General features: G+C 39.3%; 1 protein-coding gene across 1 annotated transcript; it reads right to left on the bottom strand.

Annotated features, from left to right (window-relative positions):
- Positions 1–59300: 59300 nt before the first annotated feature.
- vwc2 (von Willebrand factor C domain containing 2) lies at positions 59301–132456 on the bottom strand. The gene is made up of 4 exons (XM_057848899.1): positions 132193–132456; positions 115545–116241; positions 102746–102875; positions 59301–60061 (listed from the first exon to the last, which is right to left on the bottom strand). Exons 2-4 carry the CDS (start codon positions 116160–116162, stop codon positions 59910–59912), a joined length of 900 nt encoding a protein of 299 aa, XP_057704882.1. The 5' UTR covers positions 116163–116241; positions 132193–132456; the 3' UTR covers positions 59301–59909.
- Between the last annotated feature and the right edge of the window lie 11723 nt (positions 132457–144179).

The raw sequence follows: 144179 nt of genomic DNA, 5'->3' as shown, positions 1-144179 counted from the left end.
GCGATAGACTGAAACCGCGAAATTCAAAGCGCGAAGTGGCGAGAGATCACTGTAGTTCTTTATGTTGATTAGATCCAGTAGATTAGTTCATTATGCAGTGTGAGGTTAGTTCATTCTGTTTATTCGATCCAGAAGATAGGGGAATAGTTGAGGACCGATGGCAGGCCGTGTCCTCAACCTCCTTTCGCCGATTTAATCCTCATCACGGTCTTCATTCCTTGCTGCACTCCAACGAACACCCATATCCAAGTTGCGCCGCTCCGAAGTAATTTTCATTACCATTCTGGCTGTGGCAGTGCTGGACGCAGCCAGGTCGTTCTTCACCTGTGATATATCATCACAGGCCTTGTTGAGGCTGGCATGCACTCCAGCAATAGAGCTCACGTCTGTAGTGGATAAGTCTACTGATCTCCTTTGGCTTTCCAGCACTTTCATGACGATCCGACGAATCAAGTGGGCTCCGAGCCCCTGCAGAAGAATCGCAGCCAGCAGCGCAACGAAAAGATACACATCCTCGATGTCTTCAACTTCGAGTGTGGTCAGACTCAGCTGCCGCCATTTTCCCCAGCTATCCTCCATAAACCCAGACTTAAAAGTGTTGCACAGGAATGCGCGTTGTCGAGGTTCGCATTGTAGAGAAGATTGTAGAGAAGATCTTGTCCAGGGCACTCAATGACCACTTGACCAGTTCCATGTTTTTACAGAATGGCACAATACTACTATCAACAGTCAACTGTCTGTACGCTCACAGAGCCAAATGATTATCTGTCCTTGTGACAGATGTCTGGTTGAGCCTTGTTTGCATTAGCTTTGGGTTCTTTTAATTTTTTTTTTTTTTTTTTTTTCCTCCTTTGTTTTAGGTACACTTAGTTTTGTTTACAGGTTTGACCTGTCACCCAGACATTATTCTCCTTTTGTATAGTTCTTATCATGACCAAAACTTAGATTGATTCATCAACATAATTGTTTAATAAAATTTGTTTATACCTCCTCTTAATCCATCTGCAGGCGACCATCATGATTTTACGACACTATGCGGGTGTGCGCTGGTCCTCGTGGGAAACGCAGCGCTGGTCCTCATGGGAAATGTAGTCTTCCTTACAGCAAACACTACTGTTTTTGGTCACCGGAGTTGCTAAAAATCAATCAAAACTGAAAAGTTACCAAGTGTTGCTTTAATTTGGGAAAATTCACTGAAAATGCTTGTGTTTCAGACACGGCCAATCAATTTTGACTGGCTGGGGCGAATCTAGCACCGTCAATGGTGGAGGGTTTAAAAAAAAAAAAAAATCATAATCAGTGCATAGAAGAGTTAAATCATAGACACCCCTCCTTCGAATGCTCATTCCAAAATATGGAACTGAGAGGAATGCATTTTCGTCATTGAGCTCAGTTTGCGATGGGAAATTATGTGCTTTTTATTCTTTTCTTTAAGAGTAAGAGGTCATTTCAGGACGTATATTAACAGTTAAAATGTTGATAAATTATCAGTATTGTCGACAGATGTAGTACTAATAAAACAAACACATTAAGACTTTATTACAAGTAGATGGAAAATTGTTGGATAAAAATCTTAACTAAACAGAAAAATGATCAATGTGAAATTATTTTCTTCAGGTTGTTTCATTTATTTGAAAATAAATATTTGAAGCACTATTGCTGTTTCGATTCTTAGCAACTATCTGCATCTTATACACTAAACTAATCATTCACAGCACGTAAGACGTGTAATAAGATACGTACTACTTGGGATTGTTACAGATGTGTTGGAATTTGTGGTTGACATTGACATGTGTCCTCAGAAGTGTCGCAGTGGGTCCTAGACTTATGTTAGGACTAATCTGAATTGATAAATGATGAATACTTTTAAAATTCAGAGAAACAAAACGAAACTGCTATTTATATTTAAAAAATAAAAATTAAATAAAAAATCTCTGCCGTGTGTACTTTATTTTATTGTATACATTAGACTGCCCTCTAGTGTGCACTTACTGTAATTACTGCTCAGAACATAAATCCGTGATGAAAGAAAACGTGCAACGTTGAATGGAAATCATAGGCAGAGTTTGCCTTTTAGGGCAGGGGGGCACAACATGTTGATGACCCGCAAAGACAGTGTCAGCAATAAAATTAACTTACAAGAATATTTATTATAATAAGTTGACAATGAGCGTTTTTTGTTTCCCATCATTCTTGAGGGGAACTCTAAATCAGGCTGCTTAGGCAATACTTTTCACCAAGATCGTCATCCAGTGAATATGGTACGCCCACCGGTGTCGTGCCAATGTAGTTACCCCAGTCAAAAATTGTATCCCCTGGGCGGAGCCATATGGAGGTAGATTTGTGTCTTTATTATTCCATTTAAAAATAGTTGCTTCAATTAAAAAAAAAAAAAAAAAAAAAAAAGGTTTCTTCAATCAAATATATATTTTCAACCCCAAAAGGTCGCTTCAATCAAAAAAAAAATGTGTTTGAATGCAAAAATACATTTGAAACTCAAAAAAATGCACGTGAAAGCTATTTTTCTTTGATTGTATTTTTTATTGGAGATTTTTTTTTGATAGATTTAAAGTAATGTTGATTTGTGTTTGGTCCACATTTTGGCTAGGACATTTTTGTCTTTATTATTCAATCAAAAAATAAGTTGCTTCAAAAAAATATAGATTTTCAAAAAGAAAAATCACTTCAATCAAAAAAAGAAAAATGTCAATCACAGAAAAAGATTTTCAATGCGAAAAAAATACTTGAGATTGAAAAATTTGCATTTGAACAGTTCATTTTCCATTGAAAAGGTTTTCTTTGATTGAAGATATCCTTTTGTGTTTTGGCCATGTTATGATTAGGACATTTGTGTCTAAATCATTCAATCCAAAAAAAAAAAAAAAGTTGCTTCAATCAAAACAAATATTTTCAATCTAAGAAAAAGAATCATTTAAAAAAAAAAAATTTTTTTTTCTAACATATATATATATATATATATATATATATATATATATATATATATATATATATATACAGTAGATATATGTTTTTAATTATATGCAAAGCAAATGCAAATTTTGATCCATTATAATTTATTTATGTTCTTTGTTCATTTCATTCATTTCATTCATTTTTGTTGCGGTTTTATTGCTTTACAACTTTTATACATATATATATATATATATACAGGAAAATCAATTACATGACACTTTTCGGCCACCAGGGGGGGCCTGGCCTTAAAAATCCCCTTAAAATCCGCTTATGATGAAAATCATAAAAGGGCTGTCAAAATTATCCCGTTAACGGTCGGTAATTAATTTCTTTAATTAATCACGTCAAAATATTTGAAGCAATTAATGCACATGTCCCGCTCAGATTAAAATGACAGCAGTGTAATGTCCGCTTCTTACTTGTTACCTGTTTTTTGTTCTTTGGCGCCCTCTGCTGGCGCTTGGGTCCAAATGATTTTATGGGTTTGGGAAGTGAGCATGGTGTAATGACATCAACAATGGCGAGCTACTAGTTATTTTTTTAATTGAAAATTTTACAAATTTTAATAAAACGAAAACATTAAGAGGGGTTTTATTATTAAATTTCTATAACTTTTATTAACATTTATCTTTTAAGAACTACAAGTTTTTCTATTCATGGATCTTTAAGAGAATGTTAATAATGTTAATGCCATCTTGTTGATTTATTGTTATAATAAACAAATACAGTACTTATGTACCGTATGTTGAATGTATATATCCGTCTTGTGTCTTATCTTTTCATTTTAACAATAATTTACAGAAAAATATGGCATATTTTATAAATGGTTTGAATTGCGATTAATTACGATTAATTAATTTTTAAGCTGTAATTAACTCGATAAAAAAAATTTAATCGTTTGACAGCCCTAATATATATATATGTATGTATATACTGTATATATAAATATATAAAAATTATTATTAGTTGAAGCATTTTTATAATTATTGTTGAATTGTACGTTATACTAGTATAATGTTGAATAATATCATATAATATCTGTGTGTGAAATTACAATGACAAATACAAAATTGCCACGGTTTTATCAATTTTACTAATTGAGATACTAATAATAACTTACCTGGAGATAAGGGTGGCAAAGATAGTGTTTGCATGGGCAGCCCTGCCTGTATAGCCTGGGATGGTGGTACGACTGACATAAAAACATTCTATTAACTATAGTTTCAAATCAGTCTTATGATGTTCAGTCTTATGATGTTGATGTTTTATGATGTTGTTGTTTTATGTAAAATGCACACATTCACTACTTACTGTGCTGTTGGCGTGTATCGGGGCACAACGCTCCTGCTTAGGGACAGTGGTCGAAGTCTTTTCGGATGTTATCAATATTGTCCATGTTTTCAGATCCTATAGTACCACTGCATATGGATGTACACAGACACACACACACACCCCTACACACACCCACACACAAATCAATGTCTAGACGTCTCAAAGACACATCATTATATGTGATACTCACGTGTACAGTGAAATCTGGCCTGATCTGGCGCACCCACTGCAGCTAAACACAGGAAGTCATTATTCTATAACAGTCCAATTTAAAAACAAGGACACAAGCAGTAGAGTTGTACACTTACAATGATATTGGTTTTTGGGCATCATGCCTCGATCGAAGCTGCTGCCTCCCCCACTCCACCCCTAAAGACTTGGAAGGGACACGAAGAATCGAAAATCTTTTCATGGTGTAGATAAAAAAAGATTTTTTTTTCAAAGGCCAACTTCCAATGGCTGGAACAAAGTTGGAAAAGCACAAAATCACAGAATAGAAGGTAAAGTATAAACACGATACAATATATCTTGAGTCATTTAAAAAACTAAAACATATATAGTATGCCGATATACAGTACATAATATAAGCCACGGCTGAGGTTTGCTGTGATATTGTTTTGACAAGAGGCTCTCAGCCACTGGGTCAGCCTGCCTCTCCAAAGTTGGTGGTGCCTTCAGGCATTGAGGCAATTTTGAATCCCAATCTACCTCTCCATAACTTCTGCACATACAAAATGAGACACTGCATAACAAATCCATTCCTAATGGTTATTAATGTTCTTATAGCTATTTATCTTTCTTCATTTGGGATTTTGTATTAGATCTTTGCAGCACACAAACAATAATTTACTTTTTATTTCTCTCTGAAGTGTGATGGCATTCCATGTTTTTACTTGGACGCTGACTGACAGAATTTACAGTCCAAAATCAAGCATGTGTTTGTGAACCAAGGGCGTAGGTTTGGTGTCAGCATTGGTAGGGACGATATGGCATAACTTGCATGTACACTTTTTGCTGACTTATAATACTTTTATGTGTATTGGTTCAGCCTACACCGTACTATTCAAACCTTTGTTTTCAAAAATACTAAAGAAACCTTTTGAAAACTGTCAGGATTTTATGAGCAAATTTAAATTGCATTATTTGAACATATATTAACATACACATTAAATACAATCTTGTTAATCATCTCTTATCTATCCAGGAATTAAAAAAAAAAAAAAATAGACATTTGTCTTAAGACCACTCAACATTGTCTAAATAAATTAAATATAACTGGAAAAAAACTCTTTGTCAGGGAAAATAAATATGTAAAAATGGAGCTGTCCTTCAGGTAAAACACTACTGCTTTTGTGCACAAGCACAGCCAAACTCAACAAAAAAAAAAAAAAAAAAAAATGAAAGCGCCTTTCTAAGCTACTTTAAGACCTCATAAAAAAAAAAAACATGTAAAATACGGGAAAAAGGGGTAAACCTCGTTTCACTACATTTCTCACAGTTAATTTAAAACGTTAACAGTAGAAAACACATAGAGGAGGACACTGTTCTCTAAGCATAAAGCTTCCTACTCGAGTTTTGCAGGTTAGCAAGTTCACACAGTTTAATGTTATGCCAACTCTGATGCAGGTCAGACTTTCAGCCGCAAAATTAGTGGTGTGTTCCCCGCTTCCACAACATAGATGTCTTTTTACTAGGGCTGTCAAATGATTAGAATTTTTAATTGAGTTAATCACAGCTTAAAATGAATTAACCAAACCATCAATAAAATATGCCATATTTTTCTGTAAATTATATTTGGAATGGAAAGATAAGACACAAGACGGTTATATACATTCAACATACTACACATAAGTACTGTATTTGGTTATCATAACAATAAATCAAAAAGATGGCATTGACATTAACATTAAAACCCCTCTTAATGTTTTCGTTTTAATAAAATTTGTAAAATTTTCAATCAAAAAATAAACTAGTAGCTCGCCATTGTTGATGTCAATAACTACACATTGCTCATGGTGCTGAAACCCATAAAATCAGTCGCACCCAAGCGCCAGCAGAGGGCGAAAAAACACCAAAAAACACAAGTAACAAGTGGACATGGCCCTGTGCTGTCATTTTAATCTGTTTGTTGCGTTAATTGCGTCAAGTATTTTAACGTAATTAATTAAAATAATTAATTACCGCCCGTTAACGCGATCATTTTGACAGCCCTACTTTTTACATTTCTTATGGTGGCTGCTGCTGGCTGAAAAAAAAATTAGGAGGGAAAAAAATGACCCGGCACATTCAGCAAGTAAAAAGAGGTACATGTAAAGCCTCAGTTATACTCTCGCGTTGCGGTGACGGTGCATAGACTACGGCGTCTTTCAACATTCGATAGTTCTGTGGTGAGGGAACGCGTTGCTCTGTAATTCACCACCAAGCCACTAGAGGGGTGTGCAGTTATGTTTGTACGGTTTTGGGGTATGCTTGTTGACTTCCGCTAGTCTAGTTTAACGGAGAAAAAATAAACAATGCAAGATGGAACTCTTGAAAGTAAATTTTCTGCTCATCAACATTGAATAAATATTGAACATACAAATGTTGAGGGGCAGGCGACGCAAAAGACGGTTTTGAGGCGGTCTGGCCTACTTTTGATGCCGCACAGAGAGTTTTACACTCGGTTGGAGAGAGCTAGCTGTGGCGGCTAGCTTCAAACTGGCGTCGAGCACTGCGTTCACTCTGCAAAGCCCTCCAGCCCGATTTGTTTGGCGTGTCCTACAACCAGCCAGTGGGAAGCCATAGCAGATTTCTGGCGTCTATGGAACTTCCCAACCTGCATTGGGAGCCTTCATTTTAACGTTATCATAAAAAGCACCGAGGCACTCTCTATCAGGGATGATGTATCGTGTGTGAAGTTGCGAACTGTCTGTTATTGAAAATTAAAGATCAAAACAACTCTTTTGACACCAAATCTGTGCTTTATTCTTCGTATACTTGAAGTGTGACACGTAAATAAGTCACAGACTCACAGCAAACATATGTACACAATAAATGATGAAGTGCACCAACCAAAAATACGACATAAATTGATGAAAAAGTTGGCAGTTTTTCGCCGACTGGGTCACCGCTTCGTGTGGCCACTCGATTCCGAACACACACGTCTCGGTGGTTCTTCCATTTTTTTTTTTTTTTTTCCAATCACCGACCTTGCCATTTGGCAATCACAATAATGTCTTGACGAGACTTGCTCTTCGATGATACTCCCATCGGCTTGGTCCATTTTTGCGTGTAGAAAATAATGTTTGATTCTATTCTACAATGGCGGTGATTTCGCGTTGAACCGGAAACAACAGTCTGAGCGGACCAATCACAGTTCGTTTCTGCCACGTCATACGCGTCTACGCGACACGAAGGTTAGAAAATTCGAGAGAAGCGCTTCAGGCTACAGCGCAGGGTCGTAACTCGGGTCTTCCTTGACGGCAGGTCTGACGCGGAAGTATAAGTCGGCCTTAAAGTGCCTGTGACACGAAAAAGCATGTTTATTTCATAATACACGCGGTATTTTATGCCCCTGAATGATATGGGCCGCTTGGATGTGTGTGGAAGCGATCGCTATTTTTATTTAGTTTTTTGAATCCCGCGCCATGAAAATGAGTGACTTCCGGCTTCGGTCTTGCCTTGAGGAGGAGGGCGCTGTGACGTGTACGGTAGAAGACGTCCCCTTCACGCTACAGTGTACTGTTGTGTATGAGGACGAAGGATTCAGCTGATTTTGCGGATTAATACGTTTATTTTTCACATCACGCCAGCCAAACGGCTGCAGAAAAATCATTCTGTCTGAGGGAGAGGCAAATGCGCCTTTTTGGAGTTTCAAAAGGTACCCATTCACCGTGGATATTTACTGTGGGAACATTGGACTTACGAGGAAGTGAGTAAACATCTTGTTTTGTATTATGTCAAATATGAATACAGCGATTACAAAGTAAACACTACAAACTTCCTTTAAATGAAGGACCACTTTCGTTTGATCATTGATAGGCATGTAAAAAGCTCTCCTAATGCTCATTAGCAGCAGCACGTTAGCTGCACAACAACTCCAGCCACCCTCCTCCGGGGAACGAACTGTAAATTGCTCTCCGCCGGGCGGTTTGCCGATTCTCAAAGACAATCAACAACCGGGTCGTCATGTCAAATAATCCAGGATAGTTATGTGTGATTTTCCACTTCGAAGACTTTGAAACATCACTCGGTTCGGGTTAGCATGTCGGCTAGCTGTCACGCCTTCTGGTTTGTTTACATTCTCCGAAGCCTGGGAAGGGAAATGACATATGTCCGATTTAGGTTTCATAAAATATCGTTCGGAAGGTGCGACAGTAAAGGTGAAGTCGACAGTTTTGACCATTATGGAGTAATTTTGCCATGTCGTCCTGAATGAATGCATTTTTATTATTTCATATTCCATTCAGCACAAGACTGTTATTTGTCATGACCATGCCATTTATTTAGCAATTGGGGAAAATACTTGGATAAAAAGAATATCCTGTAAAAATATTGAAGTAAAGAGACAGAAACAATGACATTTTGCCGCTCTCTTCGTCGCGTTTTCCTCGTTGTGAATAGTTCCCCCTCGACGGGCTGACTGGTCCTTCTCAAGCCATTTATATAGCTATTGGGGAAAAATACTTGGATAAAAAGAATATCCTGTAAAAATATTGGAGTAGAGAGACTGAAACAATGACATTTTGCGGCTCTCTTCGTCGCGTTTTCCTCGTTCTGAATAATTCCCCCTCAATGGGCTGAATAGTAAAACTGATGAGCCCAGTCTATCGCTGACGTCATCCACCTTTTGGAGACGCTAAAGCCCTAAAATGGTAGGCGTGGCTAACCGGCAGATTAAAAGACTCATTTCTCGTCATCTGTGCTTTGCTAAATTGTTGTATATAGTCGAATCGTCACAAAATATGATTCTAATTCACATAATAATGCCATTTAAGACTTTTTTTCTCGTGTCATATGCTCTCTAAGTCTGAACATAATGAAAATAATTAACTTAATAATGGCGGGGTCAATTACGACAATTAAAACATATGGGAAGACAGTCTAAATGACCAATATAACTGAAGTCATCATTTAACGCAAATATGGTTGCTTAAAAGTTGGTGGGGACAATTTGAGCATCCTGAAAAGTTGGTAGTGTTTTGTCCCTTCAGTCCCTATGCAAATCTATGCCCTTGGTTTCATCTTTGGTTTAAGAAAAGTTGATGGGTTCTGACCTCTGTGTTGCTGAAGTGAATCTGAAGTGACGCACAGCTGAAGAGAGCTCTGAAGAAAAAATGTATATCAAATGTTGTCTAAACCAGGGGTTCCCAACCTATTCCACTAAGGCACACTGTGGGTGCAGGATTTCATTCTTACCAAACAAGATGACAACACTTTTTCCCCAATCTGGTGTTTTACAAGTGCAATCAGTTGATTGCAGTCAGGTGTGGCTTGTTTTAGCAGAAGCCTCATTGGTTCAACTGTCTCTGCTGGATCGGCTGGAACAAAAACCAGGACCCACAGTGTGCCTTGAGGACTGGGTTGAAAACCCCTGGTCTAAACACATAAAGTATCATCCAAAGAGGGCAGCAAAAACACAACTTGGGAAGAAGCCGTCAGACTGTGTCGCACTGCAGCTATTGAATTTAGATAGTACACTAGTATACTGTAGATGTTGCAATAGATTTTTACCATAAATTGGACTGCGTTTGTGCAAATATTTACCAGCGAGTCTTGCTGTTATTGCTGCATCAGGGACTTTCCTCGAGCTCTGAGCTTCAACCGCTCTCACCTCTTTGTTAGGCAGCCTTGAGGCTGTTTTCAAGCTTTCCTTGTCATAGGGGGCTGCCCACAGTGTAGGGGCCACATGCCGAGAGTCAATACAGTTCTGACGGATTTTTGCTCCAGCACTCAACTGCCAGCTGCATGGATCCAAAAGGGGGGTGTCATCTCGCTTGGGAGCCAGAGGGGCCTGCTGAGCTGGGGGGTAAGACCCAGAAGTTGAGTTAAAACGTCCTGGTTGTGGTATGTCTCCACCGGCAGGCCGGCATACTCGAGAGTTCAGCCGTCTGATAGCACGCAGCCCTGCAGAGAAAGGCTAGGAGCCATCCAACTCTGAGGCCATGATTGATGCAAGCGTGTGACTTTTAGAGCCATCTTAGGTCACAGATCTTCTCTGGCAAAGTTACGTACCGAGCAATGGTTGCTGGGAAACTGATTTTGTTGGCTGCTTGGATCAAATTGCTGACATGCGCAGAGATCACAGCTGTGGACAGTGTATGATAATTGAGAACATTTATTATGTATTTTGTTAAGACGGGAAAGTTCGGTTCAATTTGTTTCGCCGCACTTGCAATTTTGCCTCAGGTCAACCCTCAGGATTGTCTCGCCTGAGCTGCTTTATTTTGTCAACCTTCAACACTGAATTCATCCCTGTAGACTGGATGTATAAATTCAGGTTTTAGATAGGCCTTGGGATATGTGTATTTTTTTCAACAGTCTTGCAGGTGTGTTGATAATTGTCAGATTTTGCAGATGTCTATAACATCTGTCATGTAGTTAACAGTTAAACAAAATGGCAACACAGATGTAATTACATGTCTGTTTTCCTCTGTCTCTCTCTCTGTGCTTTAATTTAATGAATATACATTTATACCTCACTACTTCGCGCTTCAAACTTCAACCCCTCAGTCCATCGCGGATTTTTTTTTCAATTAAGAAAAATAATAATAATACAAATGAGCTGCCCCAACCCGATCGCGTAGTCTCTACTCCTGCCTCCCCCTCCCTGCTCTTTGTTTGTCGGGCAGTGCACTGGAGTTGCTTATTAAAGTTAACAATGATTGACAGATGTTTGGGTTTGAACTTGCCAGAGACACGAACTTCAAAGCGCTGCATGCGTCAATCATCGTTCAACTTGTTAAACAGTTGCTGTGGCAACTCATTGTGTGTAATTAAGCAGCTTGAGCGGGTTTGAGTTGACTCACTCAATAAAGCATTTTATAAAGCCAAGCATTTTTCTACTTAATTCTTGTTTAATATGTATAATTCGGTGGGTCAGTAACATGTTTAAAACTTATCATAATTATTACATTTAAAGTGCTTAACTCATTCACTCCCAGCCATTTTCACCGGTGCAACCTCCTTCGCTTTCGTTTTACTGGATTTTGACTGATTTTGGAAGGCCCACAGAAAATTCTGTTCTATTGCTATATAAACATGGAACCCACCAAAAGAAAGATTACACTCTCTTCTTTCAATAAGAAAAAAGTAAGTTCATATCTTTTTCCATTCTTTAGAAATTTAGCATTAGAAAATATCGTAGTTTGAGCAATTTTCCAATTTTTGATGAAAAAAACGTAGAAATTGAGCTTTTTGTAAACGCATACATTTCAAACATAACTTTAACTTTAACACAGCTATTTTTTGCTTTAGTTACATCCCAAACATCTTTGAATAATATTTTCCTTTTACAAAATAACATAAACAACAAGACAAATAGAGCTTTTGATAGCAAAGTAACAATTTATTTACACATAACTAACTAAGAGATGACGCTGTTGTGGCCGCGACAGCCGGGTAAACTTTTCCCTCATTGCCGTCTCATAAAGATGGATTTTTTTTTATTCTGCTCGGCCAGCAGCACTGACTCAACGTCATCGTCCACTGCACTGGGTGGTCCCGGTCGTTCTGCTTGGTCGTCCTGCCCTGGCATCCCAGGCGTCCTCTAGGTTGTTCTCCATTCGGTCGTCTTCCGCCGGCGCTCCGGCTGTGCGGCCCGGCCGTTCGATGAATCGGGTTGCGGGTCTTATCAAATGCGATACTGCCCTCCAGTGGCCAGTTTTATTGCTTTAAAATGGATTTTCAGCTTTGTGCTTTGGAACTAAATTGAATCAGAACCCAGAGATGTCTCTTGTAAAAAATTTTTTAAAAAGACGTATAAATACATCTTTGGGACACTGAAACAATTAAACATAGAACATATTTATACGTTTTTGGGAGCAAATGAGTAAAAAACCATTTGTTAAAATATACATATGGCGGAAAACACTCAGATGACTTGAAGTTCTGCTCTGAGACCCCCAATTTGGCCAGATTTCAAAATTGTCCTAAATGCATGTGTGATACATCATCAGAAAACTTGAAATCTCAAGTCTGTGGGGGAAGAACAATTTTGAACAGGAGGGCATTAAAAAAAAATAATAATAATAAACCCCTAAACCCATAAGGGAGCATAATTAAAGACACCATGATTTTAACAAGACGTATCGCGTACTTACCTTGTTTCGATCCAAAAACTCCGTGTAGCATGTCTCACCGAGTGTCAAGGCACAGCTGTCAATGGCCACAGCCGGACTTTTTGGGGATTTTATAGGTGAAACACGGTAATATAACAATGGTCACAATGCAGAAATCGCAGACATCAAGGAGTGGTCATGATTTTCTTTTTCAAATATTTACCCTTTAAACGATTTTTTTTCTTTTCAATTTTTCTTTGTTTGGATCGATTATTTATCATTCATCACAGTTCTTTTGGCTTAAAATTAAGTATTAAAATTTAAAATAAAAAATTGAAAAAACATGTCTTATACTCTATGTATCTCTTTCCAATGCTAAATTTGAAAAAAAATACAGTGGGGAGAACAAGTATTTGATAGACTGCCAATTTTGCTGATTTTCCCACTTGCAAGCCATGTAGAGGTCTGTAATTTGTATCATAAGTTCTCTTCAACTGTGAGGGACGGAATCTAATACAAAAATCCAGAAAATCTCATTGTATAATTTTTAAATAATAAATTTGTATTTAACTGCATGAAATAAGTATTTGATACATTACCAACTAGTAAATATTTCGGCTCTTAGTTCTTTTTTAAGAACCCCTCCTGTCCTCCACTCATTACCGGAAGTAACGGCACCTGTTTGAACTTGTTACCTGTATAAAAGACACCTGTTCACATGCTCAAACAAACAAACTTCAACCTCTCCACAATGGTCAAGATCAAAGAGCTGTGTAAGGACATCAGGGATAAAATAATAGACCTGCACAAGGCCTGGATGGGCTACAGGAAAATAAGCAAGCAGCTTGGTGAGAAGGTAACAATTGTTGGAGTGATTATTAGAAAATAGGAGAAGTTCAAGTTGACGGTCAATCTGCCTCGTTCTGGGGCTCCATGCAAGATCTCACCTCGTGGGGCATCACTGATCATGAGGAAGGTGAGAGATCAGCCCAGAACTACACGGCAGGACCTGGTCAATGACCTGAAGAGAGCTGGACCCACAGTCTCGAAGAAAACCATCGGAAACACATTACGCCGTCATGGATTAAAATCCTACAGCACACGCAAGGTCCCGCTGCTGAAGCCAGTGCATGTCCAGACACGTCTGAAATTTGCCACTGACCATCTGGATGATCCAGAGGAGCAATGGGAGAAGGTCATGTGGTCGGATGAGACCAAAATTGAACTTTTTGGTCTAAACTCGGCTCGTCGTGTTTGGAGGAAAAAGAAGGATGAGTACAACCCCAAGAACACCATCCCAACCGTGAAACATGGAGGAGGAAACATCATTTTTTGGGGCTGCTTCTCTGCCAAGGGTACAGGACGACTGCACCGTATTGAGAGGAGGCTGGATGGGGCTATGTATCGCCAGTTCTTGGCTGACAACCTCCTTCCTTCAGTGAGAGCCCTGAAGATGGGTCGTGGCTGGGTCTTCCAGCATGACAACGACCCAAAGCACACAGCCAAGGCAACTAAAGAGTGGCTCTGTAAGAAGCATCTTAAGGTCCTGGAGTGGCCTAGCCAGTCACCAGATCTGAACCCGATAGAAAATCCATGGAGGGAGCTGAAAGTCCGTGTTGCCCGGCAGCAGCTCCGAAACCTGAAGGCTCTGGAGAAGATCTGCATGGAGGAGTGTGCCAAAATCCCTGCTGCAGTGTGTGCAAACCTTGTCAGGGACTACAGGAAACGTTTGGTATCTGTAATAGCAAACAACGGTTTCTGTACCAAATATTAAGTTCGATTTTTGTGATGTATCAAATACTTAGTTCATGCAATTAAATACAAATGTATTATTTAAAAATCATACAGCGTGATTTTCTGTTTTTTTTTGTATTAGATTCCGTCCCTCACAGTTGAAGAGAACTTATGATACAAATTACAGACCTCTTCATGCTTTGTAAGTGGGGAAACCAGCAAAATCGGCAGTGTATCAAATACTTGTTCTCCCCACGGTACATTGAACACACATAATTTTTTTTTTTTTTTTAAATTTGCGCTACTTTGCGGTTTTTCACTTATCGCAGCGGGTTCTGGTCCTCATAAACCGCGAAAAACGAGGGATCACTGTATTTATTTTAATAGACTATTCACCTACTATTCAAGAGAGAACAGTTGCCTTTCACGCAAATGGCCACTAGATAGCGCGCTTGCACCAGCATACTGTTTAGAAGCCAGTGTAACACTGTTTGCCTGCGTTTAATAAATCAATATCTCATAGCCAAAGAATTATAGGTCCCTTTTGGATTATTATGAGGATCTATTATGAGTTTAAAATACCACAATCTTCTAACAAGGTCACTATAAACCTTTCGTTGAAAATCTCAATCACACTCTAAAGTCCCTGAGGAAACATCGAGGTGTTTTCTTTTTCATTGCTTGCAGGTTTGTTGACAGAATAAAACAAATGCATTTGTAGCCTTTTTTTAAACCGTAAATGTTGTGGAGATTATGTAAATTACACGGCTGTAAAAGCAAACAAGCATGTTTTTACAAAGGGCATAATCTGGTGAATGTGCTTGCTTGAAAGAGCTGTCTTCAATTCATTGGAGCAAAAAAAAAAAACTGTAAATATTACACAGTATGTGCTTGACTGCTTATTAATTAGTTTGTGTGGGTTGCCGAAATTGTGCAAATGTACATACAGTATATGTAAACACACGGACCGTTATCTGCCGCAGCTTCACTGGCGAGGGACTCAAGCGTTGGGGCTGAGAGGTATTTTGTTGGGAGGGAATGTATTCATGTTAATGTGTCAGTGATGAAGCTGATGCTTGCTGATGGATGAGTTTTAGTCAGCCTGTCATTTGCAAATGTAAACACCCACGAGCTGTTGAAAGGGATGTGTTAAAAATAGCCTAATTATGAGTTATTGCAAGAGTGGCGAATGTGTCGCCCATGCAATGCTCCCTTGACAAAAGGAGGGCAGATATGACACTTGTGAGATGTGATGGGTTCAGTCTTACAATGGTTGTGTTGACAAAAACAGGCCATTTGTTGCGTCCGTTGTGCGCCTCATGAGAGCCATGCTGATTGTGTATTCATGCATCTGTAATGAATGCAGTTATGTTGAGATATCCACATGATTTATTGCATTTGGAGTTGCCATCCCCCTCTAAATCTCGGTTTCCCAATTACTTCCGTTTTCTGCATCATGTAGCTGGAATTTAAAAACCAAAACCCGCCTGTGATGATAGTGCCATTACCATTAGAGCAGTCTGTTTCTGGATTGCGAGTTATTAGTTGGCTTGTGAGCCCTTCTCAAGCATCCTCCACTATCTCTGAAAATATTTACCGGCCAACTCAGTGGACCTGATGCTGCATTGCAGTGTTCATTTGCACAGGCTAGATGTGTGTGATAGGATCAGATACTCTGGATTGAGCGTCAGTGTTGTCTCTTCTACGGAGGGTTGTTAAAGCAAAGTAACAACTGGTGGGGGGTGATTTGAAGACGATATGGCCAGCCGCTGCTTTGGGCAAACTCCCTTTTGGTTAGGAGAGTAACATGACAGGATTTATCTCAACTGCCCTGACTACTTAAAGTACGGTAGTAGCCTGCAGTCAGGCCTGTATCCATGTTGTCGGTGCTTTTGAAACATTTAGGGAACGTTAGAAAAGGCCACAGCTGTTCACACACTCAACACAGTATTGACTTGAAACTTTTACCTGCACTGAGGTGAATCCCAAGGTGCTTTTCCAAGGTTAAAATTTTGAGGGAAATGAAAAAAGGATGTTTACGGCAAGAAGTGTGCGATGCTGCTCAACGTCAGATAAATCACATCCTAAAACAATCCAGGTCCTGAGTTTATAAATATGAAAGGAATATATGCAGGTAACTTCTTTTTTGCATTTTTTTTTACCACTCCTGTCATAAACGGATTTTAAGGGGGGGGCAGGGGGTCCAGCCCCCCCCCCCGGTGGCCAAAAAGTGTCATTGCATGCAATTGACTTTCCTATATATATAAAAGTTGTAAAGCAATTAAACTGCAACAAAAAAATGTGTTTGGTAATGGGTCAAAATTATTTTTCGAGCACCTTCGACGGTCATTTGCTCAGCATATAATTAATTAAAAATTATGAAAAGAAACTAGATATTTAAAAAATGCTTTTTCTTTAATTGAAAATATTTTTTTTGATTGAAACAACTTTTTTGGGAATGATTTAGACACAAATCTCCTAATCATAATATTGCCCAAACACAAAAAGGATTGCTTCAATCAAAGAAAACTTTTTCAATGACAAATTGTTCAAATGCAAAATTTTCAATCTTAAATATTTTTCCGCAAAAAATGTTCTATGAATGAAATGTTTCTTTTTTTGATTGAAGTGGTTTTCTTTTTGAAAATCTATATTTTTTTGAAGCAATTTATTTTTAGATTGAATAATAAAGACAAAAATGTCCTAGCCAAAATGTGGCCCGAACACAAATCAACATTACTTCAATCAAAAAACTTTTTTAAATTTCAAATTTGTTTTTGAATTTAAACACATTTTTTTGTTGAAGCGACATTTTTTTGGTTGAAAATATATATTTTGATTGAAGTAACTTTTTTTTTTGATTGAATAATAAAGACACAAATAACTCCATATGCCTCTGCCCAGGGGATACAATTTTTGACCAGGGTAACTACATTGGCACGACACCGGCGGGCGTACCATACTGTATTCAATGGATGACGATCTTGGCGAAAAGTATTGCCTAAGCAGCCTGATTTAGAATTCCCCTCAAGAATGATGGGAAACAAAAAACGCTCATTGTCAATTTATTATTATAAATATTCTTGAAAGTTAATTTTATTGCTGACACTGCGTTTCGGAGTCATCAACATGTTGTGCCCCCCCCTGCCCCAAAAGTCAAACTCCGCCTATGAGTCCTGTTCAGCTGCTTGACATGGAGAATGGGAATCTGAGTGTCCTATTGGTCTAAACAGTTTTGATGTATCACATACAGTGTTGTCACTAACACATTAGTAAGTAACGCGTTACTGTAATCTGATTACTTTCTTCAGTAACGAGTAATCTAACACGTTCATTCTTCCAAACTAGTAATCTGATTAAAGTTAGTTTCCTTAGTGTCTGTGCGTTACTATTTTGTTATTGCCTCATAATTTATGTAGAATGGAGAATATTGTAGTCATGTACGAAGAGCATTTTGAATAGAAAACACGAGAAAGGTACCTGCTATGTGTTCGTTTCCATGGTAACCGCTCACAGTTACTTCCTGTTTTGTGCCCGAGTCACACACGCTAAGTGTTTTGTGACTGAGAAAGGCATGTGCCAACGGGGGTGCACGTTTGAGCCAAGTGCAGCCACCTATTGAGATGTGCAAGGGAATGTTGATCTGTGTACGTCAATGAATGAATGTATTTTTCCTTCATTGTGGAGGGTTCTTGCCATAGGTTGGACCCCCTACATGCACAGTCGTTTCATAGCTTTGCCGTTGCAACGCCAGGTAGTCATCGCTCCTAGTTGGCAAGCATTGTTTACATCATATTCATGTTGCAGATTTATGCTGTGAGGCAACGTGTTCGTTGAGCATCTTTGGGATGTGTTGTAAGGCCGATTGAGTGTAAAGTGCTTATTTGCCGCTACATTTCGTGGCCAATTTGACCGCATGTGTGTATGGCGTACTTCCGGGTTATGCGCGCGCATCCGGGTCAGCCCCTAAAGTGTAATTAATTTGTGTGTTGTTGATTATTGCGCAGTCAATTTGCATTGTTTAACATTGGCACTGATATGCTGTCAACCGCTAACCCTTAACCCGAAGAATTTTTGACATTAGGCTTAATTTTTGAGTTAGCGGGGGTTTAATTAGTCGGTGGAGTTGATTTCAAGAAATTCCATGGAGTTTGTCAGTTATTTGTTAGTTTCAGGGCTCCGGAGTGACTAGGCTAGCGCGACTCAGTGGTGGTTGAAGTAAACTCCATCGACTAATTAAACCTTTGCTAACTCTAAGATTAAGCCTGATGTGAAATATTCTGATCTTCCCCTTTAAATTCAATTATCGAAAAGTCAATTACATGCGATGACATTTTTCTGTTGTCATTCTTATCTTGATGTGACAGGAGGGAAAAAAGTTTATTTTTAAAGTAACTTAGGCTACGTTCATACTACAGGTCTAAATGCACGAATAAGATTTTTTTGTCATATCTGTTTTTTTGGCGTGCCCGTTCAGACTGCCTTTGTCCATTGAGACCATTCAAGTATTACGCATGTGTACTAATTCGCAGTCCGACATGCGCTGAGCAAGACGACCCGCATGCGCAGAAGCAAAACAAATAACCACACATGCTGGCTGTCATCCGTCATTCCAGGGATATCATATACTGCTTTTTAATAAGAGGACACAAATAACAGACATAAATAATCCCAGTTTAGGCTTATATTCAAAGTATATGGATCGATAGCATGCACACCCTGTCCGTGCATGTCACACACACATAAGGGCAGTTTGCCCGACTCTCGGCCGTGTGAGCAATGTTGAAATATTGCTTATATGGAGCAGACAGAAAACCGATCATTCTCAGGTTTATCCTCAACCCATTTTTATTTTTTTTTATGACTGTTGTCAAGTCCGACCCTTCCTAAAAAGCCGTGTTCAAGGCAAGCTAGGCACTAATAATGCACAGCTGCACCGCTACCGTAGCGTCTCTTTCGCTTTTTGATGACGTAATTGCTGCATGAATTCCGATTTGAGGGACTGGACAGTACAGACCGCCGCGCCATTCTGGAAAAATGTGGCCCAGATTGGATTTGAACCACATACGAAAGTGACCCAGATCGGATTTGAAATGGTCCAGTTCTATGCGATTTGTCACGTTCAGACCGTCAAGTTAATGCCTCACTCGAGTCGGAAAACACGAAAAAATCGGATTCGTGCATTAAGACCTGTAGTATGAACGTAGCCTTAGTTACTTTAATAATAAAGTAATCAGTAAAGTAACTGCATTACTATTTTGAGGTGTAATCAGTAATTAAATGACTTTTTCAAGTAATCTGTGACAACACTGATCACATTGGAGTATGATATATTGCCATTGTGATGATTTTTCATTGTGTTTTGTTAATTGAGAGAAAGCAGCGAGCAGGAAGGGGTTGTGGGGAACAGAATGGAAGATAGAAAAGGAGAGAGAGACGGAGGAGAACAACATACAACAACAACAAATACATTCAACACCTACACTAACTATGAATGTAGTAGTGCTATTGTCATCTTATTGTACTTCCGGTTGACACCATGTGGGGGGCCTGATGACCGAGGAGAAAATGGAGGGGAGGGGAGTCAGAATGAGATGTGATTAGGTGGGGTGGAGCATCCACAAATCAGCAATGTGAGGTGTAGAACCCAGTATTATGTGAATCACCTGGAAGTGTGGATATGTTGACATCCTTTTCTATGCTTCCTGATCGCTAATCCTGGCACCAATAGTTTCTCTACTTGAGTGTGTCTAATTGCACCCAGTCATGCATGAATCCATCAGATTTGTGTTAGTCCTGCAGACAAGTGGAAATGCTGTGCGGGGGCCGCCCCAGGCCCACGGCCCCTCCCTAGCCAACAAAGGGGGGTGAGCCAGCGCAGCCCGTCCCTCCTCCCGTAGCTCCAGCAAGGGGGCTGCCGTCATCCCCCCCCTCGACCACCAACATCATGACCACTCACTAGTTGTTGTCAGGTAAAGATTTGGGGTGGGGAGTCATTCTCGACAAATTTGCAGGCATGACGCTGAAAAATGCTATTCCAAATTTCTTTTCACGAGTCAATACCAGTGGTCAGTCTCCTATCTGTGTGTTATTTCACAAATTGTCAACAAAAAATGCCTTGCCTCATCGGAAAAAGTTAAGGAATCAAGAATCAAGAGATGTTTTTGGCGATCCAGCACAAGGAGTGAGCCAGACAGCAGTGATTTATGCACTCATTACTGGCAACATCAGCAGTATTTGTTGTATCCAGCTGATCTTGAAGTATACCTGGTTGTTATTATTCTACCATGCTGCAATCGCTTAAAGTGCATATGACAGGATAAAAAAAAAAAAAAATCTTAAATAGCATTTTTATGTGAATTAGAATAATATTTTGAGACAATTCGACAATCTACAACAATTTGGCAAAGCGCAGATGACGAGAAATTTGTCTTTTAATCTGCCGTTTAGCCGCGCCTGCCATTATAGCATTCTAGGGTCCCCAAATGGAGGATGACATCGGTCTGATTTAGAATTCGGCCCATTGACGGGTAATTATTCAGAACGAGGAAAATGTGACAAAGAGAGCAGTAAATGTCATTGTCTCAATCTCTCTACTCCAATATTTTTACAGGATATTCTTTTTATCCAAGTATTTTCCCAATGCTAAATAAATAGTATGGTCATGATGGATAACAGTCTTGTGCTAAATGGAATATAAAATATTAAAAATGCATTTATTCACTACGACATGGCAAAATTACTTCATAATGGTCAAAACTGTCGACTTCTAGCCTGGAACTTCAAACACACCGCTGTTCCAGCTATAGTCTGGAGACTGTTCAGCGGATCAAATTCCCAGGACGGAGCAAGCCACAGCAAACAGACAGTGAAGCGGACCAATCAGCGACAGGCGAACGTGACGTTGGTAAAGCGACAAGAAACTCTAGCGTGAGGACGTAAACATACGAGGAAAGCGGAGAATGGAGAAGTTTATTCAATATGGCTAGCGCGAGACAGACTGTTGGCTTTAGCGACTCAATGTGTTTTTGATCATTTAAAACTGAATTTACTATGGATAGGAACATATTCTCGGCTCTGCCGTTCGCCATCTGTGTTGTTGTGGAGACGACTTCCGAAGCGCGTGAGTGACGTTGCCCGTTAAGAACATGTTACGCAAATAAATGCATCTGATTGCACGGACGATTTTGTTCAGGCTCGAGAGGCCGATAAGTAGCTGGGTCCCAGACTCTATAGCTGGAACAGCGGAGAGTCTGGAGTTCCAGGGTAGTCGGCTTGACCTTCACTGTTGCACCTCCCGAACGATATGTTATGCCACTGGAGTTAGTCATTTCCCTGCCCCGGCTTCGGAGAATGTAAACAAACCAGGAGGCGTGACAGCTAGCCGACATGCTAACCCGAACCGAGTGATGTCTCAAAGTCTTATTTTTCGCTTTTCGAAGCGAAAAATCATACAAAACTACCCCGGATCATGTCACAAGGTGGGGTTGTCGATTGTCTTCGGCGATCAGCAACCCGCTCGGCGGTGAGCAAGTTACAGCTCGTCATTCCTCCGCTGTGGGCAGGAGAGCTCGTTTGCAGGGAAGTAGCTGGAGAATGATCGTCTGACAAACCGGTCGACGTCGGAGGAGCGCATAGCTGATACATTGTCAACACAAATATGGCGTAAATCAATGCTTAACTACACGGCAAAGAAGTAAACAGTGAAAGAGTTGCGTGCAGTTGTTGTGTGCAGCTAAAGAGGTAGGATGTGTCTGAGGAGAACTTTTCTACATGTCCGCCCATGATGAAACGTGAGTAAATATTCCGTTATTTATAGAAAGTCTGTAGTGTTTGCTTTGTAATCACTGTATTCGCGGCCATTTTAACACAAAGTTGCAATTTCTGATGGGGTGGAAAATTTCACAGAACAACGGGCACATGAAGAGGGCAATAAGCCGAGTATAGCGCTCTCCCGGCGTGCACACGAAGGACCGAGGGGGAGTGTGACAAGCCGCCAGTCGTCGGCCGAGTGGCATTCTCGGTGGACAAGGAGCATTGTCAGCCACAAAATGCAAGCCACCTACGTATTAAAACTAGTGTTGCACCGATACCATTTTTTGGCCCCGATACCGATACCTGGCTGTGCAGTATCGGCCGATACCATACCGATACCACCCCGATTATATATATATATATATATATATATATATATATTTTTTTTTTTCTTAATTGTTTTTTTTTGTTTTTTTTCCAAAGAGCTACATAATTGGATGTGAAATCATTGCTATCAAGGCTTTGTCAGGCTGTTGCTTACCTTTGCAAAATAGGAAAAAGTACACTAAACCCTAGTAGACAATAGTTGAATAAACCTTCCGCTCTCAAAGGCCAAAATAGTGCTAAATTTGTGAAATTAATAAAACATGTATAATACTAGCCCAACAGTAAGAAAGTAAAAATAAATTCAGAATAATAAACTCTGAATGAACTGAATAAACCTTTTTAAACCTCTCAAAGTCCAAACAGTGCAACTTTCATGAAATTATTGTCACATTCTGCTGCTGGTTAGATTGTGTTTTGTTGCTGGGCGTGGGGGCGTGGCACTTGAATCCAATGCAGGCTCATCAACGCAGCATTTAAGCACGGGTGATCTCAGAGAAGGCTGCCGAGATATTTGCCTTGCTGATCGCTATTTGACATCTGGCACAATAATCTCGCTACATTTGCTTGTTATGCCCCTGCATTGGGTTTTTCTGTTAGTGTGCTGCTCTCGTTTGTAACCGCTGCCTATCGTCTTAGTTTGTCTGTCAACCTGCTGTCACGGACTCCTTTTGTTATTTCTACTGTCCCGCGATCGCGTGTTATTTTTTGTTTGCAATCATTAAACCCTTTTATGTATCCCCCGCTTGTTGTCTGCTTCGAGGTTCAACCTTGTTTCCGCATTTGCGGAAGCTAACAATTATAAGTAATAATAATTGACCACAGCATCCCGTCTCTCCTTTTTTTCGGGAGGTGGGAGTCCCTTATTTCTATTTCTGAAAGGTGGCAACAATACTTTGGAAACACTTCCCAAATTACTGCGGTATTTCTTTCAGTAAAAGACAATAAAAGTAAAGTAGACGAAGTGAATTGACCAGAGATTGTTGCTCCGGTCCAGCGGCCTTCTTCCTCTGGATAGCAGTCCTGCTCTTGCAGGCTCAAACTCGTTGTGTTCGTTCACGTTTCGTCTTCAAATGTTTTATCAAGTTCGAGGTATTGAAACTGGCTGATTTAACTCCACATCTCCAAACTTTCAGGCCGCAAATCTTGCATGCAGCCATTGATTTTAATCGACGGGATTTCTATTTGGAAATATTTCCCGACTGCCGCGGCGCCGCCATATTTCCTGGTTTGTTTTTCGTCCATATGAAAAAGCCCCCTTTTGATTGGTCAGGAGTGGCTATTGGCCCGCTCTCATTGGTCTGGAGCAGGCCAATAGCGATAGCTGCTTGGTGTTCACGTGTCATCACACAACACAGAGGCACAGGTTAGTGAGCGCCAGGAGGAGAAAAAGGCTGTGGTCAAATGTTATAATAATGGACCGGTAAATGGTATCGGCGCCGTCTTTGTTGGTACTCGCCGATACCGATACCACCATTTCGGGCCAGATCGGCGCCCCCTGCCGATACTAGTATCGGTATCGGTGCATCTTTAATTAAAACGTGTGCCATGATCCCAGTATTTGACATACCGTATTGGCCCGAATATAAGACGGCCCTGATTATAAGACGACCCCCTCTTTTTCAAGACTCAAGTTTGAAAAAAGACTTTTTGAACACCAAATTAAGTTTTGTACAAAAAATTACAGTACTTCTGAAACAAATAATTATAACAATATATTTGAGAGAAAAAGTATGTTATTTTGTCTCATTCAAATCTTAATATCTGAACATTTAAATATGTAAAGTGCAATCACATTCGTAGATAAATGGCTTCTGGTTTTTGAAATGTAAATAAACCAATGTATTGTGATAAAACAACAAAATTGCAATAACTGCATTAACCATCAAAGTGAGGTCTAACTGTAACTGTAGTCTTGAAACAAATCTGAATAAGAAAAAACATTGAAATAAAATCATGCAAACTGGTTAAACTTGAGAGTAGCTGAGATCTGTCATGACAGATCATCGCTTCAATTACGTATATCTGGCGCCATCTAGCGTCATGAATGGGTATAATGTCTCGACCGCGAATATAAGACGAGCCCCTCTTTTTCAGTCTTATTTCAATGCAAAGAATATCGTCTTATATTCGGGCCATTACAAAACACGATGTTTACTCGCTTCCTCGTAAGTCCAATGGTCCCACAGTTGTCGAACACTTGACTTGGACGATCACGGGGTGAACTTTTTGAAACCCAAAAAGGCTCACACACCTCTCCATGGTGCAGCTACAAAACCCTGCAGCTGTTTGGCTGGCGTGATGCGATAAATAAACAAATTAATCGGCTGAATTCACAGTCCATCGACATGATTCTGACCCGTGTGACGTCACATTCGCATTCGTCCTCAACTCGAGACTGGAGCTGGAAGTCACTCATTTTCATAGCGCGGGAATAAATAAAACGATCATTTCCACACACATCCAAGTGGTCCATTTCATTCAGGAGCAGAAAAATAGCTCGTCAAATATGGAATAAACATGCCTTTTGGTTTAAATGTATCTTGTGATTTTCATAATCAGACTTTTTTTTTTTTTTTTTACTTATTCCAGCGTAAATATAAGAACTTTCAAAGGGTTCACACACATTTTCCTTCCTATGTAAACACAAAATTATTAGCATGTACTAGACAGAAACAACTACTAGAACAGATGGCCACTTCTAAACACACGCATCTGATCACGTTCCATCCAGAAATCACATCTTCCAGATAAAATATTTATTCATGATTACTGCATGTGACTTCTAAAGCTTTAATATCAGCTGTTTCTTTTTCAGGTGGGAGTTCTCATTTTTTTCCAGAACAGGTTGAAACTCTTTTCAAATGATGTCAGTATGCACCAAGCTGGGAATACATCACAGTAATCGCAGCCTGTGTTCACAGTGTCCGACCGTATGACTTGTAAGACGATGAAAATAATGATTGGGCGTTCTGTTACTCATATTCATCACACTGTGAAAAAAAGCATTGAACTGAGAGCACCCGGTGAGCACACTAGACTGGAGTATTAGCGAGCAATATTTTACAGTGTGCAACGCCCTCGACCATTTGGAACTATCTCAAGTGCGCTGATGAAGCTCCCGTGAGCGATGTGGGCAACCATGTCCTCAGAGAGGGGCCCAAGGCTTCATTGTAGTGCTGCTTCCCTGCCCTCTCGAAGCCGCCGCTCTCCACTTGTCATCCTCAGTTAGCTCAGCAAAGTAATGAGTATGCCGCTGTACATTTTTCATGAGGGGGGTGGGAGTGAAAAATGCGCTCCTTATCATGCTTTTAATATAGAAAGTTTTCCCACACACTCTTCACCCCGTCCCCCGCCAAGCAGCCTCCAGGCTAGCATGATGCTGTATGAGCATGTTTAATGGTAGCGTTCCCTACGGGAGAGTCAGCATAATGCAATGTCACTCTGAATGATGAATATGTTGACTGCGGCAGATACACAAGCAGCTGTAAATCACGAGTAAATTAGATCATATTGCCCGTCCTCTTTTGCGAAGGAGACATCAGGGAAGAATTATAGTATCGTGAGGTGAGGTCTCACATTAACAGAAGAATGACGAAGGGGGGTGGACCTCTATTGTCATTATTATTCAGGAGAAATGAAATATGAATGTGATCATTTTTTAGGAGTAATTGTAAAACAGTGTAAGATAAAATACACACTGACAAAATGAATTTTTCATAAAGTGGAGAGCTGAACTTGAATAACAATCCCACAATTCGATTAGATGTAATAATGCTGTATGGCTTATGTTTTTTTACCCTTACTGGGCACTTATTTAACTCATTGGCTGCCATTGACGGTGCTAGAAGTCCAGTCCATTTTTGACTGGGAGGAGTGAATGAACATTGGTTCATTCGGTCTGCCTAAATTAATTGGACGTCTATCGGCGTCAGTGGAATGCAATGAATTAAATACTGTGACACAAAAATATTTCATTGGGGCCGTAACCAGAGTGTAATTCTTTTTAAAAATGGATTTTAATTTAATGACTTTAGTTTTTGTTACTATTGTATTCATTTAAAGGGATCCATGGATAGAAAGACTTGTAGTTCTTAAAGATAAACGTTATTATGAGTTACAATAATTTGATATTGTAACCCTATTGATAATTTTTATACAATTTGTAAAATTTGTTTAACTAGTAGGTCGCCATTGTTGTCGATGTCGCAGGGCGGTGACGTCACATGGTTACGCTGCCGGGCTTCCAGAGAATGACTCTAGTGACATGTAATCAGTTCAACCCTTTCAGTTTGAACCAGAGAGGAACATTAATGAGCATGAGAGCACTGTCGATATTTCACAAAACGAGCAGAAAAAGCAAAATGAACAGGAAAGATGGGATGAGACGAGAAGAGAGTAGGGAAAAAAAAAACGGTGCTTCGCCTAAATGTGCTACACCGGCGAAACGTCATACAGGGGCGAATTAGACACCCAAAGTAATACCGTGTGCTTTCAGCTTGTTTTGTTTGGATGTATACAGAGAGAACATACTTAATGTCTTAAGAAAATAAACGTATTAATATCAAATAAGGGTGGTCAAAATACAGTGTTATGAAATATTATCTGAATTTCTCACATTTCTGCATAAAATCACCATCAAATGTGATCTGATCTTTGTCAAAATAACACAGATGAAAAAAACAGTGTCTGCGTTAACAAAAACCACCCAAATATTTATAGGTTTTCATATTTTAATGAGGATAGGATGCAAACAATGGCAGGAAGGGAAAAATAGGTAAGTGAACCATCACATTTAATAGATTGGCACCCTCTTTGGCAGCGATAACTTCAACCAGACGCTTCCTGTAGCTGCAGATCAGTCTGGCACATCGATCAGGACTAATCTTGGCCCATTCTTCCCTACAAAACTGCTGTAGTTCAGTCAGATTCGGGGGATGTCTGGCATGAATCGCTGTCTTTAGGTCATGCCACAGCATCTCAATGGGGTTCAAGTCTGGACTTTTACTTGGCCACTCCAGAACGTGTATTTTGTTCTTCTGAAACCATTCTGAAGTTGATTTACTTCTGTGTTTTGGATCATTGTCTTGTTGCATCATCCATGCTCTTTTTAGATTCAACTGTTTGACAGACGGCCTCAGGTTTTCCTACAAAACATCTGATAAACCTTTGAATTCATTCTTAAATTAATGATTCTAAGTTATCCAGGCTCTGAGGCAGCAAAACAGCCCCAAATCATGATGCTCCCTCCACCATGCTATTGGAGAGCTATTCCATTTTTCCTCCACACATGACGTTGTGTGTTACTCCCAAATAATTCAACTTTGGTTTAATCAGTCCACAACATATTTTGCCAAAACTTCTGTTGAGGGTCCAAGTGCCTTTTTGCGAACATTAAACGGGCAACAATGTTTTTTAGACACCAGTGGCTTCCTCCGTGGAGTCCTCCCATGAACACCATTCTTGGCCATAGTTTTACATATAGCTGATGTGTGCACAGATATTAGACTGTGCCAGTGATATCTGTGAGTCTTTAGCGGACACTGTAGGGTTCTTTTTTTTTTTTTTTTTTTTTTTGAGTATTCTGTGCTGAACTCTTGGCGTCATCTTGGTGGACAGCTACTCCTTGGGTAAAAAGCATCAGTGCCATACTCTCTCAATTTGTAGACAACTTCTCTGACTGTCGATTGATGAACATCCAGACTTTAAAAGATGGTTTTGTATCCTTTCCCAGCTTGATACAAATCAACAATCGTTGCTCACAGGTCTTCAGACTGCTCTTTTGACCGAGCCATGATGCACATCAGACAATGCTTCTCATCAAGACAATTCTTACCAGGTGTGTGTTTTATAGTGGGCAGGGCAGCTTTAAACCACTCATCAGTGATTGGGAACACACCAGACTTAAATTGTTTGGTAAAAATTGGTTTCAATTGCTCTTTAAGTCTCCTTAGGCAGAGGGTTCACTTACTTATTTTCCCTCTTCTGTCATTGTTTGCATGCCATCCTCATTACAATATGAAAACCTATAAATCTTAGGGTGGTTTTCATTAAAGCTGACACTTGTTTTTTTTTTCATCTGTGTGATTTTAGCAAAGATCAGATCACATTTGATGGTGATTTTATGGAGAGATGTGACAAATTCCAAAAGGTACAGAAGCTTTTTCATACCACTGTATGCTATGTCACTAATGTGGTCAACAGATCAACAATCTGCTATAAAGCTACCACAAGAAAACACAATGCTTAAAAGTATGAGAGGGAAACACATGCAAAAAGTATTTTGAGGCAATGAAAAGGTAATAAAAGACTATATAAAAACAAATAGTAAGTACTCGCCGCTTTTAACCGATAAACGCATGTGTTGGACGTCTTGCCGCGTAGAAGGAATTGCAGTAACCCAGTAGTATTCGTCGAGTGACAGTGACAAACAGTGTCATCACCCTGAACGTCCGTTGCACGCATAAAACATGGCGCCCTCCGTAGGTCAAAACATGTACTAAATATTATAGTTTTTAAATCAACAGCAATATTTTATATGTTTCTAATAACATATTTTAGTAAAAGAGAACAATTGTGGCTTATTAGAGCCTACGAGTCTTTAAGTCCGAGGTTCCCTTTAACAATTTGTAATTATATTGAGAATGAGAATGAGAATGAGAATGCTTTATGAGAATGAGAATGAGAATGAGAATGCTTTTTGTTGAGAATGTAATTATATTAAAATAATAGAAAGTTTTTTTAAAGACCATTAATAGTCACTTGCTCTATAAAGGGTTAAAGGTCTTGAGTGTCAACTTATGAAAGGCTGTCCACTGTAGTGACCACTGTACCTTACAGGGTTAAAAGTCTTACGAACATTAACACGACAATCAGAGTAATGAACATTTTTTATAATAATGAATTTTTTATATTAGCACCAACGCTAACGCTAACACAATGCAGCAGATCTGGCTGGCCAACTAAAATTGTAATTCATATTTCTGGTTGCCAAGATACAGTTCCATGTATAAACCAGTGAACCATACAAATGAATAGGGATTTTTACTTTTAGATTTTTTGATTTAGTTGTCCATCAGTGATCATGCGGCGAATGTAACCTTCTATATTTGCATTAATGAATATCCGAATGTGCAGATGACTTTGCATATTTCAGTCAAACCAAACTAAATGACTTAAAGCATCAAAATAGAGCTTATACAGAGTAAATATGTCTGCACCCACCTTGAATGGAAAATTAACCCCTTGATCCCCTGAATTTTCAATGAACACTTTCAGTACCACTGACGAGGCTAGACGTCCAATCTTGTGGCGTCCAATCATTCTTCTGCTGTGAACTGAAATGAGTTTGTCACTAGTAGACGTCGAATCCATTTGAACTGGAAGGGTTCTTCGCTGCCATCCGTTCCACTTCAAATGGATTGGATGTCTCACACCGTCAATGGCAGCAATAGAGGTATTGGTGGAATACAGAAGTAATTAAGAAAAAGTATTGATAAAAAAATACCAAACATAGAAAATTTGTTCACCATATGCCTGCGTGGGTTTTCCACGGGTATTCCAGCTTCCTCCCACATCCTGAAAACATGCATGGTAGGCTGAATGAACTCACCAAATCACCAATTGCTGTGAGTAGCTGCGTGAATGGTTGTTTGTCTGTACATTATGCGCCCTGTGACTTGCCGGCAACTACGGTACTTCACAGTGTACCCTGCCTCTTACCCGTTGTAAGCTGGGGTAGGCTTCAGCACCCCCGTGCCCCTTGTGTGGATAAGTGGTTCAGAAGCTGAATGAATACACTGTATATACAGTCCCTGACAAAAGCCTTGTCACTCATCCATTTTGTAGAAACAGTAGTTAAACACCTGACTTGAAATGGCTCATATGAAAGCTAAGACCCTCCAAAATGATGTTGAATGTACAAAAATATATTTGTTTCACTGAAAAAAGATTTATCATTTAATGACAACATAAAGGTCAAAAAGGCAAGACAAAAGTTTTGTTGCCTACAGAAAGTAGTTTGAAAATTGAACGAAAAATGTACTCCAAATACAAAATTTGTTTACTTAACATAAGCGAATTAAGTAGTGGTGCTGTGAGATCCAAATTTAATATTTTGTATGACTTCCATGGGCTTCAAGGACTGCATCAATGCGGTTCGGCAAGGATTCATACAATTTATTGATGAAATCATCAGGAACATCAAAGAAAGCAGTCTTGCATGCCTCCCAGAGTTCATCAACATTCTTGAGTTTCGTCTTCTATGCTTCCTCTTTCATCCTGTTCATGTCTGGTGACTGGGCTGACCAGTCCTGGAGGATCTTGATCTTCTTTGGCTTGAGGAACTTTGAGGTAGCGATTGAAGTATGCGATGGAGAACCATCCTGCTGCAGAATTTGTCCCTTTTTATACCTAGGAATGTAAGAGGTAGCTAAAAATTGTTGATATTTCAGACTATTTATGTTGCCTTCCACCCTGCAGATCTCTCGCACACCCCCATACTGGATGTAACCCCAGACCATGAATTAGCCACCACTAAACTTCACTGTTTTGTGGTAAAAGGTGGATTTTTCAGATGAATCTTCCATTAAATTATACCAAAATCACCGCAAATATTGCAGAAGACCTACTGAAGCCTGCAAGGATCCAAGATTCACTCAGAAAACCGTGAAACCAATTGAATAATTAAAAGTCTGCTTATTAGCAATTGTTTCCACAAAATGGATAAGCGACAAGACTTTTGTCAGGGACTGTATGGCGGAAAACACTCAGGTGACTTGAAGTTCCGCTCTGAGATCCCTAACTTGGCCAAATTTCAAAATTGTCTTTGAACAGGAGGGCAAATAAAAATCCTTTTAATATTATTGATTTTAATGGAGGCGTCTACTGCTTTAAGATGGCGGCTGTTTACTAACGCCAGCGAGTCTGTTGTGTCGCATCTAGTTCTCTTTACATTATCTAATGCCGCCGAGTCTATCATGTGAGAACCGGGTCCCATCGATGCTCGATGCCCAACCTTAGTTATGAGCAGGGGTGAAAATGGTTAGAATTTCTTGCCGGAACTCCCCGACGTGAAGGTCGCCACAGAGCCAGAAATTGTATTTATTTATTTATTCATTTTGGGGGTGGTGGGGGGGGGGGGTCCCCAAAACTACTGAAATGCAAAAAAAAAAAAAAAAAAAAACTGATTTGGTCAGTTTTTTCAATAACACATACAAACACTGATTTTCATTCAAAATTGTATTTTTTCAATGATTTGCAAAATAAAAGTTAACAAAAACAGCTATGACTCCAACCTCCACCTCCTAATTTTTATTATCCCTCATTTCTCCACATACTAAATGCCGAATCTCAATTTTAACTACTTAAGAACATAGGATGTATATTAAAATTGAAGATAATGTAAACAATTACTTTTTGTTGTGTTTTTAATAATAAAGATATAAGTAGCATACAGTACATTCAGGAAAATAAGTATAAATTACATATATTACGCAGAGTGAACTGGAATATATTTTGAGGATTCCGCAAACATTGACTTTTTTAATCATAAGGAAATGAATAAGTAGCCTAACATAAATGAACAAATACAAATATCTGATGTTGGTAGATTGTTTACTTCTTGGAGATGAAATGCAAGTGTGGCAGCTTTGTATTTTTTTGTTTATACATAGCGTTTTGACAGTTCCCGTCATATTTTCGGAATCAAAGCACCGTAGCTGTTCAAGCCCTGAATCTTATACCGGAACTGCGTTCCTGACCGTTCCCACCCACTTTCACCCCTGGTTATGAGATAGATATCCGTGACCTTTTTATAGACATTTATTTTTCGTTCTGACGTAATTTGTTTGAGTTTAAAATATGTGAGTGAATAACATATTTATGAATAAGTCGTTTTTTTTTTTTTTAAACTAAATATTAGACATCAATTAAATGATTCTAAGCTAAAAATGATAGACATTTTGATAATAACATAATTTGATAATAAATATAATTACTTACTTTCTTTTCATGGTTGGGTTGAAACAAAAGCAGTTGCAAAGTGTCGGTAAATGGGGGTCTCCTGGGTAAAACGGACAAATTCAAAAACAGTCCGGGGGTATAATGCACCATGAAACTGCTATGGCAGCATATAGACATATTGTTCTATCAAACACAACAGTTCATTTGGCTTAAAATACAGCGGTTTATTTTAAAGAGGGGAGCAAGAGCAGAAACTGCTTTTTCAGCCTTGTGTGTGTTTTCCGCCATATTTATTTATTATTTTTCATGTATTTATGTACTCCCCTTATGCTTTTTCGTGTATATTTTTCAAATGTGAATTCAAGCATCAATTGGCTAAATAGCCCTCCATTCAAATTTACAAACAACTGCAGTTTTTCTTGGGCTTGAACAAAATGCTTTGTTAAAAATGTTGCATTAGTGATACACACATAATTCCTGGGTTCAGTTCCCTCTCAGCTGGAAATGCCCAGAACACCACTAACTAGTGATAGAGTAGCATTTCACAATAAACGCACACTTATAACATACTTCTCTTTTTTTGTGTAGTATTGTAAAAGCCCAATTATCGGTACACTCCACTGGTGGTAAACTCGGGCCATTTTATGGATTTTATGGTTACTCTGTGTCACTTCATAAAGTGATCCAGCTCGCTTGAACCAATGTTTCTGTTTCCTGAGTCTGCAGGGTTTGAGTCAGTGAACCTGAACATCTGAGGACACAGTTTCTAGAAGTCCACTGTCTGCAGAATCTAGGCAAAGTATCAGGGTTAATCGTCTACATCTCCTGATTCAGTATGAATATTGAAATCATCACATCTTCCAGCTATCTTCTCACCGCTCTCACATGGGTCAACAGAGCCCCTGAGGAGCCGAACCTTGGAGTAGAGCTCGATTGTAAGCGCCTGGTGGCTGGAACGCAGTATTGAATTCTTGCTTTTTGCTAATGATGTGGCTCTGTCGGCTTATCTTCAGCTCTCACTGGAGAGGTTCACAGCTGGGTGTTAAACGGAAGGATTTTGAATCACTACTACTGAATCTGAGACCCAACAAAAGTGGGGCGTGCCCTTGCATCGATTAGAGCCGCAGGGGGTGGAGGGCCGCATCCCACAAGAAGAAGCACCCAGGGAAGACCTCAGACATATTTATGGAGACAATAGGAGTCTTCGGAAAATCTGAGCTCCTAACCTTTATAACAAATTTCCTCATCCCCTGTCGAAAACACTATCAAGTTCAGGGGGAAATGAATCGCTGCTTTCTTTCAAATATTGCTGTAATAAGTTTCCAGGACGCTTTCTTTCTTATTTATTTTCTGTCCTTTTCATATATCTCTCGAATGGTTTCATCTTTATTTTATATTTTGCTTTTACAGCAGATTGAAATGTTAGGCTTTCATTTATTTTATTTTATTTTTCTATATTCATGTTGCTCCTGTTTTGTAAGAGTTGTTTTGTTTTGTATTGTTTTGTTATGGAAATAAAACCTTTATACATTTGGTCAGTGGGCTGTTTTTTTCCCCAATTTAATTCATTAATCATTATTATTATTATCTTTTTTTTTTTTTTTTTTAAACCTGTCAGGCATAGTGGTCACTATAGTGGAAAGCCATTCACAAGTTGGTACTTAAGAACTTTAACCCTTTATAGGGCAAATTACTATCTTTGTGTGTGTTTGTTATCTGTTATTGGTCTATTACTTTATATATTTACAGTATATATTTTAGTGCTGTCAGTTAACAAATTAATATCGAAGTTAACGCAAACCTCCTTTGACGCCGTCAGTTTTTTTTAACACACAATTAAATATGGCCTCTAATGAGGCTTAAATTTGAATTATGTAAGGCAAGCACATCAGTCCACTCCTGTGCTAAAAGGTGTACACGGGGGCGATGGAAATCACTCCAGGCAGGGGATGCTGAGGATCTTATTTTGTTTGTCTCATCCAACAACAGCCGTTTTGGTCCAAATTTGTCATGCTCGTGCTTTTTCTCCATGACATGCACAATAGCAGTACACATGCAAGCTGGATAGTTGACGTACTACTACTAGGCTACTACAAAGACAGTGTGCTGTTTCACCTAGAGTGTGTGTTGGAGTTTTGTATTGGAAATTAAAAGGCCCGTGTATTATAATGTAAACCCCCGCAGCTAGCATGGCACAATGGCACAAAAACACATTTGAAAACTAAAAGGTCCAATAAGCATTGGTTTTATCACACCCTTTTCACAACACTCAAATAAATTGCACACAAATATCTAACGGCGCTATTTCTTGGCGGCAGCTCAACAACAAGAACGAACAATAATATGGCTACAAAGCAAATTATTTGAGGTCGCCAGGGTCAAATCTGCAGCTAACTTTTCCTCACTGAGCACTATTATAAACTATCATAATCGTCTTCATTTTTTACCTCGAATTGAATTTTAGAAAATTGAGATATTTTTGTAAAGAAAAAAATTGCTCATTCCTTTTCGCGCCATGTTAATGTCTTCCCTGTCAACTGTTAACTTTTCCGTTCCAATAGCGCCTTATCCAACGTGACCTGGTCTCAAGTAACAGGTAGGTGTCAGGTGGTGACCATGTTATTAACAAAAAAAAACTTTTCACCATATATATTTAATCCCCAAAGTTAAATATGCTATGGTTTCAATATATTTTATTTATTGATTTATTAAAAAAAAAAAAAAAAAAAAAGTCTATCAAAACAGTTTTTTCTCCACAACACCAGGGGGTGCTTAGGAACCCTCAGCACCCCACTTCCCGCGCCATTAGGCGTACATTTAAAACTTAAATTATAAATATAGACATGTTTCTGTGATACTTCCACTTTACTTCCGCATTTCTGCTCGCAACTTCCGTTTTACACTTTTGCTAAGTGATAAGAACAAACCTGCAATCTTTTAGGTGGATCCTTTTGGGTTAAAGCTGCGAGCCAAATCCTTAATCTGCTGCTGGTTTCAATTTAAGATGTATGGCACGATAGATCCACACTGGCGCTCTGAAGCTGGATGCTGTTCAAAACATTCCAATTTCAAGCATATGGGCGCTTCCAGGAGTTCACACATCCATGCACAGCACAAAAACTCCCGGAGTCTCATCTACACTGTGCTGAATCCATTTTTGGAAGTTCCGTGGGTTCCTCTGGTGTGATTTGGCAGTTTAAAACTTTGTCTACTTCAGCCGCAATTCATGGTGTTCTGTCTAAACCGGAAGTCCATAGCAGAAAATGTCAATGGCGTAACCCAATTTTCGCGTGATATTTTACGTAGATATAATCATTTTTGCATCTAAAAAATTAAGACAGTGAAAACAAAATGCAAGTTAATTGCAAGTTTACTATGGACTGCATGCGTTGGATCTTAGATAAAATAATTGAACAGAAATAAGGATTTTTTTAAAAAAAATTTGTTACAAAAAAGCGAGTTAACCACGAGTTAACTATGCAAGAATGCGATTTACGATCACTTGACAGCATTAATATATATGTACAGTGGGGCAAATAAGTATTTAGTCAACCACCAATTGTGCAAGTTATCCTACTTGAAAAGATTAGAGAGGCTTGTAATTGTCAACATGGGTAAATCTCAACCATGAGAGACAGAATGTGGAAAAAAATTACCTGAAAATCACACTGTTTGATTTTTAAATAATTTATTTCCAAATTAGAGTGGAAAATAAGTATTTGGTCTCCTACAAACAAGCAAGATTTCTGGCTGTCAAAGAGGTCTAACTTCCTCTAACCAGGTCTAACGAGGCTCCACTCGTTACCTGTATTAATGGCACCTGTTTTAACTCATCATCGGTATAAAAGACACCTGTCCACAAACTCAGTCAGTCACACTCCAAACTCCTCTATGGCCAGGACCAAAGAGCTGTCGAAGGACACCAGAGACAAAATTGTAGACCTGCACCAGGCTAGGAAGACTGAATCTGCAATAGGTAAAACGCTTGGTGTAAAGAAATCAACTGTGGGAGCAATTATTAGAAAATGGAAGACATCTAAGACCACTGATAATTTCCCTCGATCTGGGGCTCCATGCAAGATCTCACCCCTTGGCGTCAAAATGATAACAACAACGGTGAGCAAAAATCCCAGAACCACACGGGGGGACCTAGTGAATGACCTACAGAGAGCTGGGACCATAGTAACAAAGGCTACTATAAGTAACACAATGCGCCGCCAGGGACTCAAATCCTGCACTGCCAGATGTGTCCCCCTGCTGAAGAAAGTACAAGTCCAGGCCCGTCTGCGGTTGCTAGAGAGCATTTGGATGATCCAGAAGAGGACTGGGAAAATGTGTTATGGTCAGATGCAACCAAAATAGAACTTTTGGTAGAAACACAGGTTCTCGTGTTTGGAGGAGAAAGAATACTGAATTGCATCCGAAGAACACCATACCCACTGTGAAGTATGGGGGTGGAAACATCATGCTTTGGGGCTGTTTTTCTGCAAAGGGACCAGGACGACTGATCTGTGTAAAGGAAAGAATGAATGGGGCCATGTATCGAGAGATTTTGAGTGAAAATCTCCTGCTATCAGCAAGGGCATTGAAGATGAGACGTGGCTGGGTCTTTCAGCATGACAATGATCCCAAACACACAGCCAGGGCAACAAAGGAGTGGCTTTGTAAGAAGCATTTCAAGGTCCTGGAGTGGCCTGGCCAGTCTCCAGATCTCAACCCCATAGAAAATCTGTGGAGGGAGTTGAAAGTCTGTGTTGCCCAACGGCAGCCCCAAAACATCACTGCTCTAGAGGAGATCTGCATGGAGGAATGGGCCAAAATACCAGCAACAGTGTGTGAAAACCTTGTGAACAGTTCCAGAAAACGTTTGGCCTCCGTTATTGCCAACAAAATGTATATAACAAAGTATTGAGATGAACTTTTGGTATTGACCAAATACTTATTTTCCACCATGATTTACAAATAAATTCTTTAAAAAGTCAAACAATGTGATTTTCTGTTTTTTTTTCCACATTCTCTCATGGTTGAGGTTTACCCATGTGGACAATTACAGGCCTCTCTAATAGTTTTTAAGTGGGAGAACTTGCACAATTAGTGGTTGACTAAATACTTATTTGCCCCACTGTATGTACAGTATATATATATATATATATATATATATATATATATATATATATATATATATATATATATATACATATATATATATATATATATATATATATATATATATATATATATATATATACATATATATATATATACATATATGTGTGTGTGTGTGTGTGTGTGTGTGTGTGTGTGTGTGTGTGTGTGTGTGTGTGTGTGTGTGTGTGTGTGTGTATATGTATGTATGATGTATGTATGTATTTATGTATATATGTACGTATGTAATATAGTGAAATTAAAGGTTGGATCTATGGAATGGATGGAGGGAATCTTTAGCTTACGGTAGTTTAGCTCTAGGACACTGATAATGATGTGAAAGCATGGCAAGAGAGCACAGCAGATCATTTGTGAAGAAAACATTGTATGGGAAAAGAAAATCAAAAAGAGCTGATCTTCAGCATCTCTTTTGACAGCATGTCATCATTTTGCTGAAAATCTAGGCCGCTGTGCTGTGGCTCAGAATGAAGTGGACCGTTCATGCAGCCAAAGCAAAAGGACAAACGATGATTGATGACAGAACCAATGACTGTTGCCACAATTTCATTTGAAACCAGAGCTGTATTTACTTTTGCAACCAGGCGTGCAAACTCTACTGTCGTGTTTTTAAGAATATGAAAAGCGGCATCATTAGGGTGATTTGGGAGTTTCATAAAGTTGTAATTTATCCGTTTACGAAAATATGATTAAAAATGATTTTTAATGATAATGTGTCAGCTCTATTTGAAACAAGTGGCTAATTTATTATTTGGTTTATTATTTAAAGCATCATTCTAATCATACTTAAAATTCTCAAAATAACAACATTAAACTAGAAAATGCCATTTCTGTAGAAATCACGAGGGGATTGACTGCGCTAGATGTCCAATCCATTTAGAATGGGAGGGGTGATGAACAAGATGAGCATTTATAAAGTCCTCCCAGTTTAAATAATTTGGTTGTCTGCAATTGTCAATGGTGGGCAGTGAGTTACTTTTGTGTCTGTAAGATTTGAAGCTAGGTTTATGTACACCTAGCTTGGCTAAAACGAACACTCAGGGAGTCGATGTAGCTTTTGTGGAGGTTTATAGTTGCTCCCCAAGTTGCTGTAATAGCAACTCTCTTTATTCAGGGGCAAGAAATAGGGTGGGAGGGGCAGGAAAGCAACATAGAACATTGGATAGAATACATAGACTACATGGGGGGGGGCACATGGCCCAGAACAAAGGAAAGGCTGACTAGACAGAAGTTATCCTATCTGGTAACTAACTAATAAGGAAAGCATTAATGTTAACTCTATGCACAATAATTCAAACAGTGTCATTTTTTGTCAATTTTTAGGTACTTATTGTATTGTACTTCCTGTTGATTTGAGTCACTTCCTATTCATTTTGAGGCATTACATTTTTTATCTTTTCCAGTTGATCCAAATGGGTCACTTCTTGTTTATCAGTAACTTCCTGTAGATTTTGGTGCATTTCAATTTTAAAAAAAGCCCCGTGAAAATCACAACAACAACAAAAAAAGCCATGAACCATGAAAAACACAAAAAACGTTGATATTTTTGTTGTTGTTTTAATCCTTTGAAAACAGTGAAAATAGGCACAAAAAAAACAGAAAAAAAACTTTGAAAATGTTTTTTTGAAAACTTTGAGAAATTGCAAAACCACGAAAAACAGTAAAAAAAATGCGTAAAACATGAAAAAAACAGATGCACGCGCGCACACCCACAGAAACAGTATAATACACAAAAAAAAAATTGCAAAAATTCGAGAAACCATGGAAAACTGTGCTAGACATCCAATCCATTTGGATGTTTTGTGCCATCGATGCCAGCCAATGAGTTAACAAGGAAGTGGCTTGAAAACACCCAAAAATGTTAGGGAGTAAGGGAGTGTAAAGGCCGAGTTATACTTCCGCGTCAGACCTACGCCGTCAAGGAAGAATCGAGTTACGACCCTACGCCGTAGCCTGACGCGCGCCTCTCGATTTTTCTAACCTTCGCGTCGCGTAGACGCGTATGACGTAGCGAAAACGGACTGTGATTGGTCCGCTCAGACTGTTGTTTCCGGTTTACCGCGAAAACACCGCCATTGTAGAATAGAATCAAACATTATTTTCTACATGCAAAAATGCACCAAGCCGACAGGAGTATCATCGAAGAGCAAGTCTCGTCAAGACATTATTATTGTGATTGCCAAATGGCAAGGTCGGCGATCGGAAAAAAAAAAAATGGAAGAACCACCGAGACGTGGGTGTTCGGAATCGAGTGGCCACACGAAGCGGTGACCCAGTCGGCCAAAAACTGCCAACTTTTTATCACTTTATGTCGTATTTTTGGTTGGTGCACTTCATCATTTACTGTGTACATATGTTTCAGGTATATGAAGAATAAAGCACAGATTTGGTATCAAAAGAGTTGTTTTGATCTTTAATTTTCAATAACAGACAGTTCACACACACAATACATCATCACTGATTGAGAGTGCCTCGGTGCTTTTTATGAGCAAGCCTCCCAACACAGTTTGGGAAGTTCCCTAGACGCCAGAAATCTGCTATGGCTTCCCAGTGGCTGGTTGTAGGACACGGCAAACAAATCAGGCTGGAGGGCTTTGCAGACCTTGAACGCAGTGCTCGACGCCAGTTTGAAGCTAGCCGCCACAGCTAGCTCTCTCCACCCGAGTCTTTAAAACTCTCTGTGCGGCATCAAAAGTCGGCCAGACCGCCTCGAAACCGTCTTCTGCGTCGCCTGCCCGTCAACATTTGTATGTTCAATATTTATTCAGTGTTGATGAGCAGAATATTTACTTTCAAGAGTTCCATCTTGCATTGTTTATTTTTTCTCCGACTAGCGGAAGTAAACAAGCATGCCCCAAAACCGTACAAACATAACGCCACATCCCTCTAGTGGCTTGACGGTGAATTACAGAACCATGCGTTCCCTCACCGCAGAACTATCGAATGTCGAATGACGCCGTAGTCGCTACGCCGCCACCGCAATGCGGGAGTATAACTCAGGCTTCAGGGAGTGACCGAAAATGTACAGGAATTGACCAATGTGAGAAAGAAAAGTATCAATAAGTCATCAGTACTAAAATAATAAGATTATAGCGTAGCGTCTGTTCGGGGTGCGGGGTGGGTGCTCGGGGGGAGGGGTGGGCGGGGGTGCCGGGGTTGGTCTGGGGCAGGGGTTGATCGGGGCCCTGGCGCTGGGGTTGGTTGGGTCGTCCCCTCTTCCCATCCCTAAAGGCCGGTTGAGCGCGGGTGGCCCAGGGGACCACCCTGGTTCCCGGGGGGTGAAGATGGCTCCTTTGCTGGGAGGAGGGATGGGCTGCGCTGCCCCTGACCGCCCTCCCTCCCCGGGCTGGCTGAGTGGGTGCCGTGGCCCTGGATTGGCCCCCGCGCAACGTTTCCGCTCGTCTCCTTGCCTGTCGTGTGTTTGGTTGGGCTCGCGCGCAGCTGGTTGTGATTGGGCGCACTCGGGTGGGGGTTCCCGGTGCCGGGATTGGCGGTGGCGCGGCGTACGGTCGGTTGCCAACGGGTTTACGCTCACAAGGGATTCACACGATTAATGGGTTCTAGATCACAGTGTTGATTTGTGTACACTCTACCCCTCCCACTCAATTAGCTTATATTTTCCCCCACCCCTTCTTTTCCTGGTCAACAGGCCCCCCTTCATGGTGTCAACCGGAAATACATCTAGCTGACGACAGCACCAACATATTAATAGTTAGTGTAGGCGTTCAATGTATTTCTTGCTGTTGCTTTTTTTTTCTTTCTTTTCTTGTGTTTCTTTTTTTCTGTTCCCCCATAACCCTTTCCTGTTCGCTGCTTTGTCATAATAAATGAGGTATGTTGAATGATCACAATGGGAGTATGTCATACTCTCAATGTGAAACATTAAAAGTGCTCAGACCAACCGAACACTTAGAATTCCAATCTCTGTGTCAAACAGCTGAACAGGACAGGTTTAAAGGTAAAAAAAAAACTATAATCATAAATTACTAAAAGTTGGAAGCTATGACAAAAAAGTCCCATTAATGGATCCGTTTCGTGCTACTGCCAAAACTGTGGTGTCCAAATGTGGCATATAGTACAAGCCACTATTCCACATTTCCATGCTGCACAAAACTGATATCCTTTGAATAACAAAGAAGATGTTGCATTAGGCAAAATAGCAGCAATGGTAATGGACTTTCTCTGTTAGCCTAGAATATTGACTTGTTCCTCGCTTGTGTTATTAAGCTGCCACCAAACAGTCCCTTCTTTTGAACCTTAAAAACAGAAGAGAAACCCTCGGGGTGGACACCCACAGTCGAAAGCTATACTTTTCTCCTGCCTGTTATTTCAAGTTGCTTGGTAATAAATTGAGGAAAACAAATCCAGCAGCCTTGTATATTTTCAGAACCTTTTTCGTGAACGCTATATCCCAAGGGTGTCGACATTAGCATGTGAGTTAGCAGCTACTGTATGTGCGCTCCGAAAACATGGATCAAGATATGACATGGATGATGTATTACCCAAGATTAAAAAATAGCAGGCAGGATGTTTTTCAGCAAATATAAACTCTTATTATTATTATTCATCATGGCTCAAAGAAAAGCTGTTTTTTCTTGATAACCTCACGATCCACAATAAGAGCGTCAACCACCAGTGTATGCAGCACTGCTGTGCCGAATTGACCGCAAAAAGGAGGTCTTAAGCAAGCAGCTCTGTTGTATGGGAAATGTGCGCTCTAAGCCTTGTCACTCACTTCTTGTAACCACCAATGATGGATGGACGGCCGGTATGAACTCGCTCTAACCTTTTCCACCTGTGTGTGCTTTGTAAAGAAAATAAGAGGACTGTTGACGCAGACAAGATGATTTTGCTTAGCGCTTTTCCCGGGCTCTTTTATTTTACAAAAGTGATGGCACATACCAAGGGCGTAGTTTTGCATAGGGACGGTAGGGAGATAACATTACCAACTTTTAAGGATGCTCAAATTATCCCCACCCACTTTTAATCAACCTTATTTCCATTATATAATGACTTCAGTTATATAGGTCATTTAGATTGTCTTCCTATATGTTGTAAGGATAGAATTGATCCTACCATTATTAAGTGAATTACACTACTTTTATTATGTTCAGACTTACACTGATCCCTTATCACTCGCTGAATGTGCCAGTCCATTTTTTCCCCTGAAACGCACGTTTGATTGGCTGATGACTTGAGCCCCCCCCACACACACCCATTCACAGCCCGACAGAAATACAACATGCCGCCTCCCCCGACCCCTTCAAAGACAAGGGATATTAAAAAGTTTTTTTCTGCCAGCAGCAGCCACTGTAAGTAATGTAAAAATACGTCAATTTTGTGGAGGTGGGGAACACTCCACTAAATTTGCTACTGCCACAGTGCTTCAAGTCGATTTTACTGAGATTTCTTGAAATAAGAAAACAGCTAGCTGAAAATAATCTTAACAGACCTATTTCAAGGAAAAAGTTTGTATATTTAAACTTAAAAGAAAAACTTGTTCATCAGAAATGTTCTTAATTCAAGAATATTGTTCAAAACATTATTTGAAAGAATTTTTTTCTTGATTTAGGTGAAAAATGACCAACTTTTAAATGTATGGGCTCAATATGAACAAATAGTCCCGATCGATCGGGTCCGATAACGTCATTTTCAAAGTATCGGAATCGGCAAAAAAATATCAGACATGCTTTTTTTAAGATTTTTTTTTTTTTTAATTAAATCGTTTTCTAATTGTATTTAACGTTACAGACAAAATGTCTTACACTCATCCAGAGTCTTTAGTTTTGGCTTAAAGTAGGGCTATCAAATTCATCACGTTAACGGCGGTAATAACATTTAAACATTTAACGCATTTAATGCATGCGCTGCACTATCCACTCACGCATTGTCGTGTTCAATCTTTAATGGCACCAAACAGGTAACAAAAACAGCAATAACCTCAATCTCCATCACCTAATTTTTATTTTCCCTTATTTCCTCACATGTTAAATGCCAAATCTCAATTTTAATCAAGTGTGAAAGTAGCTAGAATTTCTTGCCGGAACTCCTCGATGTGAAGGTCGCCATGGAGCCAGAAATTTTATTTATTTATTTTTCATTCAAAATTGTATTTTTTTCAATGATTTGCAAAATAAAAGTTAACAAAAACGGCAATAACCCCAACCTCCATCTCCTAATTTTTATTTTCCCTCATTTCCTCACATACTAAATGCCAAATCTCAATTTTAACTACTTAAGAACGTAGGATATATATTAAAATTGAAGTTAATGTAAACATTTCCTTTTTTGTTTTAATAATAAAGATATATGTAACAAATTCAGAAAAATAAGTACAAATGACTTATATTATGCAGAGTGAAATGGAATATATTTTGAAGATCGCGCAAACATTGACTTTTTTAAATCATAAGGAAATGAATAGGTAGCCTAACATATAATGAACAAATATACGTCCAAAGTGCACATTGACAGCTCAGATGTTCTGAACCTCCCCATCAGAGCAAACTAAATATGATAATAAGCCTCCTCAACTCTTCTGTTGCGCTTAAAGATTTCAATTCAACAAGCTTTTTTTTCTTTTTTGCTGTTCCATTAAAACATGCACATTTGAACCAATCAGAGCTAATCATCTCTGCTGATCACATGTCAGTATATCAGCCAATTGAACAGATAAATGAGTCCAGGCGTTTTGCTTTGCTGCGTGCATTCGCACATTGACGTGACTCATCATCGTCATACTCAGATAAATGCAGCAGCTGGGGAAACCTCCATGCCGTCCGTGGAATTAAATCAATAAGAAATATTGGTGGAAACGGATTACCCTACACAAGCACTTTATTATGCTAGTTGTTAACACTTGTGTATGTAAATCTGATGTTGGTATATTGTTTTCTTCTTTTTTTACATAGCGTTTTGACACTTGCTGTCATATTTTCGGAATCAAAGCACCGTGTACCGGAACAGCATTCCGGCCCTGAATCTTATACCGGAACTGCGTTCTGGCCCTGAATCTTATACCGGAAGTGCGTTCCTGACCGTTCTGGCCCACTTTCACCCCTGAGTAGGAGGGGAAGCAACCAGCTGGCAGAGGCGAGATCAGCTGACTGAAAGAGTCTCAAAAAAATAACAAACGGCCAGGGCCATCACAAAGTGGAAGAATATGACGCATTAATCTGTTAACTAGCCTTTAACACTCAAAAAAAGATGAAGAAATTTGACTAGATTTAACAAAAATGATCAGATTAAGACGGTATAAATTTGCAGTGTGAAAGTTAGTAGAGGTCAATACAGATGTATTTTGCATTAATCATGTAGCCTATCAGTTAATTGAGCTCATATTGGTGAGAAATGTAGCCCTGACCCATATTCACCAAATATGTTTGGTCTTATTAATGTCCCGTTCCCAGCAAAAAGTGTACATGCAAGTTATGCTGTTATATCGTCCCTACCAATATTAAGACCAAACCTACGCCCTTGGCGCATACCACACCTGTGTAGGGCACAGAAGGACAATTCAACACCTCCAGGAGACGAGAAGGAGAATGTAAAAGCGTGGAGTTAATGGCCTGGGAACAGTGCGGCAGTAACAATACTTAATCTATAAAAGGCAATTTGAGGCTCCAGACGCTCAATGGTGAAGCGATTCGCTCAGATTGATCAAGGAGCATCACATATGTCTCCATGTTTTAAGCACATGGAACTGTCAGGGGGATTTGAAGTTGGATTGAATGGATTTGTGGAGATGGGCTTAGTAATAAATCCAGAAGTTGCAAATAGAATTCTCAAAGTATTTTAACTGCATTTACCGGGAGTGACGAGAATTTTAAGTTTATAATAATATCAGTGCCGTTTTAATGAAGAAAACTGGCTTGAGAAAAATCACATCTCGGAGCAGAAACTCAAAGGTGTAACAGCGCTTCGGTGAAAACGCAGAGGTCTAAATTCACTGATAAATTACAAGGCTTTGTTTATTTTAATTGATTCTCGTTAAAAACTCATTTCCCTTTCTCCAATTGAAATGAATAAGGCACGTCTACCATTAAAAATGTAGAACCCGTGGCTCTTGTTGCATCTCTTCCTCTCCGAAGATGAATGTGCTGAAAAGAAAAAAAGGAAATCCTACGCAATAATTCACTTCTAATGATTACCAGATCCATGAAGATGGATGACCATTGCAGTGTGGGTCACATAGCAGTGTTTCACAGCTAATATGTTCACACATACGACACATAAATTATTAAATATATCTTAGTGCACTACACAAAATATTAACTGATACTGTAGTAGTATTTTATGCCATCAAGCAACACTATTTCCTTCTAATTTCAAAAACCTCCATGAAGTCGGCCCCCCATCAGACGCAAATTTATAGAAAAATTATGTCATTCGTTTGTTCTATGATTGTGCTCGTTTGTAAAAAAAAAAAAAAAAAATTGTGTTTGTGCTGCTATTGTTTTTGAGATATTAACAATTCTTTTATAGACAAGTTTCCTGAGCGCCATCTTTGAAAATGTTTGCTCCGAACTTCCGGTTTAGTAAAAACAACATGAATTGAAGTAAGCAGTATTGTTGACAAAGTTAAAACTTCAAAATCAAGCCAGAGGAACCCACTGAATCTCCAAAAACGGATTCAGCACAACGTAGATGAGACGTAGAACAAATTGTATGATTGTTCTCATCACTTCGTTGATCATTCATGAACAAAATTATAACAACATGTCAGCCTGTGTTGACGTGAGGAAAAGATTGATACGCCGGCCACTTCAGTGACCAAAATGAGGTGAAATTACAAATTATATTACATTTGCCGAATGCAGAAGGGCTGACACAGATTTTGTTGATACAAAGATATACTACAAGGTATGTACTAGAGATGTCCCGATCGATCGGCATCCCGAATCGGCAAAAAAATATCGGCCATGCCTTTTAAAAAAATTTTTTTTTTTTTAATTAATTTGTTTTCTAATTGTATTTAACGTTACAGACATAATATGTTACACTCATCCAGAGTCTTTAGTTTAGGCTTAAGGTAGGGTTATCAAAAATATCCCGATAACGGCAGCAATTAATTTATTTAAAAAATGTGTCATGTTAAAATAATTAACGCAATTAATGTATGCGCTGCAAGACCCTCTCACTCATTGTCGCGCTCAATCTTTAATGATGGCGTTTTACCTATATAGAGAGATAAAAGGCAGCGCTAAATGAGTAGAGTGAACTTTGGCAGCCTTTGGAGCCTTTCTTTAATTGGCTAAAGCCTTGCAATCCCTCTACCTATGGTTAAAAATATCATGGGGAGCAATGTGGGGAAGCAAGGTGGCGATTGATCTTTGTCTTAACACCCTAAGTTATTTCCCAAAGCAGAGAAGATATATCAATTGGTAGCACGGCGCACAGTCATGGTTCCACTTCCCATCATGCATTGGGGCATGGCTGCAGTATTATTTACTGAAAGCTCAACAAATACACTAGATGGCAATATTTAGTCACAATATACAAAGTCACAAGTCTTTCTATCCGTGGATCCCTCTCACAGAAAGAATGTTAATAATGTAAATGCCATCTTGAGGATTTATTGTCATAATAAACAAATACAGTACTTATGTACTGTATGTTGAATGTATATATTCGTCCGAGTTTTATTAATTTTTTTCTTAATGCATTGCCAAAATGTAAATGATCGGGAAAAATTATCGGGAATGATTGGAATTGAAGCGGGAGCAAATAAAAGCAATCAGATCGCGAAATATCGGGATCGGCAGATACTCAAACTGAAACGATCGGGATCGGATCAGGAGCAAAAAAACATGATCGGAACAACCCTAGTATGTACATATAAACAAAAATAGTATGTCAGTCTTTTTATTGCAGATATTGATCACAGTAAAAGATTTGGACAACATGATTCCATTTCTTGTTTTATTTAAAACGATTGGTGCATGTGCAAAACAGGTCAATAAATCACAATTTATGAAATTATTAGAAAATAGCATACAAGAATGTGATATCAGACAGCAGAGCCCCGGCGCCTTGCCAAACTTTCACCCGACATTACGACCTCCAGACGGGCTTTCTCCCGCTGTCCTCGGTAATTCCAGCTCCAATGGCGTATCTTAAAGTTGCTGCAGTTAAAAAGCTCGTAGTTAGATCTCGAGATCGAGCTGACGGTCCGCCGCGAGGCGAGCCAACGCCTCCAACCCCAGCCTCTCAGCCACCCACGGCGAGAAAGCACGTAGTCTCGATATATGTCCATCAACGTATAATAAATGTTGCTGTGAGGCACATCAACTTATCTTCCTTTGCCAAACAGCGTTTTCCACCTGTAAACAAATGAATTAGCAACAGGCTAGCAGCATATAGAGTAGTTGTAGTAAATAATGATAAAGATCATCATAATTACAATCATCATCGTAATAACAATATCAAAGTCAGCAAGTCATATCATGCGAAAGATTTTAGCTTTATTATTTTTTGAGCACTGGACACATGAAAATGCAGGGATAAGAAGAACATACCTTCCATCACACCAGCAGCAACTTGGCTACGAAAACACCTAGTCTTTGTGGTGGCACGAGCTTGGTTCCACATCTGCATTCATGAACATGTTGTCCTCTCCTGTCGTGATGATGGCAGATGGATGCGGTATTTCCATATTGTGTTTTTTAAGGGATTTTGATGAGTAATGTTACTCCAGCTCCACTGCTGTTTTGGATGGAGAAATTCTAAATCGGAAGTTGCGAGCAGACATAAGGAAGTAAAGCGGGAGTACCTCGGAAACTTGTCTTTCGGTCAATCGGTCAACCAGCCCCCCCTCCATTTTGATTAATGGCTAAGAATGGTGTCAATCATTTGTGCTACATTTGTGCTGGTTTGTCCTATAAATTTTTTTGTTTGTCCTTCTATCATTTTTGAGATATTGCGATATTAATTTCGAGTGATGACGTAGCTTTTCTGTGTCCAACTCCCGAGGCTGATGGAGCGTACCAGCTAGCACAAACGTAGCACAAACAAGCCTCTTCGGGTTCATTATGCGGTAAATGGGGTGCTTGCAATATTAATTTCGAGTGATGACGTGACTCGCAAGATCTCCATTTGCTGCAAAATTTACCCGAAATGGTGCCATTCGTTTATGCAACGTTTGTGCTGTAAAAATTTTCGTTTGTGCTGCTATCATTTCTGAGATATTTGTTATTCTTTCATAGACAACTTTCCTGAGCAAAACGTGGGCGGCGCCATCTTAGACCATTTCTGCTCCGAACGTCCTGTTTAGACGGAACAACATGAAGTGCCATTGAAGTAAGCAGTGTGTTGACAAAGTTAAAACTGCAAAATCAAGCCAGTGGAACCCACGGGATCTCCAAAAATGGATTCAGCACGACGTACATGAGACTCCGAGACTTTCTGTGCTGTGCGTGAACTCCTTCAAGTGCCTATACAGTGGGGAGAACAAGTATTTGATACACTGCCAATGGGTTTTTCCATTGACTGTGTATCAAATACTTGTTCTCCCCACTGTATATATGGTTGGAAGTGGAATGTTTTGATCTGCAAAGAAATAGTAGCTACAATGCGCTAGTGTGGATCTATCTCGCCATACGCCTTAAATCGAAACCAGCAGCAGACAATACGTTAAGGATGTGCTTTAAGCCAAAACGATCCACCTAAAAGATTGTATGTTTGTTCTCATCACTTCGTTGATCATTCGTGGATAAAATTCTAACAACCTCTGTAGCCTGTGCTAACGTGAGGTGTAGATTGATACGCCACTCGAGTGACCAAAATGAGGCAAAATTACAAATAATATTATAGTTGCCGAACGCAGAAGGGCTGACACAGATTTTGTTGTAACAAGGAAATTCTGCAAGGTATTTTTCACCTGGTTAAATTATAGTTATATTATTATGAGGTCATCACACATGTACATATAAACGCAAATAGTTAGAAAATAGTAGAAAATCCGCCGTGCGTCCGTCTTGCGGGAAAACAATGAAATTGCGACGTTGTCATATATCGTCGTATTTTCGAGCATGTGGTCATAAGTCGAGACAAATGGCGGTTCGAATTTTACGTCAGCTGTCGAAAGGATCATATGTCGATGCGATCGTATGTCGAGGTAGCACATTAATTTATAATTTTTCATTAGTGATATACTGTAAATGGCTGCACAGTGATCGAGTGGTTAGCACGTCAGCCTCACAGTTCTGAGATCAAGGGTTCAATCTCGGGCTTCAGCCTTCCTGTGTCGAGTTTGCATGTTCTCATCAGGCCTGCGTGCATTTTCTCTGGTTGCTGTCCTCCCACATCCCAAAAACATGCATGGGAGGTATTAGTGTGTGTGTACAGTGGGGCAAATAAGTATTTAGTCAACCACTAATTGTGCAAGATCCCCCACTGAAAATATTAGGGAGGCCTGTAATTGTCAACATGGGTAAACCTCAACCATGAGAGACAGAATGTGGGGGGAAAAAACAGAAAACACATTGTTTGATTTTTAAAGAATTTCTTTGCAAATCATGGTGGAAAATAAGTATTTGGTCAATACCAAAAGTTCCTCTCAATACTTTGTTATGTACCCTTGTTGGCAATAACGGAGGCCAAACTTTTTCTGTAACTCTTCACAAGCTTTTCTCACACTGTTGCTGGTATGTTGGCCCATTCCTCCAAGCAGATCTCCTCTAGGGCAGTGATGTTTTGGGGCTGTCGTTGGGCAACATGGACTTTCAACTCCCTCCTCACCCCGTGGCGTCAAAATGATAACAAGAACGGTGAGCAAAAATCCCAGAACCACACGGGGGGACCTAGTGAATGACCTACAGAGAGCTGGGACCACAGTAACAAAGGCTACTATCAGTAATACAATGCGCCGCCAGGGACTCAAATCCTGCACTGCCAGACGTGTCCCCCTGCTGAAGAAAGTACACGTCCAGGCCCGTCTGCGGTTCGCCAGAGAGCATTTGGATGATCCAGAAGAGGACTGGGAGAATGTGTTATGGTCAGATGAAACCAAAATAGAACTTTTTGATAGAAACACAGGTTCTCGTGTTTGGAGGGAAAAGAATGCTGAATTGCACCATACCCACTGTGAAGCATGGAGGTAGAAACATCATGCTTTGGGGCTGTTTTTCTGCAAATGGACCAGGACGACTGATCTGTGTAAAGGAAAGAATGAATGGGGCCATGTATCGAGAGATTTGAGCGAAAATCTCCTTCCATCAGCAAGAGCATTGAAGATGAGAGGTCTTCAATAGCCAGTCTCCAGATCCCAACCCCATAGAAAATCTGTGGAGGGAGTTGAAAATCCGTGTTGCCCAACGACAGCCCCAAAACATCACTGCTCTACAGGAAATCTGCATGGAGGAATGGGCCAAAATACCAGCAACAGTGTGTGAAAAGCTTGTGAAGAGTTACAGAAAACGTTTGGCCTCCGTTATTGCCAACAAAGGGTACATAACAAAGTATTGAGATGAACTTTTGGTATTGACCAAATACTTATTTTCCACCATGATTTGTAAATAAATTCTTTAAAAATCAAACAATGTGATTACCTGTTTTTTTTCCACATCCTCGCTCTCATGGTTGAGGTTTACCCATGTTGACAATTACAGGTCTCTTTAATATTTTCAAGTGGGAGAACTTGCACAATTAGTGGTTGACTAAATACTTATTTGCCCCACTGTAAATGGTTGTGCCTCTCCTTGTACCCTGCCATTGGCTGGCAACAGATTCAAGGTGTACAACAACTACCCCCCATAATAAGCTGGGATAGGCTCCAGCACCCTCGTGAGGATAATTTACTGTACATGTTTTTAGTAAATTTTCATTGCGCTTTCAATGGATTTCCTTGTTTTTTAGAACCACAAATGGATTCACTTCATTTCTGCACCATGTGAAACTCGTAGCTCTTTAATAGCAAATGACAGAGTTGGCTGGTTGCAATAAAAGTGTAATGAATTTCATCAGCACCAGTAATATGATCAGCAGTAGTGTATGGTGGCCAGAACAGGGCAGGCGTCCTAATTACGGAGTTGCAGTGTTGGGAAGAGCAGAGGCTAATCCTTTATGAGCATCTCTGACAGATGTGTCCAATTAATGGCCTGTCTAGAGGAAGACTAGTTTAGATGCATAGCATCGAGGGAATTTTATTTCAAAGTAAAAGACCCAAGACTCTTTTTTGAGTAGAATTAATAGTCAGATTTAATCAGGTTGTCCTTTTTTACTGTCATATGCTGAGACTACAGTTTTAAAAATGCTGGAATAAGTGATAAGTAAATTATTCATAGTAAGTTATGTCAACTTTTTTAACCCTTTTAGGGACAGTGGTCATTACAGCGGACATCTATTTAAAGGTGACATTAGCTTAACTCATTCACTGCCAGGTCAGGTCACAGAGTATTTGTTGTGGTAGATAGTAGAAGAGGGAAATTGATATTGATAACACTTACTGACAGCAATAGATGTCCAATCCGTTTCAACTGGGAGGGGCTGGAAGTCATCGGATGTTAAAATGGATTGGACGTCTATTCCCGTCAATGGAAGCCAAAGAGTTAGGCCATGTGAGGTCACATAACAAAAATAATAAATAATGAAGTTCTTTGAAATTATTCGGGGTTTATGTCTTTCTTCTTTTTTTTTTCAATTGATTACAATTTTTTTAATGGCGGTTGAAGATGGATGGACGATTTTTAAAGTTTTTTTTTTTTTTTTTTAATGAATTTTTTAAATTTATTTTTTATTACTCGTTTTTAGAGGTGTGCATTGGCACAGCCCTCACGATTCGATTCGATTACGATTCGGAGGGCCACGATTCGATTGGAGCTACTTCATATGCTGGTTTCAGTACTGCTGACCAATTTATTAAGTCTGTGTGCGGGACAGACGTTATTGATTTTATGACAGAGGCTGGGGGCCGGATGAAATTTGACCACGGGCCGCATTTGTACCCCGGGCCGGACTTTGGACATGTCTGTTTTAGATGCATATATGTTATATTTTTCTTATAGAATATTCAACGACGAATACGATTATTCAATGACGAATACGATGGACCCATTAAAACCTTTTGGGAAAAATCACCATTTCTTTAAGTAGTCTCATGAATAATGACTTGGCCTGTGAATACCACTGCTTTAATACTATGCGGTGACACCTCCTGGTACTTTTGGTAGGTGGTTACACTGTGAGCATTCATGTTGTGACGCTTGCTTGCTTGTCTGTGTGCATCATGCATTAATTCCGTGACATTGATTGTATTGTGAGGAATCTATAAGAGATTTGTTAAATAATCTGCCAAACGAATCCACTGAATTGATACGCGCGGAACCGGTTCTCTATAAGAACCGGTTCTCGATTCCCATCCCTACTTATTAATATTTAAGGTGCTGTTTTCTGAAATTTCCAGGTTCATGGTGAATCAGTAACAGGCACACTTTTGCAAAATAGACAATGTTTATTGATTAGAAAATGCAGAATAAATTAGATTTATTGATTACAATCCCACAAGAGCAAGCAAGCAAGTATCAACAAATGTCATATTGATGCTAGATTTGAGTTTGTCAACCCCAAAATCCCCGTGTTACCGTTACAGCAAAACGAAATGTCCCTTAGCAATGAAAATCGCCTACAGTGACAAATGAGCGGGGAGCCAAAACACTCCGGTAAGGCGGCGAAGGAAGTCCGTCAGCGGGTCACGTACGGATCACCTAGCTTTGTTCCTTCGCCGCCTTACCGGAGTGTTTTGGCTCCCCGCTCATTTGTCACGGTAAGCGATTTTCATTGCTAAGGGACATTTCGTTTTGCTGTAATGGTAACGCGGGGATTCTTGGGTTGAAAAACTCAAATCTAGCGTCATCATTGACATTTGTTGATACTTGTTTGCTTGCCCTTGTGGGATTGTAATCAATAAATCTCATTTATTCTGCATTTTCTAATCAATAAACATTGTCTATTTTGCAAAAGTGTGCCTGTTACTGATTCATCGCGAACCTGGAATTTTCGGAAAACAGGTGCCATGGAATACTACAGCAAGTGCCTTTAAATTGATAGCAGACCATATTTTTCAAATCCATTTGAAAAAAGTTACTGGAAAGGCTTAATAATGCAAATAAATTCTAATTAGTCTTTCTCAGCTGCCTTCACTAATATTGAGCCAGATTTTTGAAGTGTGCTAGCATGCCACTGAATCGGCTTGAATAGGCTTTCTATTCAGTTGTTACCGTGTGACTGTTTTGTCATTAGTAACAATTCATCAATTATGGTTGTGACATTATACCCAGAATTGCTGGGGGGGGGAGAAATAAGTGGACGTTCCTTGATGCATTGTTTGGGATACAATAAGTATGAAATGGAAGAAGATTTGAGTTCTGCATTCATTTTCTACATGTAAAATTACTTTGGTGCAGTCATTTTCACAATTTCTTAGGACCTCTAAAGCTTCTGTGCTTTGACTGAAATATTGGACTGAAGATGAGGGAGCTCTAACCCTCAACACTTCTTCTATGTGTCAACACATTTCCATTCCATCTTGAATGAATGAATTTGGTTTAAGAGGACAGTCAAAGACTCAGACGCGCTAGGTCTGGAAGAAGCCTTAATAGAGCTGAGCCACTTCTCCCCAGCTGTTCGGAGAAAAGCCTGTCTGCTTGCATGTACATGCATTTAGGCTGATTTGCACGGGATCCCGCTGGCAGGCTCACAGGCACGTTTCACTGCTGGAGATGTTACGCCGTTGTCTGGCAACCCTTTGGATCACAGAGTTGTGCGGCATGACCGTCGCATTGTAAAGTGTGAGCACAGCGAGCTGCTCATGCAAAAGACAGCTTGTAAACATAGAAACACAGCATCTGCATTCATTGATCTGTTGCCTGCCCTTCAGCGCTCATTACCTGGACTTATTATGAGGCATCGTTTTCATCCGCTGGCTGAGGGAGCGCAGGCCGAGGCCAAACACATGCACTCATTACGATCCATTTTAAACCGGAGGAAGCATATAAAGCACATGTTGAATGTGTCAGATTTAATTTCGAAGGTTGGATTCATGCTGCAGTTCCAAGTGCTCGTTATTGGGCTTTCATTTAAAGCAACACGAGGTAACTTTTCAGTTTTGGTCGATTTTAGCGACGCCGGTGGACAAAAGCAGTAGTGTTTTGCGTACGACAGGAGAAAAAAAAGTCTTAAATAGCAATATTATGTGAATTACAATCATATTTGAGACGATTCGACTATATACAACAATTTAGCAAAGCGCAGATGACGAGAAATTAGTCTTTTAATCTGCCGGTTAGCCACGCCTACCATTATATGGCTCTAGCGTCCCCAACAGGTGGATGACGTCATCGGGAGAATGGGCTCATTGCTTTTACAATTCAGCCCATTGAGGGAGAATTATTCAGAATGAGGAAAACACGACAAAGAGAGCCGCAAAATGTCATTGTTTCAGTCTCTCTACTCCAATATTTTTACAGGATATTCTTTTTATCCAAGTATTTTCCCCCGATAGCTAAATAAATGGCATGGTCATGACAAATAACAGTTTTGTGCTAAATGGAATATGAAATAATAAAAATGCATTTATTCAGAACGACATGGCAAAATTACTCCATAATGGTCAAAACAGATGACTTCACCTTTACTGTTGTATCTCCCGAACGATATTTTATGCCACCTAAATCGGGATTGTCATTTCCCTTCCCCAGCTTCGGAGAATGTAAACAAACCAAGAGGCGTGACAGCTAGCCGACATGCTAACCCAACCGAATGATGTTTCGAAGTCTTCGAAGCGGAAAATCACACATAACTAGCCCAGATCATTTCACATGACGACTGGATTGTCGATTGTCTTCGCCGATCAGCAACCCGCCCGGCGGCGAACAAGTTAGAGCTCGTCGTTCCCCTGCTGAGGGCAGAGGGCTCGTTTGCAGGGAAGCAGCTGGACAATGACCGCCGGACAACGTCGGAGGAGCGTGTAGCTGCCAAATGGTTAACACGAATAAGGCAAAATAATGCTTTACTGCACGGCAAAGTCGTAAACAGCGACAATCACACATGCTGGCTGTCATCCGTCATTCCAGGGATATCATATTTTGCTTATTAAAAAGAGGACACAAATAACAGGCATAAATAATCCCTGTATAGGCTTATATTAAAAAGTATATGGATCAATAGCATGCACGCACTGTTCGTGCATGTCACACACACATACGGGCAGTTTGCCCCGACTCTCGGCCGTGTAAGCAATGTTGAAATATTGCTTATATGGAGCAGAGAGAAAACCGATCATTCTCAGGCTTATCCTTAAACCTATTTTTATTTTTTTATGACTGTTGTCAAGTCCGACCCTTCCTAAAAAGCCGTGTTCAAGGCAAGCTAGGCGCTAATAACGTATAGCTGCATCGCAACCGTAGCTACCGTACCGTCTCTCGCTTTTTGATGACGTAATTGCTGCATTAAATCCGATTTGCGGGACTGGACAGTACAGACCGCCGCGACAGTCTGGAAAAATGTGGCCTAGATCGGATTTAGACCACATACGAAAGTGACCCAGATCGGATTTGAAATGGTCCCGTTCTATGCGACTTGTCACGTTCAGACCTTCAAGTTAATGCCTCACTCGAGTCGGAAAAACACGAAAAAATCGGATTCGTGCATTAAGACCTGTAGTATGAATGTAGCCTTAGTTCGGACACTCAGTTGCCTTGACATTTTTCCGAGTAAGGCCAACGACGTCATGCATCAAGAGAGACAATAGCTAATTATTATGCTCACTCGCCACCCTGTGGTCTGGGGTGTGAATTGCAACCTGTCAAAATGACAGATGGACTTCAGTTTTTTCCGTCACCGTTTTAAAAAAACGGTCAATGACGGAAAATATTCGGTTAATGCGACCCCTGATGTTTACTCACCTCCAATGGTCCCACAGTAGTAGGGCTTGTTTTGGGCAATATCCACCAGTGAATGGGAACTTTTTGAAACCCCCTAAGGGCGCACATGCCTCTCCCTCGTACAGCAAGATTTTTCTGCAGCCGTTTGGCTGGTGTGATGCGAAAAATAAACAAATTAATCCGCAAAATCAGCTGAATCCTTACTCCTTCTCATAAAACAGTACGGCTGTGTAGTGAAGAGGACTCATTCTCCCATACACGTCACAGCGCCCTCTTCCTCAATGCAAGACCGAAACCGGAAGTCTGTCATTTTAGTAGCGCAGGATGCTTCTCTAATTTGTGTAATTAACAGCACCTGTTACCTGTGGCACATAACAGGTCGTAGCAATAACTAAATCCCACTTGCAGCCAGTTAAAATGGATTAAAATGGACTCAACCTCTGTCCTGTGTCCTTGTGTGTACCACATTAAGCATGGAGAAAAGAAAGAAGACCAAAGAACTGTCTGAGGACTTCAGAAGCAAAATTATGATGGAGCCTGGGCAATCTCAAGGCTACAAGTCCATGTCCAAATACCTGAATTTTCCTGTGTCAACCATGTGCAGTGTCATCAATAAGTGTAAAACTCATGGCATTGTGGCTAACCTCCCTAGATGTGGATGGACGAGAAAAATTGACGAGAGATGTGAACGAAAGATTGTGCGGATGGTGGATAGAGAACCTCGACTAACATCCAAACAAGTTCAAGCTGTCCTGCAGTCCATGGATACAAGAGTGTCAACCCGTACTATTCGTCGGCGTCTGAATGAAAAGGGACTCTATGGTAGGATACCCAGGAAGACCCCACTTCTAACCCAGAGACATAAAAAAGCCAAGCTGGAGTTTGCCAAAACTTACGAGAGAAAGCCAAAAACGTTTTGGAAGAATGTACTCTGATCAGATGAGACAAAAGTAGAGCTTTTTGGGAAAAGGCATCAACTTAGAGTTTACAGGGAAAAAAACAAGGCCTTCAAAGAAAAGAACACGGTCCCCACAGTCAAAGATGGCCGAGGTTCCCTGATGTTTTGGGGTTGCTTTGCTCCCTCTGGCACTGGACTGCTTGACCATGTGCATGGAATTATGAAGTCTGAAGACTACCAATAAAGTTTGCATTATAATGTAGGGCCCAGTGTGAGAAAGCTGGGTCTCCCTCAGAGGTCATGGGTCTTCCAGCAGGACAATGACCCAAAACACACTTCAAAAAGCACTAGAAAATGGTTTAACAGAAAGCACTGGGGACTTCTAAAGTGGCCAGAAATGAGTCCAGACCTGAATCCCATTGAACACCTGTGGAGAAATCTGAAAAATTGCAGTTTAGAGAAGGCACCCATCAAATCTCAGAGACCTGGGGCAGTTGGCCAAAGGAGAAGGGTCTAAAATTCCAGCAGAGCATTGTAAGAAACTCATTGATGGATACCGGAAGCGGTTGTTCGCAGTTATTTTGTCTAAAGGTTGTGCTACCATGTATTAGGCTGGGGGTGCCAATACTTTTGTCCGGCCCATTTTTTGAGTTTTCTGTAAAACTATCATGATTTAATTGGTTTTTTTTTTTTCATTCTCTTTTGTGTTTTTTTCATTGCAAGCATTACCTAACCTAAACCCTAACCAAAGCATTTGTAATTGCAATCATTTTCTGGGAGAAATTGAATATTATCTGACAGAACTGCAGACGTGCTAATACTTTTGGCTAGCAGTATATAAAAGAGGTGTCATTCAACTAGTTGTCAGTCGACATATCATCACAGATATTATAAAAATATTAGGGCTGTCAAAATTATCGCATTAACGGGCGGTAATTAATTTTTTAAATTAATCACGTTAAAATATTTGACGCATTTAACGCACATGCCCCGCTCAAACAGATTAAAATGACAGCACAGTGTCATTTCCACTTGTTACTTGTGTTTTTTGGGGTGTTTTGTCGCCCTCTGCTGGCACGTGGGTGCGACTGATTTCAGCACCATGAGCATTGTGTAATTATTGACATCAACAATGGCGAGCTACTAGTTTATTTTTTGATTGAAAATTTTACAAACTTTATTAAAACGAAAACATTGAGGGGTTTTAATATAAAATTTCTATAACTTGTACTAACATTTATCTTTTAAGAACTACAAGTCTTTCTATCCATGGATCACTTTAACAGAATGTTAATAATGTTAATGCCATCTTGTTGATTTATTGTTATAATAAACAAATACAGTACTTATGTACAGTATGTTGAACGTATATATCCATCTTATCTTTCCAGTCCAACAATAATTTACAGAAAAACATGGCATATTTTATAGATGGTTTGAATTGCGATTAATTACGATTAATTAATTTTTCAGCTGTGATTAACCCGATTAAAAAATTTAATCGTTTGACACCCCTAAAAAATATTTTATACAAAAATTGAAAAGTTACCTAGTGTTGCTTTAACTCATTGGGTGCCATTGACAGCGTTAGAAGTCCAATCCATTTTGACTAGGTGAACTGGCTGTTAATGTTTATTCGCCCATCCCAGTCAAAATGGATTGGATGTGTAGCACCCTCAATTTCAGCGAGTGAGGTAAGGGTTAAGAAAAAATATATATATCATAATTCATAGGATACTCAAATAATTTTAATTTTCAAATACAATCTTTTACCTGACATACAAATACAGTATGCTAATTTTGTAGATTTTACTCGTGTTTGGCATATTTGATGATCTCCAAAATGCAGCCTGCTTCATCTTCATCATGACTACACTGAAACCAAACATTTGAGTCATTAAGTAGTCAAAAAACAAGGCGTGGGTTTCATACAGGCTGATCGGAAGCATCATGCGAGCACCCGCAGAGCCACAGACTGCTGTTTATTTGAAACAGGAACATACAGCACCAAGATACAAAAAAAGCACTTTTAAAATCAAAGCACATTTGAAACATCCAAACGGACTAAAGAACGTAGTACAAGTCAGAAACAGTCAAGTCAGCTTTAATTCCACTTTTAACTCCGTACTCAATCACCTTGAACAGCAAACCTGGCATGTTACCTCAGACGGAGACAGCTGCTCCTCTGAACTGTTAAGGAACAGGTGTCAGGATTGGTCAGAATTATGAAGACGTCAAGGTTTCAGCCTCCGAAGACAGCCTTGTGTGTTCTATACATTCACTTCGCAGTCATCGAGGCTGATTATTAAAAGACAGAGGCTATAAAAATATGTGTAACTACTTCAGCATAATGACATCCAGACAGTATTTGTATATATTCATAAATAATACATAGATAAATAAATATTCTATGCGTGGATTATAAATCTTCATAAAAGCCTTTGCTTCGTACAGACTCCAAACGCTGAGCCGGCTGACCCTGATGTCCGGAAGTCTGGGTGAAAGGCCAAGTGTTCACATGGACGGGCGCTGGTGTTTTGCGTGCCAACGTTCCTATCGCCGTGCCAGTCTCTAACCGCGCTGGCATTCGTTCTTACTGCAGGTGGCCTGGCGTTCGATCTGCCAGGTGCCCTCTTCGTATGTGCAGTAGCAGATGGTACACTCATCAATTTTCACCTCTCGTCCAGCCGGTATCACTGTTGTGTCTGCGTAGCAGTTGGGTCCTGTTGACAGAAATAAAAATGGAAAATGAGGACAGCAGAGGAACACACTGAATAGGATGGACAAAAGCGGGCACAAAAAGAATAATGTTATGTTGCAGCGTTGAGGGATTTCTATCAAAAGTCAAGTCTGTTATTGAAGGTGATTCATTCTCTTCAATAGAGTACCATGGTCACAGTCTGATTAGTCGAATGCAATTGAGGGTCAGCAGTTTCATCAAAATGTAAGATGTTTGTAAAGGCAAACAGTTATCTGGAAATACTACAATCAACAGCTTCTTGAGTCTTAAGTTTTCCAAATTCATAAAGTTATGTTTGACAACATCTCTGGTTATCCTTTGGAGGTTGAATTCAATCAAGTTTAAGCCAGGGTAAAGAAGTGTTTGCCATTTGAAGGAGACAGTACCTTTTCTCGTAGGCACCGTCTAACGGTTTGCATTACTCTAACACACTTAATATAATCAATCAGCGAATAGTATCGTTTCTCGTTTTTACTGTTTGACTGTTTGTATTAATCTAACAAACCCAATATAAAATAAAAAGCACATTGTACAATAGTTTAAGGAAAACAAGCTTGGGGCATAAGAGATAAACGCCGCCTTCTTATCACCCAGCGCGTGCGTCATGCAACTGACGCACCAACTCTTGCAATCAGTTCTCCTGGACAGTCCAGAACAAACAGCGGGCCGCTCTGCCCCAACACAAGGAACACCGAAGAACGCCCGATATCAAAGTGATAACACAACTGACAAGACTCCAAGAGCCCCTTTGACGCTGAGGTGGCAAAATCCACAACCCTCGTTGCCCGGACAACAGTAACTCCCGAATCTTCCTGTCCAATCCACAAACAGACAATAATCCTAAACACACCCTTCTTCCTGCCCACAGCCTGCCCCGTGAGAGCCTAAAAAGACTGAATGTTTATTTATTTATTTTTTTAATTTTTTTATTTTTAATAAACCTGTCCTGTTCAGCTGTTTGACACAGAGAATGGAAGTCTTAAGTGCCCGGATAGTCTGAACAGTTTTAATGTTTCACATTGAGAGTCTGCTATACTCCCATTGTGATCATTCAACATACTTCGTTTATTATGACAAAGCAGCTAACAGGAAGGGGTTATGGGGGACAGAAGAAAAGAAACACAAGAGAAGAAAGAAACACAAATTACAAGAAGAAATACATTGAACGTCTAGACTAACTACTAATATGTTGGTGCTATCTTCAGCTAGCTGTATTTCCGGTTGAGCCGGTTCAGCGCAACCCATCCCTCGTCCCGCAGCCCAGCAAAGGAGTCATCGTCACCCCCCCCCGGGATCCAGGGTGGTCCTCCAGGCCACCCGCGCACCCATCAACCGACCTTCAGGAATGGCAAGAGGGGACGCACCACCAACCCCACGACCCGCGACAGAGCACACGGGGTATACCCAGTGAGAGAAGAGGGGGGAAGGCGGAGGCGGGAGAATGCCGAGGAGCCGCCACGGGGTGGCGCAAGGTCGGGGCCCCGACCTCCCCCGATTCCCGCGGCCAGCAGCCCAGCAGAAGGGAGGCCACGCCCCATGAGCCACGCCATAGGGAAAAAATGTGGGACCCACCTACTACCCTATTACTGTAGCTGCCAGTTTCCCGGCTGGCAGCCATTACCCAGCACAGTGATGTGATTGTGAAGGGAGGGTAGTGCTATGTATGCATTAAAATAGGAGAGCTTGGCTTGGGGCAGTGGGGCCGCAGCATGGAATTTCTACCCAGACTGAATGTTTAACTAAGCGTAGTCATATTTCTCAGGAAACTTTTGTTGACGTGTGTTATGGTGACTTTGGAATGAGTTTGCCTCGAAGCCTGAGTCTGTGTCTGTTTCGCCTTTCTGTTTGATCGCTGTCGACTTGAATAAATTTTCAACTTGTTCTTGGTGAGCCTTCTTTAAACCTTTCAAAATGGAGTCAGTAAAAAAGGGTTAAGACTAAGGTGAACGAGCGGAGTTTGGCCTTCTGGCCGGATTGCCGGAGTCTCGCCGGCCCGGCTCGTTGGATCTGCGCCTTCGTCTGGCGCGATTCTTGCGGTCTGGCTAGAAGGTCAGATTCCTTCACATAGATTAATATGATTTGATTATAAAATAAGAGACTGACAATTACCACAGTCAGTTGGGTAAATTGTGTGTGAGGTTCTTTCAAGATTAACAATTTAAAATGTAGTTAGCAGTCTTTCGGTGAATAATAAAAGTTATCGCCTTCTCTATATTCTCTAACAAGTATTTTTCTACCTTTGTACATTTTTATAAGATATTAAAAGAAAGTTTCTCCAGAAATTGCATGGGGATGCTATGCTCTGCCATAGATCACTTTAGATTGCTTTCTCTCATGGGTCAATTCATGTAGAATTTCGGTGACTTCTTAATAATTTTGGGGCATTTTCAGGTCACTCCCTTGTTTACTCATTGATCGTGTTACCCCGGAATCCCACTTGGTCCGTGTGTGACGTGCGTGCACTGCACGCGTGCTGCGCTCGGCTCAGATGCAGACCGCCTGCGATGCCCACTGCATACGACTCTCATGCGGTCCGTACACCCGCGGACTCTCGACGCGGATGCACAAAATGGAGGAGACTACATGATCATATCAACACAAAGTTTATTATTGTGACAGTATTTGAAGAAAAAAAAACGCACATGTATGGGCCAAAAATGCACAAAGGCAAATAGTACAGTTCAGGCTACAGTTAAATTCCGTTCAACACACAAAAGCACACAACAACCAGCGGACGCACCCCCCCCCATCCCCTACATATCCACTAGGAGTGGGAACCTCTTGGTACCTCATGATACGACACGATTTGCGATACAAAGCTCACGATAACAATGATCTGACGATATGGCGATACAACGATTATCGATACATTGGTCAGGAAATCATTCTTCATTCAATCATAAACAGAAAAAACAAGCTTCTGCTGTAAAGTGGAATGAGTTTAACACTAGTAGACGCTGCCACCCTCCCACTTCAAACGTATTGAACGTATATGGCTGTCAGTGGCAGCCAATGCCAGGTAATTAGGTACCGTATTGGCCCGAATATAAGACGGCCCTGATTTTAAGACGAACCCCTCTTTTTCAAGACTCAAGTTTGAAAAAATGCTTTTTGAACATCAAATTGATTTTTATACACTTGAATTTCAGTACATCCGAAACAAATTATTATAACATATGTTATATTTGACAGAAAAAGCATATTATTTTGCCTCATTCAAATCTTAATATCTGAACATTTAAATATGTAATAATAATAATAAACTAAAGTGCAATCACATTCGTAAATGAATGGCTTCTGGGTTTTGAAATGTAAATAATCCAATCTAGTGTGATAAAACAACAAAATTGCAATAACTGCATTAACCATCAAAGTGAAGTCTAACTGTAACTGTAGTCTTGAAACATATCTGAATAAGGAAAAACATTGCAATAAAATAATGCAAACTGGTTTAACTTCAGAGTAGCTGAGATCTGTCATGACAGAACATCGTTTCAATGATATCTAGCGCCATCTAGCGTCATGAATGGGGAGAGTAGCTGAGATCTGTCATGACAGAACATCGCTTCAATGATATCTGGCGCCATCTAGCGTCGTGAATGGGTATAACGTCTAGACCGCGAATATAAGACGACCCTCTCTTTTTCAATCTTATTTCAATGCAAAAAACACCGTCTCATATTCGGGCCAATACGGTAATTTTGGGCCAGTTAAGGTCATTTACCTGTTGATTTTCAGTTACTTCCTATTAATTTTGGGGTATTTTATGGGTCACTTTCTGTTTATTTTGAGTTACATAACAGAAAGTGACATGGGAATCACCCAAATGAATAGGCAGTGACTCAAACTCAACAGGAAATGACCTGTAAATGCCCAAAAATGAACAGCAAGTGACCTGTAAATGCCCTGAGAATTGGACAGAACGACTGTGAATAATCTGTTTTCGAATGATTAAATGTTTCTAGTCTAAATGGATTGGGCCTCGAGCACCGTCAATGCAGCCTTAGAGTTAACTGAGACTTTTATGATGGAAGATTTTGGTAGCAACATTGACACCTTTTTAAAACGATATCTGATTCTTGGCAGGTGCATATCGATAACCTTTGGGGATACTAAGTATCACGATATATATTACTATTTCGATATTTTGTCACACCCCTAATAGCCACACATGCACGGGGACACACACAATCATAGTGTAGCACTTGCAAGAATTGACAGTGGAATTTAGCTTCAGTAAATCAGCACAGAAGTCTAGCTCACTTTTTACACTTTATTTTTCTCCGCGCTCACACAGGTCCTACCAGTAACCCACCTATGGGAGCGTTGCGTTGCCGCATTAAATGCATCAATAGGAGGGTCGTGCTGACGCTTTATTGCAGCGCTTCCAAGTGACACTACAATAGCTTTAGGAAAAATGTCATTTCCTTTAGTCCAGTGGTTCTTAACCTTGCTAACGGTACCGAACCCCAGGAGTTTCACAGGTGCATTCACCGAACCCTTCGGAATTTCATAATAAAGCCTTTTTTTTTTTAACGAATTCAAAACCTAGCAAGCTCCCATCTAAGTGAATTCCAGTTCAAATTTTTTTCCAGATTTCAAATTTACTACAAATAATTTTGCCTTTTACTGTTGATTTTCACGTTGGTAAGTTAAACGAAACTCATTTCATTTCACACTGTTCTTTTTTTTTCATGTCTACATTCTCATTTTATCGTCACAATTTTGCATCATATACTATTTTCATGGCATAAAATGACGGAATTTAAAAAATAAAAATAAAAATTATCTACCCAGACCACGCTGTCTGTAGATCTGCTATACTTCCTCATACCAAGTGACAGTCAACCTTCCACTGAGGAAACAGATATTCTCCTCCCATTAGATTGAGGGCTATCATTAAAAAGAAATGGAATAGAGCCTGTAAATTGAGGGCAAACCAGACCAAAATCTTGTCTAAAACAACACTTTGGCAGATTTAGTCAGCGTACAAAATAGGGCTCTGCGTTTCTTAACCTTCAACCCCTGAGGCTTAGTCACTGAACCCTTGGGGTTCGATTGAACCCCAGTTAAGAACCACTGCTTTAGTCATTTTAAAATAAATTGTTTGGAGATACACAAGCATTGTACATCCCATGCAAATGACCTATATACATTTTTTTGTATAAATGTCAATAAAATAAAGTTAAAATTAGATGCATGTTACTTTTGTTAACATTATTTAGTTTGAAAGACCGGATATTGCTGCTTTTCTAATTCCTGTTTGGTGCTTGCTAAACGGCAGAGCTTGATCCGGCCGCTAGTTGATGGCCCAGAAAATAGACCTCGTCCGTATTTCAGTTTTGACGTAAAAGAGAGGCCGTACTTAGGCGGATCCGGATCGAAGCGAAGCGAATCATGTGGACCACCTCGTATTGACTACAATACAAACTTATTTGTTGCGTCATTCGGACCGTAGCTGAGCGTAGCGCGGCGGACCCAGTGGGATTCCGGGGTTAGCCGTCCAATTCATTTTGACTGGGAAGGGAAAATGAACATTCGTGAACCTAGTCAAAATAAATTGGATGTCTGGGGCCGTCAATGGCACTGAAAGATGTGCATCACACGAGATGACCATCACTGTCAATGACAGGCAGCGTCTTGGTTACCGTATTGGCTCGAATATAAGATGGTGTTTTTTGCATTGAAATAAGACTGAAAAAGTGGGGGTCGTCTTATATTCGCGGTCTAGACATTATACCCATTCACGACGCTAGATGGTGCCAGATATCATTGAAGCGATGTTCTGTCATGATAAATCTCAGCTACTCTCAAGTTTAACCAGTTTGCATTATTTTATTGCAATGTTTTTCCTTATTCAGATTTGTTTCAAGACTACAGTTAGACTTCACTTTGATGGTTAATGCAGTTATTGAAATTTTGTTGTTTTATCACAATAGATTGGTTTATTTACATTTCAAAAACCAGAAGCCATTCATTTACGAATGTGATTTGCACTTTAGTTCACATATTTAAATGTTCAGATATTAAGATTTGAATAAGGCAGAATAACATGCTTTTCCACTCAAATATATTGTTATAATCATTTGGTTCAGATGTACTGTTATTATTTTCTGTATAAAAATTAATTTGGTGTTCAAAAAGTCTTTTTTCAAACTTCAGTCTTGAAAAAGAGGGGGTCATCTTATAATCAGGGCCGTCTTATATTCGGGCCAATACGGTATTTTTAGGGCATTTACAGGTCACTTCATATTGATTTTGGGGTATTACCTGAACACTTTTGTACATTTTTGGTCACTAATTGTTCATTTTGGGGCAATTCGAAAAAGTTTTTTTTTTTTTTGGGGGGGGGGGGGTTAAAATAATGACGACCAACGGAGACTTTGAAAATCAATATGAGCGAATGTGTCATGACTTGAGTTAATTTCTGTTCAGTTTGTGTCCTAGTGTTTCCTGTCCATGTGATTACCCATTGACTTCACCTGTTGTGGCCTGCTCCTTGTGTCTTGACCAATCCGCTGCCTCTTGTATCAACCACCTGTGCCTCATTGTCTCGTTACCCCATGTCTGTATTTAGGTTCCCTATGTGCTGTCTATTCCTGATGGGTCATTGTCTATCCGAGCGTCTTGTGTATTCCTGCGTCGTTCTGATTCTCCCCTTCAAGTACGTCTTTGATAGTGATGGGTCCGTGAGACCTCATGAAGCGTGTCGACACGGTGACACACTGTGTTGACACAGTGTGGATACTGTGTCATTGAATACTGACACCTGCTGGACATAAAAAATCCCTATAGGCAACCCACTTGACAGACTTGACACTGAATTGATGACATAGCATGTAAATCATCATTTAAGTCTTTGCATTCATTTTGCAGATTATTCCAAATCTTTAAATTACGTGAACATACAGTATATTGTAATGTGAAAATGTAAGTAATAATGAATGGGTGACTGAGGATGCTTGTGGACTTTTTGTTCTGATAAAAATTTTATTCAAAAACATATATATATATATATATATGTATATATATATATACTGTATATGTTTTTTTTTTTAATGTTTAAAATTTAGTTGGTTCCTTTTTATTTATTTATTTTTTAAACAAGCAATTTCACCTGCTGTGGACAACTCATACTTGCATGGAACCAACGATGCCAGCATGCACAAGAATTTTTTTAGCCAGTTGAAAGAGGTTTGGATAAGATGTCCATTGGCTCCTCCAGTATTGAAGAAAATCTGCATTGCGTGCCATGTTCGGCTCAGCCATGCATCGTTGCACTTTTGCAATTTCATCTACAGTTGCATTGCCTCCTTGACTCCCCACTTCGTCATCTAAGTGCTACCATAGCCCATCAGAAGAAAACTGAAGTGGACAATAAATATAGTTTAATTAATAATAATAATAATTAATCATCTATTAAATTACCAAAAAAGCTACTGTGGCAAAGTAAAGGAATGGCTCTATACCTGTGCTCATCCTGGGATTATCAGAAACTTCATTCTCATGCTTGGCCCAATAATGCTTCAGCATTGAGGAGGTGGCTACTGTTTGTATATGACAGGCTGAAAGTACAACTGCGACATTTCACCTGCAAAAATAATAACGTTAATATTATAACTGGTGATCTTGAAGCCGCACCGTGCAACGCGAACCGTTCAACATGTGCAGACCAAGACTCATACCGCGCGCACGACGCGTTGAGGACGAAAGGCGAGTGCTCTGACCACTAAGCTAGCAGGTTAAATGCCAACAAACTGTCTTGAAGGCATTGAAAGGGATATTTCCACGCACCGCAAACGACGGACCCGTGTGTACCCGTCACACTAGTAAACTAAGAGTTACCTTAAAATTAATTCTATTTTGAATGGAAGATGACAAGTGCGTATTCCCTGCGTTACGTAGGGTGACCAAACGTCCTCTTTTGCCCGGACAAGTCCTACTTTCATGTAGTGTCCTCGTGGTCCGGGCGGGTTTTATAAATTCATAAAAATGTCCGCTTTTTATGATTTTTCACAGGACCAATTTGAAGAGATCCCTCCGGCCGCTGGGTGGCAGCAGTTGACATGGCTCCTACTAGAATGGAGGGAAGTAGTAGTTCTTCTTGTTTGTGTTGGCAGTTTACCCCTATCATGAGGCATTACCGCCATCTACTGGGTTGACAATTTGGCCACAATGCCTGTTTTTTTTTGTTTTTTTGTTTAATGATAAATACGTATATAATGGCAACTGTTGACTTCTGTCGGAGCTTTGACTGTAAAATTCCGTTTGGTGTCGCATCGGCGCGCTGCCGCCTGCCGATGATTGTAAACTTTCATAGCAAAGTTTGAAATTTGCCTCAGCTAGCTATCAGTAAGCTAAACCACGCTAGGCGTTATGGGAAACGTAGTTTTGAACTGCTACTTTTGGAAACATGCTGATTGAATAGTTTGTCAGTTTATTTCGGTTTTTGTTTGTGTGCAATCTTGAACATTGAATGAGAACATCAATTGAGTGGGAATAACAATTTCTTAAGGACAATTGTCGTGATAGTAATTTATAAAAATGTTTAGTTGGCACATAGCCTACTGTGTGTATGTGGACACTGGACTACATTTCTATGGGTCTGCATTATATATATATATTAGGGCTGTCAAAATTATCGCGTTAACGCGCGGTAATTAATTTTTTTAATTAATCACGTTAAAATATTTGACGCAATTAACGCACATGTCCCGCTCAGACAGTATTCTGCCTTTTGGTCAGTTTTACAGCAAGGTTTTTTGTGCTGTCTAACAGCGAACTCTTGTGGTCGCTTTGCGACATGGTTTATTGCTTTCTTGCCAGTTCAATATGGCTGCACGACGTCTCGGGCTGACACCTACGTTTTAATGTTGTGCTTATATGATCCTTGGACAAGATTTGTCCGTAAGTATGGTTGTTGTAAAGAATGTACATATTATGTTAGTTAGCGAAATGTTATATTTTTTGTATGAGACGCTTTTTGTTTATGTTTAGTGAACCTGTATAGCGTGCTAAGCTAACGTTGTTGCTAATGCAATGCTTGTGTACTTTTTTTTTTGTAGTTTCACTACGGTCTAAAGAGGACAATGGTTTGAGGCCATTTTATTAATAAATCAGATGAAAAAGGAAGAAGTCTGATTATTAAGGCGTCGTTCACTAGCTGTCTAGCTTTGGAAAAAGTAGACGCTTCGGAGTGAGGACAGCATAGACAGATTTAAATGACAGTAGAGTGAAATGCCTACTACAGTCCATATGTACCGTATGTTGAATGTATATATCCATCTTGTGTCTTATCTTTCCATTCCAACAAATTATTTTACAGAATATATATATAATTATATATTTTTATAATATTTTATAGATGGTTTGAATTGCGATTAATTGCGAATAATTACGATTAATTAATTTTTAAGCTGTAATTAACTCGATTAAAAATTTTAATCGTTTGACAGCCCTAATATATATATATATATATATAATTTTTTTTTACGTAATTTTTTTTTTTTTTTTTCAAACTGCATTTTTTCATCCAGAGTGAGGGGGCACACTTTAAATATAAGTGATATAGGCATCTTTGAGTGAACTTTGAGTAAAATTCTTGAGGCCGGGCTGAGTGTCCTCTTTTTTAGAAATCAAAATATGGTCACCCTAGCGTTACGTCCATTTCCACAGCATGTAGACGACGAGGAAGTAACCTGTGATGTGGATTGTTTCAGCAGCTCCATCGCGTTGACAGACGCGCTTCCTTTTGAACCAGTTTGCAGTGTCATGACTGTGTCGACACAGTTCAATGAGTTCATGCATCGGTCACGTGATTTTCTTGTAGCGATACGCGCACCGACGCAGGGGTTGCTCCATGAGCTCGGTGCGCGCGCCGGCGCATTAGTGTCACTGGACCCATCACTACGTTTTGATGCCTTTTGTTTGATATCCCCTGGCCTCTTATTTGTACTTTGTCTTTTTGTTATCATTAAAACCAAGGGCGTAGGTTTGGTTTCAACGTTGGTAGGGACGATATAACAGCATTACCCGCATGTACACTTTTTGCTGTGGACAGGATATTAATAAAACCAAACAGTCTGGGTGAACGGGGGTCAGGGCTACATTTCTCACAAATATGAACCTAAGTGAAAATGATCAATGCAAAATAAATCTGTATTGACTTATAATAACTTTCACATGTATTGGTTCAGGTGATAGTGTGATTCAAACCTTTGTTTTCAATAACTACTTAAGATATATTTTGTAAAACTTCCAGAATAAATGTCTGGATTTTATTAGCATATTGAAATTGCAATATTTCTCTCGGCTGGTCTGGGAACGCCTTGGGATCCCGCCGGAGGAGCTGGTTGAAGTGGCTGGGGTGAGGGAAGTCTGGGTTTCCCTGTTAAAGCTGCTGCCCCCGCGATCCGACCCCGGAGCAAGCGGAAGATGATGGATGGATGGATGGATGGATGGATGGATGGATGGATGGATGGATGGATGGATGGATGGATGGATGGATGGATGGATGGATGGATGGATGGATGGATGGATGGATGGATGGATGGATGGATGGATGGATGGATGGATGGATGGAAATTGCAATATTTGAACAAAACAAATTATATTCAACCACACACAACAAATACAAACTTGTTATTAATCTCCTAACTATCCAGGAATGAAAAAAAAAAACATTTGTCTTAAGAACACTCAACATTGTCTGTCTAAATAGTTAAATATAACTGAAAAAAACTTCTTACAGTATAACGAAAATAAAGAGCCTTCCTTTAGATAAAACACTACTGCTTTTGTCCACAATGACACAGCCAAACTCACCAAAAGAAAAAAAAAAACTTTTTACCTCGATTATGGTTATCTGAAAAACCTGCATAGGCTACAAAGAACATTTTGTAAATAAATAATGTAGAAAGAAAATACATTTTAAATAAATGCAAGTCATCAGCCAATCAAGTGTGTGTTTGAGGGGAACAAAATGGACTGGCACATTCACCAAGTAAGTCTGAAAATAATGAAAATCACTTAATTATGGTAGAGTCAATTCTATCCTTACAAAATATGGTAAGACAATCTAAATTACATATATACCTGAACTCATTATATAATGTGCGTTTGTTTGTCCATTCTATTGATGCTGATCTACTTGGATTCCATTGACGCCTATGTAAGACGATGCCATTGACGACCGTGGACGTCCAAATTTTTCCCATTCATTTTCAATGGTAAAAAAAAACAACAACAAAAACAATGTCCTCAAATCAACAGGAAATGACCAGATATAATAGGACGTGTCCCCCATACTTCCACGATACCATTGACGCTTATGAAGGGTGCTGCCATTGACGGCCATGGACGTCCAAATTTCCCACTCATTTCTAATGGCATTTAATTTGTTTAATGCCATTGATAGGCATATTTGTCCATTCTATTGATAGCCTTGGGCGGGGCTACGATCTGTATAGCCACACAGGAAAGACCAGGTGTAATTTCTCCAGAAATTGCAGTTTCTAGTTATATAATGCAAATAAGGTTGGTTAAAAGCTGGTGGGTACAATTTGAGCATCCTGAAAAGTTGATATTGTTTTGTCCCTACCGTCCCTATGCAAACCTACGCCCTTGAGTAAAATGTTTTTTGAGTTCACCGCCACCCCGCCTTGCCTTTTGTTTCCCTTGTTGTTTCCCTGCAATTTGGTTCGCCATACCCATGCGACGTGTCAGATCTATCACGACGCATAGACAAGACACTCGGATAGACAATGATGCAAGAAGGACAGACAGCACATGGGGAACTTAAACACAGACATGGGTTAACGAGCCAACGAGACACAATGGGTTGATACAAGAGGCAGCAGGTTGGTCAAGACACAAGCAGGCAACTACAGGTGAAATCTATGGGTAATCACATGGACAAGAAACACTAGAGCACAAATTGAACTTAACTCAAGCCATGACAGAATGTACATGTTTTCTGTAGAAGTTGAATGGGGCTATTGAAAATGTATGGTGAAGTTTTTGTCACATTTTGGTAGGATTGTAGGTTTTTGCCTAAAACCTAGCTCATGACTTGTGCACGTTGATTTTGTGAATTTTTCTATGTGTGAACTATATGAATGGCACAAAAACTGTAGGACAAGTAGCAAAATTCCTGAGTATTTTGGTCCAACCATGAACGTTATGCGCGAAATCAAAGGAGAGCCTGCATTGCATGAATTTTTGGAACTTTTAGATGTTGGAACGGTGTGAATCAGTCAATGCCTGTGGGCTGTGCGGTGTGCCGAAAAAGTGGACGGATAAAAACATAAATATTATATGTTGAGGAGCTTTGCTTTGCAAAGCATCCCCACAGCAAAAGATGGATGGATATTATGTTTATGTAAGATATAATCTTATTTAGCTTACAGTACAAGATAGATGAAATCTGGTTCAAATATTCTGTTTTTATTGATCTAAAATGTCAAAATCCATCTAATCTGATAGTCTTGGTTGAGATATGCTCGCTCTGTTTGCACTTAGTCGATTCCATTCCGTTTTTGGGTTGTTTTTTTAATCCTATCACCTTGAACCTTGTTTGCCATGATTTCTTATGTGTACACTTGATAACCTTTACTGCCCCTTCTGTGACAACAGTTTGCTGATTCTTCATGAAGCTCACTTGGTGTTGAATTTCTTTTCACTATGAATGTTTGGATATTTCTAGCATAATGTATATCTTTCTAATATTGAGACTCACTTGTAAGGTCTAATAATTTGACTTTAGATTGTGAAAGGATTCTGAACTCTGCCCACAGATGTTCCATAGATTTTAGATCAGAATTCTTTAGAAAAGTCTGTCTGTCTGTCTGTCTGTCAGTGGGAAACACCCAAGAATGGCTGTGCTTCTGCCCTCATGCCCACATTGATTAAAACTGCCAGGCTGTCTTTGTATAGCTGGACCTTTCATCCATAAAGATTAAAGGTAGTGTCGCTGGATAAAACATGAAAAAGGAAAGCTAAATCAAATTCAGACCCTCTAAAGCAGAAGACGCCCACGTAGTGCTGCGGGCCACAGGTCACCCCCAAGGACCACTTGAGTAGCCTGTGTGGCTGTTCCAAAAATAGCTCACCAATGATGGGGCAATGTAAATTCCTAGGGATGCTGTAAATGTGATCATTTGAAAATGTAGGCACTTGATGAAAAAAAATTACGTATGTACTATTGATAAAGATGCACCGATACCAATACTAGTATCGGCAGGGGGCGCCAATCCAGCCCGAAATGGTGGCATCGGCGAGTACCAACAAAGACGGCGCCGATACCATTTACCGGTCCATTATTATAACATTTGACCGCAGCCTTTTTTTCCTCCTGGCACTCACTGTACTCTGTGTTGTGTGATGACACGTGAACACCAAGCAGCTATTGCTATTGGCCTGCTCCAGACAAATGAGAGCGGGCCAATAGCCACTCTGACCAATGACGAGGGCGCTTTTTCATATGGAGGAAAGGAAAAACAAACCAGGAGAAATGGCGGCGGTCGGGAAATATTTCAAAATAGAAATCCCGTCGACTAAAATCAATGGCTGCATGCAAGATTTGCGGCCTGAAAGTTTTGAGATGTGGAGTTAAATCGGCCAGTTTCAATACCTCGAACCTGATAAAACATTTGAAGACGAAACGTGAACGAACACGACGAGTTTGAGCCTGGAAGAGCAGGACTGCTCTCCAGAGGAAGGGCGCTGGACCGGAGCAACAATCTCTGGTCAGTTCACTACGTCTACTTTACTTTTATTGTCTTTTACTGAAAGAAATGCCGCAGTAATTTGGGAACTGTTTCCAAAGTAGGGTTGCCACCTTTCAGAAATTGAAATAAGGGACACCCCCCTCACAGAAAAAAGGAGGCTAATAGAGAGACGGGATGCTGCGGTCAATTATTATTACTTATAATTGTTAGCGTTCGCAAAGGCGGAAACAAGGTTGAACCTCGACGCGGACAACAAGCGGGGGATACGTACAAGGGTTTAATGATTGCAAACAAAAAATAACACGCGATCGCGGGATAGTAGAAATAACAAAAGGAGTCCGTGATAGCAGGTCGACGGAGTTCAATACTACAAACTCGAAGGTTACTAAGACGATAGGCAGCGAGCCAGAAAGCCAAAATAAAAACACTCAAATACCTGCACAGGGTATAGGTTACAAACGAGAGCAGCACACTAACAGAAAAAACGCAATGCAGGGGCGTAACAAGCAAATGTAGCAAGACTATAGTGCGAGATGTCAAATGACGATCAGCAAGGTAAATATCTCGGCAGCCTTCTCTGAGATCACCCGTGCTTAAATGCTGCGTTGATGAGCCTGCATGCCATTGGATTCAGGTGCGACGTCAGGAACGCCCCCACTACCAGCCCAGCAACAAAACACAATCTAACCAGCAGCAGAATATGACAATAATTTCCTGAAAGTTGCACTGTTTGGACTTTGAGAGGTTTAAAAAAGTTTATTCAGTTCATTCAGACTTCATTATTATGAATTTATTTTTACTTTCTTAATGTCGGGCTAGTATTATTTATACATGTTTTATTAATTTCACAAATGTAGCACTATTTTGGCCTTTGAGAGCCAAAGTTTTATTCAACTAGTGTCTACTAGGGTTTAGTGTACTTTTTCCTATTTTGCAAAGGTAAGCAACAGCCTGACAAAGCCTTGATAGCAATGATTTCACATCCAATTATGTAGCTCTTTGGGAAAAAAAAAAAAAGTTAAAAAAATTTAAAAAAAAAAAATATATATATATATATATATATATATATATATATATATATACATATATAAACGGGGTGGTATCGGTATGGTATCGGTATCGGCCGATACTGCACAGCCAGGTATCGGTATCGGGGCCAAGAAATGGTATCGGTGTAACACTAACTATTGATGTATCTTTTTTCCATATTAATATTCATTCATCCTCTGAACAGCTTATCCTCACGAGGGCCACGGGGGTGCTGGAGCCATTTACGGCTAACAACGGGCAGGATGCAGGGTATACTCTGAACCGGTTGCGAGCCAGTTGCACCAGATTACTATTTACTGTTGTAAATCATGAACATGAATACAAGTAGTCCCCGGTTTATGAACGAGTTCCGTTCCTACGCTGTCGACTTAACCCGAATTTCCACGTGAATCGGAATAAACACTTTTAAAATTCAAAATAACTATCCAAAATGTCCAAAAGTATTGTATTTTGTTTAATGGTGGAGGATACACTGCCCTCTTGTGGCAGCGTTAGGTCTGGCTGGACTATCATTCAATAATGCTTCCATGCATGAGCATTCAGACAACTCACATGGATATGGATGCGCTCTGGTTTGGCCCACATTTGGCTGTACGTTGCATCAGCAAATATGTTTGTGTATGCATTTGTAATTAAGTTTAGAGCTGCAGTTGTTGGAGGTGTGAGCGATTTGCTATGAGAATTGTAAACACATTAGCATTCGTAGCATTTAAACTAGCGGACTTTTGTGATGCAAATTAGGCTAATTTATTCTTCTAAATTTATATATTGTTTATACTTAATTGACGTTTGAACACCAATCATTTTGTCTCGAGTGTTTTATTGTTAAAATGCAGGTCGTTTTGAACAGACGTGTACTTATGCGTGTTACGGCTTTACAAATTGTCAAAAGTGAAGGAATATAAAAGCTTCAGAAGCACAATTGCTTTGTTTGCTGTCAAGCTGAACAACTTCACATTTAGTGAGGGCAGAAAAAGTCTTGTTGATAAAGTAAAAAAAAAAAAAAAAAAGATACTGTCAGGTACAATTAGGGTCTGTGCGAATATTAAGAAAAAAAAAAAAAAAAAGACTGGAGACAAATTGGCAGACGAGACCCCGGCGTCGTGTAGTCGGAATCGTGTAAGTCAAGTATGTCGTAACTCGGGGACTACCTGTATACCAGGGGTCCGCAAACTACGGCCCGCCTCCACATTTGGTCTGGCCCCCTGAACAATATATATATTTTATTTTTTTTATTTCTCAATAGTGTTATTCATTTCCTGGCTTTTTTCTGTAAAGAACCCAGAGAGGGTTATTTGGTTATCATCTATTTAATTAATAGTGTTATTATAATGTTATGTTATTATTATGTTATGTTATGTTATGTTATGTTATGTTATGTTATGTTATGTTGTTGTGTTATGTTATGTTATGTTATGTTATGTTATGTTATGTTATGATTTTATTCACTTTTGTTCCGTGAAGAATCCAGAAAGGGTTATTTGATTGTGGCTTTCTGAAAAACAATAAATTTTTACATTTAGGCACTCCTGCAATCGTCACACCTTTTCTGTTACAAACTGACCCCGGCCCCTCATCAGAGAAGGGAAGAGTTATGTGGCCCTCACAGGAAAAAGTTTGGGGACCCGTGCTGTCCACTGTAGTTACTGTATTTTTAGCACATTTGTTGGTTCAAAAAGTGTGATTTCAATTTGGAAATATTGAACTCGAATGCCACATTCAAAAGTTGTAAGTGGGAAATAAGGTCAGATTTGTTTCTCCAATATGTCGTTTAAGCACACTGATCTAAAATATCGTAAGTGAAAAGTTAATTTAAAAAAAAATTAATGGAAATCCTCCATGCGATCGTGTCTCTTCAAAGGAACTTGAGAGAGTAAAAGTCTTACTGCTCCTTAAAGAAATTACTAGTTTAAGGGTACAAAAACTATTTCACATATGAAGTTAGGAATATTATAAATTACACTACTGTATTTTTCGGACTATAAGTCGCGTTTTTTTTTTTTCATATTTTGGCTGGGGTACTTATACTCAGAACCGACTTATGTGTGAAATTATTAACACATTATGATATAATTTCACATGTTCTTTTGGTGTTTTGGAGTGACACTGACGGTTTTGCAAACTTGTTAGCATGTTCTTATGCTATAGTTATCTGAATAACTCTTAATAGCTATGGCCACGTTTGTGTTCTGCCTTTGGCAAAGTATGTTCAATTGTATTATTGACTTTTTTATATTGAAATGGATGCATTTAGTCTGTGGCGGTTTCACGCCCACGTGGGGGCGCACTCGCACTTGTTTACGTGAAGAAGAGCGCTCACACGCCAGAAGCAGACGGACAGCTAAGTAGCTCTGACTGAGTGGGCGAGTTAACGAGAGAGAAACACGGCTGCGAACCTACGTTCATTGTATATGCTTGTAAAATATCTCCACGGAGGCAATGCCTGTGTGTATCATCTTTTCTGTTGTTTTTGTGTGTTTTCCACCTGCGATCGGACACTTAGAGCCAGTTGTGTGGCTGTTTGAACGATGTGCTAATGCTAGCGAACGCATGCTAACCTGTTACGTTATTGCTGTAATAGTTCCTAATTATCATTTACTTACGTTGATGCGAACCTGTTTGCTATCGAGGACCAAATTGATTCAGCAAATTATACGGACCTCCAGCATTGTCTTTTGGGAGTTCGCTGTATAGCCAGGACCGAGCCGTAGCGTCCTGGTGAGAACCCTATATTCGCATTTCGTTGTTCATGCACTGTACACTGTACATTTATTCAGAATGTTGTTCTCTATTGTATTTTTATATTAAAGTGCCTTTCAAGATGACATATCTGTTCTATGTGTTGGATTTTATCAAGTAAATTCCCCCCAAAAATGCGACTTATACTCCGGTGCGACTTATGTTTTTTTTTTCCTCTTCATTGCGCATTTTATGGCTTGTGCGACTTATACTCAGGTGCGACTTGTAGTCCGAAAAATACGGTATATATTTTTCCTCCCCTAACGGTAAGTTACAATGCATTCAAAGACAAATAGACCACAAGCTACCACAGCACTAACTGTAGAAAACATGCTCCCACTTGTTATGATGAAAGGATAAAAAAGACAGCAAAACAATATGTGATAACAAGCATCAACCCTTGAGATAAAGTTTGTGATACTATGGGTGTAAAGCAGTGCCCTTTCCTCACCAGAAGTAACCAGTACATAAGACATTTAAACAGGATGCATGCGAATATTTCACCAGGGTCACTTAAAAGGTGAATTTTACAGTCTGACATTTTCCCCAAACCTCCATGAATCATCCAAAAGATTCAGATCTACAACTACTTTAGCTTTTCACTGCCATTAGCAGGCTCTTGAGACCATTTGAGTGCCTGCCCCTGTTTTATACAGGGAGAATTTTCCATTTAGCTTTAGACTAAAGATCCACATCTTCTTTTACTGCAATAATCTAAAACATTTAAATGAGCCTATTAGGGTAATTTGAAGGAGAGAAAAAAGACAAATGTCATGAAAAAACATTAGCCTCATCTAAAGATTGCATTTTAAAGGTCTGGGTCGCCATAATACGAATACACAATGAACAGGGGAGCCAATTGCTAGGGAGAATGAAGACAGGTAAGCAGGTACGAGACAAATCTATATTTACAAAAAGTCCAACGAACAGAAAATACAAAATTAAAAAAAATATCAAACCAAACCTACTTCAATACGGACGTGAGGCGAAGAATGGCGTAGGACAGGGACAGACGAAAAATGCCAAAGGGAACAGAAGAACTTAACTATTAACAAGGCAAGTGACTATTTTTTAGTAATTACAAAAATAAATCAATACCTTGGCGTCCATATACAGTATGTGGACATCACATTTTGGGTCAAAAAATAGTGTCTGCAAATAGGTCATGGATATCTACCTCATAACTATCGCTTACTTGTATTTTTGTTTTTTGTTACTGTTGCATTTTCCCCGATATTTTAGAAGATAAATAATCGATCCAAAAAATGAAAAATTGGAGGAAAAAAAACGTTTAAAAGGGTTAAGATTTGAAAAAGAAAATCTCGACCACTCATTGATGTCTGTGATTTCTGCATTGCGACCCTTGTTATATTACCGTGTTTAATCCATAAAATCCCCCAAAAGCCCGGCTGTGGCCATTGACAGCTGTGTCTTGGTGAGACATGCTACACGGCGTTTTTGGATCGAAACAAGGTAAGTATGCGATAATATCTTGTTAAAATCATGGTGTCTTTAATTATGCTCTCTTATGCTCTCACCTCGAGTTAGGGTTTTAAAAAATAATAATATATTTTTTAAAATACCCTCCTGTTCAAAATTTTTCTTCCTCCAGAATATTGAGATTTTAAGCTTTCCGATGATGTATCACACATACATATCGGATAATTTTGAAATTTGGCCAAATTGGGGGTTTCAGAGCTGAACTTCAAGTAACCTGTTTTCCGCCACATGTATATGAATAAACAACATTATAAATTAATCAAATGATACAGAAATAAAATTAAAATGTATCAACACAGATCTATTTTTTTAACTTCAAAGCATTTATTCAATTGTCTTTCAATGACTATGATAGACATCCAATTAATTTGGCTGTGAATGCTTATGTTTTAGAGCCATTGACGGCACTAGATGTCCAACATTCGTTTGTTCGCCCCTCTCAGTCAAAATGGACTAGACTTCCAGCGCTGTCAAAGGCAGCCAATGAGTTAAAGGATTGCAATATGCACTATAAAATGGTTAAATACACTGAGTGATGAGACAGAAGGCAAGCGGATTGTCGGACATGCACTAAATGCAATGGGAAAACTCCTTTTGAAATTAAGTTCTTGTTCTGCTTTCCGGAAATTGCCCTAAGCTCGAATCTAAACTTAAGTACCAGAAAATAAACAAAATATACATATAATAATCCATATTACCCAATGCTCTAATTGAATTCTGACGCACTCCCAGCATGAAAGGTTTGATCATTTCCTAGAAAATTGCTTTCAAGTAACGGAAATGATGACGCAAGAACACACAAAGTGCACTTCGGAGTTAAATTGTCACTGCCAATGAATTGAAATGGTCTCTCCAACCCTCATAGAATATAATTTCAACATATTTTTCTTGTGGTCGATGTTTTCAGATGGTTGTTGTCTCCTGAAGGTGCATCGGAAAGAAAAAAAAAAAGAGCACATAAAGCATCCATTATCTCCGCAGCCGTGCCACAAAAAATAAACTCGACAGGAATTGTTCCTCGCAGCATCAGGTATAGCATAACAATGGCCATTCCTTGCACTAACAAGCTCTCTAGCTGCTGTGTTATACATTACATCGTAATTAGGAGGCTGAAAAATGAGGAGTCTTTCCGCTGCAGCCGCCGCATTTCATTGGGTGTCTGCACCCAGAGGAAGTATGCTGCGAGCACATCAATCAATGTGAACAGCCTGTCAAAATGTCAGCCTTAGCACATTCATAAGTCCTTTGGATGCCAGCATACACCCTTGCTTGGGAAACAGCTCATCCTGTAGCCGTGGATTGCTGTCGTACCTGATTCATCATCATTAAGCGTCTTTACAACCCTTTCTCGAGTAAAGTACATCAAAGATTTGCAAGGACAATAACATTATAAATCAACCTTCAAACTTTATCTTGATTACGGTCCGTGAACCAGTCGCGCTGATGCGTGGATTTAACATTCAGTTTTATCATGTTCATTCTGCCTTCATTAATACATCGGCCCCTTGTGCATCACTTTCTTTTCTTTGCAGCACTAGCTACCACAAGAGCTTTTCAACAGCACTCACAGGGACAAATGGACTGTACGTGGACCCAGACTTTCAATACGGTTTGTTAAGAGGTGGCATCGACAGTATGTGGAAATGATTCACCATTAGCATCTGCAGCCTAAAAGCAGTACCGCATCATGTAACGGAAGAGAAGACACATTGAAAACCATCACATCCCACCATTCAAAAAGAAATGAAAACCAGCAGATCTCAATTACCCGGGAAATAAAAATAGCTGAAATCACTCATCTTAATGGACTTTTTGAGTGCATTTGCATTATAAATGTAGAATAAAAGTGGCACTGATGGTTGGATATATATAAAACATGAGCGGGACCAATTCAACAAAACTGTGAATAAATGAATTCAAGATATGGATACAGTGCTATTGGGAAAAAACATATTTGGCGCATTCTCGAATTCTTATTTCTTTTGTGTGGTTTTCTTGCTTAAACGATCAAGATCATTAAATATTTTTAAAAATGGATATGGCGGAAAGCACAGACAAGACTGAAAAAGCAGTTTCTGCTCTTGCACTCCTTTTTAATAAACTGCTGTATTTTAAGCCAAAAGAACTGTTGTGTTTGATAGAACAATACGTCTATATGCTGCCATAGCAGATTCATGTCGCATTAAGCCCCCTAACTATTTTTAATTTGTCCCTTTTACCTTGGAAACCGCCGTTTAAATACGTCGCGCAACCGCTTTTGTTTCAACCCAGCCATAAAAAGAAGGTAAGTAGTTATATTTATTAATCAAAATGTCATTTTTAGCTTAGAATCATTAACTGATGTCTAATATTTCGTTTAGGGAAAAAAAAAAAAAACTTAAAAAAATTATTCACTAGCATATTTTAAACTTTTAAACAAATTACGTCACAATGAAAAAAATGGCGTCTGTAAAAAAGTCACGGATATCTACCTCATAAGTATCGATTAATTGTATTTTTTTGTTACTGTCGCATTTTCCCCGATATGTTAGATGATGGATAATTAATCACAACAAAGAAAAATTGAAAAAAAAAAAAAAAAAAAAAACGTTTAAAAGGGTAAACATAAAAAAAAAAAAAAAAAAAAAAAAACCTTGACCACCACTTGAAGTCTGCAATTTCTGCATTGCGACCCTTGTTTTATTACCATGTTTCACCCATAAAATCCCCCCAAAATCCGGCTGTGGCCATTCACATCTGTGTCTTGACGCTCGATGATACATGCCACATGGAGTTTTTGGATCGAAACAAGGTAAGTACGTGACAATATCTCGTTAAAATCATGGCGTCTTTAATTCTGCTCTCGCGTACTCTTGCCTCCAGTTAGGGTTTTGCTGTTTAAATTTTTTTTTTTTTTTTTTTTTAAATGCCCTCCTGTTCAAAAATGTTCTTCCCCCAGAAAATAGAGATTTTAAGCTTTCCAATGATGTATCACACATGCATTTAGGACAATTTTGAAATTTGTTCAAATTGGGGGTCTGAGAGCGGAACTTCAAGTCACCTGAGTGTTTTCCGTTTTATATAAACATAAAAACTAGGTGTGTAACGATACACACAGGTCACGGTTCGGTACGGGTTTGGTACATCAGGAAGTTTTTATTGTTCTAGCATTCTTTAATTCACAGTTTATGTACAAAAATTTTAATTTTTTGTAGGGATCGACTGAGGTAACACTTAAAGTCTGGTAACACTCGTCAGCTGGCAACCGTGGTAATTTTTAAAAAAAATAAAAATAAGGTACAGGTAGTCCCCAGGTTACGATAGACCCGACTTATGCTATTTCAACTTTACTTTTCGACAAGACGCAGGAGTCCTGTAGTTTTTTTTGTTTGTTTTTTTAAATGTTGACTTTTGTTTTGTATTGTATGCTTTTATTTTGGCACAGGAAGCGTAGAACAAGAAACGAGCGGATTTACAGACGTGCCCGCACACACAGAGCAGCCGAGTGACTGAACTGACAGTCCGCGTGCACATTTATTGCTTGTGAAGCATCCAGAAGTGACGGCTGTATGTAACTCTTTTTGTACTGTTTATTGTGAGTTTTCAATTGTGGTCGAATACTTTGGCGGAGTTTTTATGATATTTTTGATGATGTGTTGACGCTAACTGATACATGCTAATCGTTTGTTATTGCTGCATAAGCAGCTACTTGTAAAAGCCAATTTGAATTGCTGTTATTGAAGATGAGACTGATTTAATTTCATTTGATTTTAGTTTCATTCTGCAAGTGTTGATGTCATGAGCGGCTCTTTAAAGTCGGCAAACCACACGGACGTCTGACGGTCATTTCGGAGCTTAGCTCACCGTCTAGCTAGGACTTAGCTCCAACGTTTTGGTGAGGACAGTACAGTGATGCGTAATACATTTTTTTGAATATTTTTTTTTAATTTAGAGGGTGTTTTGAGGTATTTAATTTACTCACGAGAAAATCGGGGTTACATCGCCAGCGCAAGAACAGAACTCATTCGTAAACCGGGGAGTACCTGTACTCCCATTTTCAATGTTGGATTACACACAGTTAACTGTAAACCATTACCAGTGAACATACACTCCAACATAAGGTCACTGGGGATTCGATAATCGAAAATCCGCAAGGTAGAGGCTGAGCTTGTTTATTCTTTTTTAAAATTATTAATTAAATTTAATTTTAATTTGATTTTTTGGGGGGGCGATGTGCTCAATGTATTTATTCAGATTTAGCATTAGAAAGAGATACAAATAAGACATGTTTTCCCCCTAAAGTATAATTGAAAGAAAAAAAAAGTTGTCCCACCGAATTATATCTAAACAAGAATAACGTAGCAAAATGCTTGTCTTTATTAAATGCTTCATTGAGTGAGTCCACTCAAATCCACTCGCGCTGCTGAGACCAGCCTCTCGTCACTTACACAATGAGTTGCAAAGCACACTCTCGCTACTGTTTAACAAGCTAAACGATGATTGACAGATCTGATAGAAGATAGCACTACCAAGCTTCTCTGGCAAGATCAAAGCAGCACCCCTGTCACTCATCGTTAACTTTAACAAGCAAACTCCAGCTGCCTGCTGAGCAAGAAAAGCAGCAGGAGGGAGAGTGAGAGGCTGTATGTGATCAGATTGGGACATCTCTATAAAATACTGTATTTATTTATTTATTTTAATTTAAAAAATATATATCCGTGATGGACCGAGAGCGCAAAGTTTGAAGCGCGAAGTAGCGAAGGATCACTGTATTTTGTATTGTATTGTATGTATTTGTATTGGCTATAATAAAAGGTGCAAATCATTCCAAAACTGAAAAAGCATGTCTTGAAATACGTAGTGCAAAAATAAATACTGTCAGTGTTTCAATTAATATAGCCCAGGCCTTAAGCAAAAATAAACATCTCTTAATTTGAGAATATAAAATTAATAAATTTAAAAAAGTTTTAGTAATACTGCATTTGATAGTTCCCACGCTGTACATTTGCAATAATTCTCCTTGTAGTGATCAATGATAACTTTGTCTGTTTTTGTCTTCTTTTCCCCGTAATGTCGGTTGTTGGTTTAAGCGCTCTACCATCCCCTAGATTGGAGGAGGACTACCTGCGACGTAGATTTTTTTTTTTTTTTTTCACTCCAGTGTATTCGGAATCTGACTGCATGCGCCGAATCGTGATGCCCGTACAGTATTGGTATGGGACGAATACAAATGCTGTTAAGCTCTTAAAAAAAATTGCCATAAAATATGTTGATGTTTTTTTTTATTGCTTTTTCAACTGGACTTCCAAACAACCATAAGAGTGTTATTTTTAAGCAGACGCACATCTTAAAGGGCTCTTGATGAATCATATTTCTCTTAATTCAAATGAGCCTTTATCGCTCCTGGCAGCAGGGCCACCATGTCTCATGTCGCTCTATTTGAAGTGATATTGGCGCCGGTTCGCACTGTTTATCACAAACCTCCAGATTAGTGCTGACCCTAATGTCTTGGTCTTAAAGAGTACTATTTGTTTCCTTGTGTGTTGCCAAGGTGATTACTTGCAAGAGTAAAGGACAATTGGACTTTGAGGAAATAAGGAAAGCATCCTTCAAAAATAGGTGAAGCGTAATCTTGAATTCCATTAAAAAAACGGGGTGTAGATTAGAATGAGTGGTGTAGTGTAGTATCTGTACGATACGGCACAAAAATGACATAAAAGGTATCGGCAAGTATTAAAAAATAATGTGCCGATTCTGTGGAATATATACTTTTTGAGATCTTAGTTTCCATTCGCTGGTTGCCCAAGATGGCTACCAGCATGTCGCCCTTCCATGACGATGTAAGAATAGAATAGAATAGAATAGAATAGAATAGAATAGAATAGAATAGAATAGAATAGAATAGAATAGAATAGCCCTTTATTGTCATTATACAGTTGTACAATGAAATTGTGGAGCATCTCCCTTTACAGTGCAGGATAAGTTAAAATCTCAAAAGTGACTTGCAAGTATAAATGTATAAAAACTAAATAAATATAAATATGTATGAGTCCTATGTTCAGGCAGTGCAAATAATCGAAGTAGCAGCAGTTGACAGTGAAGACACTGAATATTGCACTTTAATATTGCACGTAAGTATTGCACATAGAATGTGTAAATAGAAGTGAAGTAGCAGCAGCTTGACAGTGAAGGCATTGAATATTGCACGTTAATATTGCACTTGAGTAAGTATTGCACATAGAATATTGCATGTAAATTAATATTGGAAATTGGGTGATGTGCTGTTACATATGGCAGTTTGTGTGGCGTCCAATCGTCCTTTAAATGAGTTTTTCACAAGTAGATGTCCAATCCATTTGAAGTGATAGGTAACGCTAGACCAGGAGTCGGGAACCTTTTTGGCTGAGAGAGCCATGAACACCACATATTTTAAAATGTAATTCTGTGAGAGCCATAAAATAAGTTTAAAACTAAAAATACAAGTAATATTTGCATTTTATGTAATTTCAACACTTGTAAAGTGCAATAAGTCTCTGAATTCTTTTTAATAACTTATATAAATAATAATAATTAAATGAAATAATAGTTATTAAATAATATTTAAATAGTTATTTTAATCCACAGATACTCTTGTACTTACGGTTTTAAACCAGCAGGGGGAGGCGTTTGCTAAATGGCGTGCATGGGCAATAAATGTTCGCATTTTAGAGCAAATAAGAAATCAGCCGTCTTGGCAGTAATGTGAGACGACGTTGTAAACTAGTATTTTTTTCTTGTTTGAGGTGAGAAAATGAGTATAATTTGACTGTGTATATTAGCGGATTTTAGGATGATTATGATGTGTGCTGAGTGTTAATATAGTTCAGAAATATGTTAATCATTAAGTATTGTAATGTCCGTAACTATTTGTGGGCCCTTGAAGAGGCCATAGTAGTGACGTAGCGGGAAGCAAGGAGGAGAGAGCGTATGAGCGGAGTTAGCATGTTGCGGATGCCGCTGTTATTTTGTTTTATTATTTCTATGGTTGCCACAATAAAGTGGGAAAGTCATCACTGACTCCTCTCCTTCCTATTTCCACATTCGGGGCTATTACAGTATGTTTATGTGTGACTGCAGATGTGTTCGTAATGGTGAGCGGACGACGAGTGAATGCTAGTAGTGTCTAAAATGCAGAAGTTAAATGTTTTGTCACAAAAACTTGTATTTGTTTATTCATATAATTATATAAGAATCCGCATTTTAGAGCGAATTAGAAATGAGCCGTCTGCGTGGAGCAATGCGAAACGGATGTTGTTTTTTTTTCTTGTTTCAGCTGTATATGAAAATAAAGCAAAATTAAATGTGGAACAACAGACTGAAGCATTTAATCCCTGTCTGCACCACGCTATAGATCCATCGCTATTAATTCAACCGACTGCCACACGCATCATCAAACTTCGAACGTCCTCCACAGCCGCACCTGAGGTGTCTGCAGTGTCCCGACCTGAATGTGGCCTGATCACTGGCTTGCATATTTTAAAAAAATGTGAGCGCCCCTTACTGGTTGCTCTTTTTAACAGTTCCCCTGTGGCTCTTATGCCCGCCAGGTTTCCCCCAAGGTCCTAGCGCCCTTCCCATTACATGACGAAACTTTTTTTTTTTTTTTTTAATAACTGAAGATTTGTCTGCGAGCCAGATGCAGCCGTCAAAAGAGCCATATCTGGCTCGCGAGCCATAGGTTCCCGACCCCTGCACTAGACAATGAGGTAAGCAGTGTCTGATCACACCATGATTATATTTTTTCAAATAACCTGGCATCAATACAGTATCATCATCAGCTGATATCAGCATAGTTAGAATCGTTATCATCGGTGCAACACGAATTTCAATTGATTTGTTGATTGATTGTTTGATCTCTTTCGGTGTGCAGTGATGTGATGTGATAATGATAAACTCATTTCCTCTTTACATTCAATTATCCAGAATTATATTTAACATGTTTTATTGTTAAATGAAATTTGACAGCATACAGCAAATATGAGTCACGGAGTTTATAGGTAAAATGATTTAGAATGATCAGTGAAATGTAGAGTACCTACCTCCATTCACAGCTGTTCTTTGATATTCATGAACAACTGTCTGGGCACTTTCATCTTTATCCCCTGGCTCTCACCCAAATGTCTCTATGCATAGTGACTGAATAACACATCTGAGACAGGGGACCCTGCTATAGGAATCGATTTTGCATGCCTGAAAAGGCCACGATAATGCCAGAGTATAATTGATGAACTCATCAAACATTGCAATTCTTTATTGTATTTAGTGAGGAAAACGATACGGAGGAAAAACGCAGTCAAGCCAAATCACACAGACAGCAGCAAGGTTTAATGACGAATCTCATTTGGAGGAGGTCTAACCTTTCACTCTTTCATCACTATTTTGTTTAACTTTCTTACCTTGTGTACACTACTTTTTAACATTTACAGATTCTCTACTTTACTCCGTGGTAAAGCACCACAGGATGAGTAATTTGTTATTTCCCTATTAATGAGGTGAGCTTTGATGTGACACATTTCCTACAAGCTATTAACATCTGTCTACACTTATACAGCATCTGCTAGCAAGGCGACAACTTTAATGACCACAGATAACCTGATTTTACACTAATTACTGTGTTGGGCGAAAGAGTTTTCCCTTCTCTGTCACACGTAGGATTCCGTGAGATTAATAGTGGGTGGGTGCAATGTGACAGATAGTGTTTGTTATCATTGGAATTCTTCTACTTCTTGAAGAAAGCATCATAAATAAAAGGCAAACAGACATTACCCTATTTTTCGGACTACAAGTCGCGCCTGAGTATAAGTCGCACCAGCCATAAAATGCCCAACGAAGAGGAAAAAAAACATATACAAGTCGCTCCGGAGGATAAGTCGCATTTTTGGGGGAAATTTACTTGATAAAATCCAACACATAGAACAGACATGTCATCTTGAAAGGCAATTTAATATAAAAATTAGGGCTGTCAAACGATTAAAATTTGTAATCGAGTTAATTACAGCTTAAAAATTAATTAATCCTAATTAATCGCAATTAATCGCAATTCAAACCATCTATAAAATATGCCATATTTTTCTGTAAATTATATATATATTCTGTAAAATAAATTGTTGGAATGGAAAGATAAGACACAAGATGGATATATACATTCAACATACGGTACATAAGGACTGTAGTGGGCATTTCACTCTACTGTCATTTAAATCTGTCTATGCTGTCCTCACTCCGAAGCGTCTCCTTTTTCCAAAGCTAGACAGCTAGTGAACGACGCCTTAATAATCAGACTTCTTCTTTTTTCATCTGATTTATTAACAAAATGGCCTCAAAACTTTGTCCTCTTTAGACCGTAGTGAAACTACAAAAAAAAAAGTACACAAGCATTGCATTAGCAACAACGTTAGCTTAGCACGCTATACAGGTTCACTCAACATAAACAAAAAGCGTCTCATACAAAAAATATAACATTTCACTTACTAACATAACATGTACATTCTTTACAACAACCATACTTACGGACAAATCTTGTCCAAGGATCATATAAGCACAACATTACAACGTAGGCGTCAGCCCGAGACGTCATGCAGTCATATTGAACTGGCAAGAAAGCAATAAACCATGTCGCAAAGCGACCACAAGAGTTCGCTGTTAGACAGTACAAAAAACCTTGCTGTAAAACTTACCAAAAGGCAGAATACTATCTGAGCGGGACACGTTAATTGCGTCAAATATTTTAACGTGATTAATTTAAAAAATTAATTAACGCCCGTTAACGCGATAATTTTGACAGCCCTAATAAAAACAATACAAAACAACATGCTGAATAAGTGTACAGTGCATGAACAACGAAATGCGAATATACTGTCCTCACCAAGACGCTACAGCTCGGTCCTGGCTATTCAGTGGGCTAAACTCCCAAATGACGATGCTGGACGTCCGTATAATTTGCTGAATCAATTTCGTGCTCGATACCAAACAAGTTCGCATCGACGTATATAAATGATAATTAGGTGGTTTTACCACAATGACATGACACAAACGGTTAGCATGCGTTTTTCTAGCATTAGCGCATCGTTCAAACAACCACACAACTGGCTCTAAGTGTCCGATCGCGGGTGGAAAACACACAACAACAACAGAAAAGATGATACACACAGGTGTTGCCTCTGTAGAGATATTTTACAAGCATAAACAATGAACGTAGGTTCGCAGCCGTGTTTCTCTCTCGCTAACTCGCCCACTCAGTCAGAGCTACGTAGCTGTCGGTCTTCTTCTGGCGTGTGAGCGCTCTTCTTCACGTAAACAAGTGCAAGTGCGCCCCCACGTGGGCGTGAAAGCGCCACAAACTAAAAGCATGCATTTCAATATAAAAAGGTCAATAATACAATTGAACACACATTGCCAAAGGCAGAACGCGAACGTGGCCATAGATATTAAGTTATTCAGATAACTTTAGCATAAAGAACATGCTAACAAGTTTACCAAACCTTCAGTGTCACTCCAAATTTCCAAAACACCAAAATAACATGTGAAATGATATCATAATGTGTTAATAATTTCACACATAAGTCGCTCCTGAGTATAAGTCGCACCCCCAGCCAAACTATGAAAAAAAACTGCGATTTATAGTCCGAAAAATACGGTAAGTTTAGTTGTTTCCATTCAAACTCATTGATGCTTCTGTTTATATTGAGCAAATATAGTACAATAAATATTAGGGATGTCCAGATCACATATTTCTGCATGTGAGTCCGAGTCACCTGATTTTGAGAATCTGCAGATACCAAGTCCTGATCTAAAACGTCAAAATTAGATTAAGTGGGGAGGAAAAAGCGCATCCAAATGTCTGTTTCCTCAATATGAAGCAATTATGAAGTTCAAAATAAAATTTGAAAAAAAAAAAAAAAAAATCACCAATACTTTCTTGCAAATCAGTTGTGAAATGAAAAAATAGGCTTGCAAACAAATTATGTTTAAATATTTTGTTTTACATAAATAAACATACACAAAATAAAGTTGGTCATCCAATGCAATCAACTATTTTGGTTGCGATTTTCTTGACTTCTTTTGCTGTAACTGAACATTGGCAGTGTAAATATAAATATAAATACTAGTATAGACAGAGTATAAAATGTGCTGTATATATATTTTGCAATATCCTTAGACCCCTGGATTCGCTGACATTGACAGTTAATACATCAAGACATCAAACCCATTTCATCTGGGAAGTATGGCATTGGGTTATCGTATTTCACTGCCATTAACGGCAATAAACGTCCAATCTAATTTCACTGGAGAGCTGACAGCGTTCGATCACCGCCAACCCCTCCCAGTCAAAATGAATTGGATGTCTATCGCCATCAATGGCAGCCAATGAGTTACTACAGTAGTATGTAAAAGCATCTGAACCTTTTGGAATTGCTCACATTTCTGCATAAAATCACCATCAAATGTAATCTGATCTTTGTCAAAATCACACAGATGTAAAAACAGTGTCTGCTTTAACTAAAAACACCCAAACATTTATAGGTTTTCATATTTTAATGATGATAGCATGAAAACAATGACAGAAGGGAAAAAAAATAAGTAAACCCTCTGCCTAAGGCAGTGCTTCTCAATTATTTTCTGTTACGCTCCCCCAAGCAAGACGTAAATGTTTCGCGCCCCCCCCCAAACTCTCTGCTGCCACTGTAAATAGTATTATTTGTCTATAAAATTACTATTGTAAATACGCATCTGCCTAACATTGTGTCCTTTTTTTCTAATAAAGAAAAAAAGTAACATAGATCAACTTTTAATAAAGTATACCTTTATTAACATTGTTTTGTTTGTAACAGAGAAGACTTGACGTGCATCAATTTGCCTGAATTAAAAAAAAAAAAAAAAAAGACATTCAAACTGTAAAAATACACTCAAGGTACATTTTTGACCATTTGATGCAGAAAAATAAAATGTAATAAAATCCGTAAATCATAACAAATTCAAATTGATTAGAAAGATTCACTCATGAGGACAATGTGCCAAAAAATTTGACCGAAAAAACAAAAATGAATAAAGGAAAAAAAGAGTGTCCTTGGACAGAAGGACAGTTTTTAATTTTGCTGCTCACACTCAGTATTACTTCCTTTGCAATGGTGTGGAGTGATTTTGCAATGAGCATGCTAACAATGCTCACTGGTTTACTGATATAACACTGACAAAGCAGGACGATAGTTGGCAATATTCGGCACGTTTTCGCTGAAAAACAATCAAGCAGCTTATCAATGAGATTGGGGTCAAATGTCTTTAAGTGGCGTCTTAATTGATTTGGCTTCTGGCAGTCCGCTATAATTATTTTTAGACACAGTAAACAGTGGTTTTTCTTCATCACCCATTGTATTAAAAGTCAAAGCTAAAAGGCAAACGGCACGAAAAAAGCGCATTCTCGGCGGCCGAGGTAGAACCGTAGGTGAGGGCGGTCGTCATGACGATCCCAAGCCGAAAATGGCACTTCTCGGGCGGCAACGTGAGAACCGGACAAGACAGTGGGTCGCTGCGTGAGTGAGTCCGGTCGGAAAACGGCTTTCGAAAACGGCGGCGGCGCACTGCTCTTCATATCTGTTTTCTGTGTGCTTAGTGCTCTTCCTTAGTTCAAAAATACTGCACGCACTCTGAAAATGAGAGCGCCACTGCTACCCACTGAGTGGATGTGCAAGTACACTTTATTCCAGTCCGGCAAAAAAAAAGAAAAAAGCATGTTCCCGAGGACACATGTGCCCCCCCAGGGGGGCGCGCCCCACTATTTGAGAAGTACTGGCCTAAGGAGACTTAAAGAGCAGTTGGGGTGGCGTGGCTCAGTGGTAGAGTAGTTGTCCAGAGGTTGTGGGTTCAATTCTCCGCCCTGATGAACTTGTCTAAGTGTCCTTGAGCAAGACACTGAACCCCACGTTGCTCCTGGTGCTGCGTCACCAGTAGGTGGATGGTGAGACAGTGTAAAGCACTTTGAGCGCCTTGAAAGGTGGAAAAGCGCTATGTAAGTATAACACCATTTACCAATTGAAACCAATTTTCACCAAACAATTTAAGTCGGGTGTGTGCCCAATCACTGATGAGTGGTTTAAATCTGCCCTTCCCACTATAAAACGCACACCTGTTAAGAATTTACTTGATGAGAAGCATTGTCTGACCCGCTTAGAGTGTTTGTTGCCCAGGCTTCAAGTGGAACCGTGTGCTTTGATCAGATGAGACCAAGATTGAGCTTTTTGGCAACAAACACTCTAAGTGGGTCTGGCTTGCCACGAAAGATGCGCATTCTGAAAAGCACCTCATACCCACTGTGAAGTATGGATGGGTCCAGTGATGCTGTGGGGCTGTTTCGCTTCCAAAGGCCCTGGGAACCTTGTTAGGGTGCATGGCACCATGAATGCTTTGAAATACCAGGACATTTTAAATCAAAATCTGTTGCCCTCTGCCCGAAAGCTGAAGGTGAGTCGTGACTGGGTATTTCAGCAAGACAATGACCCTAAACATATGGCCAAATCTACACAGAAATGGTTCACGAGACACAAAATCAAGCTCTTCCCATGGCCATCTCAGTCCCCAGACCTTGTTTTGTTGGCAAAAGGGGGTTGTACAAAGTATTAACACCAGGGGTGCTAATTATTGTGACACACATTATTTGATGTCAAATCATTTTTTTCTTTATGTGGGATTTTTTCCGCACTGAATGAATGCACTTGTATTGAAGGTTGGGTTTTTTCTTTTTTTTTCCATTAAGGTCCAATATTATTTGGGGGGGAAAAAATTATTAGAAGCTAAAAAACACATCTTTTTCAGGGGTGCTGATAATTATGGAGGGCACTGTATGAAAACCTATAAATTTTTGGGTTGTTTTAGTTAAAGCAGACACTGTATTTTTCATGTCTGTGTGATTCTGACAAAAATCAGATCTCATTTGATGGTGATTTTTTGAAGAAATGTGAGGAATTCCAAAAGGTTCAGATTGTTTTTAATACAACTTTATTTAAATTAATAAAAGTGCAGAGAATTGTATGAAACCACTTAAACCAATTATATGGCGCTATGTACCAAACATTTAACATTACTAAAAGTGGAAAAAAGCACTGATATTTATGACTGTGTATATTTTAAATGCAAATTTAAAAATGTACACTTAAATCTATTTCATACCCCTTTGTTCATTAATTTCACTGGCTTTCACTCATTGGCATTTTCTCACTGATTGTTCAGGAATGATTATTATTCATAAATCCAACCGTCCTTTTTCGTGTCTTTATTGCTAAACTGTTTGCCAGCTAATTGTCGGCACAAAGAACTATTTACGCTCACAATCACCTCTGGATAATTTGGAGTCTTCAGTTAACCCCCTGGAGTAGAAGCTAATTAATACTTGTGGCAGATATGCAAACCAATATCCCTTTGAGGTGCCCTTCATAAATGCTATGCATCTATAATTTTTGTTCGTATGACAGATTCACAACAAAGGTAATGATAGTGTGCCACAAATAAATAGGCACTACCCTTATCTGCAAAGATGCAATGATCAGTGTTTTGGCTTTGGTGACATATCAGATGGCATTCAGCATGAGTCATCGTACCGTTGGAAGAAAATGTGCATGATTTGATCTAATTCTAAATGCCACTTTGAATTTGGTGCATACTATCAGATGCATATTAGAGTAAAATGTGTGGGAAAAAATAGATGAAAAAAATAACTGCCTGCTTTGGTGTGTCATTTTTTATCAAAACTCAAGGCACGCTGATGACACACGGACATAAGCAATCGGGGGGAAGGAGGTCCCCAATTGCTCTTTTCACAAGTTTGTGATCGCCCCTATAGCCAATTCTGCACCATCTGGCCGCGAGGCTTTTACTTTGAAATAGCACGCGTCGACCAAATCTCGCAAACCAGTCTTTACGTTTTTTACATGTATGCAGCGAAATGAGTCAGCAGTGTTCACAAATAAACAACAGAACATCACACCCTCTTTTCAAGGCGCATGTCCACCAAAGTAACCAACAAATGGACTAAAATGCAAGTTCTTCTACTTGAAAAGATTAGAGGCCTGTAATTGTCAACATGTGTAAACCTTAACTATGAGAGATAGAATGTGGGGGAAAAAAACAGAAAATCACATTGTTTGGTTTTTAAAGAATTTATTTCCAAATTAGAGTGGAAAATAAGTATTTGGTCACCTACAAACAAGCAAGATTTCTGGCTGTCAAAGAGCTCTAACTTCTTCTAACTAGGTCTAACGAGGCTCCACTCGTTACCTGTATTAATGGCACCTGTTTTAACTCATTATTGGTATAAAAGACACCTGTCCACAAACTCAGTCAGTCACACTCCAAACTCCACTATGGCCAAGACCAAAGAGCTGTCGAAGGACACCAGAGACAAAATTGTAGACCTGCACCAGGCTAAGAAGACTGAATCTGCAATAGGTAAAACACTTGGTGTAAAGAAATCAACTGTGGGAGCAATTATTAGAAAATGGAAGACACAAAGACCACTGATAATCTCCCTCAATCTGGGGCTCCATGCAAGATCTCACCCCGTGGCGTCAAAATGATAACAAGAACGGTGAGCAAAAATCCCAGAACCACACGGGGGGACCTAGTGAATGACCTACAGAAAGCTGGGACCACAGTATCAAAGGCTACTATCAGTAACACAATGTGGGCCAGGGACTGAAATCCTGCACTGCCAGACGTGTACCCCTGCTGAAGCCAGTACACGTCCAGGCCCGTCTGCGGTTCGCTAGAGAGCATTTGGATGATCCAGAAGAGGACTGGGAGAATGTGTTATGGTCAGATGAAACCAAAATAGAACTTCTTGGTAGAAACACAGGTTCTCGTGTTTGGAGGAGAAAGAATACTGAATTGCATCCGAAGAACACCATACCCACTGTGACGCATGGGGGTGGAAACATCAAGCTTTGGGGCTGTTTTTCTGCAAAGGGACCAGGACGACTATCGGATCTGTGTAAAGGAAAGAATGAATGGGGCCATGTATCGAAAGATTTTGAGTGAAAATCTCCTTCCATCAGCAAGGGCATTGAAGATGAGACATGGCTGGGTCTTTCAGCACTACAATGCCCGAAACACACAGCCAGGGCAATAAAGGAGTGGCTTCGTAAGAAGCATTTCAAGGTCCTGGAGTGGCCTAGCCAGTCTACAGATCTCAACCCCATAGAAAATCTGTGGAGGGAGTTGAAAGTCCATGTTGCCCAACGACAGCCCCAAAACATCACTGCTCTAGAGGAGATTTGCATGGCGGAATGGGCCAAAATACCAGCAACAGTATGTGAAAAGCTTGTGAAGAGTTACAGAAAACATTTGGCCTCCGTTATTGCCAACAAAGGATACATAACAAGGTATTGAGATGAAGTTTTGGTATTGACCAAATACTTATTTTCCACCATGATTTGCAAATAAATTCTTTAAAAATCAAACCATGTGATTTTCTGGGGGGGGGGGGTTTCACATTCTGTCTCTCATGGTTGAGGTTTACACATGTTGACAATTACAGGCTTCACTAACATTTTCAAGTGGGAGAACTTGCACAATTAGTGGTTGACTAAATACTTATTTGGCCCACTGTATGTGTCTTAAAAAACACACATGAAAACATTACATAAACATGAATTTTACCCAATCCTATAAAGTCTTCAAGATCTGACCTTTAAAATATCTGAAAATCAATGACAAAAATATTCTTTAGCGTTCTGCTCTCTGCAACTTTATGATGATGATGATTCCCTCAGGCCTGCCGACTCACTTTGTTCAAGGATGGCTTCATTGCACATTTAAGATGCATTGTGTGTTTATTGTTTAAAACGTGGCTTGTTGGTGGTGCTGCACAGTTAATTACAAAACTCACCGTCTGTATGGTGTAATTTCCTGTTTCACTGGCTACAGGATATATGAACAGATCATATCATTTAATACGGTGTTATTTCTTGTTTTCACAGATCTGCTTTGAATGACAGCAGCAGGAGGTTCAGGATGTGTGAGTATGTGTTTCAAAGTTCATGTGTATGACTGAGAATCAACAAACTAAGAATTGATGATGAATAAACCCACATTTATGGTCCCGTTTTTGTACGCCAGTTATATCTAGACCAGCGTGAGACTGCACCAGGCGAAGGGGCATTTTAGCGAAGGTTTTTGCTAATTTTGTGGATACACAGCTAACACTTTGGAAAGAGTGTGATGGTCAGTGGTGGAACAAATATGAACAGAGCCTGGGTGCGATAAGTATAAACAGGCCCCTTAAGTTCAACCTCCAGCAGGTGGGGGTCCTAGTGGATAATTATACAAAGGCCCCTCCACATTTTCGGGGACCCTTCAAGACAATCGTCTAATGTGTGGAGCGGGGGCGGTGCTAGAGAAAAAAATTCTGCAGGCCCCTTCAGTCTACGTCTATCCTAGGAAAGATAATTTTCTCCCGGGTATTTTGCCGACTATTTTTATACCTGTCCGCGCTACTTTTAAGGTGCGTTTAAGACCCTCCCGCTTCTGCAAAGTACAGCTGCATTTGCACAAACTACGCATGCGTAGAAAGGAGTAGAGCTGAAGCGAATACTCGTGCAACTCGAGTAACTCCAGTTTAAAAACTGTTCCGAGTAATTTTATTCACCTCGAGTACTGGTTTAATTTTGACAGCTCTAAGCATCACGTTTTGCTCTGACTACTTTTAATGTGGGACAACGCTGATGTCACATGCGTAGAGGAAGAAGCAATAAAAAAAATTTTTTTTTAACTTACTGCAGCCGACAGCCGCTACAAACAACGCTGACGTTGCTAAAAACTAGCCCGCATGATGCTACGGTGGAAGCAGGTAGCATCTGATGCGTCTTATAGAGATCACATGTATGTTGAACTAGATGCGAAATGACAGAGTCAGCGGCATTAGTAAACAGCCGCCATCTTAAAGCAGTAGACTTCTAAGCGCTATTAAATAAGATTAACGTTACTGTCACTCTCTTACCTGACGTTAGCCCTGCGGAGGGCTAGGTTTCTATTAATTATTACCACTGTCAATGCATGGCTAACGTGTCTTACATACACGCTTTAACATAATACAGCGCTGTGGAGTGATGAGGGTGTAAAATAAAAACTTAATAATGCTAACTGTCAATTTTAGCTCAGTAGTCATTGCTGGATAAAACACCAAGTAGCACTGGTCCCTAATGTGCTCCAATACAGCATGTATGATACATTTATTTTGAACACTGCAAAAACTCAAAATCCTATCAGGGCTTACAGTTTAGACTAACTTAATTAGAACTTAAAAATAGCTTGATACAAATAGAAATTCAATTGAAACACGTGGGAAAAACACCTAACTTTTAAGTGATGTGTGTTATCAAGCGTAATGAAATTTTTAGGTAAGAAATATATATATAAGATCTAAAAACTTTTTTGAGTGAAAGCAGTGAATTAGTCTTTTTTTTTTTTCTAGTTACATCTGAGATGCAATTGTTGGCTGTTTTCAACAATGTACATCGAAAATAAAGACATTTGCCATGTTTACATGGAGCCAAATATTCCAATTACAATCGGAATATTTGTTCAAACCGAATAAATGTGTTCCATATAAACACCTCATTCGGAATGAACAGGCCCAAACCGAATGGAATTTCATTCCGATCCACAGGGGTGGAATATTCCTTTTCCCAAACCGATTAGAAGTAAAATTATATCATGTAAACAGGGAAGCGGAATGGTGTCTGGTTGCGTTCTGTCTGCACATGCTCCGTACTGACGTGGTGACGTCACTTTGTGACGTAAGTAACGTCACTTGCAACATGGCTTCCAAGCACAGCGCACCTAATTGGAGTCCGGCGGAAAGATTGTATTTAATTCAAACTTTAAAAGAATTGAATATAATTGCTCGCTTAGACGGGCGTAAAACGAGGAACAGTGAACTATTTAAAAAAGTTCACGAGAGGTTACACGAAGCCAGAATAGACCGGAGCGTTGACCAGATTAGAAACCGGTGGAAAACCGGCTACTACAAGGCAAAAGAGCAAAACAGCAGAAGCGGATACGACCCCACAAACACAACAAGTGGGTTAAAGTTAAAACAGCAGCACTCCGACGATCGATCTCCATGTTTTGCAACGTGACGCTTTGTTTTGATTAATCTGCGCATGTCAGACGGCAGTTATCAAACGTCCTTTCGGAATAAAGGCAGTCACATGCAAACGCTGGATCGGAATAGATGAAGTGACATGTAAACAGCTGATCTGAAATTTCCATTCGGAATGATTTGAATCGGTATGAATAAAAGTCAGCATGTAAACGTGGCTACTGATTGAAATGTCTGCAAATTTGCAAATCTGCAAATAACATTTTTAAAAATCAAACAATGTGATTTTCTGTTTTTTTTCCACATTCTATCTCTCATGGTTGAGGTTTACCCATGTTGACATTTACAGGCCTCTCTAATATTTTCAAGTGGGAGAACTTGTGCAATTAGTGGTTGACTAAATACTTATTTGCCCCACTGTAAATTTCACTACCAATCTCACTTTTGGTATTTTCAAATGCTTGTAGCATAAAACGGATCAGTTGGAGTGTGCGATATGTGATTTTTGCGCTCTTATATATGTTGAACTTTGTCTTATCGGAAACCGGTGCAACACAGCAAATCCTTCTCGGCTGAAAGAGCATGAGGGCTTGGTGGTGGTTTTGAATATAATTTTACACCCATGCCACATCTGTCTCTAAACAGATGTACGCACAGCTGCAGCTCAGTGACTCCACTGCAAAGTCCTAAAAGAAAAGATGGAACACTGCCCAAATGTAAAACCAAACACTCTCAACATGTGCATATTTGACAACTGAACAAACAATCACAATGTTGTCTGACAAAATATAGCAGGTATAATATGACAATCTACTGCCATTGTATGCGTAAAGGAAATGCTTTCCTTTTTAAATTGTGTTTTGATGATAAGGCTGTCACCAACAGTCAGGTCATGTTACATGTCCTTTTTGATTTATTCAATTGGTTTGAATGTTATCTAGAGGTCTTTGCATATCTTTTGAAAGCCATTCTGTTAAATATCTTCATTTCAAAAATGTCTCTTGTGAAGATCACAGTCTGCACCAACAAGATAACACAATCGTTTTCCTACTTTGAAGAGACACAGTAGCTTCCCCCTCCTTCAACCCCAGAAAGACTCAGTATTTATTTTAGGCTTGGTCTCTGGTGGGATTCATCAGATTTTGGATAACCCACCTTTCCTTATGGAAATGCACATTTGTGATGTAGTCACTGAAGGAACATACGAGCTTTTCCCCATTGATTGAACTCAATTTTTCATGCACTAACAATCAATTTACAAGCTTGGGAACAAATCTGAAGTGGGAGAAACTCTGCCCATTGACAATTTCTGTTGACCGAATCTCAGAGCTCGTGACTTTTACTAGCCATTTGCTTTTACAACTTTAAAAGCTCTTTAGATTTAGAGGTGTTGAGAAGCTTGGTATACTATGGCTTGGAGCCATCGGCACTGCACTCTATAGCATTTTATAAATTATTAAACTGTCGATTGAACATAAGTCTGTGTTGATATGAGAGAACAACAGAATGACTGCTGCTGGACGTGAGCGGCGCTCTGAATAGCCACCCTTAAAAAAACCTAACGGTACATTTCACAATGCTCCAAATAGGGCGCCATTGGTTTATTAGTTATGTCATGGAAAGATTTTGGCAATTTGAAAGGTGAGTTTACAAGGTGATTAGCAAATAATCAGTTACAACAACATTGATTGATATTATTGGAAATTAATACCAGTTTCATGCCGTTCAAAAATACTTAGTCCTTCTCAAAAAATTAGCATATTGTGATAAAGTTCATTATTTTCTGTAATGTACTGATAAACATTAGACTTTTATATTTTTTAGATTCATTACACACAACTGAAGTAGTTCACACCTTTTATTGTTCTAATATTGATGATTTTGGCAAAAAAGTCAAGAAAACCCAAAAATCGCTATATAAAAAATTAGCATATTTCATCCGACAAATACAAAAAAGTGTTTTTTAATACAAAATAAGTCAACCTTCAATTAATTTATATCAGCTATGCACTCAATACTTGGTCTGGAATCCTTTTGCAGAAAAGACTGCTTCAATGGCATGGAGGCAATCAGTCTGTGGCACTGCTGAGGTGTTATAGAGGCCCAGGATGCTTCAATAGCTGCCTTCAGCTATTTCACAGTGTTGGGTCTGGTTTCTCTCAACTTCCTCTTCACAATATCCCACAGATTCTCTATGGGGTACAGGTCAGGAGAGTTGGCAGGCCAACTGAGCACAGTAATGCCATGGTCAGTAAATCATTTACCAGTGGTTTTGGCACTGTGAGCAGGTGCCTGGTCGTGCTGAAAAATGAAATCTTCATCTCCATAAAGCTTTTCAGCATATGGAAGCATGAAGTGCTCCAAAAGCTCCTGATGGCTAGCTGCATTGACCCTGCCCTTGATAAAACACAGTAGACCAACACCAGCAGCTGACATGGCACCCAAGACCATCACTGACTGTGGGTACTTAACACTGGACTTCAGGCATTTTGGCATTTCCTTCTCCCCAGTCTCCAAACTCTGGTACCTTGATTTCCAAATGATATGCAAAATTTCCTTTCATCTGAAAAAAGTACTTTGGACCACTGGGCAACAGTCCAGTACTGCTTCTCTGTAGCCCAGGTCAGGCGCTTCTGCCATTTCCAGCACAAGCTAGGTCACGGAGGCTCAGGATGTTTCTACTCCAGACTCAGTGCACTGTTTCTGCAGGTCCCCCAAGGTCTGGAATTGGCCCTTCTCCACAATCTTTCTCAGGGTACGGTCCCCTCTGATTGTGCAGCGTTTCCTGCCACACTTTTTCCTTCCCATAGACCTCCCACTGAGGTGCCTTGATACAGCACTCTGGGAATAGCCTATTCGCTCAGAAATTTCTTTCTGTGTCTTAGCCTCTTGCTTGAGGGTGTCAATGATGGCCTTCTGGACAGCAGTCAGGTTGGCAGTCTTGCCCATGATTGCGGTTTTGAGTAATGAACCAGGCTGGGAGTTTTTAAAAGCCCCAGGAATCTTTTGCAGGGGTTTTGAGTTAATTTGTTTATTCAGATGATTAGGTTAGTAGCTTCTTTAGAGTACCTTTTCATGATATGCAAATTTTTTTGACATAGGGATTTTTGGTTTTTCTTGACTTTTTTGCCAAAATCATCAATATTAAAACAATAAAAGGCTTGAAATACTTCAGTTGTGTGTAATGAATCTAAAATATATAAAACTCTAATGTTTATCAGCATATTACAGAAAATAATTAATTTTATTTTATTACAATATGCTAATTTTTTTTTTTTAAAGGACTGTAGATTAAGTCAGCTTGTCAATAAAAATGTAACATCTTGACACTATGGGCCTGGGGTGTCCAAACCGGTGTAGGTGCACTATCCGCTCAGGGTGCACAATCTGCTCGGGGGGCCTGCGCCTTCTGTTGACGTCACAACAACGCTCGTGTAGCATTCGGGAATGTGGGAAGTCGGACATTCCAACCTCCGACCAGGAAAAATACAATTGGAACGCTACTCGAACTAGGAGATCCTAGTCACAAAGTCGGGGAAAAAGCCACTTCACCACTTCACGAGTTGCTTAAATCTGACGTCATTCGACAAAATGGTGTTCAAGAAAACGTATTGATGACACAATAGAAAGTTAAATTAAGTTTGTTTGAGGCACCATGTATTTTTTTTCTCATACAGTAAATTCTCTTGATGAATTGATTTTTTTTTAATAATGCTTCTCAGCAAGGATGCAACTAAAGAAGGCAGTTACAGTGTGTGCAATTTACCTCAACCATTATTTTTCCTCCATTTTTCAATCGCTTATGAAAAGGCAGGTTTGCTGGAGGTCAAAATGTCTTTAAAAAGTAGAAATAAAAAACAACTATTTGTCACTATCAAACATCTTTGTTGTTTAAATTCACTTGGAACGCTTTGAGGTCGCAACTGGGTCCGAGTGGGATATCTGTGACTTTCCACCTTCCTGAAATGCAGCAAAAGTTTTCGGGTTTTTTTTTTTTTTTTTTTATTGTGTCATTAATGGACGAATAATATGAAGACATTTTTCATTATTTAAAAAAAGGAACATACAACATCAGTGCTGATGTGAAAAGCAAGCAAGGATAAAATAAATATACCATAAAACATTAAAAGAGTTGAGTCTGACGCAGGGTTAACAGCCAGGGAATGAAACAGATTTTAAAAAATAAAAAAATACTAGTTTTAGAAATGGAGGGCTCTGATATTTAATGTCTGACAGACAGGTGTGCGTAGACGTTTGCTCTTTTTTTTTATAACTTTCACATTAAATTGTTAATAATCATCTCTGTGTATGATATCATCAATCGGTTTACATATGCCTTCTTAAACTGGCACTTTTAAGCGATTACTACGACTGTCAAGAACACCTGTTACACTTTTAAACAGGCATTTTACAGGAGAGCACGGCCCTGGGTGTGCATTTCGACTCTTCGGCCAATCATATTGCGAGAATAACCGAACGTCACTGTCAAGTGCAGCCTCTGCTTAGGGTCCTGGTCAGTCAGTCAGATTGGTCCTACACTTACCACTCTTGCAGATTGGACAGCACTGATCCGGCTCATATTCCGGGTCCACACATTCTGTTTGAGGGCATGCCGAAACAGAACACAACACCTCTCCACTTGGCTCACATCGACATTTTTCACATGGGGAGACCTGGAAAACACAATTCGTATACTTAGAGTGAGTATGAGTCCTTTACAGGTGTATTAAAAAATACAACTTCCAAAAGGAACAGTTTTTATGTACTGTGTTTTCAGTTTGTCCTCTCTGAAAAGTTTTTCAGTTGTACCTGTTCTTGTCAGCCCTTCCCTGACAATAACCAATCAGCTCCCCCCAGCCACCTGTGCCTTGGCCAGGTGTTCCTCATTAGCTCGTTCATTTGTGTGTATTAGTTCCCTGCTTTCTTTTACACCTTGTGTTGTTCATTGTTGTTGTCACGTCTAAGGGCCCAAATACACCAGATGCATCATCGTTCCGGTTCAGCTCCGGTAAAAAATAGCGCCGGAGCCAATCCCTTCCCTTTATATCCTATTGTTCAACGTATACGGCTGCGTCAGAGCTCCGGATTGACTGCGGACCATCTCCGGCATGCCGCAGCCTGCCGGATGGTACAGGCTATTTTCTATTTTTGCCGGACACTCATCCGACAAAATGGGAGGAGCCGGGCCTGACGTCAACAGCCCAGTTGCTTATTCACAGTTTAAACACCAGCAAACATGGACGAAGAACGTTTCATCATGGAGGTGGAAAGTCACAAAGTGATTTACGATGCAGCAGATCATTATATTAAGGACAGCATTAAAAAGGAAGCTACAAGGTGTCCTATTATGTGTGTTTTTCTGGCAATAATATCAAACACACGACGCGCTGAAAACTTTGTTTTTATTAACACACTCCCGCATAACATGAACAAAACATCACTGTAGCGTGCACTTCAGGGTGCCTCGGAAAACATCCAATCAGAATATTACACATGGAACGCCATAGCAGAAGCTATGAGGATGGACGGGGAGTTTTTATGCAAGTTATGTCATTTAAAACAGTAATTACATACCGTATTGGCCCGAATGTAAAACAGTGTTTTTTTGCATTGAAATAAGACTGAAAAAGTGGGGGTCGTCTCATATTCGCTGTCTAGACGTTATACCCATTTATGACGCTAGATGGCGCCAGATATCATTGACGCGATGTTCTGTCATGACAGATTTCAACTACTCTCAAGTTAAACCAGCTTGCATTATTTTCATTGCAATGTTTTTCCTTATTCAGTTTTGTTTCAAAACTACAGTTACAGTTAGACTTCACTTTGATGGTTAATGCAGTTATTGCAATTTTGTTGTCTTATCACAATAGATTGGTTTATTTACATTTCAAAAACCAGAAGCCATTCATTTACGAATGTGATTGCACTTTAGTTTACATATTTAAATGTTCAGATATTAAGATTTGAATGAGGCAAAATAACATGCTTTTTCTCTGAAATATATTGTTATAATCATTTGTTTCAGATGTACTGTAATTATTTTCTGTATAAAAAAATAATTTGGTGTTCATAAAGTCTTTTTTTTTCAAACTTGAGTCTTGAAAAAGAGGGTGTCGTCTTTAATCAGGGCCGTCTTATATTCAGGCCAATACGGTATATCAAACACACGACGTGCTGACAACTTTGTTTTTATTAACACACTCCCGCGTCACATGAACAGAACAACATCACTGTAGCGTGCACTTCAGGGTGCTTCAGAAAACGTCCAATCAGAATATTACACATGGAACGCCATAGCAGAAGCTATGAGGATGGACGGGGAGTTTTTATGCAAGCTATGTAATTTAAGACAGTAATTACATATTACAGAATGGTCGGGTGTCACAAACAAAACACAACAAAACCTCATCAGTCGATGGGGTAGGCTACAGACAAGATGGACAAAAAGAGCAAAAAAAAAATGCTGCGTATCTGGAAGTGGTTCCACTGCAGAAATTCTGGTGCCCGGTGCACACACAATGTTGGTTTGTATACAGAGTCGAGGGGGAGAAGTACGAAAGAGAATAGAGAGACACCTACAAGTTTCGACCTGGTGGTCTATCCAAGAAGTTTGTTTTTTCTTTCCTGCATTTTATTTGACTTTTCATAGAAAAACCAACAGTTTGCGCTGGGCACAGGAATCTGCAGTGATGAGACACCAATTCCAAGTACGCTGTTTTTTTAGTTCGTGTAGTATATAATTCGCTATTCATTTTATAATATTACAGATTATTTAACAGTTGTTTATAACAGCTCTACAAGATGTTATGTGCCATAAATTTTAGATACGCAAAAAGATATAAGCCCACCGACACAACCAAGGGCATAATAGGCCCCCGCCCTCCTAGCCCCCACACACCCACACACTGAGCCCTGATCTCAACATGATGCAGTTTGGAATTAAGAGAGACACAACTAAAATATCAATATGCAAGGAAAATATGTTCTCTCTCTCTGCTTCTCTGATGAGTACAGACGTCGTTGTTTTAAATGCCACATTATCGCGCGCAATCACGCGAGAGCTCACGAGGGGACAGTTGGCGGACCGCAGCCATGCGCAGCCGGTATGATTTGCCTGTATTTGACATACTGCGTGGCATGCAGTCAACACTGAGCCGGACTGGAACCGGAACGATCATGCATCTGGTGTATTTCAGCTCTAAGTCATCTCGTCGAGTCTTTTCTTGAAGTCCTGTTTTGGTCATTTTAATCCCAGTGTTTGTATGTTGTTTGGTCTCCTGATTTTATAGTGACTTTATTTGAGCATTTCTTCCTTGGTACATTGTTAGTAGTGATGAAGCCTTGTGAGGCATTGAAACACTTGAGCCAATTGGTTCGAGAAACGGTTAATTTTCGAAGCTTCATGTGAGCACGGTACCACCTACAGGTTAAGTGTATGATCACAGTCCGTTGTCTCTCAACTACATGAGTGATTCGTTGATTTTCTGTGTTTCTGTGTGTCTGTTAGGAAGAAATAATTTACAAAACATTGTTTCACTATATCATCTACATAGATTATCAGATATGTATATACAATGATCCCACTTATCGCTGTTAATGGGGACCGGAACCGACCGCGTAAAATGAAAAACCTCGAAATAGGGTCACACACCCCCATTTTTGACATAGATTTTTTTTTGTGCATCTATAATATCAATAAGTGTAGATAAAATCCTAAAAATGCATATGTTATCATTAGGGCTGCAGCTATTGATCATTTTAGTGGTCGATTAATTGATTAACTAGTTAGTTCGAATAATCGAGTAATCAGATAAGGAACATAAAAAATACCTGACCTGAGCCTCAAACGGTATGAAAAAAAAAAAACAATAGATGAGGATATATGTACAACAAAAGAACAATTGGCTAAACTTATATAGCAAATGTCCGCTAGCTTAAATGCTATAAAATGCCAACGTTTTTTTTGTTTTTTTTTTACAATGCTCTTTCTTAACAAATAGTTCAAACACATATTCCCACAAAAAACGTCTAAATATACCTATAAGCTAACTTACAAATGCATTATAAAAAACATTAGCTCAAACAAAAACATAACTTATGTTGGTCTTAACAGGGAGCAGCTGGATTAAGGGATTCAGCCATGTGAAATGAGACAGACTAGAGGGCAGTGTATCCACCCAAATCAATAAAACTAAACGCAAACACTTTCAAAACAAACCATTACAACGCCATCTTAATTAAACGACTACTCGAAGCAGCAAAATCTAATTCGAATATTTTTTTTCTAATCAAATACTCGGGTTAATTGAATAATCGTTTCAGCACGAGTTATCAGTAGAACATTCAAGAATAGTTTGAAACGTAAATGAATTGTTAATAATATAAACATACATAAAATAATGTATAAATAATATCTCATCTCTCTCATCTGATACGTGTGTGGGGAGTGTGAGTGTAGATAAATAAATACATGCATACCAAGAGCACATAAATATGTTTTTAGAACTCTTTTTATTCTTATAACAAGATTAAAAAGTCTGCGATGCACTGACTGTGCGAAAGTCGACTCACGAAACTACTACTATTATTCATTACTGTAATAAATAGTGTGTAGTGCGTGCGTGTGAAAATTATTACACTAATGGTATTATCATACTATGAAAGATTGTACAATGTTTTTTTTTTCTTTCTTTTTTTTTTTTTTTTCTGAAATTGGCATGAGCGTAATCAGGCAGAGGACAGTAAACGTGTAACTTGAACAGTGATGTAGACCATGGGTTGGGTTCATTCATTTTAATTCAAAAACAAGTTTTTCCACACAGGGGAAATTCCTCTTTCTTGCTGGCTCCATCCTATCAACTACTGTACCACTCCTTAACCTTTCACTCTCTCCAAACCACCTACCAACTATCCACACTCTCACTTGATCACAACTCCCCTTCAAACACCCACATTTTGAATGCAGCCAGAGGTGTTTATGTACTGTAGCAAGCCGTCAAACCGCACGGCAGAATCTAAAGCACTCCCTGAAGCGATCACGTGGTACGGCAGGGCAGCGAGGCTTCAGACGTCATCGTTTTCGGAACCTCCCCTAAATGAAGCGAGCCTTTTATTTAAATGGGCTATTATTTATTTTATTATGTGTTTGTATTTTACAAATGTGATGTAGTATTCATTTATATTGTATATTTTATGTTGTATAACTTTAGTTCCTATGTGAACTTTTATCGTGATGCGTTGTTCCGTTTCTTTTTTTTTCTTCCTAATGTCATTGTATAATACTTTCCTGCCTTTTATTTACTATGAGCCATGTTTGTCTTTGTTGTAAAGCACTTTGGGGACCTTTCGGCTTTTGTAAAGGGCTATATACTGTAAATAAATTTGATTGATTGATTGATTGATTGATTGATTGATTGATTGATTGATTGATTGATTGATTGATTGATTGATTGATTGATTGATTGATTGATTGATTGATTGATTGATTGAATATTAGTTCCTACTTGTTTTGTTGTGGTAGGTAGGAGGGTTTTGTATTGAACACGGGGCCGTGTTGGTTGTTATTATAGCAGAGAAGACAGCAGTAAATCAACAAAGACAAGTCAACTGTGCCCCGATCTACCACTCAAGAGATCTGATGGACTCAAAAAGTGGGTTACGATTGTATATTAGTTTGAAAATCGAACGGATCCACCGTATTTTTACACCAGTGACTTCCGGTCTGATAGCTAGTAGTATTGACGCAGGAGTGCCGCGTCTTGCGTCAAATAATAAACTCTGCCGTTCTTTTCGCGTGCATTGTGTTGAGCCGCTTCTGGGACGCGTCTAACACGCGACCGCACTGCGACTGGTGTGCATTGGCTGATATATTTTAACGGCCGCATTTAACTGCGTACTCGCGGCGGCCACGTTGTCGCGCCATTGACGTTTCTTACTGTCCTACCGTGTTGGTCCTCACTATAGTAGAGAATACGGAGTAAATATAATCTACACAAAGAAACTGTAACCCAAACGACTCACAGCCTCGAAAAGTAAGGGTTACATTACGTCAGAAACTCGTCCGGTACGCCTCCGTTCCGAACCGAGCACCAAGTACCGAAACGGTTCAATTCGAATACATGTACCGTTACACCCTTAATCACTAAATAAACTTTTTTTGTTAAAACTGCCACCCAGTCAGTCCTCCATCACTTAGGTTGACTCATGCCTTGTTCTAAGCTTGCTTGTGAAACATGACATCATCGTCAACAACTTATCGAATAATGCAGCCTATTTCTTATCCTGTTAGAGTTCCAAGCAGCAACACTGACTAAATGTGAAAGATTGAAGATGAAAAACTTGTTTCATATATGCCAAAAGATTGAAGATATAGTAATGTAACTCTGGAAAATAAAGGAACACAGAAGTGAAGTGCATGCTAGATCCAAGTGATCGGGTTGTGCTATATATTGTTCACAATAATAGAGGTATTCTTTTTACATGATACAAAAATACCGCAGATAACAACAATGGCAAGTACTTTACGTTTATGCAGAAACAACAATCAAGCATCAGAGCAGAGCAGCAGCACGTCAACCTCCACTGAAGATCCCCCTGCACCCCCAAAAATGACTTAATTTTCACTATTAGATCTCTCAGACTCTCAAAGAGAAGCAAAAATAATTTATCAACACATAAATAAAGGGCGTATGCTTATAAATAAAAATCATGACTTTTTTGGAGCTACACTGCTCCAATGGAATATAGAGATTTTTTCTGAGACAAAATGAGTGCCTTGGTTTAATAAAAGATGGAAGACCCTGGCTTTGACAACTATAGACACCAACTAAGTAAATTGAATCTCTACAATTTATCCATAAGGGTGACTGTGTGTACCACCAAGATACACAAATATAAAATTTGTTATATTTGTTACATGTGAATTAGCATACCGTGTTAAAGGCTAATCAGCAGTAGGTCATAACCTAATAGAAAACTGCGCTTAATGACTGACGCAGTACAACTAATGCTTCATTACAATGTTTTATCACACCAATTTGCTCCTTTTTCTTTTCCTAGGCTTTTGCTGCCAACCCTCGCAATCAAAATAGACTAAACCTCTATGGCCGTCAGTGGCAGCCAATGAGTTCATGTTGGCCCTTATGGTGATCCTCCAGAGACAAGTATACTATGAGGTGACGCTTGCTATAAATTTTTTAAAAACCTCAGTTGTAGGATAGTTATGTCACTGTAAATAAAGTTTGAAATACAAAAGACAAAAATATGCATTTCACTAGATTGCCAACTATGCCTGCACACCAATTACATGTTTTCGTCTAATTTTAGGTCAAATAAATTAACAAGCTAGTTTTGTGATCAAATTGCAGGTATTTAACTCATTTGCTCCCAAAAACATATAAATGTGTTCTATTTTTAATTATTTTAGTGTCCCAATTACTTTTTTTTTTTTTCCCAAAAAAGACATCTCTGGGTCGTGATTCAATTTAGCTCCACAGCACAAAGCTGAAAATCTATTATAAAGCAATAAAACTGGCCACTACTGGGCAGTAGCGAATTTGGTAAGACCCGCAACCCGATTCAACGGCAACGAACGGCCAAACCGTACGACCAGGCGCCGGCGGAAGACGACCAAATGGATGCCAGGCTCTGGACGACCGAGCAGAACGACCGGGACCACTAGTGCAGCGGACGGTGCCTTTGAGTCCGTGCTGCTCGCGAGCAGAGCCCGCAGAGACTCAAAAAAATTCATCTTTATGAGACAGACGGCGATGAGGGAAAAGTTCAACCAGCTGTCGCGGACAGAACAGCGTCATCTTTCAGTTAGTTATGTGTAAATAAATTGTTACTTTGCTATCAAAAGCTCTATTTGTCTTGTTGTTTATCTTATTTTGTAAAAGGAAAATATTATTCAGATGTTTGGGATGTAACTAAAGCAAAAAATAGCTGTGTATAAGTCAAAGTTATGTTTGAAATGTATGCTTTCATAAAAAGCTCAATTTCTCCGTTTTTTTCATCAGAAATTGGAATATTGCGCAAACTAAGCTATTTCCTATGCTGATTTCTAAAGAATGGAAAAAGATATGAACTTTTTTTTTCTGCTGAAAGAAGAGAATCTAATCTTTCTTTTGGTGGGTTCCATATTTATATAGCAATAGAACAGAATTTTGTGTGGGCCTTGCAATACCAGTCAAAATCCAGTAAAACGGTCGGGAGCGAAGGGCCTTGCTCTGGTGAAAATGGCTGAGAGTGAAGGAGTTAAACATAGAATAGAATAGAATAGAATAGAATAGAATAGAATAGAATAGAATAGAATAGAATAGAATAGAATAGAAACTAACTGGGACTGGAAGTAAACCATCAGCAGAAAGACAAAACAAGTTCAAATTGTTACCATGCCACTTAGAGCCCCCAAAAGATAACTGATTGTGTATAGATAGAAATGAGATTCAGCTCCTATATTCCCTGTAAAAGGCATGTTTGGCAGTCCTTTGTGAATGGCAGCATACTTTTAGTCCTACCAAAAGAGCTAAGGTTAATTCTGACAGCGTTGCTGCTGATTGCAGAGGCTTGCGCCTCCGCATGCCACTTCAGTGTGAAAAATGGAGCGAGGCAGCACTTCCCTAAGAAGTTAGCAATCACGCATAACAACCTGCCTGTTGCAAATCCCATAGCACAGTACAAAGGCTAATGTATTGTGTTTCTGTGAAAGGAATTTTTGGGAAGGTTTATCTTAGCACATATTTAACATGAAGCTGCTTTTACTCAAGCTTGATGCCACATTCAGATGGTGACTAACAGAAAAAGGGTAAATGCAGCATTGTGTTAAATAAATAATTGCAGCACGCACCTGATGCCCTTGTGTCTTAATTGTTGAGAGACACTTCGAGCTTGCACTTTTAAAGGAAACCACTGAATTAAAGACAATTGTTTTCTTATACTAAAATATGTTAGTAGAAACACCTAAAATATTGCCATTGATTTAAAAATCTATAATATTTAGTACATGTTTTGACCTACGGAGGGCGCCATGTTTTATGCGCGCAATGGACGCGCGGGGTGATGACATAGTTTGTCACTAGACGAACTCTACCGGTGTTCTGTAATTCCTTCTACGCGGCGAGACATCCAACACATGCGCTCATCGGTTAAAAGTGGCGTATACTTAACGATTCGTGTTTTTATTGAGTCTTTTTTTACCTTTTCATTGCCTCAAAATACTTTTTGCATGTGTTTCCCTCTCATACTTTTAAGCATTGTGTTTACTCGTGGTAGCTTAAAAGCAGATTGTTGATCCACTGACCATATTAGCCACCTAACATATTCAAACCACACTTATTTGATATTACCATATTGGCCCAAATATAAGACAGTGTTTTTTGCATTGAAATAAGACTGAAAAAGAGGGGTCATCTTATATTCGCGGTCTAGACATTATACCCATTCACGACGCTAGATGGCGCCAGATATCATTGAAGCGATGTTCTGTCGTGACAGATCTCAACTACTCTCAGTACTTCCAGTTTGCATTACTTTATAGACCCTACCCACGTGACGTCACAACTCCGCTGTCCTGAATGGTACCGCCCAATTGTCCGTCAAAACATAGTGTTAACCTGTTACGGCTACGTACATTCCTCCTATTTACGGCGTGTTTTTCTGCTCCTTAACATTAATAATCAAAATGGTGAAGGCGTGTGTGGCTGTTGGTTGCACTAACAGAGAAGATGGAAGGAGAGACTTGAAGTTTTACCGTATTCCGAGGGATCCAAAGAGGAGAGCGAAATGGACGGCTGCAATTCGACGTGAAAACTGGGCACCAAAAAATCACCACAGACTATGTAGTAGTCATTTTATATCCGGTAAGATGCATTTAAGATATACTTAGAGGGTTTTGGGCTGACAAATAACCACAATTAAGATCATTGCTAGGCTAATCGCCGACAACATACACGTATGTATGTAGTGAGAGTGCTATCGCTAAACCATATAAACATTAAAAGCCTTAACTCCATTGACAAACGACATGAAATACATTAGACTTGACAGTGGATGTTAGCAATAACAAAAGATTTTGAATTGAACATTTCGTAACTCACCTTTCCAAGCACAAGATAGATTCCTGCCGAATTTTCGTGGACGAGGACCTGTTTCACCCAACCAGCAACGAAGTATTTATAAGCCTCCAAGCTCTTGAAGTTTTTCAAATTTTCGTGAGAATAGGCTGATTTTGTGTGGACAAGATAATATCAGCGTAGCAGATGTCAGGCAGACAGGGCGAAGACAGTGGGTCGAAAAACATCGATTTGGGCATCAAATATGGATCTGGCGACTGTATAGAACGAAGCTTTTGCACATAACGCCTTTTATGCAACACATCCAGTGAGTTTACGGCATCAGAAAGCACCGGGTCTTCCATGAAATGCATTTTAAATTCCTCGATCAATTGAAACCAATGCTAATACAGAGACAAAATGACGGACAAGTGGGCGGAACCATACAGCGAGCACGTGGTTTTGTGACGTCGGTGGGTAGGGTCTATTGCAATGTTTTTCCTTATTCAGATTTGTTTCAAGACTACAGTTAGACTTCACTTTGATGGTTAATGCAGTAATTGCAATTTTGTTGTTTTATCACAATAGATTGGTTTATTTACATTTCAAAAACCAGAAGCCATTCATTTACGAATGTGATTGCACTTTAGTTTACATATTTAAATGTTCAGATATTAAGATTTGAATGAGGCAAAATAACATGCTTTTTCTCTCAAATATATTGTTAGAATCATTTGTTTCGGATGTACTGTAATTATTTTCTGTTAGGGCTGTCAAACGATTAAATTTTTTAATCGAGTTAATCACAGCTTAAAAATTATTCATTCATTCATTCATTTTCCATGCCGCTTCTTCCTCACGAGGGTGCTGGAGCCTATCCCAGCGAACTATGGGCAGTAGGCAGGGGACACCCTGAACTGGTTGCCAGCCAATCACAGGGCACAAGGAGACATACAACCATTCACGCACACACTCATACCTACGGACAATTTAGAGTGTTCAATCAGCCTACCATGCATGTTTTTGGGATGTGGGAGGAAACCGGAGTCCCCGGAGGAAACCCACGCAGGCACGGGGAGAACATGCAAACTCCACACAGGAAGGCCGAAGCCCGGGATTGAACCCTTGATCTCAGAACTGTGAGGCAGACGTGCTAACCACTCAGCCACCGTGCCGCCGCTTAAAAATTAATTAATCGCAATTAATCGCAATTCAAACCATCTCTAAAATATGCCATATTTTTCTGTAAATTATTGTTGGAATGGAAAGATTAGACAAGACGGAAATATACATTCAACATACTATACATAAGTACTGTATTTGTTTATTATAACAATAAATCCACAAGACGGCATTAACATTAACATTCTTTCTGTGAAAGGGATCCACGGATAGAAAGACTTGTAATTCTTAAAAGATAAATGTGAGTACAAGTTACAGTAAATTTGATTGTTTGTATATTGTGACTAAATATTACCATCTAGTGTATTTGTTGAGCGAAACTTAATGTTTGAATAGAGAATTATTTTGCATAACTATTTTGATTGGGAATGCCAGATCTCTTTGCATTGAGCGCTTTTCTTTTTGTGAACATTATTTTATTTTTGAGAGATAGGAATATTATTTTTGTTGTGCTTTCACTAAATGATACTGTAGCGACTTAAATGTTCTTAACTGCCCAAATGCATGATGGGAATTTGAGCAACCATGAGTCACAGTGTTTGCTGCAAATGGTCTATCTTCTCTGCGTTGAGTACAATACATGGTGTTAAGAAAAAGATCATCTCCAGTTATTCTTCACCATGTCACTTGCCACAGTAGTTATAACAGTTGTGGAAGAGATGCCACCGCTAAATAGTGCGGCTCCAATAAATGCCTGCATTACCAATTCGCCCTTCTTGGTAATTGGCGGTGCTATGGACCGGAGATTCATGTTGGCTCGTTGTCGTCGGTTGGCTCGGTTTGTCTGATTTCCTCCTGAGGAAGACGGCGGCGTACATATAAACACCGAGAGGCATTTGATGGCTTTCTGTGGGTACTTTTATTAACAAAACAAAAGCATGTGGGGGACGCAGCACTTGAGCCTGCGCTAACTGCGCACTTTCTCTACTCTCTCGCGCCCTCTCTCGCTAGACCACTTTCTTCCTCACTGCTCAATCTGACAATGCCGGTCACATTGAAAATAACAGCGGCCCCCTTGGCGGGTACCGGTAACGCCTGCGTCCACTCCACTTGCTTGTCTCTGCCCTTAGCTCTCAATATACTTCAAACGGCGCCATTGTAGTCTGTTCGCGGCAATGCTTGAGTGGGTCGTTCCGCGCATGCGTTAATTGCGTTAAATATTTTAACGTGATCAATTTTAAAAAATAATCACCGGCCATTAACGCGTTAATTTTGATAGCCCTAATCTTTATAAAAATTAATTTGGTGTTCAAAAAGTCTTTTTTCAAACTTGAGTCTTGAAAAAGAGGGAGTTGTCTTATAATCAGGGCCATCTTATATTCGGGCCAATACGGTACTACTTTGAAGTATTTTCTTAAGGCATCTTAAGTATGTTCTGTCTGTATGCATCGAAACAAAACAAACTGAAAGCGCACGGTAGTACTTTGGATGCCAAATTCACCTCTTGTAGGATGACGTTTCACCAGTGTAGCACATTTTGGCAGAACATCGTTTTTTTTCCTACTCCCGTCTCATCTCATCCCATCTTTCCTGTTCATTTTGTTTTTGCTGCTGTTTTGTGAAATATCAACAGGTCCGTCATGCTCATTAATGTTTCTCTCGGGTTAAAATTGGAAAGGTTGAACAGATTACATGTGTATATCGCTAGAGTCATCGACGTCACCGCCCTGCGACGTCAACACAATGGCGACCAACTAGTTAAACTAATTTTACAAATTGTGTAAAAATGAAAACATCAAGAGGAGTTTCAATATTAAATTATTTTAACTCATAAGAACGTTTATCTTCTAAGAACTACAAGTCTTTCTATCCGTGGATCCCTTTTAAGACTATTACACCAGTAATAGTATGAAAAGACTGCTGGAACTGCACCTTGAAATTGATCCTGTTGAAATATTGTAGCGAGAACAAAGACAAGTGCTGACCTTTGCCGTTATAAATGTGCCTTCATGCTTTCTTACCCGCTTGTTTGCTGCAGGGAAACCACTTTTTATGTAGTGCTAGCTATACACTCATTCTCATTTGAACGTCCAAGGAGGTTCTGTCAGCATTTTGTTCCACTAGGAGCCTGTCAAACAAATAAGTAAATGCACTCCATGAACTCACCTTAAACTCCTCTAGAGAGGCGTAGATCTTTCCCCGAAATTCGCAGTAGTTCTTTTTCTCCCTGCACAGCGGGCAGCATTGACTTGTGTCCACTTTAATGCAGCGAGGGTGCAACCTGGGACAATCTGGCTTGTTGCATAGTGGACCTTCATCTGTACAGAGGCAAGGGCATGTGGACGGGCCTGGGGTGAACTGATCACCGATTGCGAATACAAAACCGCTCTCATCCATGCAGCCTTTACCCCTGTAGTCTGGGTAGGCATATTCGTCAATGGCTTCCAAAGACAGGGTGATGTCACTTGTGGGGCCCACATCTATTTGTTTAATGTTGTCTTGCTCAGTCCAAAGCTCTTGGGACTTCCCACCCTTAGATCCTCGGCTATAGGCGCTGAGGTTAGACCTGGCGCGGCTCGTGCCAGTCCTGTTCAGGCCTAAAGTTTCGTTGTCCTCAGGCTGTAGCAGCTTGGGGACCGCTTTGTCCTCTCTGGCCTGGGTTAACACCCTTTCCAGACGTTCACGGCTAACTGGTAAGGTCGTTATAGGATTACTCCCAACACCACTCATCAGGAACCAGAGAACAAAGAGAACCTCTGCTGTCATGGCAACGGAGTGCAGCATCTCTCCCCACCACCAGTGAGGTGGGAAAACACCTTGGCTCACATAACACACTTCACATCTCAGGTGTGAGCCAGTCCATCTGGAAAGAGAAAATTAAACTGGGGTTATGGGTTCAGAATTTTGTGACTTTATAACCCAGTGGGCTTTGTAACAGGGCAACAAATTCACATGGCTTTTTTCCATCATGTCAAGCAAACACCCCTGCAAGTCCAAGCCAAGCCCGCAAGATAAGTCAATAGGATCGTCATGATGGGGAACATTCATAGGCCTGCGTGAGGAAATCAATACTGCCTGATATTGTAGCAGTTTTCTGCATCAGTCAGTCTTGCCGTTGACAAAGAGTAAGAACTCGACTCAAACATTCTAAAGCCTGTGCTCCTTTAAACGGAACAAAGAACCTGGATCAATTTACTTCTTAAAAATGAATTGCAGTCAACTGTAGGAGGAATTGATTTGAAAAAGAACATAATCTGTGGCAGGCAAGTAAAGCAGTTTTACTTTTCACCGTACATATTTTAGACTCAAAATCCTCCTCGGAGCCTTCTATTGTGTTGTAATCGCACGTAATTGCACATCACTTTAACATGACCTTTATGCACAGTACATTAATATATACACAACACCGCGGGAAGAGTGAAACCCTGGAGTAAACTGCAAACACAGCACATTTTATAAAAAGCTGTGCTCAATATTTTTATTTTTGCCTCTCGCTAAACTTGATTTACTCTGGCACTTTGAAATTCAAATGCCTGCTACGATGCTTTGCTGCGTTCGGTGGCCTACTTCCATTTATTTTCCTTCCATTGCCGAGGCCAAGCAAAAGCTGCCGTTGCATTCAAATGAACAATTTCATTGAATTACATAATTATTCTATTGTAGCTAACTACATTACAGATAATCACATGAGCATGTATTAAAGCATTGCTAATTTTACAGATTCATGTGTATTTGCAGTGACTTTCCCGACTAAAATTGAATATGCGCACAAAACAAGAGCAGTACGATTGTGACGAGTTGAACGGCATGTGTTCAGTTCAGTCAAAAATCAGCAAATTCGAAATATGATGGCTAAGTCTTCACGAAATCTGACCCACTGAGAGGGAAAAGAGCGGAAACTGACTGCTGGCAGCAATCAGCACATGACCAATGTTTATGACTGATTTGCTGTGAGGTAGTAGCTTTGGAGTTGTCGTGAAACTAAAAGGCAGTAGAGTGAGCGAAAGAGAGATGAAGAGATGAGTCCATTAGCAAAGGAACCTCATCCCTAACCACCTTAACAGCTGCTACAAGCTGTCACACGGTCACTGCATGCTGCCTTGTGCTCTTGCAGTAGTGATTACTGACAGAGTGGACGTCAAGTTGTTTGCTCAAATAAGCACAAATGACCTAATATCAGTGAGCAAATGATTGATTACAGTTTAGCTTTTTTTCTTCAGTATTATGAATCTCTTTTTTTTTTATGTCACTGCAAAAGTGTATTACTGAAATTGTAACCATTTAAGACAACACTTTTATTTTTGTTATTCTTCTTTATACCAAAACAAACTATTTAGTCATGTCTTTAAAATAATGATGCTAAATTTTAAATCAATATTTGATGAATGGGTTTGCAACCCACAAATGTCATCTTTGTGGGGTTTGAGGAGATACTGTATGTGAATATCAAAGCATTGCTATTTGTAGCCATTGATACTGGTATATACAATATACGCATGTACGTATATGCACTTCAACCATTCACTGTTGAACCGTTCACAGTTTTTGTGTTTTTAATTTTTAATTTTGTTTATAAGTTTTAATTATAGGAGGTAGGTATATATATTTTACATGCTAATTCAATTGTGTACAGTGGGGCAAATAAGTATTTAGTCAACCACCAAGTGTGCAAGTTCTCCTACTTGAAAAGATTTGAGAGGCCTGTAATTGTCGACATGGGTAAACCTCAAACTATGAGAGACAGAATGTGGGGAAAAAACAGAAAATCACATTGTTTCATTTTTAAATAATTTATTTCCAAATTAGAGTGAAAAATAAGTATTTGGTCACCTAAAAACAAGCAAGATTTCTGGCTGTCAAAGAGGTCTAACTTTTTCTAACGAGGTCTAGCGAGGTCTAATGAGGCTCCACTCGTTAGCTGTATTAATGGCACCTGTTTTAACTCATTATCGGTATAAAAGACAACTGTCCACAACCTCACTCAGTCACACTCCAAACTCCACTACGGCCAAGACCAAAAAGCTGTCGAAGGACACCAGAGACAAAATTGTAGACCTGCACCAGGCTGGGAAGACTGAATCTGCAATAGGTAAAACACTTGGTGTAAAGAAATCAACTGTGGGAGCAATGATTAGAAAATGGAAGACATACAAAACCACTTATAATCTCCCTCGATCTGGGGCTCCGTGCAAGATCTCACCACATGGCGTCAAAATGATAACAAGAACGGTGAGCAAAAAAGAACCACACGGGGGGACCTAGTGAATGACCTACAGAAAGCTGGGACCACAGTAACAAAGGCTACTATCAGTAACACAATGCGCCGCCAGGGACTCAAATCCTGCACTGCCAGACGTGTACCCCTGCTGAAGCCAGTACACGACCAGGCCCGTCTGCGGTTCGCCAGAGAGCATTTGGATGATCCAGAAGAGGACTGGGAGAATGTGTTATGGTCAGATTAAACCAAAATAGAACTTTTTGGTAGAAACACAGGTTCTCGTGTATGAAAGAGAAAGAATACTGAATTGCATCCGAAGAACACCATACCCACTGTGAAGCTTGGGGGTGGAAACATCATGCTTTGGGGCTGTTTTTCTGCTAAGGGACCAGGACGACTGATCTGTGTAACGGAAAGAATGAATGGGGCCAAGTATCGAGAGCATCAGAAAGAGCATTGAAGATGAGACGTGGCTGGGTCTTTCAGCATGACAATGATCCCAAACACACAGCCAGGGCAACAAAGGAGTGGCTTCGTAAGAAGCATTTCAAGGTCCTGGAGTGGCCTAGCCAGTCTCCAGATCTCAACCCCATAGAAAATCTGTGGAGGGAGTTGAAAGTCCGTGTTGCCCAACGACAGCCCCAAAACATCACTGCTTTGGAGGAGATCTGCATGAAGGAATGGGCCAAAATACCAGCAACAGTGTGTGAAAAGCTTCTGAAGAGTTACAGAAAACGTTTGGCCTCCGTTATTTCCAACAAAGGGTACATAACAAAGTATTGAGATGAATATTTGGTGTTGACCAAATACTTATTTTCCACCATGATTTACAAATAAATTCTTTAAAAATCAAACAATGTGATTTTGTGGTTTTTTTTTTTTGTTTTTTTCCACATTCTGTCTCTCATGGTTGAGGTTTACCCATGTTGACAATTACAGGCCTCTCTAATATTTTCAAGTGGTAGAACTTGCACAATTAGTGGTTGACTAAATACCTATTTGCCCCACTGTATATGTGTATGTGTATATATATATATATATATACAGTGCCTTGCAAAAGTATTCGGCCCCCTTGAACCTTGCAACCTTTCGCCACATTTCAGGCTTCAAACATAAAGATATAAAATTTTTATTTTTTGTCAAGAATCAACAACAAGTGGGACACAATCGTGAAGTGGAACAAAATTTATTGGATAATTTAAACTTTTTTAACAAATAAAAAACTGAAAAGTGGGGCGTGCAATATTATTCGGCCCCTTTACTTTCAGTGCAGCAAACTCACTCCAGAAGTTCAGTGAGGATCTCTGAATGATCCAATGTTGTCCTAAATGACCGATGATGATAAATAGAATCCACCGCTGTGTAATCAAGTCTCTATATAAATGCACCTGCTCTGTGATAGTCTCAGGGTTCTGTTTGAAGTGCAGAGAGCATTATGAAAACCAAGGAACACACCAGGCAGGTCCGAGATACTGTTGTGGAGAGGTTTAAAGCCGGATTTGGATACAAAAAGATTTCCCAAGCTTTAAACATCTCAAGGAGCACTGTGCAAGCCATCATATTGAAATGGAAGGAGCATCAGACCACTGCAAATCTACCAAGACCCGGCCGTCCTTCCAAACTTTCTTCTCAAACAAGGAGAAAACTGATCAGAGATGCAGCCAAGAGGCCCATGATCACTCTGGATGAACTGCAGAGATCTACAGCTGAGGTGGGAGAGTCTGTCCATAGGACAACAATCAGTCGTACACTGCACAAATCTGGCCTTTATGGAAGAGTGGCAAGAAGAAAGCCATGTGTTGCACGCCCCACTTTTCAGTTTTTTATTTGTTAAAAAAGTTTAAATTATCCAATAAATGTTGTTCCACTTCACGATTGTGCCCCACTTGTTGTTGATTCTTGACAAAAAAAATAAATTTCATATCTTTATGTTTGAAGCCTGAAATGTGGCGAAAGGTTGCAAGATTCAAGGGGGCCGAATACTTTTGCAAGGCACTGTATACTGTATGACTATATAGTTGTATAGAGTTCATTTTGCCTACACTTATAAATTCGTCAAACCCTTTCTTTTAACCCAGGTAATAGTAGGTGGTTTTATTTACCTGACATGTTTCGGCGAACACTTCCGCCTTCGTCAGAGGGTCACTGATGTTGGTGTGACGCGTCTTTATCAGCTGATGGATGAAGGCGTGACTCACCTGTCAGAATGACAGGCGAGTCACGCCCTCTGCTGCCCATTCACTCTTCCAAGATGCTGTTTCAGGTCATAGAGAGCATGTATGCCCGTTTGACGAATGTATGTCTATATGCTGCCATAGCAGATTCATGGCGCATTAAGTCCCTGAACTATTTTTAATTTGTCCATTTTACCCTGGAAACCCCTGTTTACAGACGTCACACAACCGCTTTTGTTTCAACCTAGCCATAAAAAGAAGGTAAGTAATCGTATTTATTATTCCAACTGTCTGTCATTATTAGCTTAGAATCATTCATTGATGTGTAATATTTAGTTAAAAAAAAAAAAAACGACTTTAAAAAATTATTCACTCGCATATTTTTAACTTTTAAACAAATGACGTCACAATGGGAAAAAGTGGTGTCTGTAAATAAGTCACGGATATCTACCTCATAACTATGGCTTAATTTTTTTTTTTTTTTTTGTTACTGTCGCATTTTCCCCGATATGTTAGATTTAGGGCTGTCAAAATTATCGCGTTAACGGGCGTTAATTAATTTTTTAAATTAATCACGTTAAAATATTTGACGCAATTAATGCACCCGCTGGCATATTGCCTCAAACATTACAATGAGGCCGTTTATGGACATTAAGAGTGAAGAGAATGCCACCGGCCGCTTGGGGGCAGCGCCGTTCCATACTCATGTTATGTCTTCTAAACGTGGGAGAATTAGTAGTTCTGAGACGTTTATGCTGTATTCACAAAGCAATGCAAATTGCTATTTGTGCTCCACACGTATTTCGGTAAGTTTTCTTTCTTTTAGTGGCAATTATGTGTCTGTTGTTTTATTTTGGGTAAGATATGTACAGATACAATGCTAAATAAACTGGCATTCCATATCAATTCAGCTATGCAAAATACACGTAAAACTTTTCACTCTATTTTTATTATTGTTATTTTTATTCTTATTCTTATTATATTAACTCTACTTTTGATTGAAAATTTTACAAATTTTATTAAAACGAAAACATGAAGAGGGGTTTTAATATAAAATTACTATAACTTGTAACTATAACATTTATCGTTTAAGAACTACAAGTCTTTCTATCCGTGGATTACTTTAACAGAAAGAATATTAATAATGCCATTTGTGGATTTATTGTTACAATAAACAAATACAGTACTGATGTACAGTATGTTGTATGTATATATCCGTCATGTGTCTTATCTTTCCATTCCAACAATAATTTACATAAAAATATGGCATATTTTAGAGATGGTTTGAATTGCGATTAATTGCGATTAATTACGATTAATTAATTTTTAAGCTGTAATTAACTCGATTAAAAATTTTAATCGTTTGACAGCCCTAGTTAGATTATAAATAATTGATCCAAACAAAGAAAAATTGAAAAAAAAAAAAAACATTTAAAAGGCTAAATATTTGAAAAAGAACATCTCGACCACTCCTTGATGTTTTGATTTCTGCATCGCGACCCCTGTTATATCACCATGTTTCAAACATAAAATCCCCCAAAAATCCGGCTGTGGCCATTCACATCTGTGCCTGACACTCGATGATACATGCTACATGGAGTTTTTGGATCGGAACAAGGTAAGTACACTATAATATCTCGTTAAAATCATGGCGTCTTTAATTATGCTCTCGCGTGCTCTCACCTCCAGTTAGGGTTTTGATTTTTTTTTTTTTTTTAAATGCCCTCCTGTTCAAAATTTTTCTTCCCCCAGAAAATTGAGATTTTAAGCTTTCCAGTGATGTATCACACATGCATATAGGACAATTTTGAAATTTGGCCAAATTGGGGGTCCCAGAGCAGAAGTCACCTGAGTGTTTTCCGCCATATATATATATATATATACACACCTCGGTTTTGAGGTCACGGTTCGGTTCATTTTCAGTACAGTAAGAAAACAAAATGCAAAATATAAATGTGCTCGTTGTTTATGACACACCTTTGTGCTTTCAACAATAGGAACAATAGCCTGTACAAAGCTAGAATTCTGCTCAAAAGTAGCAGGTATTTAAAGATAATCCAACAACAATTTGCCTTTCAGACCCCGCGTATTGGTCAGCTTTCTTTCTGAAAGAAAGAAGAAAAAAGAAGTCCTGTGCTAAAGAGAAAAGCAATCCCAATGACAAAGATTTTAACATGTATTTTACAAATGAAATGCCTCAATGAATCATTTTTTTTCTTATGAACGGTTTTCAAAAGCTTTATTGGTGGATTTTAATAAATTTAATTGTGTAAGCAAGATCTGTGTATAATTCTTATTATTTAATTACAGGTGTTTTAGCTCATTTCAATTTATAATATTTAAATAGGCTATTATTTTATTATGTGTTTATATTTTACAAACGTGATGTAGTATTCATTTACATTGTATATTTTATGTTGTATAACTTTAGTTCCTATGTGAATATTAGTTCCTACTTGTTTTGTTGTGGTAGGAGGGTTTTGTATTGAACACGGGGCCGTGTTGGTTATTATTATAGCAGAGAAGACAGCAGTAAATCGAAAAGACATATCAACTGTGCCCCGATCTACCACTCAAGAGATCTGATGGACTCAAAAAGTGGGTTACGATTGCATATCAGTTTGAAAATCGACCGGATCCACCGTATTTTTACACGAGTGACTTCCGGTCTGCCCGATCCTAGCTACCGGTAGTAGTATTGACGCAGGAGGGTCGCGTCTCGCGTCAAATAATAAACTGTCGTTCTTTTCGCCTGTGTCGCCTTGAGCCGCTTCTGAGACGCGTCTAACACGCGGCCGACTATAACGCCCGCGTTTCACGGCGTTCCCGCGGCGACCACGTTGTCACATCGTTGACGTTTCTGGGTTATACTGTCCTACCGTGTTGGTCCTCATTATAGTAGAGAAGACGGAGTAAATATAAATAATCTACACAAAGAAACTGTAACCCGACCGACTCACAGCCTCGAAAAGTAAGGGTTACATTACGTCAGAAACTCATTCGGTACGCCACGTTCCGAACAGAGCACCACGTACCGAAACGATTCAATACAAATGCATGTACCATTACACCCTTAATTGAAATACTCTCAAACAGTGAATGTTGATTTTAAGCAACGTACAACTTTGAGAAAATAACATGATGTATACTCAACAACTATTCTACAGAGGGCTACAAAAATGAAGGGGGCAAAAACACTAACTGATCTGATAACATCCTAGGTACAGCAGTTTACGACCTCTGGGCAGTATTGTTCCAAAACTAAACAATATAAATACACTTTTATCGTAAAATTACATTGCACAAGTCATTTAATGGAAAAGCTTGTCATTCATCTTGGAAAGAGATATAAAATGAGCCGGAGGAACCGAGGACAAACAAGGAGAATAAATCCATTGCTTTGGTGGACAAAAGGAAAACCTGACTTTCAGAAAAGGTTCATTCATTCTGAATTCAATTGTATTTATTGCAGCCTTTTCAAGGTCTTTTCTATTCTAAATCTTAATCTTCAGTAGGTTATTGTAAATCACTTATTTGCCTTGGGTTGTTACTTTCTGAGCACTGTATAAGCTCTATTGAAACACAAATCTGCCCGTTTGTACAGGCTTTTCAGTACCTTCTTTTTTGAAGATTTTTAATTGTCAAACAAGTGCCTTTCAATCCATATGAAAAGAAATTTAGTGTGGATTTAAAAGGATGTACAAATATAGAACAATTCGAGAAACTGTATAAAGGTATGATTTACAAAAAATTTACTATACTAATTAGGGTATAGTGATCATTTCGACACATATTGTGATATGGGATATTCGGGTTATTCATTTATTTATTTATGTTTTTCCAGCTTTGATTTATGAACTAAACTTTTGCGACAATTGTATATAGGTAATGTGGGGTTATATAGTGGGATTGTATATGTGTTAAATAAGAATATAAATGTTTAAATGTATGAACGGAAACTGATATGTCAGAATTTAAGGACAAGGTGTGGGATTAAATAACTTTTTCTTCTTCTCACTCCTTTTCGAATACTCATATTTTGTTCTTTTATCTTGTATCTGGTTATTTTCACTGATTATTGGTACTTATGTATTGAATATTCGAAATAAACATGTTTAAACAATCAAACAAAGTGCTGTAGATGTTAAACAATAAAATATGTTAATGCTGACTTTTAAATGCTTCGCTGTATGACATTTTAGCAGTTTTGAGAACCTAGCTTGCGACTAAGGACTGTGCGTGCTAACTGAGCCTAAGCAATTTTACTTGAAATCAAAGCCAAACTAGTTGCACATAATCAGGAAATTGTCAAAACCAGAACCCCACAAACTGTGCAAAAGCACTGAATTGTTCTGTCGTGTTCAGTCACATCACTCGGGACGATGCTAGCCACACACTTCCTCATATTTATAGCGTAGCAACTCACTGCTTTTAGTGAGAGTCAAAATGAAGTTTTAAAACTCTGCACAGATAGTGCCCTGTGGACTCAGTAAGCCTTTGTACTTACTGCAGTCATAAGAGTCCGTGGACTGTAAGCTCATATATACTGCTCAGTTCTGAATCACTCTTTAAAATGAAGCTAAATGATCTTTGCAGGTGTGAAGAATTCATTTTTAAGTCTTTTCAGTGGCATGTAATTATCACAGGAAAATAAGCAGGAAAATTATCATTACAGTGTATTTTATTACAGTATATTTTTTGCTGGACTAAGCCATCATTTTCACATCAGGTGGTCTCTTTTTGAAGTAAACTTCTGACACGTCTCTGCATGCTTCCTAATATTGGTCTTGTATGAGCCAACGCCAATGTTGGTGTAACATAAATTCCAAAACTGTCAATTAAAAAGATCCATGCAGTGCATGCAAAATGCACAGTGCATTGATAATAATTTGCATCGCTCGGAAATGAGCATCCAGAATTTAAGAAACCAGGCAAAATGTGTGGAAAGAAGGGCCAAGAGAGTAGACACGCAGCGGCATGTCTATATACAGTATATTCATGTGCCACCCTTGATGGCAAAAAAAAAAAAAAAAAAAACAGAATGGTACATATTTATTCCCATAAGTATTTTTTTTTACATCTTGTGTTGTAACAATAAAATGCTCTGTAACAAAAGAGGAAAAAGTATCAGAACGGACATTTTTTATTTTACTTTAAGGGACCAACTCAACCTATTGACACTAAAATGATGTGCCACATGAACCCAAATAAAGTAACAGCATCTTACGGGTTTTGTTGAGAAATATGAACACAACAGTTCTGAGTCAGTCCAGGTGGAGAAGCTGAGCACAGCTGAAGCTGTGCACAGATTAGCTAACATCGCAAATCTTCCAGAACTCAAACTGTTCACTTTCTATTAGTTGCAATGGTGTAATGCATTTGAGATAGTCTTTTTTTTTTTTTTTTAAAGTATGCTATAAAAAGCGGGTAGCCTCCTGTGTTAGCCTCGCCTGACATGTTTTTCGTCTCCTGACAACAAACTAATTAAGAGCAAATTAACAGTGCCTCTGTCGGTTGCATGCAAGGCGTACATTCAATTTATTTCTCTTCATTCATTTGATAGGCAATTAATCAACGATTAATTCATTGAATAATTGATACCTAACCATACGCGGAGTTTAAGGGGGTGGGGGAGCATGGCCCCCCTGGTGGCCGAAAAGCGTCATTGCATCAATTGACTTTCCTATTTACGATTTTAAAATTAAGAGTTTTCCAGTAAAATATTGTCGATAAAAGTTGTAAATTAATAAAACAAACAACAAAAATGAATGAAATGAACAACAAATATATTTTTAAAATGGGTCTAAATTATTTTTCGAACAGATCATGTGACTAGCACCTTAGACCAGGGGTCCCCAACCGCCGGGCCGTGGACTGGTACCGATCCGTGGCACATTTGCTACCGCTCCGCCAGAAATAATAATTTATTAACGAGTGCATTGTGGCCAAAGTTATGCCCATTAACACAGTAATATCCCTGTCTACTCTCGATATAATACTACAGGAGAGAATGTCATCATAGAAATCCATTGATTGGACTGCTAGCAGTAAATCTTGTTTTGTACATATATGTACGCTTGTCCTCGATAATAACGTATGACGTAGGGCGAGCGCATCACATTTGTTCCCGGAAATAATTAGCCCCGACACTAGGATGACTGAAAAAAAAAGACGTCTTTGGACAGATTTTTTACGGGGAAAAGGGCACCCGACAAGCCAGAAGATGAGCCTACAACCTCGAAGAAAACAAAATCTACGCTACTTTCCAATCACTAAAGACCCACGATGTGCGAAGGACAGCATTTGTGACCCGTTTTTTTAATAAACCGAGTGATTCGGGCATATCTGTGCAACAGGAGGATCAGCTTGTAGAGATCGCAAATGACGGCGACCTTAAACGTACTGTACATTTGAGACTACTCTACCGCGGTTCTGGATTAAAGTCATTCCGGAATATCCTGACATCGCTACGAGAGCACTGAAAACCGTGCTACAATTTCCAACATCGTATCTTTGTGAAGCGGACTTCTCTCACTCTCCCATCACACCTAGATGGGACCATCTCGTCTCAACGAAACAAGCTTAGGCCTCCCACTGATTCAGCAGGTGAGTTATATTTTCCCTGCACTTACCACGACGGGGCTAAAAACAAATGTAATTTTATATTTGCTGTATTTTATTGCCGCACATTGCCGGTGTCCTGACAAATTTTGCATACGCGTAACGTTAAAAGTGACCACGAATGCAGCGATTCCAAAGTGAACACTACAAACTTTCTTTAAAGAAAGGATTATTAACAGGGGTGCACATAAGTGGTCCGCATGGGCGCATGCGTACTGGACGTAGACAAACGCGCTGGCCCTCAACGGCTTCCATACGCTTTTGCGTACCGATGGCTGACCACTGTATTTGCGGCGGACGCGAAAAAATAACTTCTCAAAATGTCGAAGAGGCAGGCCACACTGAGTAATTACTTCTGTGTTCCCCCACCCCCGTCAAAAGACAGACAGACGACAGAGACTCCACCGGAGCTACCGAAAAAAAGGACTTTTGCTGAAAAGTGGCTACAGGAGGTGCCATGGCTAGAAGCAAATGATGCTCGCACGGTAATGCGGTACAAAATGTGCCGTGAGAATCCCAATGTCGCCGATAAGAGCAGCGCATTTTATGTAGGGTCAAAGAATTTCAGCCATCCAAACTTTGAAAAGCACGAAAAAAACAGAGAGCATGTGACAATTAAGCAAACTATCGATGTCAAACAGGACCCCACTCGCCCTATGGACAAGTGGCGGAATAAGGCGGAATAAAGGTAATGAACAGCGACATACACTGACAAACGTGTTTTTGCTCGCATTTTACAAAGCTAAACATGCACGTTCAATGAGGTCTTATGAGGAGGACATCCCACTTTTAAAAAGGCTTGGAGTTTATGTGGGAGCCGCATAATGCCCTTTATTTTGAATTGGTGCTTTTTATTTCTTTACATTTCACTTCAAAGTAATGGCAATTATGTTGTGCCAGTTGATGTTAATCAAGCATTAATTGTTGATATAATTAATTAAAGTTAATTGGCTCTAAGTAAAGCTTGTCATAAATTTATCGCATCAGGCGGGTCGGCTCTCAAGCTCAATGAGGACCAAGTCACATCTCCAGGTCATCCTCTGAGAACCTGGGCAAAAAAATGATGTGCACCCCTGATTATTAACTTACATTTGACCATAAAAAAGGGGTTTTTCACCGCCACAAAAGCTTTGGGAGCAAATTTTTATAAGGGTGTAAAATTTGACGGAACACCGGTCTGTGAAAAAAAGACCCAAATCACACCGGTCCGTGGTGCAAAAAAGGTTGGAGACCCCTGCCTTAGATGGTCATTTACTTTGCTTAGCCAAAGCCACCTGAGGACTGAAGAGGCAAGATGGAAATACGTTTTTTTTTTTCAAACCAAACCTTTCAAAAGCGACAACAACTACTGAGCAAGATCCAGGGATTGAAAATGTGGACCATTAAACGCCATAGAGCACCATCAAAATGGTGAGCGGAGTTTCAAATTGTCCCACACAAGACACTTATAGTACAACAGAGCACCCACCGGTTTTCTGCCAAATTTTCCACTCTGATTATATTTTGCTCCCAAAGCTGTTGTGGCGGTGAATAAGCCTTCTTTTACATTTAGTTGGACTCTCAATGTTATCCACAGGTGCTAAATAAACAAGTAACATCGTAAACATACATGTTCAACACAAATATGGCGTAAATTAATGCTTAACTACACGGCGAAGACATAAACCGTGAGAGAACAGCGTGCAGTTTTGTGTGCAGCTAACATGGCAGGTGTCGGAGGAGAGCTTTTCTACGTGTCCGTCCATGATCAAACGTAAGTAAATATTCCTTTATTTAAAGACAGTTTGTAGTGTTTACTTTGTAACTGCGGTATTCGTGGCCATTTTTAACACAAAATTGCAATTTTTAATGGGGTGCAAAATTTGACAAAGCACCGGCTGGTATACCATATTCAATGGATGACGATCTTGGCGAAAAGTATAGTTGTACTAAGCAGCCTGATTTAGAATTCCGCTCTAAAATGAGGGAAACAAAAAATGCTCATATTCAACGTATTACTATAAATATTCTTGTAAGTTAATTTTATTGCTGACACTGCGTTTCGGGGTCATCATCATGTTTTGCCCCCTGCCCCAAAAGTCAAACTCCACCTATGTACCTAACCATGGCCTAAAATATCTGCAGCCCTTCTATATGTATTAGGTAAAAAATGGTAAAGTTTGGCTACATATATAACAGTGAGGTTGAGGAAAATAATTTATTATTAAACGAATGCTCGAGGAATTAAAAAAAAAAAAAAAACGATTTTAAAGTCAGCTTAACAAATACTGCCCACTACTTGCATAATAGCAGTACAATTTAAACTATTACAAGTGCTCATGATCGACATGATCAGATTCCTTTAAATCACAATTAAATGGAAATCAAGACGAGAGAATCTATCTTAAATTTTAAAAATTAATCTTTTTAGAGATTTAAAATCACATTAATGAAGTTAAAGTACTTTTTTCACAGAAAATCCATCCTCAAGTCCAAGACCGGTCTTGGGAGTTACAACACTACACATTAACACTAAATAACACTTAAACAAAAAGCATCAGAGCTAAATACAACTTTATGGCTCATTGTGGCAATGAAGGCTTATATTTTGCCTCCCATAAAGACTAACTGCGATAATCAAGGTGATGAATGTTAAAACAAAGCAACATTAGCAAGATATGTCATAACAAAGCCAGAACTGGTTTTGACTACTTAATGATACTGAGAGCTTTTCCTTGACACAATGCCAAATTAACAAAAAAAATAATTTTCTACATCGTTGCTTGGCTCTGCTATTAATATTGTAAATTTAGTATTGATCCATGTGTTTTTTAAAGAACTATACGAGCTTAATCTTCACTGACATTTAAATGCTGCACTGACTGGGGGCACAAGAAACAACAAGCCGCTTGTTTTGCAGCATGAGCAGGTTAGTGATGTCACTTTCGATACACGTTCACAAAGTCAAAGGTCAACATTTTGCTCACGTTACTGTATTTGTCACAGTTGAACACTGAATTGCATCCACAGTGATTAATCCACGAGAGATTTAACCTGGCTCTTGGTTCATGGTTCAGTTGTTCTCACCATAGCGTTGATTTATGACTCATAATAAATATTGTTGCTTTCATTACCAAGCAGAGGAAATAAAGCCAATAAGTCTCGAGAAGGAGAATTAGCTCAGGGAGAAATTTTAGCTCAAGCTTGACTAATAAGACACTGCTCATTCAATTCATACAGATTAGACTGACAAGACTTCAATAACACGAGCTGTGGAGAAAAGGTTGACCTGCCTCTTGCTTTCTACAATCATGTCACTCAGCAATTTTTTTTTTCTTCCAGGGTAGCTTTGAGCAATTTAACATTAAAGCTATAAATAGGCCCAAAATAAGCTGAGGCAAAGTGCTCATCTTCAGGAATTTTCCACACATGAGATGAGACATCTCTGTTTTGGTTGATTTCTAATTAGCTCAGATGAATTCTTGCAGTATTTAAAAGACTCAAATCTATCACAATCATGCTTCATTCAAATGAGTGATGACATGCAGAGGACGCAATAAGCTTGGGAAGATAGGGGCACCCTCTTGTTTTGATTTGTATTTAGGGCTGTTGTTGTAAACAGTGCAAGGCTCACACAGGTTGGCTGGCAATGAACCTCCACAGCAAGGATCACATTCAAAATGTCCCAGTGAATAAAAGTAAAGCGCGGTCCCTCTGTCACATCAAACTGGATGTCATTTAGAGGAAAAGCAGGTCCACAGGCTAGAATTAAATCAGACACAGTGACACAAGATGCCTGCACAGCTGTCTGCACTTCTTTTTTTTTTTGCACATGCTGGATCCAATTTCTTATCTTTACTGCCCCAACATCATAACATGCCATCCACACACAAGGGAAATGTAACTATTTACTTTGGGTCAATTTGTGACAAAGCACATCACGGGGGATGAGACATGAAAGGTTAAGACAGTGTTTGCTTGTGGGCCCCAAACTGACAGGGCTGAGAAAGCATTGAATTAATGATGCCATGTTAAAAACCATTTTTACACAGATAAAGGGTGGAATAACGCAATCTAATTAGAGCAATAAGGTACACTAAAGCAGAGTATTAAGCCATCTGCCTGCGAATAAATTGCTGCGGGGCTGTCTAATTGAATTTGATCCTCTCGCTGCAAATCTTACAAGTGACCTACATCAAAACAAAGTTTTCCCTAAAATGCAACCATCCTTGCAATACTGTCATGTAATCTTTGGATCATGTGGCTGGGGATAGAGGTGAAAATGTGCTTGTCAGCACAATTCCATCTGGCAAAAGTAAAAAGGAAAATAAAAACTGAGTATATAATAAAGGGCAGAGTGCAGCATGAGACATACTGTATATTTCATTTTGAGCCAGCGCACCCAAAGATGTAGTGACATTTACATTTTATTTCATAATATAAGACAAATACCAGGGCATTGAGCTGCAATGTTTCCTTATAGCCTAGCCGCACCAATCCTCATACCTACCTGAATAATTTGTGAATGTACTAACTGCATTGTGCATGCAATGTGTGTTCCCCCATACTGCTACTGTATTTTGTCCACCTATCCTCAAGTTCCACACGAAACGAAGACGCAGAGCATCTACAGGTGCATATATGGTACAATTCTACTGTATATGCATGAATGAATGAATATATGAGTGAATGCATACAATAGTAGATACTGTTTTTGTTTTACGTGATGGTTGAAATATAAGAAAATATCACTAAAGTGGATTGAAACACATACTCTAGAACATAATATTCCTGCACTACAATCGCACTAATGTGAACGTACCTGTCATCATTGAACGGATCCGTCAGCGCTTTGGGTCACCAGGAGAGAGTTCGAACAATGTAGACAGAAGCCAGACAGCAACAAATGATCACAACAAGTGCAGACTGGTCCACTTTGTTCAACGATGATGGTTCTCAGGAGGATGGCGGCTCGTCTTTAACTTTAGTCGTCTCACAAGAGTGGACAAGGTGCTCCGCTCTCTGCTTGTGCTTCAGAGAGTGTGATGTACCCCCCGCCACGCTTTTCGCTCTACACACGGGCACTTTAGTTCTACCCTCCCCAAATTATTAAATACATGGAGGCGGAGTGCCGTGGTTTCCACCTCGTGGAAAGAAACAATGTGGCCGCAAGATGGCGCAGTTTTAAAGCCTGAACTGGGGAGGAGGGAGGAAAGTCAAGTCAAGACTGATGGGCACCGAGATTTTTTGAAAGAGGGACCATTTACCATGTACTTCAATGTATTTTTTCCCACAAGAAAACAGGTAACAACCAACATGTAATTTGATTCAAATTGATTTAAACTCAATTACAATTTGTATGAAATATTTAGTTTTTCATATGACCAAAACCAAGGGTGTATGCATAGGCGGATCTACTATTCAGGCGAAGTGGGCGATCGCCTTAGGCCCCCGACCAGTAAGGGGACCCCAACCAGCCACCCTTGCCCCAACGAGCAAGGGCTTGGGCCACCGGAACCAGCAGCACCCCAACTATTCGTTATGTATAATTATGTCAGCATACCAAACAAATAAATACAAAACAAAAAAGAAAGCCATCTGAATGCTACATTTTTATTATCTCTCCCCCCCACACACACTACAATAGACTGTTCCACGACAACGGACTGAGTATCAGTCGCTTCGCTTCATTAAGCGCCATTTAGCTTAGTTCCGTTTAGCATCGCTTAGCTCCGCTTAGCTGTTCGTTAGCTTCACTTAGCTACACTTAGCTCACCCGTGTTTTTCACGCCACTAAGCTTGCTATTTTTACAGCTCACTTGCTGCTTTGCATGTCGGCTAACGTTTATTTCAAACACAGCGCAAACGTGCTCTCCATGAAAGCCAAAGTGCAGTAAGGGGGGAGGAGTTGAAAACAAGCCGCTAATGCCTCTTTAAACTTTCTTCTTCTTCTTCACACCGAACATAAAATACATGACAGCCCACCCTGTGGCGAAACAATGCAGGACAGTTCCAATCAGTCATACAATAACACTCACCAGCCGATTAACAGCCTTTGCTAACGAAAAAAAAAAATCTATTACCACAAGCAATGACGAAGAATGTTTTTTTACAAAGTGTAAAGCTTACCTCCGGTGAACATTTAAAAAAAAAAAAACGCGTCATGTTCGTCATAGAAAAAACGATTTCTGGAGTTAATCCCACATACTTCAGAATTAATATTATAATATGTTGAGTAAATACTACAGAATACAGATTCTACACAAAGAATAGCTTTCAAATGACACTTTTTATGACAAATATGATTGGCAATGAATAATTATTATACTATAATATTCGTGCTAGAATTTTTTTTTTTTTAGAATTGTTTTGAATAATGTTGGAAAGGCAAAGTCAGTGTTCTGAATCTGTTTACTTTCCATTCTTTTGCACTAGTAAATGCTATCAGCATTTAACCTCATTGTTTATTTGTGATTGATTATTGTCATTTACATGATTATTTGTACTTTAATAAAGAATTGACAGTAAATGTTCCAAAATGGTTTTTTGAATTAATAAGCGTCAACAAAAATTTCATTGCTAAAAACTAAATTAGTTTAAAAAAATTTTTTTTAAAAAGAAAAGAAAATTATTACATTAGTCGACTAATCGTAAAACTAGTCGGCTGAACAATCAGGAGAAAATTTGTCGTTTAGGACAGCCCTAGTGTACCAGAACATATTTCCTCCACACCCTTCCCAACTTTTTTAACCCCTGACCCATGAAGAGGGCCCCTAGATATGGTCGCCTTAGGCCCCAAAATTGCCAAGTCCGCCACTGGGCATATGTTTGGTCTCAACATTGGTAGGGACAATATAACAGCATAACCTGCATGTACACTTTATGCTGGGGATGGGAATTAATAAGACCCAAAAGATTGGGTGAACCAGGGTCAGGGCTAGACCATTTCTCACAAATATGAACCTGATTAATGGCTACGATGAATCAGAGATGCTCATTACATCGATCACGATCGATCAGTCGATCACAACGCTAGTGTGGGTAACTCGTGGCATCAAAAAAAAAAAAAAAAAAAACCTTTTTTATGTCCATAGTTAATTATGATTATGTTGTGTTGTGTGAGCAACATATGAGGATATGCAGCACCCCTCTCTCTCTAAACAGCTTCTTGCTCACATTTTTCTAGTTCTATAGTTTCCAGGAGAGTTCACTACATTTCTCACAGTTTAATTCACGTTAACAGTTGAAAACACAAACAGAGGGGCACTTCTCTCTAACCAGCTTCCTACTCGGGTTTTGCAGGTTAGCAAGTTCACACAGTTTAATGTTAGGCTGACTAATGCAGGTCGACCTTTCAGTAGCAAAATTAGTGGTGTTTTTCTCACCCCCACAACATTGGCGTATTTTTAAATTACAAACAGTGGCTGCTGCTGGCCGAAAAAACTTCTAATATCCCTTTCTTCGAAAGGGGTGGAGTTGGCAGTCGATGTTTCTGTCAGGGCTGTGTGGATGTGTGTGCGTTTGTGTGTGTCGGGGGTGGGTCAAGTCATCAGCCAATCAAACGTGTGTTTGAGGGGGAATAAATGGACCGGCACATTCAGCAAGTGAAATGGGGTAAATGTAAGTTTGAACATAATGGGGAAAAAATAACTTAATAATGGTAGGGTCAGTTCTATCCTTACAACATATGGGAAGACAATCTAAATGACCTATATAACTAATTATATAATGCATATAAGGTTGCTTAAAAGTTGGTGGGGACAATTTGTGCATCCTGAAAAGTTGCTAGTGTTATGTGCCTACCATCCCTATGCAAACCGACGCCCTTGACCGAAACATTTACTTGTATACAAGGGCGTAGGTTTTGTCTAAACATAGATAGGGACGATATAGTAGCATAAACTGCATGTACAGTTTTTGCTAGGGATGGGACATTAATAAGACCAAACAGATTATTGAACAGGAGTCAGGGCTACATTTCTCACAAATATGAGATAAGAGATGATGATCAATGCAAAATAAATCTGTATCGACTTATGCTAAACTTTCATGCATATTGGGTCAGGTGAAACAACGGTCAATTCAATCACCATTTGTTTTCAAAAACTACTAAGGAACCATATGAAGTGCAAGTTCCTTTATCAAAAAAACGGGGAACTACCCAAGAATGGGTCCACTTTTGGGGGACACTGGAGCACCCCAAGACTCAAACTAAAGTATTGTAACATAAAAGTGATTTGGAAAAAAAAACAATGAAAAAATATGAGAGGTCCAAGGACCGATGTACATCTGAGCCATACAAGACTACTCCAAGACTATAGATAAAGGGACTTGCACTCTGAAGCCACCGTGTTGCATTTCTGTAATGCACATAATGCAAATAATGATCCAAATGAGGGATGGCTAGCTTGACTTCGTTGTTCCTTGCGGAGGCTTGCTTGACGGCAGTCGTTTTGCAGGTCAGCAAATTCACACAGTTTAATGTTATGCCAACTCTGATGCAGGTCCGATTTTCAGTAGCAAAATTAGTGGTGTGTTCCCCACCTCCACAACATTGACGTCTTTTTACATTACTTACAGTGGCTGCTGCTGGCTGAAAAAAACTTCTAATATCCCTCCTCTTTTAAGGGGGCCGAGGAGGCGGCATGTTGCAAAGATGAATCTGTCGGGGTGTGGTAAGTGTGCGTGAGTGTGTCTGTATGCGTGGCGGTAGGGTGTGTGTGTGTGTGTGTGTGTGGGGAGAGGGTCAAGTCATCAGCCAATCAAACGTGCGTTTGAGGGGGAAAAAATGAACCGGCACATTCACCAAGTGCAAAGGGATAATGTAAGTTTGAACATAATGAAAATAATTCACTTAGTAATGGTAGGGTGTATTCTATCCTTACAACATATGTGAAGATAATCTAAACTTTTATCATATTATATAAATATATTATTATTATATAAATTAATTCATTATGTAATGCAAATAAGGTTGTTAAAGTTGGTGGGGACAATGTGAACATCCTGAAAAGTGGTGGTTTCTAAAACAGCAATACCAGTACTAAACATAGCTATTACAGCAGAACCTTGCGGCAATCGTTATGTTTAGGTAGGCTACTGGCCTAATGGCGTACTGCAAGCAACACGTCACTTTTACTCATTAATATTCGTGACGTTAGCAATTGTGGTTAGGCGGGCCAACCTTCTGTTTGTCCCCAATAGTAAATGAATGGAAATTGTGTATGAAGAAGATATTTACAGAGCTAAACCTACCAATTCTGTCCGAAAATGATGTCCCTGGTGCCAAATTCACTGGTAAAGATGTAGAAGAACATAAAAGTGTTCAGTGAAAGAGATGGCTTGAGTGTCGAGGGCTGAAAAAGTCGAAAAAAACTAGCCGACCTAAGCATAGACTTAGCTTTTTTATCGACACCTTTTTCCTACGCGACTGACGACGACATTCTCCTGTTAACAAGCTATCCTTTATCACCAGCCCTGTCTTTCTTTTATATTATATCCTCTTGTTGTCCTACGTCTCTGACCGTTCTTGGGGGTAATTTATATTGTTAGTTTTGAGTAGCGATCGCAAATGCTACTCAGTGACAGCCAACGAACACTTTTAATTTTTTCACTAATAAGTAGGGATGGGAATTGATAGGATTTTTACGATTCCGATTCCATTATCGATATTGCTTAACGATTCGATTCTTTATCGATTCTCTTATCGATTCTAATTTGGGGGACAAGAAGAACAAACGTTTTGATTGGCATCGAGTTTGTTTAATCAGACGTCACAACCTTACAAACTCACAATGAGATCAAAAGAGGCCCAAAGCCTCAATGTTAACTGTGGCAATAAGTGGCAAATACACAAGAATGTGTAACATTTTACTGAAACATTTATCTAATAGAAATAAAAAATATTGGTATATATTGGCAGATAGGTTGTTGTTCTGCCTTTGGCAATATGTGTTAAAGCAGGGGTCCCCAAACTTTTTCCTGTGAGGGCCACATAACCTTTCCCTTCTCTGATGAGGGGCCGGGGTCAGTTTGTAACAGAAAAAGTGTGACGATTGCAGAAGTGCATAAATGTAAAAAAAATATTGTTTTTCAGAAAGCCACAATCAAATAACCCTTTCTGGATTCTTCACGGAATGAAAGTAAATAAAATAAAAATAATAATATAATATAATATAATAATAATAATAATGAATAATAAAAACACTATTAATTAAATAGATAATAACCAAATAACCCTCTCTGAATTCTTCAAGGAAAAGGCCAGGAAATAAATAACACGATTGAGAAAAAAAAAAAAAATCAAAATGGCCGGACCAAATGTGGAGGCCGCAGTTTGGGTATTTTTTACCATTACATTGAAATGCATGCCTTTTAGTTTTTGTGGCGCTTACACGCTCAAGTGGGGGCGCCCTTGCGCTTCCTCACGCGAAGAAGAACGCGCTCACGTGAAGAAGAGCATGCTTACACCCGAAAAAGAAATGCCGCATCCAAGCGAGTGAGCGAGTTAGTGAGAGAGGGAAACACTTCTACGAGCCTACGCTCTTTGTAAATGTTAATATCTACAGAGGCAACGCCTGTATGTATCATCTTTTGTGTTGTTGTTGTTGTGTTTCCACTCGCGATCGGACACTTAAATCCAGTTGTGTAGTGGTTTGAACAATGTGCTAATGCTAGCGAACGAATGCTAACCATTTGTTATTACTGTTATTAGCAGCTAATCATCGCTGATTTACGTTGATGCAAACCTGTTTGTTATTGGGGACGAAATTGATTTGTTTCATTTCTATTCTTAGTTTCACTCTTCAAGTGATGGTTGAATAAAGTCAGCAAATTATACCAACGTCTTCTGCGTCGTCATTTGGGAGTTTAGCTAGCTGTATAGCCAGGACTGAGCCTTAGCCTCTCTGTGAGGACAGCGCAGTCGTATTCCCTCCCGATGCAGTTAACTCCACCTTGCAATGACTGCAAGTCGCTTTGTTGTAATTTTTCCTCGTGAAGTGAAGACACACTTTCGAGCGTTTGAACCTACGTGCTGTCATTGTTATGTTTATGGCTGCAATGCTCGTGCTTACCCGTCGTAACCTTTCATTTTCACACTCTTTCCTGGTGAAGTGTAGTCAAACTTTGGAGCGAGTGGTTCTTGGCGCCATGCTAGTTTGATGCGTCTGGACAACAAGACACGTCACGACGCAATACGCGTCTTTAGGAATCGTTAAAGGGATCGTTAAGGCTTTTTCATTGTGATGTCGAGGCCTCGAAACACTCGGAACCGGTTCTGAATTGGAATCGGATTTCGATTCCCATCCCTACTAATAACAAATCTTAATTCTATAATTTATTTATACTTCCCCCTTACTAAAGTTGTTTTTTTTTTACAACAGAAAAGGTAGCAGTCAGATACCATTTTAATTTTTTTCAGGTCATTCATTGTCAGACAGAAGCAGCACGGCAAAACGCCATGCTAAAAAGTAAGTGAAAATATGAAAAGGGCTTACCTCTTCGTCCTCTGAAGGACCATGGCCCCAACAAAATGTTTACTGCATATGAAATGTGAATGGCTTCACCATGCTGGCGTTAAACTGGTCTTTTGGACGTCCGTGCAAGTTGATCCATTCGTCACATTTTTTCCTCCGAGTTTTTGGTTGCGGGAAAATGTATGAAGAAAATATGCTTCATATATCGTAATGTCTAGAGTCGTTTCTACAAGTTCCATATCAGCAGTGTTTGATCGCCATGTTTATTTTTGAAAGATTTCCGGAGAAAACAAGCAGAAATATAATGGATTATATGCGAGGATGTGTGTATTATGTCCCACTTCCGCGTTATGATGGTGATGTCACGGTCTAAAAATAACATTTGTACGGTATGCTATTGGTAGGCTATCGGGGTTTTAACTTGAGTTTTTGCTTACTGTGTCTGTTATGCTAGCTGGTCATGAAAGTTGTTTGCTATGTAACAAAAGAAGTACTTTACTATCTACATTATTTTGCTTTTTTCCCCTGAAATATTGAGTAACAATGGTGCATTAGTTCCAATGACAGGTTTCATTCTACTTTTAAAACATTGGAAACAATGTGGAAAAACCGGATAGCTCAGGTCAGGATATTATTATTTCTGCTTAATCTCATATTTGTAGCCCACTTATTCTTTACTTCCTCTAATGGCTAGAAATGTTTTGATAACACTGTTGCATGTAAGTTTGAGAGACAGCCTATATTATAATTGTTCTACTATTTGGAATAATTAAACAAAATGTTTTAACAATTCTAAGAAATACATATCATCAAAATCATACAGTTAAAATATGACTCAACATTATTTTATCTGTTATATTTGCTATGTAAGATGGTTAAGAAGGAAAGGTATTGCATGTGTTTCTCAAATGTTACTTGGTATGTTGAATATATTAGACTCACTTTTAAGATACATGTGGCAATGTATGAATGGCATTGGCATATAAATTCAGCATCATAAAACAACATTTTTTGAGAGAGAGAGACCTTTCTGTAAAAATGGTTGTATCACAACACAAAAGTCCTGGATAATATCAAGTGACAAACATTACATCCCTAACTGGCCATCATGACATTTACTTGTACCATTTGCACAGGTAGCTAGCCTGTATTACAGTTACTGCCCTTGAAGGCATAATATTGGCAATGACTTAGTCATTCAGTGCTTGTGTTGTTTTACACAGTAAAGCTCCATGGAGAAAAAGGCGGATAATTCCAGCTTTATCAGCCCGTGTAAAATGAGTTCAAAAAGCATTGCCACCCCTGTAACAAAATAGTGAACCTCCATGGTACAATAAAGCACTTTTGTGAGTGCTGCTAAGATCGTTTGCTTGTCTTTACACTGTGTGGTTTATTGATAGAAACATCATATTCTCTTTGGTTCAAAATAGAAATCATTATCATGGAATCAGAGGTTGCCTGTGACCCGAAAACTGCTCTTAACACACATCAGCATACTGTACACACAGCATTGCTCTCTGCTGGTAAACCTTGCCTGAGGTTAGATGTCATTCTTAACTGCCATCATATTTCGGCCCCATTAACTATTGATCAACTGCAGTTCACCATTTAATCCCAGTAAAATGGACCATATGGTTTCATCAGTCAGACTGGTCAATTCAAGGTTGTGACAGAGCATTGGGGGCACAGCAACAAGCAGCCTGTGATCATTACTGTGTGGCAGTGGTTCTTAGCCTTGCTAAAGGTACCAAACCCCAAGAGTGCATCCACCGAACACTTTGGAATTAGATTTCAAATTCAATACTGCTATATATAAGCTAGCAAGCTAATATCAAAGCATATTCTTGTTCAAATTTCTTTACATTTTGACAGCATGTTTTTTTGAAACAGACCAAAATTTGAGTCTATGCTGCCCATAGGTATGTTAGACTTTTTCATATGAAGTGTGAGTCAACCCTCCACTGAGCAAACCAGTTTCTGCTACAATCAGATAGAGACTGGCAATTGAAAGTAATTGAATAAAGGGTGTCAAACTCATTTTGTGTTAAAGGGCCACATTTAGGCATATAGAGCTCACGTGCTGGACCAGTGTCCTTTGGACCAATCAAGTTAACTCACTGGCTGTCATTGCCGGTACTAGATACCCACTATGTGAATGATTCACCACTCCCAGTAAAATGGACTGGACATTTAGCGCCACCTGTGGGACTAGAATATGAGCATTCACCGCCGACCTTCCCTGTATAAGTGAATTGGACATCTATCGTTGTCAATGGAAACCAAAGTGTTCGTTTTGGTACATTTTGGGGCATTTCCAGGGACAAGCGGATTTTAAGCAGGGCCAGGCCCTCCTGGTGGCCGTAAAGTGTCATTGCATGTAATTCACTTTCCTATGTATATATATATATATAGAGAGAGAGAGAGAGAGAGAGAGAGAGAGAGAGAGAGAGAGAGAGAGAGAGAGAGAGAGAGAGAGAGAGAGAGAAGTAGAGCAATAAAACTGCAACAAAAATGAATGAAATGAACAAAAAAACTTATTTTTATAATGGGTCAAAATTATTTTTCAAGCACCTTAGATGGTCATTTGCTTTGCATTTCATTTAAATATATATATATATCGATTTTTTTTTAATGATTTTTTTTTCTTTGATTGAAAATATGTTTTTTTCGATTGAAGCAACTTTGTTTGGGGATTGAATAATTTAGACACAAATTTCCTAACATAAAAAGGATTCAATCATGAAAACTTTTTCAATGAAAAATTAACTGTTCAAATGCAAAATTTTCAATCTCAAATATTTTTTCGCATTCAAAACATTTTTTTTTAATTTAAATTTTTTTTATTTATTTTTTTTTTTTTAATTCAAGTGGTTTGCTTTTTGAAAGCTGACCGAGTGGAAAGAAAAATAGCTTTCACATGCATTTTTTTTTTTTTTTTTTAGTTTTTTGTGTTTCAAATTTATTTTTGCATTCAAACACATTTATTTTTGATTGAAGCGACATTTTTTTGGTTGAAAATATATTTGGATTGAAACAACTTTTTTTTTTTTGAATAATAAACACACAGTTCTACCTCCATATGGCTCCGCCCAGGGCATACAATTTGTGACTGTGGTAACTACATTGGCATGACATCGGCGTGCGTACCATATGCAATGGATGACGATCTTGGCGAAAAGTATTGCCTAAGCAGCCTGATTAAGAATTCCCCTCAAGAATGATGGGGAACAAAAAACGCTCATTGTCGCCTTATTCCTATAAATATCCTCGTAAGTTAATTTTATTGCTGACACTGCATTTCGGGGTCATCAACATGTTGTGCCCCCCCTCGCTTCAAAAGTCAAACTCCGCCTATGTTTCCAGGTTATTTCCTCTTGATTTAGGGTCATTTCCTGTTTGTTTTGGTGCATGTTTGGGTCAATTTCTTCTTACCTCATTTGCAGCCATTGACTGGGAGGGAGCGAGTGAACGTATGTGACTCCAGACACAAAAATGACTCCAGTACAGTAATGCTGAAATCACAAATCACTTTTAAAGCGCAAGTGTCAAAACAAAAGCATGTGTTTCATTATGTGGGCCGAATTGAATAAATGTAAATTTAAATAATAAACATGTCCAAAACCTGGTCCAAATGGTCAGTTTGTATAGATTTAGTCAGTGTATTAAAATGGGGCCCTGTGTGTCTTACTTGCCTTAACCCCTGACACTTTCTCACCGAACCCCTGGGATTTGCTCGAACCCAGTTTAAGAACCATAGCCGTATACACTTGGGTGTTAACAAAAGATTAGCATTTTTTGTTGTCATTTTCAGAATGTAGCCTCATCCTGTGCTGAATATTTACAAGGATTAAATTATGCACTTTCTTCCTGCTCACCTGGGATATGCAAGTATGTTTACTAGAGGAGTTCCAAAAAATCGATTATTACATGCATCGCGATTCGAAACGTGACGATTCGATTACGATTCATAAATGTTCAAAAATGATGTTTTTCCCTCATAACATTATGGCAGCCGCTCGTAGCAGAACGAAATTCAAGACACGTCTGCCGCCGGGCACCTTTAACAGGCGCGCGCGCACGTTACGATGGATGCTGCTGGTTACTGAGAGAGAGACTAAGGCTAGGTTCATACTACAGATCTTAATGCACGAATCCGATTTTTTCGTGTTTTTCCGACTCGAGTCAGGCATTAACTTGACGGTCTGAACGAGACAAGTCGCATAGAAGTGGACCATTTCAAATTCGATCTGAGTCACTTTCGTATGTGGTTCAAGTCCGATCTGGGCCACATTTTTTCAGAACGTGACTGGCGGTCTGAACTGTCAACACTCCCGAATCGGAATTCATGCAGCAATTATGTCCTCAAAGAGCAAGAGGCAGGGAGGACGGCAGCCATGTAGGCATTAGCGCCTAGCTTGAAGTCTGCTTTTAAGGACGAAGTGTGCTTGACCACAGTCATAAAAAAATGAAATGAAGAAAAGAATAAGCCTTACAATTTTCGATTTTCATTCTGTGCGCCGAATGAGCAATATTTCATTATTGCACACATGGCCGAGTGGGGGCAAACTGACGCACCCACGTCATTTCACGCACACACATGAACCTTGACGTGTGTGCGTGTATGCGTTCTGTCAGTCCATATAAACTTTGAATATAAGACTAAACGGGGATAATTAATGTCTGTTATTTGTGTCCTCTTTTTGGAAATCAAAATATGATCAGCCTGGAATGACATACAGCTAGCATGTGTAATTTGTTTTGATGCTTCTGCGCATGCGGGTCTCTGCTGAGCGCATCTCGGACTGCGAATTAGAGCACATGCGTGATACTTGAACGGTCTCAATGAACAAAGGCAGTCTGAACGGGCACACCAAAAAAGAAGATATGGTAAAAAATCGGATTCGTGTATTAAGACCTGTAGTATGAACTTAGCCTTACTCCTTTTTTAAAAGACTGGAAAATACATTTGTGTATCATAGAGGCAGGTACAGAAGCGCAACCTGGTGGTCGCGGTTTTGTGCGCAACTTATTTTATTAGCGCAAGGGGAGAAGAGAGCTTGTTGCTCCTTGTCATTTAGATGTCCAGCAGTAGTTTTAAGGCATTTCAATTGAAAAATGTCCTGAGTGTGTTTCTAAGACCCGTGTGCATCTAAAAGAGGTGAGTACACGAACCCTCTTGCACTGTTAAGCCTTTATTGTTGTTGTTTTTGAGATGTTAATAGTTAGTGCCGAGCGCTAATTAGCTAATTCGCTAACGTGTATTTCACATGCATAACTTGTAAAACCACGATTAAGTACAGCGGTAACACTACAAACATAGTACAGAATTCTG

This window comes from Corythoichthys intestinalis, chromosome 10 (assembly GCF_030265065.1).
Source record: "Corythoichthys intestinalis isolate RoL2023-P3 chromosome 10, ASM3026506v1, whole genome shotgun sequence".
NCBI lineage: Eukaryota > Metazoa > Chordata > Actinopteri > Syngnathiformes > Syngnathidae > Corythoichthys > Corythoichthys intestinalis.
Note: the sequence above shows the minus strand (reverse complement) of the source record. Positions and strands in the feature narration are given on the sequence as shown.

Excerpts from the sequence above, each read along its gene's own strand:
- vwc2 (XM_057848899.1), bottom strand. The coding sequence starts at position 116,162 with ATGCTGCACTCCGTTGCCATGACAGCAGAGGTTCTCTTTGTTCTCTGG. Across the intron at positions 102,876-115,544 it reads CCTCTCTAGAGGAGTTTAAG|GTCTCCCCATGTGAAAAATG; the intron begins GTGAGTTCATGG and ends TGTGTTTTCCAG. Across the intron at positions 60,062-102,745 it reads CTGTCCAATCTGCAAGAGTG|GACCCAACTGCTACGCAGAC; the intron begins GTAAGTGTAGGA and ends TTCTGTCAACAG.